Below are 113,029 nucleotides of genomic sequence, written 5' to 3'. Positions count from 1 at the left end.
CTGTGCTCCATGGCAACCGCTCCCCCCGCGCCGCGCCGGCCAGGCCGCCCCGGGCGCAGCGCGCCGCCCAGCGCGCACCTCTCCTCCCACAGGTGGCGGCGCGCGCGGGCCGGGCACGCTCGCGCGGGCACGCACAGGCGGGGCGCCTGGGGGCGCCCGGGGGCGAGCCATGGGCGCCAGGTGCGCGGGGCCGCCGGGTCCCCGCGCCCGCCGTCCGTGGGCGTGTCCCCAGGTGCTCCAGAGTGAGCCCGGGGTGGGGGGGTAGTGTACCTGAGGATGATCTGCTTGTGCCTGGGTGTGTCCCTCAGCGCGCCTGTTGTGCCTGTGTCTGGTTGTCCTTGAGGGTATTTGCCTGTCTGTGCTCATTTGCCTTCTTACTCCTGATTGTGGCTCTGAGTGTGACTGCCCCAGCGTAACTGTGTGCCTGTGCCTTTGTGTATCTGTGTTTCAGCGTGTGGTTGTGTCTGCCCTCTTTGTGCCTGTGCGCCTGTATGTTCCTTAAGGTGTGTGTGTGTGTGTGTGTGTGTCTGTGTGTATGCCCATGGCCCTGGGTTTTCCTGTGGAAGAATGCCATATGCCTGTGACTGTATATCCGGGTGTGCCTAGATGAGTATTTGTCATTGTGTACGTGTGATTTCTTCGCACGTGACCCTCGGTGTTTGGCATCCTTGTGTGTGGTGGGGCGCAGCTGTGTGTTGAATTGTGTACCTGTGTATATGTCCTCCAGAACCTACTTCTCCATGTATGTTGTCGTGTGTTCCCGTAAGCACCCTGAGTTTGTGTCCTGGAGCGTGGCTGTGTCCAGGAGCTCCTGGCTCTGTGCCCTCCTCAACTTCACTCCCTGTTGCCTGCTTGAGCCGACATCTGCTCCCTGAGCACTGGCCCCCCTCCTCCCACCTGGCAAGGACAAGGAAGGACACGGAGACAGAGGCAGACATAGAGGCAGAGACAGAGAGACTTGGAAGAGGACGCAGAGAGCCAAGCAGGCTGCAGAGGTGGTGACCCAGAGTCCTGTGATCAGCCTCAGAGCCCAAAACCCAGAAGAGAGAAACAGAGATCCAAGATTCAGACATTAGAGAGACCCAGAGTCACACAGAGACCCAGAGCACCAAGGCCGGAACTGCTGAAACAGACCAGAGATCAAGGATGTGGCTCCCCAGCCTCCCTCCCTCTCTCCCTCCCTTCCTCCCACTCTAGAGTTTCCAGCCCCAGCTGTGCCTCCTCCACACACCCAAAGCAGAATTCTCTTGGCCCTGGGAGTTTGTGCCCTAGGACTGGAACCCAGCCTCCTCCTCGCAGCAGCTGGCTGTGTGTGTGTGCGAACATGTGTGCGTGTGCACATGCACGCAAGTGCTCCAGTGTGCATGTGCTACCATCTGTGTGCTATTCTTGGCCAGTGCCTACAATGGCACTCAGCCCTCCCAGGGCCATGGGCATACAACTGACATAAACACACACACACACACACACACCTCTTAAGGAACATACAGGAGCACAGGCACAAAGAGGGCAGATACAACCACATGCTGAAACACAGATACACAAAGGCACAGGCACACACACACCTCCCCCCTCATACACACACACTGTTGTCCGCATTTTCACTGGCCCAGATCATGTACACCTTTATACACATGTCACACAGTCAGCCATACTCATTCACACCCGGAAACATGCCCTCAGTCTCCCTCTCTCTACACATCTATACACAGGGCCAGGTGATCCACCATGCATACATCAAGTGTCACCTTCTTAAGTTCCCCCAGGCTGCCATTCACCCTTCAGCAACCCCTGAGGGGTTCCCAACCCCTGTCACCCACAGGGAAAGACATAAGAACAAATCTGTCAATTCCATCAGACCATACACACACAGACAGGAACCCCATCTGTCTTGTTCACTGTTGTATCCCCGGGTGCCTGGGACAGTGCCTGGAATCTTGTAGATGCTTAAGAAATATTGGTTGAATGAATGTGTTCACATAGTGTCTCCAACAGTCACTGAGAGAACCCATGGTAATTTACAACCAGTCATTCAGTGAAAAACACTGACGGGTACCCTAGTGTACACACAAAGCATTTTATGCACACCTAGGACAACACATTAAATACAGGTGTGTGCACACAAGTGGCTGCTTGTGTGCAAACATTCAGCACAACAGCTAGATTCAAGGTTCTCAACTTTGGCTGCACATTAGAACCACCTGGGGAGCTTTTAAAAATCCCCATGCCCAGGCCCCACCCAGGCCAACAGATAAAATCTCTCTGGGGTGAGAACCACTGATCTAGATGAATGGACTCGAAAATGTTGACGTAAGGGTTATTACCAAGAATGGGGGTAGTGTGGGTTTTCACTTTGAACAGTATAGTGAAACAGACTCCTGAAGGAGATTGCTTGGGTTTCAACCCTGGTGTCCTCATTGAGATGTCTTTGTAAATGACCTCTCTGTACCTGAGTTTCCTGTCTGTAAAATGGGGATGATCTACAATAAAGCCTCATGGGATTGTCATGGGGACAAAATGAGTTTATAGATCTAGTTTAGAACAGTAACTAGTACATAATGTTATGTAATTATTTCTTGATCTTACTTCTATCATTTAAAATTTTAATCATAGAATGGATGAATTTGAGGATTAATTTTATAAGCAAGACTTTTTCCCCTTTGTTATGAAAAAGCAATGGTTCAGAGTCAGACTCTGGGTCAACCTACTTCTGCCACCTCCTGTGGGATCTTGGGACAGGTTACTTTGTTTCTCTGAACCTGTCTTCCCATCTGTAAATGAGCTGAGTATTTTTTTCTACCTCAAAGATTGTCCTGAGGAGTAAAAAACCTCAGGGAGGGGCTTAATAAACAGTGGCAAAATCCAAATACCTAGGAGCCAAGTTGCCTTAATGTATTGTGGGATCAGGTGTGGGACAGTGGCTGTGAAGGGCCAAACTTCTGAGCAGGGTCTCTGCTCCCCTTCCTTCAGAAGCCCGAGGGCCCAAGGGCCAAGAGAACCTTCCATCCCAAGGGCTGTGCCCTTGGCCCTGGCAGCTCCCCGAGTCTGCTCTCCAAATACACCTCCGGCCCCGCCCTCCTCAGCCCGGACTAAGCCACAGACCCTAGACTGAGACCCCTCCCCTTCCTGGGCTCCAGGAGCCTCCTTTTCACCTTTCAAGGAGCCCCTGTCCTCCTCACCCAGCCTCCCGCCCATCCCGGAAACCACAAGGCCTTCTCTGGGTTTCATCCCTCTCTGGGCGCCCCTCTCTTTTCAGTGAAACCTCACCCTTCCTACAGAGCCCTCTTCGAGTTACAGAGCCCCCTTGCTGGGCTATAATTACCTCCCTCAACTCCCATTTCCTTCCTGGGTCACCCCTCCCCACCCCCACCCCAATTCCTGGGCACACCACGGTTCTGTGTCCTTCTTCCTCTCTCCCTGAGCCCTAACAATGCCTTCCACAGAATAATTCTGTTACCCCCTTCCCCCATGGCACCCCCACCGACCCCCGGCCCTCAGCCCCTGTCACCGAGGCCCCACCCTCTACCCAGCCTGCCCCACCTGGACAGCCTCCCTAGGTCTCCTCTGCTTCCTCAGCAGCCGATGAACGTACTCATTTTCTCCCTGCAGGAGACTCTTGGGGCTGAAAACAAACATCTCAAGGCCTCCCCCACTGGTCGCTTTGAGGCCACCCACCCCTTCCAACCAGCCTGCCCCCGCCCCCCGGCCCCCAGCCCTGGGGTGACTTCATGAAAGCCTTCTTTCCTCCCCAAACAGACAAGTGTCTACTCCACCTGGATCTAGCCACACGTGGCTTCCATCCCCTGGCTCTCTCTCCTTTGGGAACTCCCTGGCTTCTTCTGCCTCGCACCTGGTCTCGGCCTCCAGGAAACCCTCGCCAGGTCTCACCACCCCTGCCAGTCCCACCCCACTGCAGCCTGATGCCACTGCAGGAGGAGGAGTCTTGGGACTACAAAGGAGGGAGGCTTCGTGGGAGAAATGAACCTTCACATCCACCACAGAGACTGAGGTTTTAGGGGCTGTTACTTGCCCCTGTCTGAACCCTCCAGCGTCTTCTTTCAGATAGGGATGCCCAGAAGTTGGGGGGTTTATCTTCTCTCAGATCGAGGGTTCCTCTGACTCTCCCAATGCCTGGGCCATGCTGCTTGGGTGAGGAGCGGGGGCAGGTAGTACGGAGCTGTCCCTTGGGGGGGTCACCTTGAGCCTCAGCAGGGAGGGCCACAGACATAAACTGGGGCTATGGGAAAAGTTGCCTGCTCAGGACCAGGCAGCCCAATGTGGGCATTATTTGGTCAAGGGCAGCCAAGAGCTCGTCAAGGTCAGGGAGTGGGACACAGCTCGCCCTGCCAGGTCCACCAGAAACAGGCTCAGGATTAGGAGTTTTCTTTTTCCAAAGTTTACAGAAGCTGGGAGGAAATTCAAACCTGGCATTTGGGGTTCAGGGTGGAAAGACAGGGGAAGGCAGAAATATTGGGGTCACTGGCCTAGTCAAACCCTGCAGTTTGCATAGGCAGGTGAAGGTGTGTTGGGGCAAAAAAGTGGGGAAGAGGGGTGCTGGAGACAAAGAAGACCCAGGCCCTGGGGTGAGCAGGAGACACATGAACAGATACTCCAGTCCTTGTGGGAAAAGCGGGTGAACCACAAGGGTGCTTGCCCTTAGGATGAACTGAGTATCTCAAAGACAAGTATCCTGAACCAGAATATAACTGGGGGGCCCAAAGGCTGGGGGGACACAGGACAAATGAAGGGGCTAGAGTCAGAGACCCAGGGCTGAGGATGGAGTGAGGGGGTCGAGAAGCACAGGGGGACCCAAGACCTGATTTATAATGGGGGTTCCTCAGGGAGAGGAAACGTAGGACTTGGGGGAGAAAAGGGGTCTCAAATCAGGGGAGACCCAGGACCTAAATCAAAATGAAGCTCTAAAAGGCAGACTCCCTGGCCCTGGGACAGAATGCATCAGGGCCTAGGAAACTTTGGGGCTAAGACTGAGGAGCCCAGAGGCAGGGGAGACCCAAGGCCTGGTGTGCAAAGAGAGGGGCCCAGAGGCAAGTGACACTCATCTCAGGCAGAAGGAAGAACTCTGAGGGAGGGAAAGTGGAGGAGATATTTCAAGTTCTCTGGGGACCCGGTGGATGGTGATGATCCCCAGCTGTCACCCCTTCCATTCTGTCCACCCTCATTCATCCCCTTTCACAAGACACGAGGTTGTTTTTTTGTTTTTTTTTTTTTTTTTTTTTTTTGCTTTTTTTCATTTCTTTTTAATACAAACTTGGATCTTTGGGTGTGTCCTGCCAACAGAAAACAACAACAACAACAGAAGAGAAAACCCAAAAGAGTGAAAAATAAGAAAGAAAGAAAAAAAAAAAAGCTCCCGCAAGAGGTTCTTCTCCCTCCCCCCCACCATGCGAATTTGCACACCACGGGACCACAGCAGGTTTACAGAATGCAATATACAATCCACGATTTATAATAAAACAGTATATACAATAAATAGGATATTGTTCATTTTTGTCAAACAACCTGTAGATAAATTTCTCAGTGCATACTTGCAGGGGCTCTGGACACCGTGAGGCCCCGCTCACAACCTCTTGCACACTCGCGCGCGCTCTCTCTCTCTCTTTTTTTTTGTCTTTTTCTAAAACTGTGTTTTGTTTTTTTAAGTTTTGTACATTTTTAAAAAGTATTTACAATTGCTGGTTTTGTGCAGAAAGGGCTCACCTTCGGCTTCTGCGTGGAGGAGATGGGCGGGGAGGGGCGGGAGCAGGGGGCAGGGCTGCAGGGGGTGTGGGGGGGCGGCGGGAGGCAGAGGGGCAGGCAGAGGAGGACGATGTGGACACTGGGAGGGGTCTTGGCGTTGGTTTTCTGAAAGCTGCAAAGAAACACAAGAGAAGAGGCAGAAGTCAGTGGCAGGGACAGACCCTGAGCTCTAGGAACAGGGAGTCTAAGAGCAGGACCCCCCCACCCAGTTCACCCAGAAGTGAACTGCCTTGTTCCTCCTCCCAGAAAATTCCAAACGGCTCCGCTCATGAAACTCTGGCCTGCTTCGAGCTCAATTTCCCCACTGGTAAAACAGGTGTGTCCCCAAGGCCCACGCCACTGAGGGATAAAGGATGGGCTGGATAAGAAGGTGGAGTTTCAGGCAGAGCAACCTGTTAAGAACTTGAGCTCCTGAGTCAGACACAGCTGAGCTCAAATGCTAGCACCTCCATTTCACAGCTCTATGACCTTGGGCAAGTCAGTGGATCTCTGCGGGCCTCAGTTTACTCATCTGTAAAAAGGGGATAACAGAACTCTCCTGTGTATTTGCTGGGAAGATTCAGTGGTTTGAGGCAGATTACAGCTGGTCCATAAATGCATGATAAGTGATACTAATTAGCACGAGTCATTATCCTCTTGGGGCTTGGGCCAGCTAGGCTCTCCACGTCTCAATTTCCTAATGTAACAGTAAGTTTAGTAATTCCTCCTACTGAAGCTGTTCTGAGGAATGACATAATGGGAAGACAAGGCCCTAGCACAGCACAGGTGTGAACTGCGGCTTTAATTTTTTCCAAATCCAACCTTCTCCCCATTCCCTACCATCGCCATTCTGTTCCTTACAGAGGTGAGGTGATGAGGAAGTCTGTCGGAATAAAGGAAAAAAGAAGACAACACAATAGCACCTGTGCTGTCTGCAGCCCCTGCCTTCCGGAAGCTCAGAAACTCCCCAGTCCCTACAATCATCAGACACTAGAGATATGAAGTCACCCACTCCCCTAGATGGTCCTAATTATGTTTGCAGGGCTCTGGGGACCTGATTTCCTATCCAGACCCCCAGCTTTGCTGGGGTGAGCAGGAAGATGTCCAGTGGGAAAGAGGTGATATTCTCAAGACCTCTAGTTACTATCCTGGCTCTTTTGGGGCTCCATCTTCTCAGAGCCCTAAAATTCACGTCTCCTATACTTGGTGAGTGACCATGCCACTGAAAATGGGCAGGCATGGGAGGTGCTAGAACCACCTTCTGAGACTCCTCAGGGAGCCATCCACCCTCCTCCCCCCAACCCCCCCGAAGAACCAGCGGCCACTGAAAGCCTTTCCTCTCTTGTCCTCTTTCTTGGCTTCCCTTTCCAATGGGCCCACATTTAAATTCTGCTCAGCCCCGACTGCTGTCTGCTGGGCAGTCAGCCCCAGGGAAGACTTTTGTCCTGAGGCTGGACTTGCCAGGACTCCCCTCAAGGGCCAGGGGAGCCAGGTGGACCCCTGAGAGGTGGAACAGAATCCCATCCTGGTGCAGCAGCCCAGGTGGCTTGCAGAGGCGTGAGTGGGAGGGCAGGAGCTGTATCTTTGTTAGGCTGTCAGGTCTCCTGCTGGTGGGAGGAGGATGGAAAATTAGCCGTAGGGGTAAGAGGTGTGCTTGTTAGGGTGACAGCTGTATCACAACTGGGGTGGTGGGGACCTGGGGTGCAGTTGGGGTGGGTGCCAGTTCTCCAGTTAGGGGAGTGATAAACGGGTGGGGGGGCACAGGTTCTGTTGGAGGGCTGGGGGCATCTATCTGTAAGACAGCTTTACTGCAGTTGAAGAACAGCTGCCAAGCTAAGGAATGGCCGTTGGGGTGATAGATATGGTGTATTGGGGTGACAAGTGAGGGGGAGATTCAGGACGAGCAGCTCCAAACCACTTAACAAGCAAATTGTACTGAACCCCAGCCTCCCCTGCTTCCCCTAAGGGCCCCAGGGCAGGCTGGGAGCCTCTGCACAAATCCCTGTCGCCCCCGCCCCCCTCCAGCCCTTAGCCACTGCCAGTGACCCTCTCCAAGCCAGGTCTCCATGGTGATCTCAGCCCAGCAGGCAGCTCCTGCCAGAACCATTCCCGTGGTGCCGGCGGCCAGGCAGCGGGGAGGCTTTCTCACCCTCTGCTAAGCCACCGCTGTCTCACCTTCCTCCTCCCGCCACCCTCCCCAGCTTTCATGACTTGGCCAGAATCTGGGGGATGGTGGGGGGTGGGGGATGGGGAGAGAATCAAAACCAGAGGCTCCTGAGCCAGGAAGACAGAGTGCTGTGGCCATGTAGAACCCTGACCTTACTAGGTGCAACTCGCCCCAGCCCAGAACCAATGCTGCTGGGCCAAGCGGCCCAGTGCTGGGCACTGGGGACAAAGCAGAGAGGAAGACGGATCTGGTTCCTGCTCAGGAGGGGCTCACAGAGCAGAGAAGGAAGCAAAGCAGACCCCCAAACCAGGGGATGACAAGGCAGGGAGATGGGGGTATGGCAAGAAAAGCCCTGGGGGGCTCAGGGAACACACTTTACCCAGCTTTGGTGGGAAAGACTGGCTCTTCCAACTCACTGCTGAGCAGGGCGCCCGGCACATGCTGGGCCAGTGGTACACAGGGACTGAATGACATAGCTGTGACCAGTCTACGTCCGATGGGGGACTCAGGGTCCAGCTCAGGTCTTGCATACCTCCAGACGCCTCCTCAGACCACCCTGTTACCATAGCTACTGGGGCACTTGTCATTCCCTTCCGAGCTCCTCCTGGGCATCCCGGATGCCAGCACGTGGCTAGCGCCCCAGGACACCGGCCATTGTTCACGAGACTTAACCTTTTAGTACCTCCATAATGAAGGGCTGCAGAGCTATATTCCACAGAGCCTAGTGCTCCAGCAGCTTTACCCGGTCTGTGGGGCCAGGTCTCTCAGTGGCCTCTGCCTGTCAGTGGGGGCTGGCACTGGGGACACCAAGGGAGAGCTGAGTTGAGCAGGAATTTAAAATGCTGAAGACCACGGATAAACCAGGTTGTCCAAAGAGAGCTGCTCTCCCCGGCAAAAGGAGCACGTTTGTGCATTCACTTAAGCAAACCAGCGGAGGGATAGTCTAAAGTATAGCCCCACTTTCAAGTCTCTACCCTCCAGAAAGGGGGGGTCTCAACATCCAATACGACAGTGGAACAGAAGGCAAAGAGTGCATGAGAATTTGAGAGACCGATTTGCTGTGTGACCTAGGTCAAGTCCTTGCCCTCTCTGGGCTTCAGTTTCTACGCAAAATAAGGGGGTTGAACAGGGAATGGGGGAAGATCTTTAGACACTGAGATAATGTGGCAAAGACAAGGGGTCAGAGACAAACCACAGCTGCCCAAAGGTGATCCATCCCTTGAGGTTTTTCAGGCAGTCAGGCCTGCGAGTCCCTTAAATGTGGAGAGTAGACTGCTAACCTGAGACCCAGAACATACCTGGCAGATGGGGATACTCTCAGGTAGGCGGGACCCAGACAGACATCTATGAGGGATAAAGCTTCCAACTGGGGGTGGGTAGGCTGTGGCGTGGGTGGGTGTGGCTCTCCCTGCCCCAGAGTTTTTCAAAATCCACCCACCAGTGACAAGAGGCATTCCTTAAACTCCAGTTCTGCCAGTCATTCCCTCTTTAGGGACCCTCCCTTGCTTACCCCACTACTGGGCACACGGAGGGATGCCAGTGAGACCAAGCGGGGTTTACACCCATGGCTGCCCACGTAACTTGTGGGACCTTGTGTGTATCTCTCACCTCTTGAAGCCTCACACTCCTTACCTCCTTACTTCTGGGAGGAGGCTATACATGTCCCCCTAACACCGATCTCTCTCTTCCCAACGGGAGATGCCTGTGTCAGGACAGGTGTCACCCACAGGTAATGTGTTGGGCATGCAATTGAATGGAAGCTGAGAAGTGGCAAGAACACGGACCTGGGTGATCCTGGCTCTTTGTTTCTGTGATTTCCTGCCTGGGTGGCTGGGTGAGTCCCTCTTCCTCTCTATAAACTTGGAAGGGGCTGCACTGGGAGAACTCCAGGAGCCATGAGAGTTGGAACTGGTTTCATTTACACACCCCACCCTTGCTCCATCCTTGGGAGCGCGATGCCTAACCCGTTCTCTCACAGTTCTCCCTGGTCTACATGCCCTTCTTTGACTCAAGGAGGGGGGGAACCCTGACCCCTGAAATGTCCCAGGCACGATGAGACACTGAGGGGACAGTGCACAGAAATGAGTAACCCGCCTAAAGGAGCTGATGGCGCAGTGAGGAAGTCATTCCCAGGAAGAGCTGTCACAGCTGCATAAAGGGCTGCAGATTAATTGCGCCTGGGAAGGATCCTGGAACGCTTCTTGGAGGCGGCAGTGTCTGAGTGAAAGATAGGACCTGACAGGTGGGAGATGGATGGTGGCTAGGAAAGGGCGGCCCAGGCCAGGGAACGGCCAACGCAAAGGCACAGGCACGCTGGGGAGGGGCCTGGAAAGCTCTCTCCAGACCCCACAGTCTAGGGCTGGGAAGGGAGGCTGTGTGAGCAGGAAGTCGGGGCTGAAGAAGCGGCCTCGAATGCCTAGAACACCAGGATAGGAGGCTGAAGGGCTGAGGATGCAATCAGAAGGTGTTACGCAATGAAGCCACAAGAGCAGATACGTGTGAATCAATTCATCCAGTAAATATTCGGGAGTGGGGAGCTATCCAGACACAGCATCCCACAAAGCTGAAGGATATTTGGCAGCCACAACAGGGGTATGGGCCCCGGGGGAGGGGAGTGGGAGGACAGATATTGGGGAAGAGACCTGCCAGGTGCTGGCTGGGCTGACCCAAGTGGCTGAGCCAAGGTTATAGCTTCCGAAGCCTTGAGTTTGTTCAAGACCCATTTTGCTGCCCCGCCCCCCACCGGAAGCTCTTCCTGCCAGTCCTGCCCCTGGTTCAAGAGGGTGGTCTCTGGTACATCTGGTGGGAGTGTCTCAGTCCCTTCCTTGGTGAGTGATGCCCACATGGATGCTTGTAATGAACACCCGCTTAAAGGCTGCAAACTCCATGAGGGCAGGACACTGCTCATCTTGTTCAGTGGCTCCTTTAGTACCACATGCAATGGCTGGCTCAGGCTAGGTGGTTCATTTGTGTGGGCTGAACCCAGAATTAACCTACTTTCTCCTGCCCTCCGGCACCAACGGAGGGCACATGGTAGCCAAAGTTAGATGACAAAGTGACAAAGAAATCTTTTTTTTCAGATGATCTGGACTGAGACAGAGAACTGGTGTGGGTAACTATGCGCAGAGTTTCCAGCCGACCTGGATCACGCAGCAGTCTGGGGCCTGTTGCCCATCAGGCTTTAGGTCCACTGGGGTGGTCCACTGGGGTGGGACCTGTGACTCACCTTGACTCTGGACACCCCCCAGGGAGGACTCAGCCCCACTGTTAAGGCATGTAACCAGGTGGCATTTCACAGTTTCCCAAACCCAAAGGCCCCAAACCTACACTAGAATACAAGCTCCTTCCAGGAGGGAAGCGGGGAAAGCAGGTGAAGGAGGGCTGGCTACAAGAGTCCTGAGCTTGGAGAAAAGGGTCAGAGGTGTGTGACTCATGCAGACTGCGAGGAGGTATGTTATTCACTCATCTACCAACCACTGATTACGTGCTTCCTGCGTGCCAGGGACTGGGCTAAGTGCTTCACGGGTAATCTCATTTAATTCTCACAAGAGAAGCAGTGAGGTGACATGATTCACCAGGTCACATGGCTGGGAAGGGATGGAATCGGGCTCTGCACAGAGGCCTGTCTGCACCCACAGGCCTGTTCCCAGCCACCACCCTCCAGCCTCCCTGGGTTCTTCCGGGTCCACAGAGATGCGGGGAGATGGGAAAGGAGGGGCCTGAGAGGGGATGCTCACGGAGAGATTACACTTCCAGGAAATAAGGGCTCAGAACAAGAAGGCCTGGCCTGAAAATGGCTGCAGGAGAGGCGAGAGACAGGCCGGGAGAGAGGACAGCACCAGACAGTGGGGAGAGGAGCCCGGGCAAGCCTGCCTGACCCCTGAGGTGTGGGCCTCTTGCTCAGGGCCAGAGGCAACATCAGGTGACCTCTTGAGGTTTCAAGACAGGGAGAGACAAAGCCCAGAGCGGCCAGGGCCTGGCCCAGGTCCGGGCATGCCTGCTGACCCTGGCTGGCTGGTGGCCTTGGAAGCTGCTTCCTGCCCCAGCTGGTATAACCTTGGAGGACCTGTGACATTTCTCTTGGCCTCAGGTCCAGACCCAAGAGGGAATGGGGAGGAGAGGGGGACTCGAGATCCCTGAACACCTTGGAGGGGCCCTTCCCACCCTTGCAGACTGTCCCGAGTCTAGAAGGGGGTGATCTTCAGCTGTGAGGGCCCAAGGCGGAGCCAGTCTGTCTGGCTCTGCGTTCCATCTAAGGGACTAGAGATGTTTGCCGGCCGGGGCGCCCCCCGCCCCCCTCCCTCTCTGTCAGCTCAGCTCCCAGACAGTCAGGGCCCACATTCCCTGCTCTGGTTCCTCCCAGCTTTCTTCTTCTAACTCACATCGGGATGTGACCTGCCCCTGCCCGCAGTTTCCTCTGCCTGGAACTGCCCTTCCCCCAGTCTCCTGCGTGTCCACATCTTGCCTATCCTTCAAGGTTGAGCTCAGATGCAGCTTCTTTCACAGAACCTCAAAATCCATTTAAAATGTCAGACCCAGACAGAGCTGTGGGGACCATCCAACCACTCCCGTCATCTTGCGGGTGGGGGAACAGAGGCGCAGGGGACCAGCAATGCACAGTATCCAGGATCCATGAGGGTGGGGTGCTGGGTTCAAATTCCGACTCTGATGTTTCCTACCCGTGGATTCCCTGGGCAACCTTCGGAGCTGCACCTGCATTCCAAGAGATTTGAATCGCTGATGGAAGAGGCAAGTACCCCGACCCCTCAGGCTGCTGTGAAGGGCCAGCGAGGCTGTGTTGTACAAACGGCCCAGCATGAATACATGTCCCTTTTCTTACCAAAGGGACAGAGAGGTGACTTCGGGGCCGTGGCCCACCTTCCTGGTGCACAAGGTTTGCTTTTCCCTACCATCTCATGCCCAGACGCTTGAGGCACTTTGTGGGCTTGGGTTAGCTTCCATGGGCCCTCGAGGACAGGGGCCGTGCCTGGCATCGGGACAGGCATCAGAGGGTAGGTGGGGGTGATGCTCAAGATGCGAGATTGAGCTCAGTGACTGCTCCCGCACCCGGCCCTGGGTCAAAAGGGCTCGCTGCCCTGCTGGTGAATGAGTGTGTCACTGTCCTTGTTTAAGCCCTCTGTTGACAATGACACTCCCTGTTAACGAGCGCCACTCCCTCTGTTAACTCTTCTTCCTCACCACTCTCCTTCCCTGCATCCCCAACACTTCCTTACTCCCCACAATGCTTTTAATCAGTCCTTGGCACTGGGAGCGGGGGCTGCCTGAGATGAGGGAGTATATGCCATCCTGGATGAAGAAGGGGGGACAGCCTTCCCGCCGTCACGGTCCAAGCCAGCACCACTGCTCGCCTGAGCTACTGCAGCTGGTCTCCCTCCTTGAACACCTGCCTGCTCCGCCACCGCCCGCGGTACCCCAGCTTAGAACCCTTCAATGGTTTCCCATTTGTCTTGGAACAAACTTCAAACTCCTTCCAATGGCTGCATGATCTGGCCCTGCCTCCTCACCCCGTCATTAGTGTTACTGTCTTCCCATCAGGTCGTCAAAGCTGAGCTGCTTTTGGCCTCCAGGCTTTACCCACTGCTGTTCCCTCTGCCCAGCTCCCTATCTAGCTGACGCCCCCTCATCTTTCAGACATCAGCCTCAGCACCTGGCCAGCAGGCTGCAGACCTTTACGGCCTCCTACCTTTTCTTCTCTTGCATGGTCCTTCCTATGGCCACAATTACCAAATGCTTTGTGTTCTTGTTTCCCGTCTTTCCCTCTAAACTGGAAGCCCCCTGAGGACCAGGGGCTCACTGTGGTGTTCACTGCTGTGTCCCCAATGCCTGGCAGGCAGTGGGTGTTGGATGGATGTCTCTGGAACGACTGAGTGCCTCGGTCTGAGGACTAGTGCTGTCAACTCCCAGCTCTGAGTGGGGAGCGGGCCAGAATGTGGGGCTGGATGGTGTCCCAGTTCCTCCTGCGTTCAGGCCTCGCTGGGTGGTTCCATTATGTATCTCACTGAGCCATGACCTGCCCAAACACCCAGCCCCCACATTGGTTTATTTTCCCACCCAGAGCCCGCGAGGAAAGGTTTTCAGATTATTTCACATTTTCTGGATTATCCACGAGACATCTTCCCTCCAGTGAGAAGGATCAAGAGTTTTGACATTTTAAACCCTAAGCAGCTTCTCCCTGGCCTGCTTCAGATCTGTGGCTCTGCTGCTTGCAATGAGGTGCATGGGGAATGGAAGGCCGTTTTAATCTTGGTTTGGCTTTATTACGAGGAAAAATATGCTGCCCCCAAGAAAGTCTGGTCCTTTCTCTATGCCATGCAGAGTTTCAAGAACCCAAGAGAACACCAAAGTCAATTTCCTGGAACAGATGGGGAAACAGAGGTTAGGGGGCATGGGGAGGAGGAGGGGCAAAAGCTTGGTCAAGGGCACATAGCAAGTCGGCCAATTGAGGAATGGTCTTTCCCCAGGCCTCCTGACTCCCACGTGCTGCCCTTTGCCATCTCCATGCACCAAGGGAGCTGAGGTCAGGCGGAGAGGGGGTAATAAGTTTCCACTGACATGACTTCAGGACCCTGAGTCACCTTGGCCTCGAATGGCCTTCCGCGAGCAGGGATGGGGCTTTCCAGAAGCCCTGTCATTCCTTCTCCAGGAAAAGACATTCCCAGGAGGCTGCAGCAGTCACAGAGGTGTGGGGTGGGGTGAGAGGCTCAGACAGACCCCCAGCCCACTCCATCACTATGCATACACCATGTCCAGGTCAATGAAGGGCCACTAATGGCTACATTTCTGGAGCAGGCTGTTCATCAAGAAAATGATTCCTTCAACTCTGTCCCCTTAGACCATCTTGGGGGCATTTTCCCCCCTCTTTTATTTTCCTTTTCTTGAACACAAAATCTTAAAGAATACTGAAGGAGGTGACAGTACCTGATAGAACAATATCAAAATACCTAATAATACTTAACTGAATTCTTAAGAAATGAATTTGGTTTCAGGAAAGGGCCTGGGATTTTTTAGGTAGGCGACATCCTACGTGGGGACAGACCCACTGGCTGGAGGTTCCCAGACAGTGAAATCCCAATACCCCTGTGGAATAATAGCCTTTGGGGTACCCTGTGAGACCAGAAAAGGACATCCTAGCCACACCCTCAGGCTGGCTTTTGTCAGACTGCATCTTGAATTAAATGAAGTTCCCAGGGAGACAAGGAAGCCGGCAGGATCAGTATCCTGGATGGGCCTTTGTGGGTAATTATCCAACCTGCTTCTTCCTTCATCTGTCTCATGCAGAGTGATGCAAACACCCTCCCTTACAAGAGGTCAAGTGATGAGTGTGTGCTGGGACTCAGGTGGTCCCTGCTCAGGACCGAGCATGGCTAAGGGGAACAGACACCTGATGAACCAAACCAGATGGCCCCACCCAGTCTACAGTCCTCCAGCCATTTAAAAAATGGGTCCCCGGAATGTGTAAGCCCCGTACTGGGTTCCCCACCCAAGCACTCACCTCCTCCCCAAGACTGTTGCCAACAGCTAACGCCAGACTCCCTGAATCCCAACTCCCTGTTCGGTTGTCGGGTCCCCAGTCTTGCCCTCAAGTCCTTCTGGCTCGCGGCCATCCTTCTGCCCCCTGCCCAAGCTCTAATGTCTTCACGCCTCCCCAGTCCCAGCCCCCAGGCTTCTTCTGCCCACTGCACCCACATCCTCAGACTCACCCAGGAACAAAACCTCGAGGTCCAGTCGGCACTTCAGTTGGCACTACAGGGAGGTGACGGTGAATGTGTCCTCAGGGTGAGGTTCCGCCATAGGCCCCAGGAAGCCGCTCTTGGGGCCCCCACCCAGGCCGGGATGCGCCTGCGGCATAAAGCCTGGATACCTGTAGGCAGTATCCTGCAGGGGCAGCAGCGAGTCCCTCGGCACAGGGGACAGGGTCAAGTCACTAAGAAGTGGGCAGCCATAGCCAGCAGCGGCTGCAGCGGGGCCACGGGGTGGGCCGGGCGGCCGGGCCATCTCCAGCGGCTCCTTGTCGGCCTTGGGTGTGGCCGGTGGGCTAGCCAGGTGTGGGGCACTGAGGCACGCGGCCTCCGTCCTGCCCAGGAAGTCAGCCAGCAGCCCCGAACCCACCTTGCCTTCGTAGGGTGGGCTGCGGGCAGCTGAGCCTGGTGGGTACCAATACGCAGTACCCTTGCAGCTGGGGGAGTCGTAGTGAGGCTGGCCCAGTGGCAGGTCCCGGCAGCTCAGGTGGGCCTGAGCTGCTGCCGCATGGCCCAGGCTGGCCCCCTGGAGCCCATGCTTGAGGGGCTCACAGGCAGCCAGCTTTGTGGGTGGCGGCCGCAGCTCTTCCTTGAAGCCCAGGGTGGGTGAGCAGGTAGGCGAGTATGCCTTCTGCAGGCCTGCGTCAAACACCGTGGGCGGGTGGGCCAGCGGTGGGAAATGCTTGCCATCCAGCTCAGGGGCCCCCAGGCTAGGCGAGTCGCAGTGGAAGCCTTGGCCGAAGGTGCCGTCGGATGGCGTGGATGGGTTCATGGAGTAGGGTCCCATGAAGTCACAGGGGTCTCGCTCACCCACGCTGAAGGCCCTCGATTGGGAGGGCAGCGGGGACATGCTGCTGTCCCCGCTGTAGTAGTCCAGGCCAAGGTCTGGGCTGTCCTGGAACAGGGGGTTGACGGGCTGCGGCTTGGGGATGAACTTGGCTTTGGCCGCCGCCCCGCCCCGCTCCTTCTTGGCCGAGCAGGCTCCACCGCCCCGGCCACCCCGAGGCTGCCGGGGCCCGGTGCTCCGTTTGGACGGGTAGCCCGAGGCAGCGCCCGAGGCGGACGACGGGAAGCCCAGATGCGAGGCCTCGAACAGGTCCACTTTCTTCCGCCGTCCACGGCCCGGCTTGGAGCTGCTCTGGAAGAGGACGCTCTGGTTCCAGTTGTAACCGGGGGCGGATGAGGCCTCGTTCCAGTCCATCATCAGTTTCTCCAGGCTGGACAGGCTCGACTGGCCCTCGCTGCTCGAGGCCTCGCTGTTGGCACGCCGGAAACCGCCGCCGACCGGCTGATTGAACTGGGTGCTGTCGGAGGAGGATTCAGAGAAGGTCTCGGACACGGCTGTCTGTTGCTTCACCTTCTGCGGGGTGTAGTTGGAGATGTCCAGGATCACGTTGGGCTCGCTGACGTGGCAGTCGAAGCCGGGATTGTAGAGCTGACTGAAGGCCTCCGAGGCCCAGTCCAGGCCTCCATAGCCCTGCCGGAAAGGCCACTGAGAAGCCCCCGCAAACTGCCGACAGTTCTCAGGCGAGGGCTGGAAGGACGAGGACGACGAGGAGGCGGCGGAAGTGGCAGAGGCCGTGGTGCCCTTGGGCACCATGTAGCCACCGGGCGAGACTGTGCTGGCCCGGCTGTCACAGCGCAGAGGTGTGGGGGCTGAACCAGAGAAGGGGGCCCCCTCGGAGCTGTTGAAGAAGGAGGCCTTGCTTGGTGGCAGGCAGGGGCCACCGGTGGGCGGTGGGGCGTAGCCGGCACTGTGGGCGCTGCTGGGTGAGGCAGGTAGGCTGTTGCCGCTGCCATAGGCAAAGCTGCAGTCCTTGCTGTTAGCGCAGTCCTGGCCCGTGAAGGGCTTAGCTGGGGCAAATACGCTTTGTCCGGCCCCATAGCCACCGTACTGTGGGGGGTAGGTGTTGGTGGGCGGGTGGGTGGTAGGTGAGCGGGCCACAGCGGAAGGTGGGGGCGCCAGCTTGGGGAAGGTCTCTGCAGCCCGGCATTCTGAAGTAGCCGGGGTGAGCCCATAGCTCGCTGCCCGGCTGGGTGGGAAAGTCTGGCGAGCGGGCAGCACCGGCTGGAAGGAGGGCTCAGCCCCAGCCCCACTGCTGCCCACGGCCACTGGGCTGGCCTTGGCTCCCCGGCTGGGGAAGGTGGCCAGGCCCCGCTGGGCAGGCAGGGCGCTGGTGGGGGGCCCTGCGTAGGTGCCTGATGCCTTCCGGGACTCGGGCCGAGAGGCCGAGAGGGCAAAGTCCAAGAGGTCGGAGGAGTCGTCGGAATCAAGCAGGGAGCGGAAATAGCCGGTGAAGAGGTTTTGGCGCTCCTGGCTGAGCTCGGCCTGGCCCGCGGGCGCGGCCGCGCTGTAGTAGCTGCCACGGCCTGAAGCCCCACTCTCTAGCCCAGTGGAGGCAAAGGCCCGGGCCTCGGTCCCCTGGAACCCACAGTTTCGGCCAGCCTGCCCGCCTGGGTGCCCGTGGTGAGGGGCCCAGCCGCCACCCTTGTCCCCGACCCACTCAGTGCCCGCCTCCCCAAAGCCAGGGCCGCTGGGCACCTGCTCCGGGAACAGAGTCCCATTCTTCCGGGACCGCCTCTTGCGTTTGGGCTTCCCAGTCACAGCGTCCACCTCCCCCCGGCCTCGCTTGCGCGGATGCCCCAGCTCAGTGAGGCCGGGGCCCCCGACCCCCGCAGCTGCCACAGCCACCACCTTCTTCTTCTTGCCGATGCCCTCAAAGAAGTCACTGAAGGAGCACCTAGCGGCCTTGGCTGCATGGCCCCCTCCCCGGCCACCGAAGCCGCCCGCTTTGCCACCTCGCCGGCGAAAGCCCTGCACGCGATGCAGGAAGTGGGAGATGCTCTGGGTGTCAGGCGCCTGGTGCACAGACTCGGGTTCACTGGGCGTCCAGCAGCGGGGTGGGGAGCATCGCCCAGCGCACTGGCTCTGGCGGTTCAGGAAGGCGAGCTTGGCGAGGACGTCTGAGTACTCGGCCTTGCTGTCGTTGGCGTCCGCCGCGTAGGACGGCTGGGGGGACGCCAGCTTCTGCTTCCGCCGCCGGCGCTTCTTCACCTCTGGCATGGCCATGCTGGCTGTTGCCACGGTGGCCGCCTCGGCCGCCACCACCACCGGCTCCTTGGGCTTGCCGGGGCCCAGCAGCAGGTTCTTGGGAGGGCGGCCGCGCTTCCGCTTGAGAATGATGGGCATCTCGCCCGGTGGGAAGACCACCACCACGTTGCGGCCGTTGTTCTTCATCTTCAGCAGCGGGGTGGGCTCCGCGGACACGCGCAGGCCCAGCTCCTTGCCCTCCACGCTCAGGCTGCTGCTCAGAGACGACACCTTGTATGTGGTCTTGTTCCGCCGTCCCAGGGACACGGGGATCTTGGCCATCTTCACCACCATGCGCCGGATACCCCGGCACTTGCCTTTGCGGGGAGGGACCACCGGGGTCTGGGAGGCTTCGGGCTCCAGCTCCGGGACGGGGACTGGCCCGGGCAGGGCAGGTGGTGGCGGCGGCGGCGGTGGGGGTGGCTCCACCAGGGCAGCAGCCAGCCCGGTGGGCATAGGCAGGGGCAGCAGGCGGCCCTCGGGGCCAGCGTCTGCCTTGCGTCCCCGTCCGGCTTTCCGTCGGCGACACAGGATCTTTGGCCTATCAGTGCGCCGCAAGGCGTATTTGGGGTGACCCTCAGGCCCCGGAGGGCCATGGGGTGAGCATAAGTCCAGGCGCAAGGGCTCAGCCAGTGGGCAGGGTCCCAGGGGCTGCTGGGGCTCCAGGCGGCGGCCGGGGACGTCAAGCAACTTGGGCAGGGGGTCAAGTGCCTGGGGGTCAAGCAGCTGCGACTCCAGGGAGTCGGGCAGGGTGTCCAGAGCCTGTAGCGCCAGGCTTGGCAACCCCAGAGGATCAGCCAGGGGCTGCAGGGGCGGCAGCTCCAAAGCTTCCCCGAGCGGCTCTAGAGCCTGCGGGTCCAAGAAGCGGGGTTGGGGGTCCAAGAGCTGAGGCTCGGGCTCAGGCGACGGTGGCTCGAGGGCCTGGGCCTCCAGCAGCTGGGCCTCAGGGCAAGTGAGGGAGGCCAGCTCACTAAGGATGTCGGCGTCAGCGAGTTCTGAGTAATCGGGCCCGTCGGGCTCAGGCTCCGGTGGCAGACCGGTGGCCGCGGCCGTGGCTCCAGGACTGTGGCCTTGGCCGGGCTGGGGGCTGTCCTGAGGCTCAGGCTCAGGCTCGTACAGAGGGTGGCTGGGCCTCTCGGACTTGGCGTGGGGGGTGGCCCGCTCCTCCGGGCTGCGGATGCTGTTGGCCAGGCTGGGCGAGGAGAAGAAGCTGTACTGCAGGTCCCCGGGGGGTGGGGCGGGGGGGCGGCTGAGCCGGAGACCACCACAGTCCAGGTGCACGCCGCTGTGCTGCAGGTCCTGGGAGAGCCGGGTCAGGTCCTTCATGATGTCGATCAGCTGGACCACTGGACGCAGGGTCGCCCGCCCGTTGTCCCAGTGCCTTCGGGAGCTGCTGCTGTTGTCTCCCGCGGGTGTGGGGCAGCGGGCCTGGGAGACAGGACGGGCCGCCCTCGGGGGCAGCGGGTCGTCCCCCTTGGCAAGGACTGGTGGGCGCCGGGTGCTGGGGTCCCGGCGTGGGGGTGGGCGCGGGTTCTCGGAGAAGGTGTGGGCGAAGGCCTTGTCGGGTGGGCTGGCAGGGGGCCGGGCGGGAAGCAAGGGCCGGGGGGTGGGGGGGCCGCCGGGGTAGTACTTGGGCTCCCGGAGGTAGTCAGGAGAGCTGCACACGGCACTGGAAGTCACCACCAGGCCCTGGGGCTTCACACGCATCCTGACCTTGTCCTCCGAGGGCCGCCGGGCGGGGCCGGGACTGACATGAGGGTGCGAGAAGCCGGGACCAGGACCTGCTGGGCGGAACAGGCAGCAGGTCCCTCCTTGAACACCCAAGCCCCCATCAGTTTCCCATATCCCCTGTGGCCCCCTGCACCCCTCTCCTGAGACCCCTCCCAAAGCCCAATACCTCTGGTGGCCCTCAGCATTTCCTAAGCCACCAGGAGCACCATGAACCCCCATGGGCCCCAGTTCCACTTCCTAATAGTGTACCCACTTTTGTCTAGACCCAGGCTAAGGACTGGGGGAGAATAATTCACCTGCTTTTGAGAGGGACGCTCATGAATGGGGTGGAGCAACCACTCCAGATCAATTTAAGGAGGGGGCCAGGCCCGTCTGAGGGCCTGGAGGTCCTGTCAAGGACACGGCCTCTTCCTTCTTGCCCCACCCCTGAGGCAAACCCTGGTCACTCACCCTCGGCTCTGCCGCCTGGGCTGTCACACTGGAGATGTCTGTGGGTAACAAGACAGACAAGAGGCCATCTCAGTGGTCTGGGAGCCATAGCCCAACCGCTGCCCACCTGCCCACAGGGCCCCGTCTCCACCCCCACCCCAAGCCCAGCTCCCCAGGAACTCTGGCTGACCTGGAAGAGAGAGGGCCCCCGTGCCTGGGGGCTCTGCCAGTCGCTGGCTGTCAGCTGGGGGTGTTGTGAAGCAACTTTGGCCCGAGCCCAGGCCTCGGGGCGTGGACAGCGCCTGGAAAGGACCATCGCAGCTCAGGTTTAGTGAGCACCTACTGGGCGCCAGGCACTGGGCTGGAAGCTGTCCAGGCATCGTTTCATTTAATTCTTCATATCAATCCTGTGAGGTAGGGGCTATTAATAACCCCATTTTGCAGATGAGGAAACGGAGGCTCAGAGACGAAGTAACATATTCATTCATTCATATACTCAGTATTTGTGAAGTGTCTACTGTGCACAAACACTAGGTAGACAAACACTGATGAGACAATCATAAGTGACGTAATTAGTGGAATAACAGCAGCAGAGAAAAACTGAAGAGCGCCTGAGGTCCGAGGTCCAACAATCATACCAAGAGTCAACAACAATAAAAGTTCATGCCCTGGGTGCATTACACGGATCATCTTATCTAACCCCCCCTGCAAAGCTGAAATCAATACGATCATCACCCCCACTTTTACAGTCGAGGAAGCCATCCATTGGAAGGTGGTAAGCACCATGAAGGCAAGGATTTCCGCCCTGCTGTCAAGTGTATCCCCCACCACGGCCCATAAATGTGCTTCAGAAAATATCTACTGAACAAATAAATGAATGAAACACACAAAACAATCAGCCTTTCTCCACGAGGCTCTCTCTCATTCTTCTCCAGACCCCAAAGTGGGACCCAGGTAGGATGTGGAAGGAGGGAGGGAGATTAAGAATGTGAAAAGGGACATTCTCTGCTCCCCTGCCACCTCTAGCCTCGGCTTGGCCCTGCCACGTACTTTCAGAGCCCCCCTTTATTTCACCTTCACAGTAGTTATCAGGACTGCAGTCAATTACTTGTGTGACTGGCTGTTCAGTGTGTCTTCTCCCGGAGTGTGGGCTCTCAGGGGCAAGGACCAAGTCTGTCTTGTCTACCGTTGTATCCCCTGGCCCCAGGGCCTGGGCTATGGATGCTACGTAAACATTTACTGAGCAACTCCCTAAGCTGGTCAGGCTGAATTGGGATTTAGATCCAGGCACGTCTGACTCCCAAAGGAGCCAGGGGACTCAGGGCCCTGGTTGATCCCCAGGAGCTGGTTTGGGGGAGCAGGAAGCTGAATGAGCCCTGATCACTGGGAGGATCACTTTGTACTCCACAGGAAGACAGCAGAGCTGACCTGGGGACAGGGAGGTATGGGCAGGGCCACTTGTCCACTCCCCTCTGGTGGGCAGCAACATGCCACCTACAAAGCACCTCCACCTATATGACCCACTGCATCTTCAGTGAACCGGGAGACGTGGATTATTACCTCCATGTTACAGAGGAAGCAGGTTCAGAGCAGTTGTATAACTTGCCTGAAGTCACATAGCTGCTAAGTGGCAAGATTTCTAATTCTGCCAAGTCCAAAGCCTCCTTCCACTCCTAGCTCTTGCAATGCTCCTCTGGACACTCCTGAAAGTGCTCCTTCTAGAGCTGCGGTCTAAATTAAGGCTGGGAGAAACCTTAAAATCACCTAACCCTTGGGCTTCTAAACCCTGGGCCTGGGGAGCTGTGCAACCTTCCAGATATGCAGACCCTAGTCCAGGGAGTCTGACTCATAAATCTGAAGGGACATCTGGGAATCTGGTGGTTTTTTTTTTTTTTTTTGGAGGCACTGTGCAGCCTGTGGGATCTTGGCTCCCCAACTAGGGATCGAACCTGTGCCCTGTGTGGTGGAAGCACGGAGTCTTAACCACTGGACCACCCTAGAGAAGGGGAAGGCTACCCACTCCAGTATTCTGGCCTGGAGAACTCCATGGACTACATCCATAGGGCTGCAAAGAGAGACACAACTGAGCAACTTTCACTTCACTTCACTTAACTAGGGAAGGCCCTGGGAATCTGCATTTTTAATCAGCTTCCCCCCAGTGGGTACACTGTTCCAGTGTCACCTTGTGCCCCTCCCATTTTTCAGACAAGGAAACTAAGACCGGAAGAGGGAAACAGACTGTGCCCAAGACCACAAGATAGCATGGGGAGGGGTGGCCCCCAGTGTGTTGTTCATCCAAGCAGAACACCCCCGTGTCTCTTCAGGTCCCAGGCCGCAGCTGCTCCTCACCGTCCCATTTACTAGATCGCTTCGGGTTCTGTTCTCTCTCATGCCCGCCTGCAGACTGTGGTCGGGCCCCTTCTAGGCCAGGCCCTCTCTGCTTGAAGAATCTCACAGCCGCTCTTGCGGGAAGAACTGTGAGTAAGACACTCACGAAGGAGGGAAGGGGCTCAGACTCTGGAATCTCCAGGTCCTATTTCCTGTTGCACGGCTGACCCGTGGATCCGCTGCCCTCTTCGAGATGCCTACCACAAGCCACCGCCCCTCTCTCGCTGAGGGTGGGGCTCACCAACCCTCCCTACTCTGGAGACCTCCCACTGGGGGCCTGAGGGTGTGACCTTGGCAGAAGAGACAAACCGCCTCTCCAGCGGCTGCTTCTGTTCCACCCACCCGTGAAGACCTCTGGGCGCGTCGTCCTGCCAGACCTCCTGACTGTCCGCGGCCTCCAGGATCTGAGGGAAGCAACTGGCTCCCCTCCCCACCACACCCAGGCAGACGTTTTCTTGGACCCCCTCCCAAGGGTACCACCTATCCCCACGTCTGTGAACAAAGTGGCAAAGGGTCCTCTGTCCGTCGTCTGTCTGCTTCTGGGTCAGTGTGTCTTGAGCCTGCCTGTGGGGACACCCGCCGGCTGGGAGGGGGGCTGGGGGCCCCAACCTGCTGCGCACAGTGCCGGGAAGGGCCAGCCCACATCCTTGAGTCCCCAGCCCCACCCTCCCCCGCTGCGGCTCTGACCACCCCACCCCTTCCCCAGCCAGCCTCCCCCTCCCCCACCCGCAGCCTCCCCAGGGGAGCCAGGCTGCCAGCCCCAGCTCTCACTTCCGGCCTCATGACCCTCTCTCCAGCCTCCTCCCCACCCCCACCCCCCACCCCACACACACCATTTCCCTCCCAGCCCAGACTGAAGGCCCAGAGATGTCCTCAAATGGAAAACTCGGCCTCAAAGGGGGCTATCACTGCTGCGCTGAAACCTTCCCTCAATCACCTCCCTTGGGAGGGACCTTTATTTCCCAGGATCTGCACCCCCTCAGGAACTATGCATCACCCTCCCCTCTCAATTTCCTTCTCTTCAGCCCCCTCCCACCCACCCCTGAAGATCTCCTTCCAACCTGACTCTGGACCAGAATTGTTACCAAAAAAATAACGATGATGAAAATAATAACGGGCAGCTGTCACTTATTTGGCATGTAAATGGAGGCTCAGAGAGGTTAAGAAAAGCCCTTAAGGACAAACAGCCATGACAGGGAAGAGTGTCTGCACTTGGGTTTGCTGAGCTCCTCTGAACCAAACTTCTCCACTGTCCACAGAGAGTCAGCCCCCTCCCCTGCGGCTTCCTTGAACTGTCCTGGTCCCAACAACCAGGTCTAATTTTTGACTTCTAAATCTACCCCCTCCTCTCAGTTTCTTCACCCCTCCCACCTAGGTCATTCAATGCACTACCCTCCCTCGCCACTAGGTGTCCCCTTAGAGCCACTGATGCCCCCAAGGGGAGCAAGCCCCGCCCCGCCCCCTGGAATCATCAGGGCCAACCCCCCCAATAGCACAGCACACCCCACCCCACCCTACCCCCAGCCACACAGAGCTCCTTTGTGCAGCCCTTGCCCACCCCCTTCCTGCCCGGAGCAGGGCACCTGGCAAGCAGGTCTACCCTAGACCCGCCCCCTGCCAGCCCCCTGCCCTGGGTGCCAGGTGTGTGGGCACCACCCCCAGCTCTGGCTGAACCCGAGGGTCACCCTGCCGGGCGGCCCTCCCTTCCTCTCTCCGAGGTCACCCAGGGACTGTGCTTCCCGCCTGCTCCGCCCCCATCCCCTCCTGCCCTTGGCCCTTCCAGACTCCTGTCCTTGTCTTTCCTTCTGTCTCCCGGAGGACACCCCTCCTCCAGCCCCACCAGGCCCTCCCCACAGCCTCACCACCGCCCACCTCCTTCCCCTGAGAGCTCCTTGTTCCGCCCCCCCACCCCTCCCCACCCAGGTCTGAAAAACTCCTCCTCCTGGAAAGTTGCTGCTGGAAAGGAAGTGACTTCAGCAGTTTGGCCACAAGACTGGGCACTGCTGAGCCCAGCTCAGCTGAAGCCTTGCCCAGCCCACCTCCAAAGCACAAATGGAGCCACGTGCACACACATCCCCCAGTGTGTGCAGCCACTGAACACACGCTTCCCTGGTGACACACAGAAGAACTTCTGTGTACATGATCCACCCCACCCAGTGTGTACTCGTGTATCACCCGGGTGTATTCAGAGTCTTGTCTGCACACCTCTCCAGTGTACACTAGCACCCTGCCCAGGAATGCCACCCAGCATGGCACACACAACACTCTAGCCTCCCCACACCTGCACAGGACACACCCTGAGTCCTACACACTCACTCCCATGTACCATGTATGCAGCCAGTGAATGTCTCCCAGGCCAGTCCACCTAGACTTTTATGTACAGCACCCTGCACACCTCAGGACAGAGTCCTACACACGCCTGCTTGCACACAAGCTGGAGTACTTGCACACTAGATGCCCTGTACATTTACAACTGGGTACACCCAGCTCTGACATCCCCACCCTGACAATCCCGGGAGACTCCACCCCCCCAGACCTCAGGCCCCAGGAATGCTCTTTTGGAAGCTGGGTGGGGTCCCCATGCAGGCTGGGCTCTAGGGAGCTTCCTGGAGCCTGAGGCTTCATGTGTCAGTTCGGGGAGTTGCCTCTGCAGGGCAGGGCCGCTCCACCTGGCCTCTGCTGCTCTCTAGCCTGCCTGGGTGGGCTCATCTGGGCCTAGGCTAGGGAGATGGTTCCTGCCCCCGCCCCTGCCCCATCTCATCCCAGGAGGGCAGCCCAGCGTACCTCAACTCCCCAGGTCCTCTCAGCTTCCACAGACTCTAGGAGACAGGGGTCCTGGGGGGTCAGCATCACACAGCAGGCATTCTGGTTTCTACCTCTGCCCTGGGTTCTGATCACTGGGACAACCCCTTTCACTGCCCAGTTCTCTCAGGTCATCCAGGTGCAGGTCCCCCGACTAGGAGGCAGGACTTGGGGGAACTGGCTGTATATCCATGGACCTTGCCTTTCTGGATAACGGGGAGTCTGAGTAAGTGTAGTTACAGTATTTTGATACTAAAGGGCCTCTTTTTGGCCTAAGCTGAGAGGGGAGGGATCCCTGATAGGATTGAGAAGTAGTACCCCTGATCCCCACTTCCTGGGGTGGCCGGCAGACCCAGCTTCTCTGTACACTGTTACCTGAGCAAGCTGTGCAGATAGGCCCAGCTCAGCAGCCAAGGCCTGTCTTCGCCAGTGATTCCAGGGTGGTCTCTTCGGCAGCCTGAGAATCGCCCCAAACCCGGGGCCCTCTGCACGCACTTAGCTGGGCAGGCTCTGGTGTCCAGGCCAATGGGTAGACAGGTAGGCAAGCTCCCATCTGTGAAAACAAAAACAGCACCCCAGACATAAGCATGGATACAGGATGAACCAGACAGAGGGACCAGGAGACCATCCTAGGTGAGTCTAGACGTACACAGAAAGTGGCTCCAACCTCATTTCACTGGGGACTACGAACTGTGTCTTGAATCCCCAGGCAGTATCTCTGCATGGGCAGATATGTATGCATGAACAAGAACACATACGCTATGGCGAAAAGAACCTGGTCTTGGGTGTCAGAATGGTCCTTGGCTCAACTTTCATCACCTGTGGGATCTCAGGCGAGTCAGTTAACCTCTCTGGCTCTCAGTTTCCTAATGTATAAAATAGGGAGAGTTTATGAACGGGGAGAAGTGCTCTAGGGAAACTATAAATGCTAAGAGCATTTACAATGCAGGTGTGAGAGTTACTGTTCAAAGTGATGGTGACTGCAGATCTTCACAAGGGGTGTATACGCAGCTAGCATTTACCCTTCTCCATCCAAGACTGGTTCTCTCTCTTATTTTCTTTAATAACTAGGGCCCTCCTCACCCCCTCTGCTTCCTGCCCATTTGTCTACCTCCCTGAGGTTTGTACTTGAGCCCCGAGGGGTCTGGGAACCAGGCCTCATGGACTGCTTATAGGTTTTGGTTGCCTGGGAATGTGTGTGTGTACATGCGTGTTAAAGAGATCCTGCACGTCTGTGAGCATTCAGCTGTCTGGGCAAACACACCTGTGTGTGGCTTCCTGGGTCTACTTAGCCTTCTGTATGTTTCTCTGTGTATTTTTGTATGTCTATGCAAGTATATGTGTGTTTAAGAGTGCCCATGTATAGGACTGTCTCTGTGTGTGTGTGAGAGCTGCTATTTACTAGAGTTGGTGTCTTCATGTGTGTATCTGGGTCTGTTCAGTTCTCTGTGTGTGTCCAGCTGAGCCTATGTTCGCACACCTATGGGGACACACAGGTATATGTGCCTAATGTGTGACCAGTGTACCCAGCTGTGATTGAGGCATGTGTGCCCGTGTGTACACACTCTGCATCTGGCCGTGTCAGGAGCCGAACTGACTTCTGCCCATCTCTGGATGTGTGTGCATTGGGGTGAGGAGGGGAGTGGACCCTCTACTGTCCTCACAGGTTTCCAGTCTCGAGGCCAGTGACTGGGGGCACTGGTGTCACTGGATCAGTGCCATCTCCCTCCTTCCCTCTGCCTTTCTCTGGGTTTTCAGGCTCGTGGTGCGACTGGTCACAGTGTCCCTGTGGGTCTGTTTCACCGCGGGTCAGTGTGTGCTTGACTGTGACCCTGCACGTGCGTCTTGTAAGACCTCATCACTGTGCACCTGTGTATGTCAGTGGGCCCTTGTGCCATGTCATCGTATGTCTGTGTCAGCGCAACATGTGAGTGTGTGCCATGGTGTGCCTGTCAGCACAGTGGTGCTTCAGTGCTCATGTGATACCTTTGTGTAACTTGTCGTGCGTGCACGCGTGTATGTGAGACTCTGTGATAGTGTGTGTCTGTGTCACTGTGTCTGTATGCCTGCTTCCCTCCTCCCTCCCTATCTCCTGCTCTCTCTCTCTCTCTCTCTGTAGGAGCCAGACAACTCCCCAAGCCTGGATTAGGGACAATTTATCCACAGGCAGAGAAGGAGAATTTCAACCTGCCAGAGCCTCCCTCCTCTGATCCATCCCCCCTCCCCCCATGGTTGGGTGGGCACAGAAATGCAGCCCGGCAGCTCCCAAGCCCTCGGGGAGCCCCCACCTCTGCGGTTCCCCAGAGGCCCAGAAGGGTGGAAAAGATGGAAATCTGGGTGGCCCCAGAGCCCTCCAGTGGGGGTGGCTTGGCGGCCCCCCATTCAGGCCCCTGGAGCTCAGCTCATCTTGGCCCTGTTCTCCTACATATGGTGCTGGTGGTTGGGGGGGAGTCTGCATGAGGTCTGCCTGGCCCTGGGGGCTGGGGCGACCTGAGGAGTGAAGCTGCTCCCAGCCCCTCCCCAACCTGATATTCCCCAACTGATAATGGCCAGCTCGCCCGCCCCTTTAGATGGTAATGACTGAGGAACTTGTGACTGTGCCCACACGGGCTGGAAGGCAGGGGACAGCGTGGTGGGGGGAATGCGGCAAGGAGGGGGGGTGGGAGCAGGGGCTGAGCTGGGACTAAGGCTCCCTTCACGGTGCTCCAGGCGCAAGGCAGCATCACATGTTTCCCATTAGCTGCTCTGGCCTCCTTGTTCAGGGGGTGTTGGCTGGGGGAGATTTGTTCTGGTTGCAGACACCAGCCGAGACCACACAAGAGAGAGAGAGGAAAAGACGGAGAGAGAGAGAGAGGGAGAGGAAAAGACACAGGGAGAGAAAGACTCAACAGAGTCGCACAGGGAGAGAGACAGGAGAAGCAGAGACAAGGACACACAAACCCCAAAGCAGAGACAGGACTGGGTGATGCTGGGCGAGGCTTAGAGTGGGGGACAGGGTCGGCAACTGCTAAGGAGACCAGGGTGGAGAGAGGCTGGTCAGGGGCTGAGGAGCGTGTCAGCGAGGAGGCACAGGGTGCTAGTCAGGCCTGGAAGGACCGAGAGGGAGAGGGCGGGGTGGGGGGCGCTGGGGCTGCAAGCCTGATGGAGGGGAGACTCAGGGGGAACCTGATGCAGGGTCAGGGAGGGCAGAGGCGATGGGTGGGCAGGGGGAGTGGCCGCCCTGGAGCAGCCAGGCGGGGGCGGCCAGCGAGCCCTGGAGCCTCCCGCCTCCTGACCCTGGAGCCTGGGAGAGATAACAGGCCCGAATAGTGCTGACTTGCGGTTCAGAAATCCAATATCCTCCGCGGCGCACTAATCGACTACCTGAGCTCCTGGCCCGCGCCGAGCTGCCCCGATTAATCCTGCGGCTCCACAGCCTTAATTAGTTTAACAGTTTCAGGGGCAGGAGAGGCGAGGCACAGGGCCCCCAGACTCGTGGGGACACAAGCCCCTCCATGCCACCCCTGCCTGGTGCCCTGCCTACCAGGTCGCACCTGCCCCAGCCCACATCATCTGAAAAACAGCAAATTCCTTCCTCCCAGGGAACAGTCCCAAGGGCTGGCACCTGGGTCACAAGTTAGGTCTTGGGGAGCCCAGACCCTCCTGCCCTGCACCCCTGCCCCGATCCCAGCTTGTCCCTGTGCCCATGGTCTGCGTCCTGGCTCTGGCCTGCTTTTTGAGGCCCTGCCAACTGACAGCCCCATGCCACTGGGCAACATGTCTTCTCCTTAGAGTCGAGAGACAAGCTCCCAAGTTCCTGAGAGCCCCCCACCAGCACGAGATAGTCACACGTCACTCCCTACACTGGCATGAGATGGGCACATGGTGACATCGCACACACACACCCAACAGTCAGAGAGATAGGCGGATGAGTGGGTGACTACCCTCCTAACAGGAGGGGCTAAGCACAGAACCTGTCACTTCCTCCAAAGCCTGAGATGGGCACACCTGATAACTCCAGACAGTCTGAGACAGAAACACAGTTGTCACCCTCCAGAGGGTGGGACCGACACACAAATAGGACCCCAACAGGGTGCAAAATGCAGAGAACCTCTCTCACACACACACACACCTCACTTTCCAGGTGTGATAAAGGTACAGCCCCCTCCCCACAACACATCGAGTATAAGCCAGGGACACAACCTTCCCCGTGAGTCCTCCCCCTCCAGGTTGCCGGGTGGGTAAAGGACATGTCACCCCGGGCTGCTCTGGACAGGTGACAGCCCACCGGCCCCTCCCCCATCACTGCCAGCCTGGTGGTGCCGTCCTCTGCCTGCAGAGGCGTCACAGCTCACAGGGCATGAATGTCACCCCAGCACTGCCAGCGCCGGGCACAGCCACACGTTGCCCCAGTGACAAACACCGCTGGCCCCAGGAGGTGGAGGCGCACAGGGCTCTGGGCGTGACCTTGGTCCCTGGACACCAGGAGGGGCGGCGCCATGGCCTCTCTCCTGGGTAGTCCGGGGCCAGGAGGATGAGTACCGGGAAGAAGGCAGGCCGCCTGGGCATGGACAACCTGAAAATGCCACCTTCCCAAGCAGCGCTCCCCCCCCCATTTCTAATAGAACGTAGTTGCTTTGGGGGGAATAGAATGCAGAGACCAACGAGGTTGTCCTGGCCCTAAGGCCTGAGGAGCAGGTCCTAACAGGACTTCTCGGAGGCTGTGGAGTCAGGTGGGGTAGGGGTGGCTGTCACCACACGCTCGGGGGCCCAGGATGGACAGGGTGGGATGATCGCTTCAGATACCCACTGCGGCCAGAGGAGCCCCTCTTTCTTACCAAGGCCCCCTCTCCAATTCAGGCCACAGAGCCTGACAAGGAGGCCAAAGTCCAGGGGCATGACTCACCCAGGGAACAGGCCCAGCCTGCTGGCCAGAAAGTGAGGAGGACAGGAGCCAAGAGGCCTGGGTTCAAGTCTGAGCTCCTCCCAGGGCAAGCGGAGTGACCTTGGAGCAGAGGCTCAGTCTCTTTGGCTCTGGGGAGGGGAAAGAGGCAGCAACCCGGGAGGTGCTGAGGAGGAAGGACATGGCGGCTCACACCCTGGCCCACTGCTTGCTTCCTCACCAGGAACCTCTGCTTTCTGGAGCTCAGTTGCCTCAACTGGAGAGCAGAGAGGTTTCCCTGACCAGGGGTCGAACGCACGCCCCCTGCGTTAGAAGTGCAGTCTTAGCCACTGGCTCTCCAGGGAAGTCCAGAAATGGGAGCTTCTTATTGAAGAGGGGAAGATAAGACTAGGAAAGGGCAGGAGGCTTGCCCAAACCACAGGGCAAGTTAGTATCAGCTGAATCCAGCCTCTGCCTCCAGGCTTCCCGCCTGAAGCTGTTTCTGTAGGACTGCTTGGAGGGAGAGAGAGAGAGTGAGTGAGTGAGTGAGTTAGTGTGTGTGTGTGTGTGTGTGTACTGTTGCTTACAGAGCTGCTCTCCTGTCCAATGAAGATCAAGAAAATGGACAGGAGTTTGTCATATAGCTTGACCTTTACCCACGTGGTCCACCTTCAGACTTCAGACCAGAAGGCTAGGGAGGCAGCCTGCACCCCAGCCCCCGTGAGTGGCGCCAGCACCTGGTGCTTGCAAGGACTGGGGGGGGTCTTGGGATGTCAGCATCCGGGGCCCTGTTGTTGTACAGGAGCCCAGAGAGGGACAGGCCTAGACTGAGGTCACACAGCACGACAGCAGCAGTGTCCAGCATCCTGGCCAGGGACAGCCTCAGAGCAGAGTTCTCTAGCCCCTGGGGTGGCTGGAGCTGGGGGGCCCTGAGGGACTGAGCAAAACGTGGCGACAGATGGCCTGCCGAGGCAGCGGCGATCTGGGCGGCTGGCAGGCATGCTCGCTCCCGCGCAGGGAAGCGGCTAATTTTAGCTGAGGCCTCGATGCCAGCTTTGTTCCCCCCACCCACCCGCCGAGGGGGCCCGGCATGCCTTGCGTGCAAACCCGCCTCCCCCAGGCACCCCTACTCCCCCGCCTGGCCCCTTGGTGAGTAGTGCCCAGACCCAGGAGTCCTAGAACTGTCTGCCCGCCCAGGTCTCATCACACCCAGAGGCAAGGGCTAGGCCCTGGAGGCCTGGCACCGCCATCCCAGGGTCTGTTTCCCATGACTCCAAGCTCATTCCAAAGAGGGGGTGTGAGGAGGAGGGCCTGACAGCAAGGGCTGCCAGTCGTGGGTCGGGGGGGAGAGGGGGCACTGTCCTCCACCAGACACTTAAGGAGACAGGACCCTTATTCCACCCCAGCCCTGAGCCAAACCAATTCTTCTGTGCTGAAGTCCCCCTCCAGCACAGAAGTATTGGTGAGCAAGGGCGGCGGAAGTCACTCCACCCTTTCCCTGTTCTTTATAACCCTGATTTTGCTCCAGGAACTCAAAGCACTCAAGAGGAGTCAGAGATAGAGCAAGGGGACTATACCCTCTGTACCAGAGGGGAAACTGAGGCACAGTCTGCGGCAGCCATCATTGTATGAGGGGGAGAAACAAATCCCAGGAATCAGGGAAGGAGGCCTAAACATGCTTTTCGTGGAGTTCCTAGAGCCAGGGGGCTTCTTGGGCCAGTTCAGCCCCTAACAACTACCGTCTGCCCTTACCTAGGCTGGGTGAAGGTAAACTAGATGATGGAGCCCGTCCTCTGAAGGGAAGAGAGGCCTGGTAATCTTGGTTCGTTGTGCCCCACGCCCTGCTGACTCTTTGCCCTTAGAACCTCCCCATCTCATCTCAGGTTCAACTACATGTGCCGAATGAACACCAGGATTATCTTGAAAGAGGACTCCTTTGGGGTGACTCCGGAGAGACCCCCACCATCCCAGGGGCCATGAGGGGAATGACCCCTCATGACTAGGAAACAGAGAAAGAAGACTGGAAAGAAATCTATGAATTTAGAAGGAGAGAGTCGGAAGAGAGACAAAGGAGAAACCAAGGCAGAGAATTGGATTCAGGGAGAGAGAGGCGGAAACAGGAAGCATGTCGGGGGGCAAGAGAAACAGGGCAGAATGAGGTTAAGAAGACAAAGATGGGGAGACAAAAAGACAGAGAAAAGCTCGAGGAAGGAAAAGAGCCAGAAAGAGACAGGAAGTCTTCCCTTCAGGGAGAGAAGGATAGAGGAGGAAGAAAAAGACAAAGAGACAGAGAGACAAGCAGAACGAGGCAGAGACAAAGACAGAGAGAGAGAGCAAGACACCTGCAGAGGGGAAGGAGATGGAGAAGGGGCTGCCACAGACGGGGCAAGGCACAGGGGACTGAAGACACCACAGGAAGCTGGAGACAGAGGGACTGACTGACACACCCAAAGACCACTGGAGACAGAGGGAGAGGGGGAGAGGCACTCAGAGACTGGGAAGGCAGGAAGGGGGAGACACTAAGTGATAAAGTGTGTGTGTGGGGTGGGATGGGGGCAGCAGGAGTAGACAGAGGCAAGGAGGGAGGGGGTGTGAAGAGGAGGAGGGGGAGATGTCGTCGCCAGAGCTGGGGGGGACAGCGGACAGAAATGGAATGTGAGTCTGGGCATGAGGCTCACAGATGCGTCGGCTCCGGTTTCAGCTGGGGCAGTTGGTTGCTGGGGTGGGGGGGATGGTGGGGGGGAGGAGGAGAGCTCACAAGGGGGGGGGCTGTTGCCATGGCTGCAGGCACTGCAGGGGCACAGTCTGCTGGCACTTGGAGGTCTGGGCATGGTAGGGGGCTGACTTGGGGGAAAAACAGGGGGAGGGTGATGAAGAAGGCTGGCCCCTGCCCTGGGGGCTCTACCAGGAAGAAAGTTTCCAGACAGAGGATGGGAGATGTTGGGAATGGAGAAAAGCTCTGGGCCCTGCTCCACTCCATGGGGGCACACCATGCTCTGGGTTGCCTGTGGGCATCCCTGGTTCCCCACCTGTGCCTCAGGCTGGCCCTTGGGGATCCTCTTTCTTGTCCCCTCCAGTCTAGCTGAAGATCCCACATGCTGCCGCTGCTGCTTCTGCTTGCAGGGGAGCAGCAAGATTGTGAATTCAGGATCTGTAATCCTAACGCAGAGCCCAGGCCTACCGGGCTCCAGTTGCCAAGGCGACGGAGGGTCAGAGGGCAGCGCGGGGCGCCCGCTCCTCCAAGTCAGAATCCCAATTGTTAAAGCCCAAGAATAAACAGCTGAAGCGGCCGTGGGGGGGCCGGGAGGGGGGCTGAGGTCTGCATCGGCTCAGTGTGGTGTTGTCAAGCGAGATGTCACTAATTGTCTGAAGGAACGGGCTGAGGCAGCTCTTAACTGCTTCTGTACCACCGGAGACACCTTGGCTGCCTGGCCCCATCCCCTGGGCCTCCCAGCATTCCACCAGGCCAGCCTGGTGGTGGTGGGGGGGTGGTGCTTGCCCAGCACAAACCCTGCCTCCCTTGCACTGAATCCCTACATACCTTGGCTCCCAACCCTCCTCGCGGCTCAACTTGGAACCTCCCACCTGCAAACTAAATGCCTTATGTCCCCAGAACCAGTACCCCCAATTACTGGAACCACACTACTCCTTACAGCCCAGAGGTAACCCTTTGGCCTACAAAAGCCCTCCCAGCTCCTCCATCACTGTTTCTTCCTCATCCTCTCAAGAGCCAGAGATTCTGGTTCAAGGTGTGTGAATTGCAGAGGAAAACAGATTTCGGGTTCCTCTGATCTTTGGTGGGGGGGTGGGGGGAGAAGCCCTCCTACGGGGAGAGAGGAGGATTATGCCATCCTTCTTTGCAATTCCCTACTCTTAGTCACACACCAGAACTAAAGGCCTGAATGGAGCCTGGATACCTCATTTCTAGCTTTGATTCTTCTACCTATTTGCTGTGGGACTTCTGCCAGGATATTTTCCCTCCATGAGCCTGTCTCTTCATTTATTATCCATCCTAAACATTCAGTAGTGCCTATTCTGAGCTATGCCATGTCTGGAACCACTTCCCAGAGGAACTTCTAATCCAGTGGGTGCGAAAGGCTCATAATACAAGGTGGAAAGCAATCAGAGATCTATCAGGTAAGATATTCCATGAAAGACCCGTAAAGGCCTGGTACACAGTAAATGGTTCAGTGGACAGCTGCTGGTGTTAGTAGCAGTCAGTACTGGTATGACTGAGGATCGCTAAAAGGGTGTAGGTAATAAGAAAAAAGACTGGTGGGGGGTGGGGGAGAGGTCGGTTCTGGAAGGCTTCCTGCAGAAAGTGGTACCTGGTAGGATTTGGACAGGTGGGCAAGAAGGTTGAGTGCTCCAGGAAGAAAGGAGGTCTTGTGAGGTTCTTCAAAGAGAGCAGCTCGGTTCGCTCTCAGGGTCGTGTGCTCAGCCCCGCCCAAGGCAGGAAGGGCGAAGCCTTTCAATGGTCTCCCCGCCCCGTGGGCCGGCCCTGCCGCCTCCTCCACCCACGGCGCCTCCAGATCTCAGAGCGCGGAGCCTGGAAGGGGCGGGCCGCCCGTGGGCACGGCTCCCAGAGATTGGTAGCACCTGGGTGACGTCACGTGGGCGGGGCCAGGACTCCAAGCACGCCCCCTGCCCCAGACCACTCCCCGCCCCCCGCCCCCCCAGCTCCAGGCCCGAAGCGTGGATCCCCCGGGAGGGGGCGCTCAGGCAGCCTCGCAGCCCCCTTAGGTGGCCGGCGCGGCTGGGGCGCTGTCCCGTGGGCTGAGAGCCGGGCGCAGAAACAGGGGATCCCCCAGAGAGGGCCCAACCCGCCCCGGGGTTGGGCTTGTACAAAAGGCAACTTGTTCTTTCTTGGGATGCCTGCGCCTTCTCAAACATACCTACAGCCACACTCCGGGGACAGGCTACACCCACACATGGCTGCACAAACCCGCCGGGGTAGGCAGCAGAGGGGGCTGTCGCCAGCCTCAGAGGTCGGCTGTTAAGAAGAACCTTGCCCCAACCACCCCTTGCTACAGACTAAACATCCTTTACCTCACCCCATCCAACCCCAAGTGACCTGGATACTCCCACAGCCTCACGCAGAGCCCTGGGGACACTGACCCCGTCACAGTCTCGTAACTCTCCTCTTCCTGAGACCAGCTGTAGCTCACCAACTCCTCTGGAGCCTTGGGACACAATGAGGCCCATTAAGGGTTACTTTTTACTGAGTACTTGCTCTCTCCCAACCCTCATGATTGCCCTTTATGATGAAGACGATCAGTCCCACTTTGTAGTTGGGGAAACTGAGGCTTAGGTTAAAAAGTTTGTCTGAGACAGAGACAAGGATTTGAACCCAGGTCAGGCTTGACTTCCGAGTCCATGTTCTTCTGTGTATTATCTCTGTAACGACCCCATCACACACAGCAAAGCCATTTCAGAGTCAGGGTAATTCACCACCCCAAACGCATCGTAATGTCACTGTCTAGTAGCTGGCAGTTTCTCTCACTAATCAGTGTGTGTGTTGAGGGCGGGTAGTCTCCTAACTTTAAGCTTCCTCAATCCTCAGTGTTGGCCATCAGAGTCATAAATGGAACACAGAATGGGAGCAGGGCCACAACACGCTACCTCTAACCTTTCCAGCAAGCTCACCTCCACCTCCCCTGACCTTAGGATGACAAAGCACTGCCATACTGGCTGGGGCTCCAGGCCTGGAGCTCTCCCTGACCCCTTGGGCCAGGACCCTCCCCTACCCCTCATTGCCTGCTGAGAACAAGTCGAAACAAACTCTTCCTGGGGATGTCAAAGTACCTTTCCTGGGGGAGGCAGCTCTGTGATCCCCTGAGCAGGGCTAGGGAGAAGGATCGGGTTACTCCTTCCCCAGCTGTGCCTGGACTCCTTGGGGCTGACCTTTCACCTCATCCAGGCCAGGACCCAAAGGGGACTGGAGTCCAGCCCTCACCTCCTGTTAACCCTCTGCATTCTTCATCTTAAAATTCCAGAGCCCCCATGGGGTGGGGGTGGGGGGTCCTCAGGAAGTCCAGCCGGGCATGCCAACCTTTCCCCACCATCCCATCCTGGGGTCTGGTTTCCCAGAGAGCTTTACAGAATGCTCCTCCCTGCCCCCTGCCCAAGCTGCCCTGCCCTGGCGGGATCAGATACCTCCGCCCAAGCAGCTGAAAATGACCTGGGCTATTTTCGCTCTGGGATCACATTGCAAACTCCCCCTGGAGCTGGCAGCTTCCCACAGTCCCTCCAGACCACTGCCCCTCACTTCCTCATCCCTCACCCAGAACCACTGACGAACAGGACAGGAGGGCTGTTAGAGACCACTGGCCTAAACCCCTCACATGGGGAGACTGAGCCCACGGGGAGTCAGGCACAAGGTTGGGCAGAGAACCAGGCTGTCTGTGTCCCCGCCCAGGTCTCTTTCTACTGTCAAGCACAGCCTGCTCTGTACCCTAGATCTTAGAGCCTCCGACCCAGCCAAAAATCCAGCCGACCTCCTCCAAGCACCAGAAAGTCACAGTGGAGACTACCCACAAATCTCTGCGCCATCCTGCATGTGGGAAACTGCTTCCGCAACACACTTTTCTTTGTTTAGAGTTGGGACTGCATCTGTACCTGTGTCACAGTGACAGGGACCACGGGAATGTTCTGGGGGTGCAAACTAGGAGGAAAGACAGGGAGACAGTTCCAGAGGGACAGGAGGCTGATACAGGCTTCCAGAGGTTTACATTGCACAATCCTTCGAAGTTCCCAGCAGCCCCGTGCCCCACCTTCTCGGTACCCCAACTCCCCAAATCCTACACACCCAGCCCCCTCCAGGTCCCTACCTCTCCACCTCAAGCCTCATCCTCCTGGGCAGGAATGTGACTGGTCAGGTCTGAGTTGACCACATGAGTGGCTATAAGGCGACAGACCCCCCCCTCTTCCTCCCATCTCCCCAGCCTGGAGGGGAGCTTACATACCAAGGTGGGGGGAAGAACTGCTTTAACCCTTTGCAGCCAGGCTTTCAGGGTGAAAAAGAAGGGTCCTCCTCTATTTCCAGCGGCCCCTCCCCTACAAGTGCTGCCAGCCTGGGCGGTGCAGGCAGAACCTACTTCACCCAGGAGGTAGAATGGGGGTATTTGCCCTGCTAGTCCCTGTTAAGGAAACTTATCCTTTGCTACCCCAAGTGTTTAGTCTCATCTCCCATGACATTTAGAAAAACAGTCATGAACTGGAGCTGAGGGAAGAGAAGGAAAGGAGGTATCATGAACCCCAACCTCAGGAGCTCCTAGTCTGATGGGAGAAATACAACCTCGCCCTGGGGAGTCTGAGGGGGGAGACCAGGCACAGAGGCTGGGACAAAGAGCTGAGAGCAGAGAAGAGCACGGAGCTGCGCAGAAGTGGGAGGAAGCCAGGGCAGGAGCAGAACAAGCCAGGTGGGGTCAGATCGGGCAGGCTTCCCGGAGGCCCCTCGGCCCACACCCCTCCCCCTAGGCTCTGGAATCTCGGGGGTCAGGGCTGAGGGACAACCCCGCCCCCTGCTCCCCTCGGGCTCAGGAATTCCACCAGCCAAGGGTGGGGGGGGGCCTGCTTCGGCCTGAGTCCAAGTTGGCTCTCACTGGACCGGGAACTACAGCTCCTCCTTGGCCCCCCACCCCCACCCAAGCCCCTGGGCTGGCCCCCGGCCCCCTCCCTCCCCCTCCCTGGCTGGCACGGTGTGTGCCAGGCACTGGCAGAAAACAAACCCGCCGGGGTGGGTTTGCAGGGAGCGGGGTAACCTTGACACAGTTGCGGCAGTCGCTAATGGCAGACACACACTCCGCCTGTTCTGGGGGGACTGTTGCCGTTGCTAGGAAACCAGCAGCCGCGTGAATGGAAATGGGTCAGTAAACCTGGGGAGAGATAGTGTGACACTCGAACCACTGCAGCTGCTCCAGCCCACACTGAAATCCCTCCTCTTCAATATTTATCACTCCCGCCTGGGCCCTCAGCTCCTGCCAGGCCCTGCACCAGCCTGGACCTCAGCATCCACCCCGTGCCCCCCCCACCCCTGCCAAGGCTCTACAGAGGAGGGCGAGAAAAGAGATGGTGGGGGCTCCTTATCCACTCCTTGGGGGTCCCCCCCAGGAGGGATGGAACTGGCTCTGGAGGAGATTGAACAGGAAACAGAGTCTAATCCCCTGGCGGGGAAGGGGTTAAAAGGTCAATTCACGCCTGGTCCTGATTTAGGCACCGTGGTAAAATTACTGCGAGTGTGAGCGGGTTGTGACTGCCTGCTAGCCTACCTGCGGAGGGACTGATGAAGACAGACCGCTCTCCCAGTGTGTAAGAGATGGAGGAGGAAGAGGCACCTAAAGCATGGCCAGGATGCTCCCACAGCCTAAGAACACCCTCCCTAGCAGCCTGGCAATGTCCCCAAGATGGCTCAAGGCTTCCTAGCAGCCAGAACCGACGCCCCTCGTACAATCTGATAGCACCCCAAATGGACAAAAGCTGCCTAACTGCCTTATAATGCCATCCTGTACAGATACTCTCCGAAAACAGCCAGACTCTTGCTGATGACTAAACCTTGACAACACCCTTACACAGATACCCTCACATGAGAATGTGACAACAGCAATTCCGAACAGTGCGGTTCAGCACAGCACCTATAAACAAGCTGACAATCCTGGGCACAGGCAAAACTGTGTCAGACTGTTGAATATTCCAACACTTCCCCGTGAGGCTGGTGCCTCCCCAACAGCCTGCCCTAACCTAAAGCCTGACTCTGTGGTTCATCTGGTTTTTTTTTTCCTCCCTCCCATTGTCAGCCTCCTTGTCTTGCATACACCAGTAAACTGGCCCTGTGACCACTCTTCTGGACCGTCCCACAAGCTAACTGCCTCATGCACCGCGCCCCCCATTCCCTGGAGGCTGACTGGTCACTGACACACACATTCCCTTCCCCTAGAAGCAAGGAGTCTCACAGCCCCGCCTGACACCAGCTCTTGTTCTTAGGCACAGGCCTCTCTATTGACAGGGAATCAGTAGCACCACTTGGGTGATATGCCCCCCTCCACCCACCACAATCTCAGCCAGTATCCTTGGAGGGTGTGTCTTAGGGAGGGAGGCACTCCAGCTTTCTGGGGTGGGGGGGCCGGGTGGAATATACCTCAACAAGAATCTCCCAGCTGACTCGGTTCTGTGTGCTCCTATCTCCTAGGATACATCAGTCAACACAGGCTCCGAGCCTGTCAGAGCTGGAAGGTGCCTTAGGGAGTCACTAATCCAGCCTCCTCCTCTATGCAGGAGGAAACCGAGGCCCAGAGAGGGGAAGCAGCCTGCCCAAAGCCACACAGCCCTTCTTTTCTAGTCTCTGAGAGTCCTCTGTGATAATGGGGGTTGGGGGTAGAGGACACTCAGCCCAGAGTGAGATGGAACTGGATTAGCTGGGAGAGGGAGGGTCTGTAGTCCTGGAGAGCTTATGAGAACTGCCCTGCGGTGTCTTCAGATACATGGGACCCCGGCAGCCTCAGAATCTGGGGTCCACATGGATTTGCTCAAATTTGTACTTTGCCAAAATGATCTGGTACACATTCACCTCCAACCCACTTTCTATTCCAGGGCTCCAGAGAGCTCCCTCCCCAAATCAAAGGTGAAAGGAGGCTGCTCTGTTCCCTATACCTCGCCTAGAACGTCTAGGGAATCCCTGCCTTTTTTATTATTATTACTACTTTTTGGCAGTGGCACATGAGAGCTTAGTTCCCAGACCAGGATCGAACTTTCGCCCCCTGCAGTGGAAGGGCACCGTCCAGAGCACTGGACCACCAGGGAAGTCCCTGCTTTTTGTTATTTAAATAGATCTCTGCCACGGAGCCTTTGGGATGCTGCGAAAGAGATTTTCTGCAAGGTAATTTTTATTTCAACTCCACTTTGCAGAAAAGCAAAACGAGGTTCACAGAGGTGGTGTAGTTTGCTCAAGTTCACACAGACAACAAATGGAGCCTTGAGTTCCTTCCAGTACACAGGGAAGGCCCATCCAACAGGAAACAGGGAGAACTGGGGGGAGGAGGGGTAGGAGGAGAGGGAAGGGTGGGAGTTGACACAGGCCCAGGCCCAACATCCTGGGCTGAGGGGGAGCCAACAAGCATTTGAATTTGAATCTGGGTATCTGGGTTCCACCCCCACCCACTCTAGCTGAGGTGGAGTGAAAGGTCAGCAAGAAGATGAGAGGGAGAGGAAAGCAGAATTCCATCAGCTTCCCAGCCAGCCTGGACCATACTCCAGGGAGCTGGGCCAGGGGCTGCCCCAACTTCTCAGGCCCAGAGCTCTCTGCCAGCCCCTGCCCCCACCCCCATCCCAACAGTAGAAGGAGTGAGAAGACCCCACCCCTTCCCTGGACCTCAGTTTCTCCATCTGTACTAAGAGCTAGCCTCTGGTGGTTTTGTCGCTAAGCTGTGTCTGATTCTTGCAATACCATGGACTATAGCCCACCAGACTCCTCTTTCCATGGGATTTTCCAGGCAAGAATCCTGGAGTGGGTTGCCATTTCCTTCTCCAGGGGATCTTCCCCACCCAGGGATTGAACCCAAGTCTCCTGCATTGCAGGCAGATTCTTTACCAATTGAGCTACCAGGGAATTCCCAGGTTAAAAAAAAAGAAAGCCTAGCAGGAAGGATTTCTAAGGGCCCTTCCAGCTTTAACAATGTGGTGACCATCCTGATTCTCAGTCTCCAGAGCAAATGTGTAAGTCTCTCCCCCAGACTGGAGCTGAGAATAACGGTAAGTGTGTGTTCAGTAAATAAATGAACACTCAATAGAACCAAGCTCCTTCCATCTTTCCCAGCCCAATTGAGAGGCACTACTTACCTTGCAAGGCCAAATTTCTCAGGGCTTTTGGAGAAGAGATTCAAACACTTTTGAAGGCTCTGAGTGGGGCTGGCTGTCTCATACACAGGTGCCCTTTATTTCCTGTCCTGACTGTATGCAGACACTATGGGAATTGCTTTAAATATTGTGCAACTTTAAGCCCCACCACAAGGCCGCGGACTACCTTCTAATTCGTTTTTGTTTTGTTTATCTTCGTTGTGGCCTACCTTCTACCATCCATTTCAAATGAGCAAAGGGACTAAGGAGTGAGGGGGCTTGCTCAAGGTCACTTCGCCAGGGAGCGACAGAGAAGATATCAGAACTGTACCTTCGATCCCCTCGGCTTCTTTCACGCAGTGAGGGTTTGCTGGGTTGGGGCAGGACATGAAGTGGAACAGGGACCACTGGCAAGTGCGGGGGGGCGGGGGTGGGGTCCAACCCAGGAGGGGGAGGTGCCTGCTGAGTTGCCAAACGGTTCCACGGTTTGCAGAGCACCAAACGGTACTGGAACTAGCGAAGTGGTGGGAAAGCATCCCTTCCCCTCCCCCACAAAGGGTAAGGTAGACCTCTTTCCCTCCCGCAAGCCAGCGTGCCAAGAGTGAACCCTAAGGGGTCACTTACCTACTCCCCTGGATCTCAGGGCTCCTTGTAAAAGGAAGCCCTCCCGGGAGCCCTTTTCTGGATTCCCAGACCTGCAAGGTGCAGAGCCGGCCCCCCAAAGAAAGCTGCCGCAGCCGTCGAGAAAACTATCCAGGATTTTTCTGGCCCATCCGACCCCCACCGGGTCCGCAATTGCGAGGAATGGGGGTGGGGGTTCTTGTGAGCTGGCTGCCTCACCTCCCTCCTAGAAGCCCTCGGGGGGCCATGAGCTTGAGCAGGAGGCTCTGGTCTGCAGCCCCAGCGGTTCTCGGGCCGAACGGTCCGCGGCTTTTCCCGCCACCGCCTCTCCGGCTACCTGGCAGGCCTGAGCGGCCCTCAAGCCTTGCCACCCCCCGCCCCCCCATCCCTCCCAGATGAGGCCTGAGCTACTGACTCCTGGAGGAGGTGACGGGCCGAGAGGGAAACCAGGCGGCTGGGGGAGGGGCGCCGCCTGCACCTGGTCCCTCTAGGCCGCCCCGGCCGGGAGGGGGCGGGACTGGACCCCAGCCAGACCCCCCGAAAAAGCACGGCGGGACACGGAGGCGGTGTGTGCAGCTCGTCTCGCCTGGTGCGCCGTGCGGAGGCGGGGCGGGAGATCTCTTACCCTCCCCACCCCACCCCCTATTACCCTCGCCGCGGGGGCGCCCCCTAGGGTCGAGCTGCAAGGCGCCCCTTCCCGAGCCGCGCGCTCAGCCCGCTCCCCCGGCCGGCCGCGCTCTCCAGCTGCAGGAAATTCCAGAAGCTCTCCATCATCCCGGCGCAGCGCGCAGCCCGGGCTGCCAAGGCTCCCCGAAGGAGAGCCACATGCCGGCCGGCCGCGCGGCCCGCCCTCGGCTCCCCCCGCCACCCCCGCCCCACGCCGCCTCCAACCCGGCCGGGCAGCCACGTCGGGCCGGGCGGGGGGCCCGGCCGGCCGCCCCTTCCCGCGCCCCGGGCCCAGCGGAATGCGTGGCAGCCCCGGCCGGGGGCTATTTTCAGCGGGAAGGGGAGCGGCCCGGCCTCGGTGTTTTTTGGCTTTTTCCTGGCCCCCGGCCCGCCAGCCCGGGCCCTCGGCTGCCCGCGCAGTGGAGAGGGGGTCACGTGGCGGGGGGAGGCTGGTGGAAAGGGAGGGCCGCCGCGATCCGGCTTGGGGCTCGGGCCCCGGCCCAGGCCCGGGAGGCGCCCGGCGGCGGTGCGGACCTGCGCTTCTCGGCCGAGGCAGAGCGGCGGGATTATTAATAGAGCGCCTGGCTCCGGCTGCGGCTCCACGGCGCCCGCTACCTGCACGCCCCTCCTCCGGTGAACACGGGCGGCCAGGGCACTCCCTCCCCAGCGACGGACTCAGGCCTTACTGGATGGCGCGGCTATGCACCAGTGGCCAATCACCGGCCTCGATTTCCTTACCTGTAACTCGGGGATGAGCCTTACCTGGCTTTACAAGAGGGGTTACGGAAATAAAGGTTTTGCTCGCCGTATGCCTCTCCTTGGCCAAAACGCCTTCTCTTTTGGGAGCCTCAGTTTTCTCGTTCATAAAATGAGGGAGTCCGAAAGAACTCTTAACAGAGGAAGAATCCCTTATATTTGAATAACGCATTTTCACTACAACCTACTTGAGCTCATGGACTACCCAGGGACAAGAACCAATACTGGGCACTTGCCCTGTATAATCTGCATGCAGTAAACTCATTTAATTAAAAAGTTCCCATAAAGGAGGTAATGTTCCTTTTTTGCTGATGAGGAAACTGAGGCTCTAAGTTAAGTGACTCTCCAAAAGTCACACAGTGGCAGGGGCCAGAATCAGATAAGCTCTGGCTCCAGAGTCTGAGTAACCACTGAACTAGAATGCCCTGAGACAAGCAAGGGTAAACTGAGGCTCAAAGCAATCTGTCCCAAGTTGCCTTTGCCCAGTTAGTGGCAGAGCTGAGCATCTAACACAGATTTCCAACTCCTAGTCTAATGCCCTGTGCAGCACTCTGAAGCTGTTCAACACTCTGAAGCTGTTCAGTTCCTGCCCTGGGGTAGCGAGTGGGGCCCTAAGATGGGATCTAGAAATGGGCACAGAACTGTGTCCAGGGCCCTGAGGGATCACACTCTGCTCCCAAGGGTCAGGCCCAGACTCCCAGGCCCCCAGGATTTACTAATCCACCAAATTCTAGACTTAGCCCAGCCTTCCCATGAGAATGAAGACACGTGAGGGTGAGGAGAGATGACATGCAGGGGTAACAGCCTGGGAGAGGGCCTGGAGTTGCTTCCTGTCCCCCTCCGCTACCCCTTAGCAAGGAAGCACAAAGGTTGGCAGGCCCCCTACTCCGCCCCGGAAACCTGGCAGTTTATTTCTGTCTCTGGGCCCCCTGTTTCCACAGAGTCAGTCCAGGAAGGCTGGCAGCAGCTGGCTTGGAGGGGTGGAGCTCCTGCTCCCTCAAGGGTCCAGCTGCTACCCTGCCCCACCCCCACCTGCCAGACCAGACGGGACTCAGAGGTGACGCTGGGAGGAAGGAGGGAGAGCTGGAGGCCAGTTGGTCAGGACTCCAAGGGAGGGACACCACCAGCACCACCACCTCCTCCTCCCAATCCAGAGCCTAGATGCTCTCCCAGGATAAGCCAGTCTATACCCAGTTCAGGTCTGCTAAGAATATAACTTCCGGTGTGACCAGCTCTATTTACTCCAGGTCATTCTGGCTCATCATTCCTCTGGACCCTGGTCCCAAAGAAAAGCCTGCTTCCAAACTGCCCGACGTTGGAAGAATATGCACCCAATGTGGTATAAACTAACTACTGGGCACTGGGAATGTGGCTAGTTGGAACTGGGATGTGCTGTAAGTATAAAATATACACTAGTTTTTGAAGTCTAAATATGAAAAAAAGAATATAAAATAGCACAATGATTTTTTACAATGGTTTTATGTTGAAATGATTACATTTTTGATATATTGGGTTATATAAGATACATGATTAACATTAATTCACTTCTTTCTTTTTACCTTATTTAATGTGGCTACTAGAAAATGCAGATTCATATGTGTCCCCTATTACATTTCTATTGGACAGGTCCTGTCCTAGATCATATGGTGTTCTGGCTTTGGACCAAGACTTTGCTTGCTGTAGATCAATATCTGTGTGGCTTTAGCTCATCCACTTCCCCATGTTCAGACCACAGCCTTATGTGTGGGTCTAAATCTTACCACCCCACACCAGCCCTTCCCAGCTTTCTGTGAATCTGGCTCAGCCAGAGATTATGCCTTAGCCTGTTTGAAAGCACGGTCTAGTACATTTCTTGATCACCAGTTCTCAATATCTAGATCCAGCAAGAGAGTGGCTCTAGATCACCCAGTCTTGTTGCTTAGATTACTGTCTAGTCATGTTTGAGATCTAGCCATCTACAGGAAGAATAAGGTTCTAGACCAGGGGTTGGCAACTATGGCCCAAGGGCCAAATCTAGCTTGCTGTTTGTTTTTAGGATTCAAATTTGATTGGTTCAGAGCCATGCTCATTCATTTTACGCACTATGAATGTTTTCAAGGTACAGTGGCAGAACTGAGTAGTCATGACAGAGACCCAGTGGTCTATAAAGCCCAAAACTTTTACTATCCAACTATTTACAGAAAGTTTCCAATCCCTATTCTAGATGACCAGCAAGTCCCACCCACCATAAATCTAGATTCCAGCCTGAGATGATGGCCTGGTCTAATCCAGAAAACCTCCCCCTAGATGGTACTGCTGATCCGGTTCTAAACCAGAACCTAACACGCACCCATGCTGATTGGGTTCCAGATTCCACTCTGATCTCAGGAGAGGGGCCTCAGTACTCTTTTCTGGGTTGGAAAGGGTGTTCCCTCTTCCGAACTTTCCTAGAGAGATCAAGGCTCATTGGCCCTTGTCAATGGCCTTGGGAAGGGGGAGGGAGGGTAGATTCCAGAGACAGCACTGGAGGCTGAGTCAAGAGTCAGGGGTAAGCTCTTCCTGCCAAGGGGGCAGGACATAATCAAGCCAAGAAAACAGAATAGCCCCTCCCCTTCCCAACAGGCTCCAGAGCAGGTCACTTAGCTGGGGGTTGTGTGGGACAGCTACCAACACCCTGGAAGCTAGACAAGGCACCTCCAAATGGAATCTTCCCCTACAGCCACCTGTGCCCATCATCTCAGGACTCCATGGTTTTACTCTTGCGCTGCTTCTCCACAGCTTTCTTTGAAAATCCCCCCGCATCTACTCTCCTCTTGCCATTTCTCCTTACTCCATCCAAAAATCCTAGCCCTTAACCTAAGGAGCTAAGATCTCAAGCTCTAGAGCTGACACAGCCAAGCTTCAATTCCAGCTCTGACTTTGGGCAAGTCACTGCACCTCTCTAGGCCTCCTCAGCTTCCTTATCGGTTAACAATAAAACAATGGTACCTGCCTCATTGGGTTGTTGAGCAGACTTAACAGGATTATGATGTATATAATAGCACTTTGCCCAGCATCTGGCCCATAATAAGCATGTAATGCTAGGGACTTCCCTGGCAGTCCAGTGGTTAGGATTTCATGCTTCCACTGCAGGGAGCCCGGGTTCAATTCCTGGTCAGGGAACTAAGATCTCCCATGCCGTGGCATGCCCCGCCCCCCCCCCGAAAAAAGCATGTAATGCTAGTTGCTATTTTTTCTATTATTGATGATCTAGCTTGTTTCCATGAATGGTCTTTGACAAGTTTGTAAACCTCAAGCAAATTTTAACCAAAATTTGCTTTAGTATTTTTTCTGAAGAGGTCCATCATCTTCTCAAAATGGATTCTTAGCCCACAGGGTTAAAAAAAAAGGAGGGGGGTGGTGGGCGGCTTTAGTTCAATCCAAATAAGGAAACAGGTACAGAGGGAAAAGGACTAGCCCTGGGTCCCTCAGAAAATGAGAGGCAAGGAGTACTCTGGTGGACTCGGTGTTTTTACTGCTGAGGGTCTGGGTTTGATCCCTGGTAGGGAAACTAAGATTCCTCAAGCAGCACACGGCAAGTCCAAGAAAAAAAAGTAAATGCGAGGCAGACCCAAGGCTAGCACCTAGAAGCAGGGTCTCCCAGGCCCCACTCTGTCCATTAGTCCAAGCGGTCTTTCTGGTCTGACTTCCTCATCACTTCTTGCCCAGTCAGCTATGGCAGTCCCCCAGAGGGGTCCTCACTTCCAAACACCTCCCCTGAATCGGCTCCACCTAGTGCTAGATTCTTCTTCCTCAAATCTCATTCTCATGACACCCGTGTCCCTGCTCCAGAAACTTTTAAGAGCTCCCCACCGCTGAGGACGACATCAAGGCCGAGGTCTCCATCCTGCTATTCAAGAGCTGGATGGCTAGCTCCGGCCCTGCAACCTCCTCACTGTTCTCTCTGGTCTGGTCAGCCCTCCCCCCTCCCCCATATTCTCCATACCACCCCCACACTCACTCAGTTCTGGACAGCTTCTGCCCCTCTGTTCAATCATGCAGTGTCTCAGGGCCAGCCTGCTGCTGCCCCCGCTCTGCCCTCAGGGTTGCCCCTGGGTCCGGCCACTTCGAACTCACTCTGATCAGGCCATGCCGAGGTATGCTGACCACAGCTCTGGCCCTGGAAGGAGGCCCCTGCTCCTCCTCCCCAGCTCCGCCCCACCCCGAGATGCTAACCCACCTTGGCCCCTGTCTATATCCACCCCCTGTCCCCCTGCCACCCCAATTAACCTCTCCTCTAGACTTTTAGGAACAACACTCTTCTTGTCACAGGGAGTCATTAGGAGTCAGGCGCTGCAGCCTGTCCTCAGAGTCATGATTCCAAGGTCAGATTCTTTTCTTTGAGCCTCAACGTTCTCATCTATAAAATGGGAACTGCAATACCTACACCTCGAGTGATTCTAATGAAGGATAAATGCTTCATAAACTGCAAGGCACTTTTTTCTGCTACAACCTGTTCTGCAAATAATGTTATAATATAGCCATACAGTAATTCTACACAATAGCCTCTATTTATAAGTTTACTTCAAACTACAACCACCCCATAACCCTGGCAGTCCCCAAGCCCTTTCCATGTTTTGTTTTTCTCCTTGACACATATCGCCATCCAGCAAGCCATGTATTTCACTGGTTTTCGCGTCGTTACCCTCTGAATATAAGCTCTTTGAGGCCAGCGATTTTTATCTACTTTGTTTTCTGCTGTGTGCCTAAGGGTGCACTTGGTAGCTGAGGAATAAATGAATGAATCAAGCACTTTCTACGTGCCCAGCACTGCACGAAGCCCCCCTCACAGATGGTCTTGTCTTAGGAGAGAGGTACCTCATTTTGAGAAGGAGATATCAAGCGACTTGCTCTGACCACACGGTAGGAAGTAGCCTGACTAGAATGTCCAGGACCTGCCCTCTTGATCACTGTGCTCTATTTCCTGTCCAGATGGGAGGTTATTTCTATTTCTACATTAGCTAGGCCTCTAGAATCTGTCACCCTCCCTATCTCCCTGGGGCTGTCACTCTCCCTGTGCCCCTGAGGCCTCCAGCCCTCCCAATCCTCTTTCTGACCTCCCTTAGCCATCTCCGGCAGCTTCTCAGCCCTATGCCATGCTGCGTGCTGACCTCAGGGCCTTTGCTGATGTTGTGCGCTCTGCCAGGAAGGCACTGGCTTGTTATCTCTATCAACTCGGCCTGTTTCTTAAGACCCACCTCTTCTGAGAAGCCTGGCAGCTAATCTTCCCTCACTGTCTTCCCTCAGTTGTTTACTGCTGGGAAAACCCACCAGAGAGGCAGATGCTGACTTGGTCCATTCCTCACTATCTGCCCAACCTGGAGGCTCTGCCCATGTCTGTCCCTTTCCTGGCCAGGTCTCTCCCTCCTTCCTCTCCTGGATCACGGCCCCCACCCCATGCCATCTCTCAATCAAGTTTAAAGCTTTGTAAATCAAGAGCCTGGCCTTTGAGTCTCTCAAACCCCAGCTCCACCTCCACTAGCTGTGTTTCTTTGAGCAGGTCACTGCACGTCTCTGGACCTGTTTGCTACCTGCAAAAGGGGGATGACATGATCCCCTGTCTCATGAGCTGACCTGCCCAGCACATAGTAAGCACTCATCACCTATCAGCTTGTGATCAGGATGTCGTGCCTCCCCATTTAGGCAAAGACCCTGAAAACCCTCAGCCTCCTTTTTCTCCTACCTGAACAGTCCCCTGCCTTCTGAAAATGACTGATGAAGATAATAAGATCACTAACGTGTATTGACTGTTTATTATTTGCGGTGAATAGAGATATGTCTGGCACCCAGCAGGTGCTCAATATTGCTTATTATTTGTTTATTTATTTATCTGGCCACGCCGGGTCTTAGTTGCAGCACACTGGATCTTCGATCTTTGTTGCGGCACGCGGGATCTCTAGCTGCAGCATGTGCGATCTAGTTCGCTGATAAGGTATCAAACCCAAGGCCCCCGCATTGGGAGTGAGGAGTCTTAGCCACTGGACCACCAGGGAAGTCCCCTCAATATTGCTTATTGAATAAATGAGTTAACTAGTTTAATCCTCAGAATACCCTTTGGGGGGGGGCACTATTATTATACCCATTTTACAGACAAGGAAATCGAGGCCCAGAGAGGGTAAGTGACTCGTCATGGTTGGGATTTACACCTCAGCAGTCTGACTCCAGAGCCAAGACCCTCACTGGCCTCCTCATCTTCACTATTCCCATCCTGATCTGCTCCAAAGCCAGCCCCAGGGGCAGGTCCCTTTCTTTCTCTGGGTGTTGAGCCTTTCTCGGGTGCTCACTGGGCTCCAGATTCAGAGCTCAAACCCTTCATATTTTGTCTCATTTGAGCCTCACAAAACGCTATGGAGTCAGTGCCATCATTATTTCCCCATGACAGGTGAGGAGACTGAGAGTGGAGGTCAAATAGCTAAGGCCACACAGGATTCCAAGCCCAAACTCTTTCAATTGCATCGGATTTTATGCTGTTTCTCTCCCACTTTCTTACACAACTGTTGCTAACTGGTCACACATGCCTGCCTTGTTTTTCTAGTCAGTCAGACGGCAAGCTCTCTGAGGGCTCAGTTTGAGGCCAACACTTTCGTCAATGTCTCCGTGTCCCCCACCCGCTACCGTGGCCAGCACTGTGGCTGCAGGCCCACGCTCTACAGAGGCTTCCTAACTACTGACCTGCGCCTCCCAGCCAGGCCCACTTGGATGCTCTGCCAGCTTCCCCCACAAAGCAGCTGTTGATTTGTGGGCTCTTTCTGCCCTATGAGATTTGGGCTTGGTGAGTAAGGGGCTAGATCTCCCTTCAACTGAGACTAGAGGCTCCCCGAAGATGCCACATCTCCTGGGAATTCAGGGCTCCCATGTAGAGCATCAAGGGGAGTGGGATGGTTAGGGTGGCTCAAAACAAGGACTAATGGATCCCACTGTTGCAAGTTCCAAGGCTGCTCCACCAGGTACTGGCTGTGTGACCTTGGACAAGTTACTTAACCTTTCTGAGCCTTACTTTTCTGATACGTGAAATAAAGATAATAATAATGCAGCTACCATGATGACTACATGAATATCTATTTATAAAGTTAGAAGAGTATCTGGGACACAGTAAGTGCTATGTGTTCGTTAAATAAGTAAAAGTAGACTTCCATCTAGCCACGGAAGGGTCACCCTGGTGAAGTACAGTGCAAGTGACAAAGCGAGCCCCAGCTCCAAACAGATAACCGAAGACACCGAGGGAAATGGAAACAGGTGGCAGAGACCTCACGCCTCGGGAAGCCTCTTGTGCCAGGGACCCACTCTCCTCCTCTCCCCACACCCTCAAGAGCCAGAGGACCCCATTTCCTGGCCTCTTCAGTCTTCGGGACCTAATCCCCCTACCCTAAGCCCCAAGCCACTTCCCCTCCCTTCCCTCTACCTATTAACTCTTTCTATATAGCCAGATTGATTATAGACAGAGTCCAGGCCCTGCTTTCCTTCGTTGCTGTGACCTTGGACAAGTCACCTAGCCTCTCTGAATCTCACTTCCTCCTCTCTATAGGGGATAATCCTCCCCTGGAAGTCTGTCCTAGAGATTAACTAATAACTGACATCACACCCGTGGATGTGTTCACAGGTATCTGAACATGTGAGTGTCTCAAAGGCCTGACCACACGGGATGGGCGAGCTGTTTGGCACCAAGGTGGTGAAGGGAGCTGCCATTTAAAACCGACCCACACTTTATACGAGTTTCCCCAACGGCCCGTAAGCACCACTTAGGTTGCAAGCCAAGTGCCCTGTCCTTTAGTCCACGACCTATGACATAAAAATACAGTTCTTGGGGGACAGGCAGGGGCTTCATGTTGGCCTCTCTTCATGAAGTTACGGCATCTGAGGTCCTGAGGCAGGCCTTAGGGGAGAGGAGGAAGAAGTAGGAGAGGCTACCAGTGAGGGGGAAGACGAGAGCCCCGCTTTGGAGAACTGGGGAGAACAGAGAAGACCCCTGGAGTGAGGGACAGAGGGGCAGGCCCCCAAGGCTGTCCAGGGCCCCCACTGCCAACTCGGCAGCTGCCTGGCCCGGCCTTCCACCCTTCCGAAAAGGAAGAGGAGCCAGCGGCAGGCAGCAAGTTACGATAGACCATTACCCGCCGTTAATTAATTAAAATAAACAGCAAATTAAATACAGCAAAATTAAAATAGCACAGGAAATTAATTCTCTGCCAGCCCCACCTCACAGGTGAGATGCTTAAAGAGCCCCTTGCAGCCAGGATTCCGGGCGGCTGGGGGGTCACCAGGACTCGCCTTAGATCACAATTCCAGGCAACACCAAGTAACCATGAACCCAGCCACCCGGGGGTGTTCACTGGCTCTGCCACCCTGAGATTGGCCTCCTGGCTCCTGAATCTCAGGGGACTCTAAGCCCTGGGCCACATTCCTGAACCCAAGCTCTGCTCCTCTGTCAGTGGGCAAGAAGGGTCCTGATGCCCTCTGGGCCAGGGACTGGGCACTGTGCCCTCCTGGGCACATGGCCCACATGTGCCGCCATACGGGTCAAGGCAGGAGGGAAGAGGGACCTTGGCCTTCTCTTCCGGGCTCCCTCTGGGGCTGGAGTTGGGTCCTGGTGCATACCTCTCCCTTCTGTGCGGGGCTCCTGGCCCCTCATTTGGAGTGCCCAGAACCTCCTCCGGGGAACCCCTCATTTTGCTCCTTTCTTTGGCAGAGAATGCTCAGGAAGGAAGCACTGCTGAGGCCCAGAATCCCATGTCTAGCAAAGCTGGCTGGACCAATCCCAGGACATGATACTGGAACTCCCTCCTAAACAAGACTAAACACTTCATCACACAGATGGGGAAACCGAGGTCAAAGAGGGCAAGGCATCTGTTCTCCGTCACCCATGGCTTCCTGGCAGAGCCTGGAGCTGAGTCTCTAATGGACATATTCCATGTCACCTCCAAAACATGGCATTTCTAGAGTGCAGCTCAGTCCTGTGCTGACCTCCCTCTTAGCCTGGCCACCACGGTCTTGCCTCCATAACCCCATCCCACGACCCCCCTTTCCTGGTCCCACACAACAGCCGGATTAGACTTCTTGCCCTTGGGCTGTTGTTCACATGGCTCCTCCTTGCTGAAGCTCCTTCTTACACTTCTGCCTGCTTAAGTTCAACCCCGCCTCTTTAGGGTCCGGGTCAGTGCCAGCTCTTCTGGGAGCCCCCAGAGCCCTCCTTCTCTTTTAACCTTCCAAGGTGCTCCACCCCCACCCCACTCCCCACTCTCTGCTGTCCACGTGAGCTGTGGCTGTGGCGTGTGAGCTTCTTGAAGCCGCAGACCACCTCGCCTCTGGGCCCCAGCACTTGGCACGGTACTCAGCACTCAGTAGGTGTGCAGTCTCCTCTTCATCTGATGCTCTGCCATGTCCTACTGCTAACTATCGTTTATTGAGCATCTACTACAAGTCCAGCCCCTGTCCTGTCCCATCCTCCCATGATGGACCCAGGGCACAGAGGTTGTGTGACTTCTCCGAGGTCACAGCTCTGAAGCTGGACCCCTACCACGGGCCTTGCTCCCAGATGAGTCTCCTTTCCTTCCCACTCACCTCTTCTAGGTCAGACCACCGTCATCTCCGCACCCTGTCCTGTCACTGAAGACTTCCCATGACTCCGGGGGGCCACTGGACAAAATCCAAACCCTTGAGCATGGCCTCTGAGCTCTGTGATATCTGGCTTCTGCCCTCTTGGCAGCGGTTCCTCCAGTCTCTGAACATCACCTTGGTTTCCAGCCTACCATACCCTGATTCACTGGTAGGTCTGGCATATGCTGTTCCCTCTGCCTAGAACACCTGCCGCCTGCTTCTCCTCCTGTGAATCCCTACTCATGTCTCAACATCGAAGATCAAGGGTTACCTTAACAATCGAGTCAGACGAGACAAGCAGCCAACAAACTGGCCACAAAACCGAGAGCTCAACGAGGGAAGGACCTCTGTCACCACAGTGTGTGCGTGTGTGTGCTCATGCTGCTAAGTCGTGTCTGACTCTTTGCGACCTTATGGACTGCAACCCGCCAGGCTCCTCAATCCATGGATTCTCCAGGCAAGAATACTGGAGTGGGTTGCCACGCCCTCCTCCAAGGGGATCTTCCCGACCCAGGGATCGAACCCGCATCTCCTGCACTGCCAGCAGATTCTTGATCGCTGAGCCACCAGGGAAGCCCGTCTCCACAGTAGTCCCAAAGCTTAACCCATGATCAGCGCTCCATCAACATATGCTGAATGAAGTAAATGGACCCTCCGTGTATTATTGTTGACTAAACAGAGAAATGACGGAAGAGCACAAGGCCCCAGGATGCGGGTCTGGAGGTGGAAGGGAAGAGCCTGAGGCCAGGGAGGACGTGATGGAGAACAGTGACAAACACTTCGGGGGCTGCTCTGCAGCAGAGCCACCCTCTTGGCAGAGGGAGTGTTTGTGAGAGACAGAGGAAGGCAAGTGATGGTGTGAGGGAGGCTCTGAAAGTGTGTGTGTGTGTGCACGCATGCATGTGAGAAAGTGGTGGGGATGTATGCGGGGGAGTGTGTGTGTGCGCGCGCTGCATTTGTGAATCAGCCTGTGAGCAGTGGCGAGGAAGGTTGTGCAGGGGCGCACGGACGTGGCTCGTGGGTCTGGGAAGGAGAGCCCGTGCGTTATCCTTGTGCACGGGGGTCTGTGTGAGGGGCGGGGGTGTGGGCCATGACGCCGTGGTGCTGGGGGTTGTGCATGCCTGTGGGGGCGGGGGCAGTGACTGGGGAAGACAACCAGGAGGGGGACACCTGAGGGGTGTGAGTGAAAAACTGTCAGCGTGTGGGCGTGGAGGGCGTCGTGAGCGTGTGCAGAGGAGACGGTGTGCCCGAGAGCGTGCACAATGAGGTAAGGGACGTCAGGCTCTGCTGAGGGTGTGGCTGCCACGGCCTCGGCCACGGGCCCAGCGCCAGAGGTGGGGGCTGGCCCTGGGCCCAGGGTGGGTGGGTGGGGGGGGCTTTGACTGAGCAGAAGATTCCTCAGAGTTCTCCCCCGAGCTGCAGGCGCCAGCTGACCACGTCCCCAGGCAGGCAGGTCGAGCAGGAGGCCCAGCTGTGTGTGTGTGCCTCACGTGTGTCCACAGCGAAACCTCTGGGCATGTATTTGTCTTTGTCTGTGTCCGGGTGTGCACGCCTGTGCTTGTGCGCGCGCTGCCGGCTGTGTGTCGCTGCCTGTCTTTGTCTCTGTCTGTATCTGGGCCTTTGTCTCGGTGTGTGTGGCTGTTGGTCTAGGCCTGCCCACAGGACTGTCTCTGGGGCGGTGTGTGCATCTAGGTGTATCTGTGTCCGTGGAGCGCTGTGTGTCCTTGAGCTGTGCATGTCTCAGGAGGGCTGCCAGCATGCCCTGGCCCGCCTGTTTGCGTCTCTGATGGGTGGCCTTGGTGTGAGTGAGAGAACTGTTGTGCTTTTGAGGCTGTGGGTCTAGACCGTGGGGTACCCCAGTTTGAGTGTGTGCTTGTGTTTCTGTTTGTGAGACTCTTGCCACGCGTGGTAGTGTGGAAATGCTCCTGTGTGCCTGTGGGATGTGTGTTTGTGAGACCAAGGATCTGTGTGTGTGCCTCTGTGTGTGGATGCGTGTGTTGGATGTGAGGGTGTGAGGGGTTTGTCACAGACTGGTGAGCAAGTTAATCTCAGACTCCGTGACACGTGGAATAAAATCACGCTCCCATAATGGGATCATTCGTCTTCCTGTCCAAGGAGAGAACCAACTCTTCACCCTCCGCCCTGGGGGAGCCCGTGGGGCCAGGGCCAGGCTTAGGCCTCCGTCCAGACCCCCTTGTGGCTTCAGCGCCCCACCCCCACCTCTCCTCTGCCACGCCAGGCCCATTCTGCCTCCAGAGTGCCCTGGTGCCCACTGCGGGCTGGGCTAGGCTCCAGGACATGTGATGGAGCCTTAGAGGCCTGTCCTGGGCCCCCCCAGCCCCACCCACTACTTAGGAGGGCCCTGCCCCAGATGGGAGGGGGGGTGCAGGAAGGAATCTCTGGGCCCCTCCTCCTCCCGGAGGGGAGGGATGAGCTGCAGGCCCGGCCGGGATTTTCCATCTCTCAGCAACAAGATTCCTGGTGAGCAGGCTGCGGGGCTTGGCAGGGCGCCTCCTGGAGACCCGCCCTCACCCGCCAGGACGCCTGGGTCCCTAGGGCCAGGCAGCAGCGGGTTCCCTGGGGAGCTTGGAGGGCCCCAGAACTCGAGGCTACAGCTGTCCAGACCTATGGGAAAGCCAGACCCTTCCGGGCTCCAACCCCAACCATCAACAACGGCTCCCCGGCCCCCCAGGCACAGCGCCACCCTTCTCCTGGCGTCTCCCCAGCTGCAGCCTTTGCTTCAGAGGGCCCTTGCGGACCAGCCACCCAGCACCATCCACTCCCTGCCTGAGCCTCTGCACACGCCCAGCCTCGGTTCAAGACCTCACCCCCGGGGTCTGAGGGCTCCAAAGGCCAGGGCTGTGCTGCTGACCTCATTGGGGCTCCTGAGGACAGGGCTATGTGTCCCGCAGCTGTGACGTCCCACTTAATCTTAGCATTCCTTCCTGACTGAGCAGTCAAGCACCAGGCAAGGATTTCAAACCCAAGGCTGGGGAAACTGAGGCAGTGGAGCCTTCTGCCCTGCCTGTCATCATGAAGAAGAGGCCACAGCCAGGAGTTTAAGACACACAAGTTCTTAATTCTGCCCAACAACAGTGGTGGCAACACATTCTTCCCCATAAGGAGTGCATTTGCATGATGGGGGAGGCATCTGTTGGAGGGAGAAGGGAATGAATGAGCCAGGTGGACTCCCTCAACCCCCAGCCTTGGAGGACGAGCAGCCGGAGAGCAGGTTTGGTAAGAGATTAAGGTCGAGGAGAAGAGAACCGAGAAGCTCCAAGATTTATGAGCCTAATTCTTCTCCCTTAAATTCCCCTCCAAGCCCCCCAGCCCTAGCCTGGTCCCTCCAGGGTCATGCTGTGGCCCCAGGCCAATGTCAAGGCCCTAACCCATCCATCAGCTATTGCCAGGGAGTTTCCACCCCAACGGGTCCCAAAAGGAGGGGGCTCAACTGACACGCAGGGCCCAGATTGATGGGGATGGGACAAGGCCCTAAAGAAGCAGCCGAGAGCCCCCTGCACCCTCCCAGGAGGTAAGGGCTCACAATTTCCAGGAAAGAAGCTAGACTAGAGGGTGGGGCCCAGGAGGAGGTGACCTCCCAGCCCTGGCACCACACCCAGCCCCGCCCTTCCAACAAGCCAAGAGACCTGGGATCCAGGGGGGGCCCTATAGTTCACAGGGTGTGTGGCCTTGGGCAGTTGCTGGTCCTCTCCAGACCTCAGCCTCCCCACCACATGACGCAGGAAGTGGTTCGGATCCCAGGTGTCTCCCCTTTAGCTCCGCTCCTCAGGGCTAAGACTTGACCTCTCTCCAGTCCAGGGCTGTCACCGACCATCTGGGCCAGATGGGGTGAGGCCTCGTGGTTACCTGGAGGAGTCCCTGAAGGCACCCAACTCAGAGCTGAAGAGCCTGGTGATTCCCCCCACTCAACGATGCATCTGTTTTCCAGAAGAGTGAAACTGAGGCCCTGAGAGAGGCTTGGGGTCTGTACCAAGACCTGAGCTTTACTGGTGGGATGGTTAAGAGCATGTGCTCCAGGGTCAGAAAGACCTAGATTAAAATGCCAGCTGCAACAGACACTTGCTGTGTGAAGTCCCTTGCCTTCTCAGCCTCAGATTCCTCATCTGTAAAATGGGCAATAGTGCCTCGCTCCTATGGGCTGTTGCGTTGAAATGAGAAAAAATGCACGTAATGGGCTCGGCCAGTGTAGCAAACGCTTCGACAGTGGTAGCTATCCTGACTGTGGGTAGTATTAACACAAAGCCAAGTGGCCGGGGGGAAGACAAGGAGGGGTCCTGACCTGGCTCATCCTCTGGCCCAGGAGGGCCAGCCAAATTCCTGGAAGCCCCCCAGCCGTCTCCCCTATTCGTTAAAGGCCTCTCATTAGTGAGCCTGGGCACCTGCCCCTCCACACGTAATAAGCCTCATTAGTATCTTAGCCCCAAGCTCTGAGCCCAGAGTCTGTGCATGTGCACACGCATGCGGGTGGGGGGCTGCAACAGGCCACCAGCCAGGAGGCAGCATCCCCGCCAACCACACCCCCTGCCTGTCATCAGCAGGGCCCGTCACCACCCAGCTTGTCACCTGCCTGCCTCGCACCAGCACCACCTGTCACCCACCCAGCTCGTCACCCACCCAGCCCATCACCTGCACCACCTGTCACCCACCCCGCCTGTCACCGGAGCTGCCTGACAGGCATCTGGGTTGGGGGACAGGAGCTGGGGAGGAGAAGACCACAGGGGTGTGGAGCTGGGGGCCCCAGAGACCCTGTAGGACCCCCACTTCAGCTCGGCATCCTGCAGCATTGCCATGGCAACCTCTCAGCCGCAACCACTTTCCCAAACATCCCCCACCCCACACACACCCCCCCCCCCCAGGCCCTGCTCTTAGCTGAGCTGAGGCTGAGAAGAGTCTTGAGTGACAGCAGAACGGGGCAGGAAGGAGGCGCTCATCAGCTGGCTGGCCTTGGCCATCCTGCCCTCCCTGGACTCGGTTACTCCATCTGCAAAATGGAGGGGCTGGGGACGGGGGAGGTTCCTGTATGGCCAGTCACTCCTTCCCAGCCTGGATGTGCTGAGCCAGTGGCCAGTTAACCTGTGAAGCCTCAGGGGGAGGTGGGCGGCGTACAAGAGGACAGGGGATTCTAGGTTCTTCCACACACCTTTGCCCCTGGTCCAGTCCAGAGAGGCTGGACCTCTGGCCCAAGCTCACACAGCCAAAGAAGAGGAGCAAGCTGCAAGGAGAGGACCGCCAGCTGGAGCCGATGCCCCCAGGGGGTGACTCAAGGTGACTGGGGGGTGCTGAGTTGGCCCCCACCTCCAAGCTGCTTTATTTATAAAACCCAGCACTCCAGGCCCAGCAACAGCTGCAGTGCTGCCCCTCCAGGGGGCACAGGCCGCAGCGGAAGGGAAGGGTGGTGCCTCCCCCAGGAGAGGGGCGCCCTGGGGTCCCAGGCTCCCTCCACCACTGGCCGGGGCAGGGGCTGAGGTGGGAAGGGGGCATCCGCCCGTTCTTTCCTTCCCTGCCCCCCTCCTCTCCTCCAGGCAGGCGGCGATAGGATTACTTCTGCATGACTGCCTGCTCCACAGGGTTCCTGAGACCCTCCTGCCTGCAGCAATCTTTAAAATTCCTCCAGCCCGGCCTCGCTCCCTTTCTCCCCAAGGTAAATGCTCCAGCTCCTACCACAGTGTGCCCGCGGCCGCCACCGCTGAGCCTGCTGGAGGCCCAGGTCCCTGGACCCATCCTCGGGGTGTAGCCTGGTGTCCCCTAGGAGCCTCTGAAACCCAGGCCCTGGCCCATCTCCTCTGGCCCCTGGTGCCCCTCCAGCCCCGTAGGGCGAGGCTCAAGCTGGGGTCAGGCCTGCCAGTGGCGCCAAGGCAGCTGGGGCACATATGCACAAACACACCTGGGGGGTTTTGACGTGCCTGCTCTCGTCCTCTGCTGCCAAAAACCCCGATGTCCCCACCTCTGTTCTAACTGCCCCCTCCCTACCTCACCAATTCCTTGCTACCCCTGGGGTGGGCAGACAGCTGGGCCAGGCCAGTGCCTGTGTCTCCCCAGGGCTTAAGAAGGCAGGCAGGAGATCGATCCACTGAATTTTTTAAGGCTCTAATGGAGCCTGCATCCCAAGACTTGGGGCCTGGGACGCGGGCGATGTCTCAGGGACCCCTCCCGCGGCACTGCAGCTGCTTCCTCTTTCAGGTCTACTGGGTCAGAGCACCTTGCTAGGAGCCTTCCCCCAGCAAGAGAAGAGGCACAAGGGGCCCCTGGGGAAGAGGTGGGGTTGGGGGGCTGTGAGCAATACCCAGAACCCCCCCCACCCCAATCTCCTCAGCCCTAATGCAGGCAGAAGCAGCTCAGCCTCTAAATCACTTCCCTCACGCTGCCCTCTGAGGCGGATTCTGTGCATCTGTAATTAGGGGGTGGAACAGATGGTGGAGATTCCGTTTAAAATCATGCATCTAGTAAAGTAACCTTCACTGTCGGAACTGACTCCCAGGGAGACCAAGCCCCAAGCCCGGACCTGGTTGGGGGGGGGGCGGTGTTTGGGGAGGGGGTATCAGGTCAAGCCAGCACTTCCCCATGTTTTTCCCTGAAGTCCCAGGCCTGATGTCCCCCTTCAGGTGAGCCAAGGAGGAGGGGGATTTGGCAAGCACCTGACAAAGTGCAGGCTGGGGGTAAATCCCCCTGCCCAGCAACATGCCCCCACCCCACCCCTACCACCATACTTGCCAGAGTCAGGGCAGGGCTGGGTACGAAGAGTTCTTGGCTGAGAAACCAGGATGACCAGGTGCCAAGAGCCCCCAAAGAGGCCTCAAACCCCCAAAGCCCAGGCCAGGGTGCCCAGAGCACAGGGTCTTGGGTGGGGCAGCTTTGAACCAGATGTACAGCCTCACTGTCCAGGAATGAAAGGCCTGGGGCAATGAGGCGGGGTGGAGATGCCTCCCCAGGCAGAGGAGGCACTGGGAAGTGGGGGAGGACTGGGCAGCAGAGTAGACAGCACAGAAGAGTGGGCCTGTGTGTGTGTGTGTGTGTGTGTGTGTGTGTGTGTGTGTGCGCGCGCGCGCGCATGCGTGAGCAAGGCTGAGGCTATCCAGAGGGGGTTTGGTGGGGGGGGCGCGGGTTGGGAAGAACAAGGAAAGCTGTGCTGGAATGTGCGCCAGTGGGAGTAAGGGCTGCAGGCTGAGGTGGGGGTGCAGGGGGTACAGGGCAGAGCTGCTCTGAGGGGTGAATGGGTGCAGGGTTGTGATGGAGCTGGGGCTATGCGTGTGTGTGTATGAGTGCGGGACTGGTCTTTGGAGAAGGCTGGAGGCTGTCCCTGGGCCCTTGGATGGCAGAGCAAGGTGCTGGAGCTGGAGCTTGTTGGGATGTACAGAGGACCGCTTGTTTGAGATGTTGTGGGATCTGGGGTGTGTGTATGTGTGTGTGTGTTGCACACGCATGCCTGGGAAGGTATGAGAAGCTGGGGGGACACTGCCTGTTTAAAGATACAGTAGAACTGAAGCCATATTTGTGTGTCTGGGGTGAATGGCGTGGCCACAGGAGGCGTTGCCATTTGAGTGGTTGTTGCGGCAGCCTGCGTGAGGCAGTGTGCATGTCTGTGTCTGTGTGAGGGGTGGGAGCTGTGAGTTTGGAAAGGTGTAGGGAGCCGTACTAGGGTGTCTACGGACATGCTGGGCTCCAGCTGGGGGAAACATCGGGGTTGTAGGGAGAGTCCATGGGTATCTTGTTAGGTGTTGGGGCTCTGAGAGTCTGGGTGTGTGGGAGGTATTAGAGCCTGGAGTAGGGTCCTGGGTGTATCTGGGGAGATGCTGGGGTTAGAGAAGGGAGTTGATACATTTGAGGATGTGGTAGAAGCCATGTGTGTGTGTTGGGGTGTTTGGGGATATACTGGGGGTCATAAAAATCTGGGTTTTCAGTACTAGAGCTGTGACTATGTGTGCGGGGGGGTAGGCATGTGGTGGTGGTGTGTTGCGGCTGAGTGCACGGAGCAGCAGATATGAGGAAGGTGTTGGAATGTGGAGAGGTTGTGTGTTTGTGGAGAAGCTGGGGCTGTGTGTTTTGGGGTGTTGCCACCGTGAGTGGGGAAGTAGCTGTATACTCAGGAGGCATGAGGGGGCTGCAGTTGGGTCCCCCAGGCTGTCCCGACAGGTGGGGGGCTGCAGGGTGAGGTGGGGTACCCCTCTGAGGAGGTGAAGGGCAGAGTCCTGGCCTTTGCTCAGGGACCCACCTGGGGGCTGCCTGCTGCTGGAACCCCTCTGCTGGGGCTGGGGGGGGTGCCTGCCCGCCCTCAGACCCCTGTGTGGTGGCGTCGAGACCGGCTGTCCATCTGTCTCAGCCTGTGCCCAGCCAGGCCGGAGAAGCAGAGTCGCCTCCTCGATCCCCAGGGTGGGGGGGGTGGCAGCAGATCCCAGCCCACCCATCTGCCTTCAGACGGTCGAGGCAGGAGCCTCCACAAAGCTGCCTGGAGGGCATCACTGTGTTTGAAGAGACAGGTTGGGGGCTGGGGGCTCTGCAGAGAAAACAGCTCTCACGGAGGCTCCTCTGAAAACCACCGACGCAGGGAGGGAGGGCAGGGGAGGGTCTGTCTGTCCTTTGGGCGCCTGTGTGGGTCAGCGCCCGACTGTGCGCCTTGGAGCCCCTTCTTCGCATGTGTTCATGGCGGCGGCCTTGCCTTGGAAAACAGCCCTCCCTCCAAGCCAGGCTCCACACTCACAGGCTCACACAGGCAGCTACCCCTCACACATGCACCCTGCCTACACTCCCGCACACACGGCCCCCACACCTCCACATCTGCAGAACAGTGCACCCTGGCACACGTGTACCTGCGCCCCAGGGTCCCAGTCCTTACACACGCATGCCCATCACACCCCACCCCACGCTGCAAAGCCAGGTACGACCACACACACCTGTCACATATACATGCCTACACACATATATACCTGACAAGTAGCGATCACACCCACACCCACACGCCACACACCTCGGATCTCCCTGTCACACCCATACCCCATCTCACATGCATTCAGTCTCTCACACACACCGTAACAGACACTCGCCATCCCTTACACCTGCATGTATGTGCCCTGGTTTATACATGTGCACACATGCATGCACACACACTCTCACCAACTCTCAGCTCTTTCACACCAGCCAGCTGATCAGTGTTCAGGACAGGCCTTGTCACTTCCCAGGAGGGCTCCCACCAGCTCAGAGGGCCTCCACTCCACCCAGCCAAGTCAGAGTGCAGGGTAAACCCCCTCCCCTGCCCCCACAACACCATGGCTCCCTGGGAACCCTGATCTTCCCCTCCAGAAAGGGTCCTCTCTCTGCTGTGGGGTGACTGCTGCTGTTGTTTGAGTGTGACTGTATATGGGGGTAGGAACAGGTCCTGAGAACCCATGATGAGTCCTGGTGTCACTGCCCACGTGGGTAAAAGGCCCAGGGACAAGTTCACTGGGTTCTGTCTGTGAGATTCAAGAGGAGTGCGAGAGCCACAAAACGTGTGTTTGTGAGTGTGTGTGATGCCAGGCCTGTGTGGACAGGTATGAGTATGGGGCGGGGGGTGCACTTGTATGAAAAGACACACACCCAGTGAGTGGGGAGGATTCTGGAATATTTCCTGAGACAAGAGGTATGTACATCTGTGAATAGGGGTCAGGGCCAGGAGAGGTGCCCTCTGAGACTCCCTGCCCCCACAAAGAGATCAACAGGGAGGGTCTCTGGGATCTGGCGAGTGTGTGTGTGTGTGTGTGCGTGCGCGTGTGTTTCTTTCTCTCTTCCTCTCTCTCCCTTCCTGACCTCTTTAGCAGCTGGAAACTGAGCTGGGGGTGGAAGGAATGGAGACTTGGCTGGCCTGGGGGTTTGGGGAGGGAAGCAGGAGAAAACACCTTCCAGATTCTCATCAAATCCTTGTTTGTGGTTTGCAGCCTCCAGCCTCTCTTTCTCTCCGTCTGGGTTTCCCCCTCTCTCTTTATCTCTTCCTGCCTCTCACTCTCTCCCCGTATCTCTCCTTCTCCCATCTCAGTCACCTTGTCTCCTTCCTTGGATCTCCCTGTCTCCAAGTCTCTTGTCTGTTTCTCTCTCCCCAGACCCTTCCATGTTTCTGACTCCTCTCTCTGCCAGCACCTCTGTCTGTCCGTCTCTCCCTGTCCTGGTCCATCTGTCCGTCTCTCTCCGCCTGCCTGTGCGTGGGTGTCTGTGTCCATCTGCTCCGCCACCCATCTGTCTGGTTGTCTGTGCGAGTCCTTCGGAGGGTACCCGCTCGCTCACCAAGCCACCCTCCCCCAGGTCAGCAAAGGCCTCTCCTGGCTCAGAAGGTGGGGAGGGGGGTGCAGAGCTGCAGCTTCTGGAAGCTTCAGTAGCAGCTGGGCTGAGCTGGGAGTTCGGGGCCAGCCAGCTGCAGAAGCGGTGCCTCCCCTGGGCTCCCAAGCCAAGGACCCCAGAGCAGAGAGGAGAGAAAGCAGGGCCTCTTGCAGCTGAGTCTGTGTGTGTGTGTGTGTGTGTAAAGAGGAGGCAGGGGGCCTCACTTTGCCCTCATTTCACCATTTCCCCCCCAAAGCCAGGCCCTGGAGGAGAGGAAGCTTCTATGTCCACCTTCCTCATCCCCTCACCCATGCAAGAGACACTGGGGGATCCAGGAGGGAAGGGTTGGAGGATGCCAGGCCTTGGGTAAAGGAGGGGCTGGAGCTGCAGCTTCCTGTCAGCTTGGTGGAAGGGGGGCTCCTCCCCCCCTCGCCTCCCTTCCAGGCAGTCCCTGGGGACCCCTCCAGTTCTGGTCCCAGCTCCAGACACGACACGAGGGGCTGCACATGCAGTTCTCATCAGCTCCACAGGGGCCATTCCCACCTCCCTGCTGCCCTACAGCCTCTGACCCACAGGGATATGGCAGGCAGAGTTGGGGATGGGTGGGTGGAAATCACTCGAATGTCTCCCCCCTTCCCCAAATGGAGGTTGGTTCTGGACATGTAGAGATCATTGCCCTGTCGAGGCACTGGCCATCCTGAGAGACCCCAGGCAGTCCACCTACCACAGCCAGCCCAGCACCTCACACCCACATATACACACACGGCCCCCCCACCAGCACTCACAGCCCAACGCCCCCACTCTGTGGCCCAGCGACTCAAGAGGGCTTAATAGGAACCCGGCCCCAGAGACCTGCCTCACCCTGACTGGCAGCGGCCTCCAACAGGGTCTCCCGGCAGGAAGCCAGCAGCTGCAGGAGGTAGCCCTCAGACCCCTCTCAGGAGGCTCTGTTCCCCCTACTCCTCTGAGAAGAGCTGCCATCCTGATCTCACGCTAGATGGGGAAACCGAGGAAGGGAAGGGGACGACACAGTCAGGAGCTTCTGAGACCCTGGGGTGGGGTCACAGATGACGAGAGGGACCTGCAGGGGCAGGACCTGGCTCCTTCCTGACCTGCCGTGGGCAGAGTCCATGTTGGCTGCACCCTCCGCAGGGCGCACAGCCCTGTGCAGCCCTGCTGCTGGGCTGGGGCCAGAGGCTGGCTCCCTCCCTCCAGAGCTCTCCTTGCCCCTGGCTGGGCCCCCTCCCTCTCCGCGCTTCGGAGCAGCCCTCCCTGCCCTCTCCCTCCCAGCTCTGGCTCTCTCATCCTCAGCTCTTGGAAGCCTGACTCACTGTTTCCCTCCTCTCTCCACTCCCTCTCTCTCTCTCTCTCTCTCTCCCCCCCCCGGCAGGCAGCGGCGCCTCCCCCTCCCCTGGGGGGGCTCTGGCCACAAGGGTGCCCGCCTGCTCCTCTCCCCAGGCTCTGGCCCCCACCCCCGCGCACCCAGGAGGCCCCCCTGCAGCTGTTCCAACTCTAACTACAGAGAGGTGGAGGGAAAGAGCCTAGGTCCTAGATCTGGCTCTGCTGCCTGTGACCCCTGGCAAGCAGCGGCTGGGGGGTGCTCTCTAGACTGGGTTTCCTCCCGTCAAACAAGGAAGGGGGGATGCAGTTGCATGGCACCCTGGTGCCTCTAATGCTCCTGATGTTCCCTGTTTTTAAAATCCCAATGCCTCCTGGTGCAGAGCGCCCACAATCTGTGGGGCACTGTACCTGCCTCCGGCCCCGCCCCCAGGTCCAAAGAAGAGCCAGGCTCCATCCACAGACATCTGGGCAAAGCAGTGGGGAGACCCTGCCCTGTGGGGCAGCAGCCTCAGTCTAGTGACCCTTGGAATCCCCCAGTCTCCGCGTTCTCCCTCCTCCTGTGGGAGTCCTCCCTTCTCCCCTCCCACCTGTCTGTCCTCCTCCCTCTTCCCTGAGACATTTGCTTGTCTCGCCTCCAAACACAATCCTAGCAGCATTTGATCTTGGGCGAGAGGCTCTCAAGTGCCCGCTCATTTCGGGCTTTGAGGTGGGGAGTGGCACACACCTAGGCCTTCTAGGTCCCCTGGACGCGTCTCCTGGGGTTTGATCCTGGCTCTTCCTGACTGTTTTCTCTGCTCCCCCTCTCCCTGCTCCCCCTGTCACCATCTTTCCCTCTCTCCACCTCGCGGGTGACTGTCTGGGTCTCTTTCCTCCCCACCCCCCCCTACCCCAGCTCTCTCCCTGGGGGGCCCATCTGCTGACATTAGCAACAATGTTGCCCTTGCTTCCCCCCCTCCTTCAGTTCCCAGCTCCACCCCCTCCGCGGCTCTGTCCCAAGAGACCCAGGGGACCCAGCGACTGAGCTGGGCTCCATCCCATAATAGTGAGTCGGCTTGACCTCACGAATCAGACCAGAAGCGCCTGGGCATCTGGTACGAAGGCGGCAGGGCACCCTGTGGTCTTGGGTGGCTGGCATGAGACACAGAGCTCTGTATTCCACAAACCAAAAAAAAAAAAAAAAGTTGACCTGGGGTGGGGCAGAGCGGAGAAGAGGGGAAGTGGAGGGGATCAGGTTTGCCTGGAGGAAGCCCCTGTCCAATGAGGAACAGAAGCGACAGGAGGCAGTGGCTCCAGCCAGTGCTCCAGGCTGACCTGAAAACCAGCAATGTCCCTTGGGGGCTCTGCCGGTCCACAGCAGCAACCCCCACCTTAAAAAAAGGGTCTTCTGCCAGAGACTGTCTGCCCCTCAAGTCTCCAGCACAGGCACACCAAGCAGGTAAAGATCCCATTTCTTAATCTCCTTTAGAGTTCAAATCCATCCTCGCTACAGCACACCTCCACTTAGCTCAGCAGGGGGTTCCAGAAGCCTCCCAGCCAAAGTCTAACCAGGTGGAATTATGTGTGTGGGGGGGTGGGGAACAACTCCCTCAGCTCCCAAGCCCCCTCACCAAAGGCCCCATCGAAGGCTGGGGAGCAAGGAAAAAGAGTCTTGGAAACCACACACCTCCAAACTGAGAAGCACTGCTGTCCATCACGGCACCTGGGGGTGCTGGGACTCCAGGCCCCCACGACCCTGTTTCAGACCCCCCAGCCCAGCAAACATAATAAACAGCAAGCTCTTTTTCTTTATGACACCAAATTCCTCCAAGCCCAACAGCTCCTTCCATCACTACCTCAGCCATAGATCACATTAAAAACTCACAGAGGGCAACTTAAACACATCACATTTGTTTCTCTCTATATTATTTCAAAAGTAACGGCATTAAAAATGGATTTTACTACAGAAAATAAATATCAGCACGTGGGCCAGGAGCCCAGAAAGGGGGAGAGCGCCCACCAGGAGAACGTCCCCTGAGGGCTTGGGCACAGCTTAGGTGCTGACCAAGGAGGTGGCTGAGAGGACAGACTAGGGGGAGTGGGGTGGGGGGGGATGCCTGGGGAGGGGGCAATGCCTCCCCACCTGGGTACCTGCCCCAATGCCAGACAGAGAGGGACAAGAATCACCAGTTTGAACTGGTGCCCACTGGCCCCCCAAAGCTCATGCCCTCACTGATCTCTGCAACCTCAGGAGGGTGGGAGCTTTGGGGCAAGAAGTTCACTCGTCTCTGGGGGTTATTCCAACTATTGACACAGCAGAAAAGAAAAAAAAAATGAATTCAACTTACTATCCAGTTTGATTTTCCATTACTATAAAAATAAATATACATCTGTTCAAAGGAGGGAGATGGCAAGCTGCAGGCACATGCCACCTGGGGGGGTCCCCCACAGCTCACCACCACAACCCAGCCTGCCCCCAACAGGCAGGGGGTGGGGTGGGGGTGGGGGTGTGGGTTGGGGGGGTGGACTGACTGGTAATCTTTCACTTACAGCCCCAGCTCACACAGCTACACACACCGGGCCACACGGAACAGGAACAAGCCAACAATAGAAACACCCCAAATGCTCCTGGCAGGACTCTGCCCAGGCCCGGGTACATGCCCCCGCCCCGCCGGCGGCGGCGGCGGCGGCGGCGGCAGCAGCAGCAGCGGACAAAATGTGGCCACCCTGACCCAGAGGCAAAGCTTGTCCTCACACCCTGAGCTCTGCCCAGGGAGCTGGGGCCAAGTCCCGCCTGACACCAACTGGTCCGGCGGGAAACGCCTGCCCAGCCAGACAGGCATAGGCCCCCCAAGGGTCCCTCCTTGTGCTCAGGGACCAGGCTGGTGCAGGCTGGCCCTGCCTCCCAGGGTGACGCCTGGGCCCAAATTCAGCTGGCCCTGCCAGTCAGGCACTTGGTGCAGAACCCAGGGCACTAGGCTCAGCCCCTCCCAGCCCAGCCCCCGGGGCCCCCAAGCTAGCAGGGAGGGGGACTCCCCGCCCCTCCACATCTGGCCCCGGCCCCCAGGGTCTGCGGTGGAGAATTCCCGCCCCCGCTGCTCTCCGTCTCCCTCCTCCTGCTCGGTGCCCGCTGCCCGCCTCGGGGACTGCCCCAGCGCCCGCCTCGGGCCAGCAAGGCCCACATCCTCCCTCCCTCGGCCGGCCCCTGCGCCTGGCAGGAGGCTGGGGGGTCAGGCTGCCGGGGAACCCCTCCGGCTCCCATCAGTCTTCATCCCCAGCCCCCAAACTCTCTGGGTTGCCGTCCCTTTTCCTGTAGAACAGGAAACAAGGTTATTTCCTAGACTCGGAGCCATCCCCCTGCCCCTCTGGCTCTGCCCGGGGACCAAGACCCAGCAGGGGAATGCGCCCGGAGCCAGAAAGCGGAGGGATTCAGCGATTCACCCCCCAGCGACAGGCCCAGGGGGCTGACAGCTGTCACTCAGCACCCCAACCCCTGGGGAAGAGGGGGCCCCCCGATTCAATCAGAGCCTCAGAGGAAACGCATTGATGGGCGATTATTTATTTATTTATGCAAAAGTGAGCCGACTTTGTTCGCCAGGTAACCGGGCACGCGGCCCAACCCCTCTGGCCCCGGCCGCCCCCAAATCCCTCCTCCGCCCCACACCCCCTCCGGGTCATTAGGTCCCCGCCCCTCAACTCCCAGAGCACAAGCGGAACCTTGGGATTTGGGGGTTGGAGAGGAGGGGCTCCTCCCCTCCGCAGTCTCCCCCTTTCCCAGCGCCGTTCCTAAAATCCAGCCTTGTTCTCCGCTCCCACGGTCCCCCCCCCTTCACCCACCCCCCCACATTCTCAGCAAGCTGGAGAGCAAATTGCAGTTTTAAATCCAAAGACGGAGGGAGGGGGAAGGAGGAGGGGGCGCGCGGCAGCGCTGGGCGCGCACCTCGCCCCCGAGCCGGGGGAGCCGCGGGGCGGCCAGGAAACCCGAGAACCCCCCCTCCCCGCCCCCCCTTCTCGTCCACCTCCCCCTCCCCCTTCCCGGCGCTGCCTGCCAGGCTTCGAGCCGAGCCCAGCCGAGCCGCGGGCCCCGGTGGAAACAAAGACCGATCGCACCGCGGGCACCGCAGCCACGGGGTCCGGCGGACCGGACCGGGGCGCGCGGAGGGGGCGCGGGGCCCCCCCGGTGCGCTGCACAAAAGAGCCCGGCCGGCCGGTCCCCAGCGGGGGTCTAGGGCTGGGGAGGAGGCGCCACTCACCGGAGTGCTGGGCTGCCGGCTCCGTGGGTCCGAGCCAGGCGAGGGGCTTCGGGGGGCGTCTGTCTTCCGGCGGCGGCAGCGACGCGGGCGCCCGGCAGCTGGGGAGAGGAGTCGTGGAGGAGCCCTGAGCCGCCCGCCGTTGCTGACAGCATGGCTCGCGCCTCGGCTCACATTCTCCGCCGCTAACTCCGCTGGACCCGGCCCCCCAGCTCCCGCGGCGCCCCCCACCTCGATCACTCCTTCGCTCTCTCTCTGCGCCCCCCTTTCTCCCCCCACCACCACCACCGCGCACACACTCTCACAGCCCTGGACACCCCCGCCCCCACCCCCCCAATTGCAAACCTGGGAGGGAACGCGCCCCGCGTAGTCCTCCTCCTGCTCCTCCTCCTCCGCCCTCCTCCCTCCCGCTCTCTTCTGGCTGTCTGTCTGTCCCTCTGACTGTCTCAATCTCTCGCTCCCTCTGCCTTTCTCTGCTCTCAGAGCTGGGTGGGAAAAGGAAATGAGGACAGAAAGCAGACGCTAGCTTTGGGTGGTGGTAGCTGGATTCCCTCTCTCCCTCCCTCCCCCTCCTCCCCTCCCTCCTCCTGCCTTCTGCTCTCTCCGCGGCGAGCGGGGCTGAGCGCAGCCTGGCGGGTGGCTCGCGTTGCCCGCCCGCCCGCCTGTCTGTCTGTCTGGTCTGCCTCGCTCGCTCCCTCCCCTCGCCGTCTCTCGCCCTCGCCCTGCCTGCCTGCCTGCCTGCCTCTCTCCGTCTCCGCCGCCGCCGCCGCTGCCTCTGCGAGCTCGCCTTACCTTCGCCGCTCACCATCCGGAACCCCAGGGGGGAGCGCGCGCGCGGCTCGCCGGGACTTGTAGTCCCCGCCTCGGCCGCTCCGCGCGCGGGGCGGGCGGGGCGGCGCCGGCAGCTCCGACGGCGCGGCCGGGAGCCCGCGGGAGGCACCCAGCGCCCGAGCCCCGAGGGCGAGCGTCCTCTTTTACAAAGGGGGATTGCATTCTTCCCTAAGGATCACCAACGTTCCCCACGTTCCTCGTCCTCCCTCGGGGGTCTCTGGCCGGAGCGGAGGTTGAGGGTGGGAGTGAAGGGGCGGGGTCTGAGAATGGAAAGAGTAGAATGGGGGAATCGAGGGACTAGCTAAAAGGGCCTGAGACTTTCTGGGGGCGTCCCAATTAAATGTGAGAGGAAGCGAGAAGAGGAGACGGCCGGCTCCCTGAATCTGGAGGCGTTCTCCCTTCATGAGGTTTCCTCTTGAGTAAAGCGCAAGGGTTGATGGAGAGAGGGCTGCTCCAGAAAACTCAAAGCCCGCCCGCACCTCCTCCTCCTCACTCAGGGACCCCAGTCTCAAATTCTGAGCTCTGGGTTTAGCCACCCCCACCAAAGACTAGTTTTTCTAGAAGTCCGAGGAAGACAAGAGCATGAAGTCCTGGATTCTCCACAGATCTCTCTCTGTCACACACACACACACACACACACACACACACACACACACACACACACAACCTTGCCTTCCTGAATTCGACTGAGCTTCCTGGTGTCAGGAAGCAGCATTCAGATTCAACAGTTCAGAGCTCCTGCTGGGCCCAGGGGGCTGGACTCAGCACTTTCACCTACCTCCTCTGCAGGTCACATCTGTTATCCAGCCCCTAGCTCTGGCCCCCTGCCTGGCCTATCCCCACAGATGGGAATGTGCACTGCCAGGGCCTGGTTACCAAGGAGAGGTCTCTGGACAGTGCAAGAAGGAGAACTGCTGCTGCTGCCACTTACTGAACACCGCAGGGCTCTTGAGTCCTGCGCTGGACCAGGGTCTGTTCGATTCCAAAGCTCACTGCTTAACCTCTGGATCAAGCAGGGAGCTGCGACTTCCCAGCTCTCCATCTGACCTTCTCTCCCGGCGTCTGTGTGTCCTCCCTTGGCACTTAAATTCGACAAATGTTAACTGAGGTGTGCAGGGCTCACAGGGGACACGGAGATGAATAATGCATGGTGGCTGTCCTGTCCCCGGCATCTCCCAGCACCGGCCCCACTGATCCTGTGCTAGTCCCACTTCATCTGTGTGTCTGGCATTCCTTTGTCCAGTGTCTGCTGGCTTTTTCTGTCCTGCCCTCCCTGTGTCTGAAGTCCCTTCAGCAGTGCCTTTGTCCTTGGCCCACCTGTTTCGGACTCTTCCTTTGGCCCTGCGGGGTGATACGAGGTGATGGCCAGCGTGTGACAAAAGGCAGGTGTTTTGCCAACGGCAGCTCCCTGTCACCACCTGCAAGCCCCTCCTCTAAGACAAAAAAAGGAGGGGCTCTGGGGGACACTGTTGGCCCTTTGCAGGGACTGGGGGCACCACGCCCATGGCAGAGGTCTAGGGCTCTAAATAGTTCCATTTATTGATCTGGCATCATGGGGCTGCTGACCAGCCGCAGAAGCCCCCATTTGGGAGCAGCTTCTCCTTATAGGCAAGCCCTGGGTTCAAAGATGTGTCAATTGAATGGAGACCATTGTAAGATCAGATATTAACGAAAGCAATGGTTAAAGTTGTTAGGGGCCCTTTGCAGCTCCCAAGCCTGACCTAAAGTTATCACAAATAGATGAGGCTTTGGCATCCTGCCCCAGCTGGTCCCCCACCGGTGAGACTTTAGCATTGGGGAGGCTAGGAGAGGCCCAGGTTCCCTTTTCTTTTACACCTTCACAACATCCTTACGTATTAGGCTCTGCCCCAGGGAATGAAGACCCCACCTAGGCTGAATCAAGTTTGAGGCAGGAACTGGGGGGCAATACAGGATGGCTTCTGGGAGATAGGGAGCCCCAGGTGGAGTGGGATGAAGAGGAGTTTGGGAAAGACACGGGAGGGGAGAGATTAGGTGATGAGGTACAGGGGCCAAGATTAGTAGGGCCCATGGCTCTGTAAGTGAGAGGGGAATAGAACTTAGGTAGGGTTGTCCATGCACACTCTCCCACCCCAGGCTGCTTGAGCAGCCTCCTTCCCAGGGAGGCTGGGTGCTCTTAGCCCCCAAGGTGTTGGGCATTGCTGGAAACCAAGCACTACAGGGTTTCCCAGTCATCTGGGAACTGGTCTTTCTCTTGGAGCCTCTTTAAATTGTATTGTGGAGAGGGTGGGCGGGGGTCCTCCCCAAACTCAAGCAAAGTCTTCCTGTGGGTGGCTGCTGCCACCTAGTGTCCAATTGCTATATCTGTTTACCAGCCTAGTCCGAAGGGGTCTCCGTTCAGCTCAGTGGTGTCCGACTCTATGCAACCCCAAGGACTGCAGCAGGCCAGGCTTCCCTGTCCATCACACCAGGCTTCCCTGTCCATCACCAACTCCTGGAGTTTACTCAAACTCATGTCTATTGAGTCGGTGACGCCATCCAACCATCTCATCCTCTGTCGTCCCCTTCTCCTGCCTTCAATCTTTCCCAACATCAGGGTCTTTTCAAATGAGTCAGTTCTTTGCATCAGGTGGCCAAAGTATTGGAGTTTCAGCTTCAGCATCAGTCCTTTCAATGAATATTCAGGACTATTTCCTTTAGGATGGACTGGGGGCTACCTGGTCTTTAAAAACAGCATCTGGAGTAGCCACAGGCTGGTCAGGGTACCTGTAAACTCCCAGAGAAAGCAGACTTGAAGGAGAGGAAGAACCTAAATCATCCCATTCTAGGTTCAGCTCACTGCAACCACTTTTGCCTCAATATAAGCAGAAGGTGTTATGTAGCTAGACCTAGGAAATAGAAGTGAGAGTCCAGAGGGGCTAAAAGTTGTGGGGCCTAAGAGTTTGGAGGGCATGTGGAATAGGAAGCAGGCAGACCTGGTTCTTTTTATTTTTCAGCTGTGCTGAACAGTTTGCAGGATCTTGGTTCCCTTCCCCCAAAATTGAACCTGGACCCCCTGCCGTGGAAACGTGGAGTCCTAACCACTGGACAGCCAGGGAATTCTCCAGACCTGGTTCTGATTCGGCTTTTGCTTGCGTGTCCTTAACTCTCCAAGTCTCCATTTCCACATGTGTAAAACTGAGAGTAACCCCTTCTCTGTATTACAGGCAAGGCTGTTGAGAAGATTTACTGAACACATGGATATGAAAGCAGTTTGAAAAACTGGCACAGGCGTGCTGAGGGATTATTGAGCCATATAATAATAACAGTAACTGAGGTCACAGCAGCCTGGAGCCACATCCCTGGAGCTCCTGGAAAGGGCAGAGTGAAGTGAGCCTTGGGTAGGAATGGGCACCGCCCTCCCTGACTACAGAAGTTCTGGGGCTGGCCTCATTCTTGGAGCTATCCCCAGGAAAGGTCTGGATTGTTTCAGAGGAATTCAACCTAGTCCCTAGAAGGAGAAACTGAGGCCCAAAGAGGTGGTGGGCCTGTCCTGAACCACTGAGCTACAGATCCAGGAACAAGAGGCCCGTTGGACTGCAGCCATTGAGGCCTTGGTTTTCCCCTCCTCTGGATGGGAACAGCTCAGAGCTGGGGCCCCAGAGACAGTGGAAGCAGGAAGCTGTCCTTCACTGTGGTACAGTGGGAACCAAGGCCCCCAGGTCTCCATTATCCCTCCTCCTGTGCTGGCCTCCCTACACTCACCCCTCCCTGAAAGTCCTCCCACATTCCTCCAGGCAACAGGAAACCCCAGCTGCAGCCCAGACTTCAAACAGCTCCTCCCTCTGGGCAGGGGGTGTGGGAGGAGAGGCCAGAGGCCAGGGGGCAAAGGTCAGCTTTGTTCCTGCCGGAGGTGGTGAGGGACCGGGTGTGGGGGTGGGGCGGGGCAGGGTAGAGCCCTTGACAGCCACACAGTACATGCGGGTGAATTCCTGCGTCCATCAGTGTGCTCGGTCACACTGTCAGCCTGTGACTGGGAGTGAATGCGTGTCCTCGGCTTCCTTCTGGTTCGAGGTCCTGAGTTCTGGGTTTGCGTGTATGTCAGTATGTGTGTGTTTGTCTGGGTGCTCAGCCTGGGGTCCCACTGACAAGTCTGTAGGTGTCGTCATCTGTGCTCTACGTCTAGTTCACAGGCTTGCCCAGAGCTCTGTGTCCTCCTATGAGTGTGACCTGGTGTGATTCTTTGTGTCCAAGAAGGGTGTTCCTCTCCCACCTCTTCCCACCTGGCCTTCCTCCGTGTGGGCCACCAGTGGGTTCCTTTTGGAAAGTGAATCTGACTCTCTTACTCCCCAGCTCAGAACTCTTCAGTGACTTCCTGTGACGCAAGGTTTGGAATCCTAGCTTGAGGACACAGCAGACAACCCCTGCCAACCTCGCCATCTTCATCTTTAGCCACAGATCCCCCTCAAAATTTTCACTCCAATCACAGCTACTTAATTTTAACTCTCTTCACAGTCCCATTTCCTGCCTCTGAGCTACTCAATTCTATCAAGTATGGATGCCCCTCTCTTGCTTTTATCAAGCAAACTTTTATTCCTTTTTCAAGTCTCCAGTAACACCTCCTGTGAGAAGATGTCCCCCTGCCCAACTGGGTTAGGACCCTCTCCTGATCTCCAACATCTGCTTTGCCTGTGCCCTTCACACTCACCACCAGTAAACTGTGAGCTTTCTGAGAGCATAAACTGTACCGAATGACTGTCTCTCCCATCCTGAGGATGGGAAGGTTCTGAAGGTTTCTTCTATCCCAGAAAGTTTCCTGCAGTGTTGGATGTAGTGCCCAGAATGGCCGCTAGAGAGAGTACAGACATCACTGCAAGACCATCCAGGGGTGGGTGGGTGGGTGGGTGTGTGTATCTCCCGGAGTGGGAGGGAGACTTTGATATGGTACCTGGGAGAGAACTCCTGGAGTGGATAGTGGGTCCACCCAGCTCAGTACCGGAGCAGTGGAATCCAGAATAGACTCATCCCAATATGTCCTAGGCCACCCAGACTTTTTCTCTCTGACTTTTCTCAACTCAGGGATCATAACCCTTGTTTTCCTGACCCCCCAGTATCTTTTGTCTCTGGCCTTCCAACCTCCTTCTTCCATGCCTCATCCTTTGCCTCAACCCTCCCATATATAATTATTTGTACTTGCCTGACTTGACCTTGCTCTACAATACCTCTGGACCTTTGCACAAGCTATTCCCTCAGTGGGAGATGATCTCACCCTCTGGCTGCTTCATCAGGCAGACTTTTCTTTCACTTCCTCCAAGAAGTCTCCCTTGGCCTCCAGACTGACCTTGCCCCTAAGTGTTGTAATTGTTTACTGTTCTGCCTCCTGGTCAGGACCAGCCTACAGGAGACATCAGTAGATGTGTGTAAAATTAATAAATGAGTCGGCTCTTTTATGAAAACAGTCCGGCACATGTGGGGCTACCCCCACCCCCAGTCTGCAGTATGTCCTCCCTGGGCTTGACTCTGGGTTAGTATCACACTTTCCCATGCTGTTCCATCAAATAAGGGAATGAGACACAGAGGGATGCCTGAGACTCTGAAGTCACACAAATCTGGGTTCAAATCCTGACTCTATCATCCGGCTGAGTGACCTTGAGCAAGCGTTGTGGCCTTTCAGAGTCTTTGTTTCCACTTTGGTAAAACGGGAATAATCCTACTTCTGCACTGCCTCGTGGTGAGGCTCGAATTAGATGATGCATGTGAAACACCCAGCATTAGTCAATTAGGTGTCCTCCTCCCCCACCATGAACTTGGAAATAAAATTGCCCTCTGAGTCTTAAGCCAGTAAAATCATGCATCGCAGAGGAGAAGAGCCAGGTGGGGGAGTGAATGAGGCGAGAGATGGTTTTGTAAATGACTGAAGAGTTTTGTGAACGGTGGAAACCGCAATCAAGGTGACCCGCCTGTAATCTCAGGGAGGCAGGGCAAGGATGTGATTGAAACTGAGAAAACAGAGGCCTAATCAATTGCATTGTGCTCTATCTGACGGGAACAGAAGAATGCACAGAAAAGGGGGTGCAAGGGAGAATTCATTCGGCTGCATCAGAGGGAGGGACGGGGAACCAGTAGACAGAGGGATTCCAGGCTCAGGCAGCTCTGGTCTCCGCTGTGGAGTCACAGGGACCTGGGGGACTCCAGGTGGCTCACTGCCCTGCTGGGCCATCATCTAAACTAAATGGATATCCAGGTACCAGGCAGAGCCCCTTGGGGGCAGACAGGAATAGTCTGGTCCCAAGAAAAGACTCTAGAGACTAAGAGCACTGATTTTGGAGTCAGAGGATTTGGTTCAAACCCCTGCTCTGCCATTTATGTCCTATAGTCTACTTCACTGTGCCTCGGTTTTCTTACTGGTAAAATCAAGATATAATAGCTATTTCCTCATAAGACTTTCCGAGGATTAAATGGCAACATGCATGTATAGGATGCCTTACATAGAGTGAATGATCTATAAACGGTAGTGACAAAGACAACTAACATGTATTGTGCATTTTATTGCCATTTCACAGAAGAAGAAACTGAAGCTTGGAGCGATTAATAGCTTGCACAACATGACACAATTAGCAAATGGTAGAGGCCAGATTCATAACATTACACGACAGTTTCAGAGCTGTGCTCTTATTATGTGCTTACTCCATGGCAAATGGAAACACTGGGCCTCTGATTTAAACATCAGGTTCTTGTGAATTTGGTTGGCCAGAAACCATGGCCTTCTGGAAGCCTTGGCCCCTGAGACTTGGAGTATGCAAAGCGAAGGCTCCCAGCGCTGTGACCACTTCTCTAAGCAGTCATTTGGCTTCTCTGCATCTTATTGCTCCGGTTCAGCCATCCCTAGCAGAGGGCTGAGCGCAGGGAAAGCTCCATCTGCACTGGCCACCTTATTCTGTTTCCTTTAGGTCACTCAACTTGGGGAGTTTCCAGAGAATCCTTCTACCAATATTTAGAGACAGAAGCATCCCCTAAACATCCACTGGGGCAGACAGGATCCTTTCCCAAAACCCAGAGGTAGCAAGGTCTGATAGACAGATCATGGGCCTTGGTTCAGATCCCAGCTCTGTCATATATATGTGTGACCTTGGTACATCAGGTAATCCCTGGGCCTTAGTTTCCTCGCCTGTAAATGGGGGTGCTAATCATGGAACCAGATTCAGGACTCGATTAAATGAAAAGATAACCGTGAACACATCTGGCATTCAGTTGATATTTAATAAATGAGTTATTATTATTACTACTGTTTCTCCCCAGCCTGACTGTGAACTCCTTCAGGACAGGGACAGATCTTGTTCAGGTCTGTGTTCCCAGGCTCCTGCCTAGCAAAGGGCCCTTCACAGAGCCAATACTTAGTCATTGTTTGCCAAGCATGGGCGTAATTCCCAGCTCCCAGACTCTTTCCCCTGGCTATTCTTTTTGTAAGTTAAGGGTCAACACTTGTTGATGGGAGAGGGGGGAATCCTTATTCCCTGTTCTTGTTTCTACCCAGAGTCACATCAGCTGCAGGAGTTTCTCAAAGGGGAACCCAGTGGGTAGGACAAGTCTTCACTGCACAGGTACATGTCAGGATGTTAAGTACCCCACTCCCTGTCCATTACATGCCAGCAGGACCCCCCCACCCCCCCATCACTGTGACTAACAGAACTGCCTCCAAACCTCTCCAAAAGCCCCTTGGGGGCAGAGTTGTCCCAAGTGAAATCCAAGGAGCTAGACTCTCAGGCCTCTGCCCACCCAGCCCTACCCCTGTCCCTTCTGGGGAGTTGCAGAGGATCCACTGTGGTCCTCCCCCTGACCTCAGTGGAGGAGGCCTGAGGTTCTGCTGAGGTGCCTGTGATGAACAGTAAATCTGCTGAAATCAAGTAAAGACTTAGTGAAACCACTGCATGCAGACTGAAAGCCACATCAGTAATGAAGGGGATATTTTGATTTCCAGTTACTTGATTCTATATCCATCACTCAGTTCATCCTGAGCTCATATGAGGATGAGATTCAGGACTTTGGAGTGTCCTAGAACACACCTTGGGTGCCCTGTGATTAGCAGGCATTACGGCTATCTCTAACCTCCTCCTCCTTCCAGCAGCCAAAGCAGGCCCACTCACCTCCCACTGACCACCATCCCTCCCACAGGAAAAGATTTTCATGGCTCAACGATTCATATGGTCACTCTTCTTATTTACAAAATCAGTAAACACACACATGATTCAGAGAGGTGATGAGCCCTCAGCAACCCTCTCCTTCACCCTGGGCTTGGACCCCAGTCGTGTATTACAGCATCCACCCAGTGGGAAAGGGATCCGACAGAGACTTTCCCTGTCTTTGTAAATTACAGATATGAGAGAACTGAGTAGGTGAATTCTGGGGGTCCGGACCAGGGTGGGTTGACAGGTAGGAAACCAGGGACAGGAGCTAAGTGAGGGAGAGGATATACAATTTTATAAATAACTAGAAAAAATCTCAGCATTTCCTTTTTGGGGGGAAGGGGCACAGGCAGGAAAGCTAGAGGCATGTAGGGGCTTAAGTGGGAAGAGGAGAGATAGAGCTTGGGGCCAGAGTGGGTGAGGGATGATCTCTGAGCCTCGATTTGCCCCATCTTTAAAATGAACAGGTTGCCCTAGATGAACCCAAAGCAACTTGCTTGCTCTGACATGCTAGGACTCTATAGGGTTCTAGGCCTGGGAACCTAGAAATAGGAACCTGGGAATAGGAAGGGCTTGGTGGGCACCCCCAGAGAGGTGGTTGATGCCCAATCAGGCTATGTGTCATCCCCAGGCTGGTACTGGGGTTCTGTGGAGGTGAAATAGTCCTCAAGGAAGGACTGCAGGTACTCGAAGGTGGGTCTCTCCTCTGGGTCCAGACGCCAGGTTTGTTCCATGACCTCGTACAGGGATGCTGGGCAGCCTGGGGGGCACGGCATGTGGTAGCCATGCTCCACTTGTTCCAACACTTCGCGGTTATTCATGCCTGGAAGGTAGGGCTCCGTCAGTCAGAGGGCCTAGCCCCTCCTGAAGAAGCAACTAGGAAGAAGCTCTTCCCATGCCCACCTTTCCACCTCCCCATCCCCCAGCAAACCTGGGTAGGGGACTCGGCCCTTGGTGATGAGTTCAGTGATCAGGATCCCAAAGGACCACACATCTGACTTGATAGTGAATCTGCAAAAGAGGGCAGCCTCAGGGGCTGTCCACTTGATGGGGAACTTGGTCCCTAGAGAGATTGAGGGAGAAGAGAAAGTTAATGAGGAAATCCCTGGGAATAGCTGGATTAAGAGAATGGCATCTTTGGGAACGGGAACCCTAAGCACAGAGGTCTCTGGGCATAACAGGAAAGACCTGGTATCTAGCCAGAACTTGCTAAGAGTCTAGTATAGTGCTGAGCACTTTGCAAACATTGTAATAATTCTTATCATGATTATAGCTCACACCTGTATTGCCTCTACCATGTGCCAGGCACTGTTTTAAGCAATTTACATGCATTAACTCATTTTAACCTTCAGGAAAACCCTGTGAGTTTTATTACTATTTTTTTTTTTTTTTACTATTATTATCCTTATTGTACAGAAGAAGAAAAGGTGGCACTAAGTAGTTAATAACTTGCCCAAATCATACAACTTCCAAGTGGCTAAGATTCAGACCCAGGCATTCTGGCTACAGCGTTTTTGCTATTACATTCTATGGTCTTTCACTTGAGATTTATAGAGGTGCCTGGCACATAGGAGGTGCTTGATAAATATCTATTGTCTGAGTATTTTCATTGGGATTGTTCACTGAGAATTCCATTATGAGAAAAGACAGCTCCCAGAGAGGTTAAGTGACTTGCCCAAGGCCACATGGCTGGTAAGTGGAGGAGCTGGGTTTGAACCCAGAGTTGCCTTTTATGTTATATCGGAGTAGGAGCTACCGTCTATGGGGTCACACAGAGTCGGACACGACTGAAGTGACTTAGCGTAGCGTAGCGCAGGAGTGTCCTGGATGGTCTGGGAGGAGGCGGGGCCCCATGGTAGCCCCTTGGTGCCCTGGGGAGCTCTCAGAAGGAGGGGTGAGGCAGGCACCTTGCTGGGGGTTGTACTCGTCATCTTCGATGAGTCGGGCCAGCCCAAAGTCAGCGATCTTGCACACCAGCCGCTCCCCGACGAGGATGTTGGCTGCCCGGAGGTCACGGTGAATATAGTTCATGCGCTCCATGTAGGCCATGCCCTCAGCAACCTGGGGGCGAAGGTACAGAGAGATGAGGACACTGTATTTGTGTAAGCGATTATTTGAAAAATCCTGTTTCAGACTGGGGCCCAAAGAGAGGGGCAGGGTCCTGCCTCAGGTCGCACAGATGGTCCAGGCGTTGGGGCTGCAACTCCCAGGAGCAGGCTAGGTGCTGGAGGGCCCAGGGGTTTGTGGAAGATAATAGGAGGGGCTCTGAGAGATAAAGGTGGCTGTCTCAGTTTACCTGTGCCGCCATGTCCACCAGATGGGGCAGCTTCAAAACATGACCCTCCGGGCCCTTGAGGAACTCCAGCAGGCTACCTGGGGAGAAGAACTCGGAAAATCAGCAGCAAGAAGGAGAGGGTGGGATGATTGGAGAGAATAGTATCCAAATATATGTATTACCATATATGCAAAAGAGATAACCAGTGCCAGTTTGATGTGGGAAGCAGGGCACCCAAAGCTGGTGCTCTGTGACGACCTGAAGGGATACAGGTGGGGAGGGAGGTGGGAAGGACCTTCAGGGTGGAGGGGACACATGTATCCCTATGGTCGATTCATACTGATGCATGGCAAAAACCATCACAGTATTGTAAAGTAATTATCCTCCAATTAAAATAAGTTAATTAAAAACAAAAAAAGAAGAAAAGCAGCCGTTAAGACCCTACTCCCAGCCTTGGGCCTGCCTTCTCTCGCTTGGCCCCGCCCCCTGCTCCCAGTCCTTCTCACCCTAGATCCGTGTCCCCCCAACCCCACACACACACCCACTCGGGATCCCGCCAAGTGCCTCAACTCCTCACGGATTTCGCCCAGACCCTATTCCCACCGACAACCCTACTCTGCCCACATGTCTTGGACCGCCCCACGAGGCTCCGCCCCCAAGCACAGACCCCGCCCCATCTAACTTGGCCCCACCCAAAGTTCCAGTGTTTTTTTTCTCATTCCGGGGCCCCTCACTCGAACTCTGCCCATCGTTCCTCGTCCCTTCACAAATCGCCACCCCGGTTCCTCCCCGAGATACACCCACCTAAAACTGGGACTCCCCCTGAAAACCCCGCCTTCCCAGACCCCGCCTCCTGACCCCGCCCCTCACCGTGGCACATGAACTCGGTCACTATGTAGATGGGCTCCTCTGACACCACCGCGTACAGCTGCACCAGCTTGTCGTGGCGCAGCAGCTTCATGATCTGCGCCTCTGCCAGGAAGGCCTTCGGGGACATGGTGCCCGGCTTTAGCGTCTTCACCGCCACCTTGGTGCTGCCGTTCCACGTGCCTGTCGCGTGGAAAGGCTTGTCTGGACCAGCTTCCTGCCGCCCCCAGCCCTCGCCCTGGTCTCCACACACCCACCCCCACCCACACCCCTTCCTCCGCTCTCGGGACCTCCGTACCCAGCCACACATCCCCGAAGCAGCCGGTGCCCAGTCGGTGCTCCAGCGTGATGGAGCTGCGGCTGATTTCCCAGGCGTCCTTGGCCAGGCCCAGCGTCTGCGGCTTCATGGTGGTGCAGGCCGCCGTGAGCAGATGGCACAGCCCATCGTTCACCTCTGGGCAGTGGGGCATTGGGAAGTTGAAGGTCAAAGGCTGGCCAGGATGGTCCACATATTCCTCATCCCCACCCCAGCCTCCAAGACCAGTTATAAGGCACTAGGGCAGCTGGGGGTCACAGGCCAGGGCAGAAGGCACCCCAGCCCACTGAGTAGGTGAACACGTTGGTGGCCAGGGAAGGAGGTGGCACTGGAGGGAGAGATGATTCCTGTAAGGATTGGCAGCCTTCCCATAAGAGGTGGCCTCCAGCTGGGCCTCCAAGGATAAGATGGGATTCTGACAGGTGGAAATGGACTTGGGAATTTCAGACAAAGGTGTGGACATGAAGCCTTCGCCCTTCCACACAGCTATGCTTGGCCTAACCAACCAAAGCAAAAACCAGGGTTGGATGCTAACCTGCTCCTCCACCCTAGAGCCCATCCTCCAAGTCAGGTCCATTCAGTCTCTTACTCAGCTCAGACATTAGGGGGGGCGCTCTCCAGCCATGCAGAGCTTCACGCCTCAGTTTCTGGAAACTTACAGAGCAGGATCCTGGGCCAGGCGTCCAGACACCTGGGTTCTAGTTCCGGTCCAGGCACAATTGCTTTGGGAGCCCCTTCCCTTCCCTGGGCACCTCAGTCTCAGCCAATTGGTTCAGGAATCTCAAACGCACGCCAGCCTGAAGGGCTGCCCTCACCAAGGTAGTGCTGCACCAGCTCCTGCACAGTGTCAAACTGGGCCCTCGTGGTGATGTAGTAGCCACCGGTGTCCAGTTTGCGGATCTTGTAATGCTTCACATGATCGCCTCTGGTCTGGTCCCAATCCCGGATGGACAGGGAGTAGGCGCCTGTGGGCAAGGGTCACCTTTGGGTCTGCTTTCCTCCTCACCAGCCCCAGTCTGGGAGCCTGGGGAAGCCCAAAAGGCTGGGGACTCTGAAGTTGGATGGCCACACCTCTTGAACCCAATCCCTGTCTTAGCTCAGTCCCTCCAACCTTGTCCCAGTCTTGGCCCTGACCCAAGCCCCACCCCACTGCTCCTGAAAGTGAAGTGAAAGTGAAAGTTGCTCAGTCGTGTCCGACTCTTTGCAACCCCATGGACTATACAGGAATTCTCCAGGCCAGAATATAGGAGTGGGTAGCCTTTCCCTTCTCCAGGGGATCTTCCCAACCCAGGGATCGAACCCAGGTCTCCCGCATTGCGGGCAGATTCTTTACGAGTTGAGCCACAAGGGAAGCCCACTGCTCTTAGCCCCACCCAAATGGCTAGGCCACCCCCATTGGGTGGGCGGTGGCAGAGCCCTCACCTTTAGTGGTCTCGCTCTCTCTAATGAGAAAGGCCCCGCGAGAGTTCCCTGGGGAGAGCAGCTGCCTCTCAGCGTCCTTCCTCCCGATCTTTCCGAAGTACCACCTGTTGGGAAAGGCCAGCAAGAGTCAGATACACCTGACTCAACCCCCAACTCAGCCTCCCTGGAAAAGTCACCTCACTAGCCAAGATTCGCTTTCCTCACCCATGAAAAGGGGATCACACACCCGATTTGCAGCCTGACAAGGAGGATCACAGAGCAGGGACATACAGCATGCCTGGCACACAGGAGGTGCCCAGTGAAGCTTAGGCTTCTCTTCACTCTCCGGGTTTCTCTCTTATTTATTTATTTGGCTGCAAGGGATCTTCCTTTCGCTGTGAGGGCTTCTCCCTAGTTGGGGCTCACAGAATCTAGAGGGCAGGCTCAGGAGTTGTGTGCATGGGCTTAGTTGCCCCCGTGGCACGTGGGATCTCAGCTCCAGGACCAGGGGTCGAATCCCTGTCCCCTGCATTGGAAGGTGGATTCTTAATCACTGGGCCACTAGGGAAATCACCTCTCTGAGTTTCTTTTGAATTAAAATTGCTAGACTTCATCAGGGGGTCACTACAGCTCCTTCCATAGGCTCATTTACAGATGAGGAACTTGAGGTTCAGAGAGGGGAACTGACCTTCCCACAAGGCTAGCTGATGAGCTCTATCTAAAACCTTTGCCTCCCACCCTACTTCTTTACCCACCAACCCACACAGTCACTCAGATTCCTCTCTCCACATACTCCTCAAACACTTTCCTCATTTGGCATCTAGAACAACACTCTTTTCTGCTACTCTTCTTTTTTTTTTTACCCCCTTGGCCATAGAGCATGACTTGCAGGATCTTAGTTCCCTGCCCCAGGGATTGAACCCAGGCCAAGGCAGTGAAAGCGCCGAGTCCTAAGTACTGGACCACCAGGGAAGTCCCCTTTTCCCTCTTTTGGACTGCTCCTGCCTAGTTCTGACTGCTGCTTTCCCTCCACTCTCTAAAGCCTGGATGTTGTTCTAAGTCTCAACTTCAACTCAGATCTCAAGCATTCCTGCTGTCTCTTGGATATACTTCCTGGGACTGAGCTGTAGCCTTGAACCAATGGTGAGACTACAATGGGAGGAGAGCCAAAGTGACTACAGGTGCCACAGAAGACTCAGGTGTCATTTGATCACTAAATTGGCTTGTGATCACCTTGGGCTGAATTAAAAGGAGCACAGTTTTCAAATTAAAGGAGGTGGCAGTCTCAGTGAACTCTGGGACTGTCAAGCCACACCTGGTTACTAGGCACAGTCTGGGGAACAAGGAAAGGCATTGGCAAGTAGTGTCCAGAAGGGCAGGCAGGGTGGGGAAAGGAGAAGCTGTGTAGACAGATCACATTCTCAAGTGTTTCCAATGCTCTGCCCCTCCTCACACCTTGACATTAGCTACTTCTTTAATCATTGACATAACAAGAACAGCACCTGTTCTGTGTCAGGCTCTGCTGTCTTACATGTGTGTATTTATTTCATTCTTATAACAATATTGTGAAATAAGTACTGTTATTAACCCCCACTAAACAGATGAGGAAATTGAAATGCCTAGTGGTTAAGCAACTTACCCAGCTACGCGGCTCTTAAGCTGTGCTGCCAGAATAGGAACCCAAGCTGTCTGCTCTCGGGCCTGCACTCTTAACCACGACAGCGCTCTTAACCACGATGCTGCCCGGAGCTCCTCTCAGAGCTGCACGACACTGCCTCTAAGATGTGGACCCCCAGACCTCTCACCTGCCTCATCACCTCCTCTCCTCCAAGAAGCCTCCTATCACCCTCTCCAGATGAAGGCCTCCTGCCATTTGAGCTCTGGAGCCCGTCCACTGGCCTCTGCTCAGGGACACCTCTCCCCCACCGACCAGCCCCATCTGCCTCCTCTCCATCCCACCAGCCCCTACATGTGGCCACACTTCTTCTTTCCCCAAAGGAAACCATTCTAAGTTCTATCTTATCACCAACGTTATGCTGTATCTCTCACCTTCCTTCACTTGAAAAAGCCCTTCACACTTGGGTCTCTGCTTCCTCACCTCCCACTCCCTCCCAGGCTCTGCTGTCTGGCCTCCACCCTCACTTCATGCGGAGGGATGTCTCACCAAGGTCAACCCTGTTGCCAAATCCAGTGGCAGCTTCTGACATTCCCTCTCTTGTTTCCTGAAACCTCCCCGCTGCCTTCTTGGTTGTTCTGACTCGGCCTGGCCTGGTCTGCCAACAGCTCCTTCTCCCTCACGCCCGGCTTTTTCCAGAGTTGGGTCCTAGGACCAGTCTCTTTCATTTTCTTCCTTCACACCTCTGTGCAGCTCTGATGATTCTTTCTCGTCTGAAGAGTCCTGAATTTCCACCCCAGCCCAGGTATGACCTCTGCAAAAGCCACAGCCAACAAACTAAGGAATCTCAGTGCTAGTTAGAAAAGGATGCCCCTTTTCTGGGCTAATGCAGGCACATGCCTTAGCATGGGCTGGGCAGCTCTCATGCAAAGCACACCCAATCTAACTGCTGACCTAATTGTGGGTGTTCCTCTCCATGAATTCAACCTCACAAGCCCCTTCTCATGTATTTGTACCTGTTCCTGGGTTCCCCCACTTTAGCAAACAGCACCTACTTGGCTCCATAAGAAGCCTGTGGGTCACTTTGGATCCTTCTCACTTCCCACAGCCCAGCAGCAAATCAGTCACCAAGTCCTGGCGACTCCCACTCTGAGGTCTCTCCAATCTCTACTTTTCCTATATATGGATGTATATGTGAAGCTAGATTAAAAAGTGTTTGTGAACCTCAGTTTCCTCATCCTTCAAATGGGATAATAATAGTGTCCACAGAGAATTAAATGAATCAAGGTATGTAAAGTACCCATCACAGTATCTCAATTTCATCAGGGTATTAAAAAATGATATTTCTCTGATTGCTTAACAGAATTAATTCTAAGTAATGTCTCCTTCTATGTGTTTAGCACTTCCCAGTGTTTTAAAAAGCTCATACACAGTTGTTATCGCTGAGAGAATATATATCTATATATAGCTTCCCTAGTGGTTCAGTTGGGAAAGAATCTGCCTGCAATGCAGGAGACCTGAGTTCAGTCCCTGGGTTGAAGGAAATGGCAACCCACTCCAGTACTCTTGCCTGGAGAATTCCATGGACAGAGGAGCCGGGCAGGCTACAGTCCAAGGGATCGCCAACAGCTGGACACGACTATGCGACTATGCGACTTTCACTTTCATAAATAAATAACGTTTAGCAAATGTAGCCAGACTAACTGGGTTCAAATACCAGCTCCACGTACTTACTAGCCATGTGAACTTGGGCAAGATATTTAATTTCTCTCTGCCTCAGTTTCCTCATTTGTAAACCAGTATAGTATTAGTTTCTGACTTTGTTAATACACAGAAAGCACTCTGAATAATGCTCAGAACATGGTACGTGCTGGATAATATTACCTACTATTAGTATCATCTCTCTTATCTTCTCGTATCCTCACAATGACCTTACTGGATTATAGATAAGGAGACAGGCTCAGAGTGTAGCTGCGACTTGCTCAAGAGTGGCCTTGAATCTGGACTCCAGAGCCCTGCCCTTAAGGCTGGCGTCCCCCCACCTTACTCACTCTTCAGCCTGGATGGAGTCCACGGGGGCCACGTAGTTGCTGGGAATGTAGCCAGTGTGTCCGGAGCTGAGGGACCGAGCCTCCCACCAGTCACCCTCGCTGGAGACACAGAACAGAGGGTTTCCTTGGCAACCTAGCCCCTGGGGCACCATGGGGCCAGGCAGGGTCACGTCAAAGATCAGGCGAACACTGGCCCTGCCAACCCCTCACCCGGAACACACCACCCCCAGGGCTTTTGCCTGTTTTGCCCCCAGCCACTGCAGCTGCCCTGGGAGCTTTTCCCCGCAGAAGGAGTATGTGTGGGGACATCTGGGCCTCCTGGCATTCTTTTCTGGCACCTCAGCTGGGCTGGGGTTTGGGCAGGCAGTGAACAGCTAACTAGGTCACTTCCCCATTAAAAACCCCTCCAATGGCTACATTTCCTTCTTGATAAAATCCAGACTCCTCAAGATGGCTTAAAAAGCCCTGCGGACTCTGTTCCCACCCAGTCCTCCAGGATCTGTTCCGCACTTCAGACTTTATGACCCTCCTAATCTGAACCACTTGGTGGTTTCCAGAAGTCATCATTTAGTTTCATTCTAACTCTCTTCCTTTTTTGTCACCTCTTCTTTCAATGTCTCTTTGTTTTTCTAGTCTCAGCTTAGAAATCTTCTCCAGAAAGGCTGCCCTGATCACTGCTACCCTAGAGGCCGTGGTTGGTGTTCTTTCCGTGCCCATAGTTCCTCAGGCTTCCCCTACATAGTAGCAGTTACCCAGACATTGTTATTGTCATGTCTCCTTCTCCAGTTAGACTGGCGTTTCCTGAGGACAAGGACCAGTAAGATTCCTCTCTGGGTCCTGAGCTGGGGAGGCCCGATCACTTACGTGTTGTTCAGGATGTGGAACTTCTCGCCCTTGGTGAAGGTGAGATCGTCCTCCGTTCGGGCCTCATAGTCATAAAGGGCGATGAACATGGTCACCCCAATCCCTGCAGAGTCAGGGTTACTCATCAGGGGGCCCCCGGAAGCTGCGCCCCCAGAGTCCTGTTCCTCAGACAGGCACTCTGCCTCCCCATTGCGGCAGTGCCCTGGAGATCAAAGGTCTTTGGAATCCAGTGGATTTCTGATTTGGACCCCATGGATTCAGGACACACACCATCGAGCTCATCCCTCCTCCCTTGGGGGCTCCCTGCGAGTCCCTTCTGCTCTTCCCGACCAAGCAGACATCCCACTGGTAACTGTCTTCGGAGTCCTTTTGTCAGACGGGGAACAGAGCTCTGTCTGCCCCTCAGATGGGAGTTTCTGAGGGTAGGGCTGGACGGGCTCCCTCAGACTGTGCGCTAAAAGCAGGGCTGTGTCTCCCAAGTCATCCTGGAGGCTCCGAAGGACAAGGCCAAGCCTCTTCTCCCCTGAGGTCCTGTGAGGGTCCAGTCAGGGCTTGCCTCCAGCCCTCTGGACTCACCTGAGATGCCCCGGATGGTGCCCGCATCGAGGAAGGCGGGGCTGGCGGGCTGAGGGGAGAAGCTGTTGTAGTTGGGGATGTGGGAAAAGGAAGATGCAGGCCGGCTCTGAGTAGGGTCGGGGCCATAGCGGTCTGCAGCCCCATAGTTCCTGAAGTCCCCTTCTAGGCCACCATCCTCCTTGGCCCCCGGCTCCAACTTCTTGCAGAACACACAGCCCATGCCAGGTGCCCTGCTATAGAAGGGGTGCATGCTTCACTCAGGGGTCCATGTGAGACATGCCACCCTAGGCACACCTGCACGCCACTGACATACAGCATGCAGAGGCATGCAGCTGCCTCACTCAGGCTTGGGGGGAGGAAGTCCTCCCTAAGTGAGGGACAAAGCGGGGCAGGGTCACCATTCTGTCCACCCCCGCAGCTGCTTTAGTGTTTCTGGAGAGTATATATCTCCTCCACAGGACTGGTTTTCTGTTTCGAGATGTTTCTGTGTTTATTTATATGTTTTTGCCTCCTATTGCTTCAGTGTGTTGGGTTTCTATGACCCCCCTCAGAGTGCTTGCATGTGTGTGTGTGTGTGTCTTTCATGTGTCTCTTAGTATTGGTGAGTTTGCTTGTGGGTGCATGTCTTTGTGTGTGTCTAGGCAGCTCTTTGTGAATGTCTGTGTCTGTGTGTGTGTGAGTGTGTGGACGTTCTTGTATGAAACGACTCTGTGTGCTCATGTCTGTTGGAATGTGTCCATATGCATGCGTTTCTGTATCAGCATGTATGTGTGTGTCTCTGTGTTTGCAGGTGTGTGTGAGTGAGTGCATCTGTGTGTCATGACCATGCATGTAGCCCTGTGTGGGAGTATTTGTGCCTGCCTGCGTGTGTGTATCTGTGTGTGCAGGTCTGCGTCAGTCCGTGTGGGTATGTGCATGTCTGTGCAAGTGCGCATGTCTGTGTGTTGATGCATGTTTATGTGTGAGTGTGTGTGAGGGCTGTGTGCCTGCACCTGGAGAGTCCCTGCAGAGGGGGATCAAGGCCATTTCCTGTCGTGGGTCCAGCCTCTGGCCTTTCAAGCTGCCTCACTCTCGCTCCCCCATCTGTTACCTAGCAACAGGGCCCTTGTAGGAAGAAGGGGCTGTGAGGAATTGTGGGGCCCAGAAAGGCCACCGCCACCCCATTTCCTGACCCGGGGAGCCCTCAGCCCCCACTCACCCCTCAGGCCTCTACTCCTGCGTCAGTGGGGCTGCAGCATGGTCCTTGGGAGGGGCCGGAGACCTGAGGGCAGGACAGAGGACACGGAAGATGAAGTCCCTGCCAGGCTTCTGGCGGCCAGATGCCCACACCCGTCTTCTCCAGGGAAGCCAGGGGCCTGGGCTCTGCCCCGACAGGACTCCTCCTTCCTTTTCCTCCTGGCCTCCATGGCTCACTTAAAGACCTCACACAAGACCCACCACCCACACCAGCCCTCTCACACTCATCTCCATCTGACACATCAACACATGAGCAGCACACACGGCAGCACAGTCACCCGCGACACTCACAGCGCACCCCTGCGTGAGTGGGCTCAGCAGCACCAGCACACAGCAACACAACTAACGCACACCAGCCCAAGCTCTGGTGCACGGCAGCGCGCACACGCGCATGTGCACACAGGTTGCCTGCTCAGGCTAACAGACTCGTACACTCACGTATGCACATCTCTGGGTTAGACCCAGGTCTCTAACAGGACTTCTGTCAGCCCTGTTCAGTTCCCCCTAGGCCTCTGGTCACTGTCTCCTAAAACCAAGCCCTCCCTCTGAGCTCTGCCTTGGCACCCCTCCTGGTCTGGGTAAACCCCAGCAACCCCAGGACTACACTGAATAGCCGGGGAAGGTGGACACATACCTCCAGAGCTTGTTCCACACCATGGAAAGGCCCAGGTCAGAAGTCAGGACCACCAGGTCCCTTGGGAAGCCCCCAAGGGAGCCAAGGCTTTCCCGGTAGCTGTGTCTTCTGAGTGACAGGGCAGGCAGGTCATTGAGCAAGGGCTCTCCACGCCCTGCCAGAAACTGCCATTGCAACACTCAGAGAGGAACTGCCGGGGAAAGGGCTCGACTTCCTCAGATGTGAGCTCTGCTGCTGCTGCTGCTAAGTCACTTCAGTCGTGTCTGACTCTGTGCGACCCCATAGACGGCAGCCCAGCAGGTTCCCCCGTCCCTGGGATTTTCCAGGCAGGAACACTGGAGTGGATTGCCATTTCCTTCTCCAATGCATGAAAGTGAAAAGTGAAAGTGAAGTCGCTCAGTCGTGTCCGAATCTTAGTGACCCCATGGACTGCAGCCTACCAGGCTCCTCCGTCCATGGGATTTTCCAGGCAAGAGTACTGGAGTGGGATGCCATTGCCTTCTCCGGATGTGAGCGATAGGGTGGGGCTAACCCGGTGTGCCTTCATTTCTCCCAGAGGACCCTCAGGACAGGTGTCCCGCCTTGCCTTTCTCGACTCCCGAGTTCCGTTCCCTTTATAGATATCCTCCGTCTTCTCTCTGTGGGTCCTGCCCCACCTGTCCAGCCAGCACCACTCACCTCTTCCAGGAAGCCTTCCTGGATCCACTGGATCTAGCTGCTTGGCTGATGGCTCTGTCACATCAGTGCCTTGTGATCCCCACTTTAGACCCACCAGCCTGTCTCATGCTCCGCTGCAACCATTCTCCCGTGTATGTGTAGGGGGTGACACCCATGTGGTGAACTATGAGGCGGGCTGTGGTTTGAGCTCCAAAATAGCCCCTGTTCACCAAGCCATTGAGGAGGTCTTCACCTCAGGACCTCAGGACCCCTCCCCTGGGGTGAAGCCACTGTCTGAAGGGCTCCAAGGTGCTACGGGGCTGGTTAGGCTCAGGGAGAGAATAGACGCAGAGGTGGAGGAGGGGCATCTCGAGCCAAGGGAGGGGATTTCAGGCACTCAGGGGACAGATGGGGGTAAGAGGAAAACACAACCTACAGGGTGAGAATGGAGGTCTTCTCACAGGAAGACACACGCACATCTCAGATGGCACAGAGCCCTCCCAACACATTCTCAGACACCCCCGCCACCTCAGCTACACAACAGTGCCTCACATGGACTCTCTGAGCTCCTCTGTACAGATTCACAGACACAGACATCTATGAACAGACACACACCTTCAGCCTTCACCCATCTACACACACACACACACACACACACACACAGAGCCTCTCCCATTATATCCTTCCTCTGTGTCAGCCACTGCATTAAACACCTTATTCATATTACCTCATTTTATCCTCACGACAACTCTACGATGTTAAGAATTATTATTAATGCAAAGGCATCCGAGGCACAGAGTGGTTTAGAAACTTGCCCAAGGCCGCACAGATGAGGTATCCTGGCCCTTGGTTCCAGGATCTGAACCACTTCTCTCCACTGCCTGGTCACAGACACAGAGGATTCCAGCCATTCCTTCAAGCACACACAGGTGTACTGAGCCTCCACCGGGAAACCCAGAGATATATGTAGTCCTCCCCTCCCCCAGTCACAGACCCACACAGAGCTCCTCTCGATAAGAGTTTCAAACTTATACAATCTCTTGAGTTCCCATTAGACATGATGCCGCCACTTCCAACAATACACAGGTACATGTTACCCCCATCTTTAAAAGTCAGCCTAAGGGGATCCCGGAATTCTGCAAGCCTGGAATGGGGAGGGGGTCCAGAGACCCTCCAAGAAAGAGGCAGAGGGAGAGCTCTGGCAAGGCTGACCGTGTGGGCAGAGGGGGCAGGGGTGATGCTGTGCTGGTATACTGACTCTTAAAAGAAACAGGGGAATAAAAAGGCCCAGATTTGTAGCATTTGCTGATTTCCATGGTGTAAATATTCCCACCATGGCCGATTTCAAGTTACTGAAGTGACTTGCTGAACGCTGGGCTGGAAAGAGATTTGCAGAATCAGCTCCCCAGGGCCGGTACTAGGTAGCTGGCTCCAGCACAGCACTGCCGGAAAGAAACAAAGAGACAAATAGAGACTGAAATGAGAGACAGAGAGACGGACGGACAGAGACTGAGAAAGAGAGGGTGGAGATAGAGAGAACTAAAGAGACAAAGACAGAAAAAAGAGAAAGGGAACGCAGAGGGTCTTCTCTGCTCAGCATCTGCATGAAAACAGCCCCCAGGAATCTTTGTCCTCGGCTAGCTGTCATCTCAGCTACAAGCCACCAATGCCTAGGAGCATAATTTGACTTCCTAGAAGTCTGGGGAAGCGGGTGGGAAGGCAAATAGCTATTAGTTTTAAAACGTTAAAGTATTAAATACCTACTCTGTGCCTGGGGCTTCCCTGGTGGCTCAGACAGTAAAGAATCCACCTGCAATTCGGGAGACCTGGGTTCCATCCCAGGGTTGGGAAGATTCCCCTGGAGAAGGGAATGGCCACCCACTACAGTATTCTGGCCTGGACAATTCCATGGACAGAGGAGCCTGGCAGGCTACAGTCCATGGGACTGTAAAGAGTTGGACATGACTGAGTGACTTTCACTTCTCTTCACTTCACTCTGTGCCTGGCACAGTGCCAAACAAGTCCCATGACTGATTTCATTTAGTGACCCTGTGAGGTAGGTTTTATTATTACCCCTATTTTACAGATAATGAAACCGAGTCACAAAAGTGTTAAATAACTTCCCAAAGACTACCTACACAGCGAATAAGGGGAAGCTAAAACACAACCCCAATCAATTTGGCTCCAAAGTCCATCATAAGCACTGCTGTATTTTGAAGTCCCCGTGAAAGCAATACAGTTATGTACCCTCACAAGCCCCCACAGAGTGCCAAGCCCTGTGCTACACACCCTGAATCCTCATTATAGCCCAGTGAAGGGGAAGTGACCTGCCCAGGGTCTCTCAGCAACCACTGATTTTCAATAGCCCTTAGAATCTGAATCCAAGTCTCTTTTCTCCCTTTGCCTGCTTACAAAGGGAGTGGCTCAGAGACCCGCCACAAGCATTCTGGTCACTGCAGGGACTTGAATCTGTTAATAAACAGGCCTCTTGAACATCTGGTTGACAGGAGTTGGCTTCTAAAGTCTGATCTGGGTCAAGATCAGGTTGTAGATGTCAGAACTGAGGTCCAATCCTGGACCATGGTGTTCCCACCTTCAGCATCTCTCCCTCTGTGTGGCCCTCCCAAGTTTTGAGGCCTTGATTGGATGACATCAGCCTTCTGAGCATCTGTTTTTGCATCTGTATCTTCTGTGCAGTTATTGGGAAGGCTCTTGGCCAGTGTGGTTAAGGGAGGCTGAGAACCACAAACAGCAAAGCTAGAAGGGCCCTCAGGGAAGATTTATCAGTCTACCTCTCTCGTGTGGAGAGGGGAAGTGAGTTGCTGGAGGTCAAACAGCCAGACCTGGGATTCAAAGCCAGGACTATTAATTCAAGTACAGAGTTCTGTTCCCAGCTGTGCTCTCCAAAGCCTGAGCAGGGGGGTCACGCTCTCCTTGATTGGTGAATGTCATATTTCCTACCCAGTCCCCAGACAACTGATCATACCACCCCTGCCATATATATGGCAGCTGGCCATAAAGCGGAGAACCTGCCCCCCTCCCACCCCTCCTCCTGGACATAGGAGCCCCAGATGCACCCATCCTTTCTTTGGTCTATACTTGCCAACACTACATCAGGGCTTTGATGTAGACACAGGATGTCCTGTTCCCCCCTGACTTCTGCCAAGTATCTGTAGGATCTGGAGACTGGTTTGAGCTCAAATTCTACCCGACTTGAGACATTGGGCAGGTTGCTTCACTTCTTGCTGAGCTGCAGTTTCTTCGCCTAGAAAATAGGAATCAGATCTCTGCCTCCTGGGGTTGCTCCTGAGCCTCAATTGCAGTCAAGCCCCTGAAAGCACCGGGAGCACTGTAGTTGCTCGGCGAACTTTCACTTCTGGTCCCTCCCCTTGAGGAAGCCCCCTCCAGGGCCAAGGGAGGAGAAGTGACAAGGCAGAGAAGAAAGAGAAGTGCTCAGGGTGAGGTGGGAGGGCTGAGCCGGCCCAGCCGCCTGGGGGATTTCACCAAAAGGGAACTGGGACTGAACAGGGGCAGGAAACCACCATCCAGCAAGAGTTCCGGCTTCTCCTCAGGGCTTCAGGCTGGCCCAGTGGGCAGGCCCAAGTCTCAGGCTCACCGCACCCCATCCTCACCAAGGCCTGGCCCTCTGATGAAGGCTTCCATTCCTCACTGAGACCTTCCACCCCTCCCTGGCTCCAGTGCCCTTCCTGAGCCTCCATCTCCCTCACTGAGGCCTTCATCTCTCATAGAACCTCCAACCACCTCACATCACTCAGGCCTTATCACCCCCACCCCTAACACCCAGGGGCTAAGAAGACACAGCCGGCTCTGATTCTATCACTTTGGTAAGGCCAGTGTGTGGGGGTGAGGGAAGGGCCACACTGGCTTTCCCCTCCACAGGGTCCTCACCGTGTCAGCTGAATTTTCTCCACTTCTTGTGGGTAAAAGTGTTTTCTCATCGGTTGCTGAAAACCTACCCACTAGCCTCTAAAATAGAGATCTTGAGGGACTTGAGATTCTCGGGGGATGGAAAGCCATGAGTTGGTCCAGGGGGAACTGAGGGAGTAGGAGTCTGAATTTCATAGCACGCTCAGACAGGCAGTCCCCTTCCCCAGGTCTGGTCAGAGGCCAGCCTGGTTGACTCTGTGCAGGAAGGGCTCTGGGTCCTCTTTCCCCAGCCCTGAGGTCCCCCTACCCATCCTGCCAAGGTCTGGCCACTTCCTTTGCCACAGCCCCAGGTGGCTGCAGAGAACACCCAAACACCCACACACATGCTCACACGCTCAAGCTCATTCACTCAAAGCCCAAACCATACTCAAAAACACTCTCCACCCTCACTCACAGCTTCACACCCACTGGAAAGCAAGAACCAGCCACACAGCCCAGGAAACCCATATGTTCTTTCACCACTGCCCCCCTGGCTCCCCTCTCCTCTCCAGAGGGCAACGGAATTTGATAGGGATAAGGAGGGAATGTAGGCTTCAGTTCTGTCTACATCCTTCACCACATCAGGGACAGGATGCCCAGCTTCTGGGTCCCTACTGCTGACCTGTCAGTTATTCACTCCCGAACCTCCATCTTCCCATCTGAGAAGTGGGAACAGAGCCTCACTCTCCCACCACCACACTCACAAACGGAAGGATATTAAAAGACTCAGGGATCACTGGTTTCAATAAAATGAAGTTTCAGGACTTCCCTGGCAGTCCAGAGGTTTAGACTCCACGCTTCCAATGCAGGAGGCATGGGTTCGATCCTTGGTTGGGGAACTAAGATCCCACGTGCCGCGCAGCATGACCAAACATTTTTTTTTTTAATAAAACAATTTAAAAAAAGAAAATGAAGTTTCAATAAAATGCATATTCTTGAACTTCGCATTATTTGGAATTGAGAAGAGCAAAACTTGCTGACAAACCAGTGTTTATACCATAAACACACACAAAATCACCAAAAAAATAAAAATAAATAAGGGGGAGGGTCAAGGACAGTCTCAAATCGGCTGACTTTCCCAGTATGGGGCCTCAACAGACCCACAAATATTTATTTTATAAGAAGTCACCTGTGTTTTGGTCCCTGGAGGCCCTGTCAGGCTTTGTGATCCAACTCTATACTTATGAGAAACTGAAGAGGCTAGCCCCCAGGACACCGGGTCGGGTGGGGAGTGGGGGTGGGGGAAACTGCTTAGTGCACCCGAGTCCCACGACTGGGGATAAGCTGGGGGATGGAAGCTGGGTAGGGGCAGGGATAATTTCCTACATAATGCAAATGAGGAAGTTAAAGCCCAGAGAGGCCCCATAATTTGCCTAAAGTCACACAGCAATCAAGGTTCCAGTCTGGCTAAGACCTGGAGATTGCAGATCCCCCACCTTCCCAATCCCTGAACACTTGCACATCCTCGCCTTACTCCTCGGCCCCGCAGCTCGCCCCGAACTAAGGACTCAAAATGGGGGCGGGGGAGGAGACCACAGAGGGTAGCGCGGGCGTTGAGCCCCGAGGCAGCCCAGCGCTGGGCTCGGTCCCTCCGCCCTCTCGTTACCATGGAGACAGCCCCTCCCGGCAATCGCGGTCAAAGGCAGGATTTCCGTCGGGGCGGCCAGCAATTCCCGGATCCCGAGGAACGTGGACCGAGATCGCCGCTGCGGGCGGGGAGGGGGCACCCAGAGAGGCCCATCCCTGCCGAGGGCGGGGACTTCCCCAGGAAACCAGGACCCACGCCTCCTGAGCGTTGCAGGACTCCCCTCGCCAGCCGGAACCCGCCCACCTGTGCGAGGCTGGAGCGTCTAGGGGGGCGCTTGTGACAGCCTCCCCTCCCCTCCCGGTCGCTGGCCTCACCCCACCTCCGACTTCTGCCGATTCCGGATAGAGGGACTTCCTGGACCCTCGGGATTGCGACCCACATTCCGCGTCCTCCAGAAACGGTTTTCCTTGACTCCTTTCTGGCAGACCCCCTCCCCACCCACCTAAAAGTCGTTCCTCTCTTCCAGAGCCTTCAGCTTCTCCCCAGATTCTCACTTTCAAGGTCCCTTTTAGTTTCTCAACCCAGACCCTTTTGGGGATCCCCTCAGTTTCCCTCTTCCGACTCAGCCCCTTCCCAGCTTCGTCTCTGCAGGTTCCCACCAGATCCTTTTAGTCTACTTTCCCCGCCTTCCCTCAGCCCTCTCCCCAAATTGTATCAGTTTTTCACTTTCCAGGGTTCCTCCGTTTTCCTTCTTATGTCCTTTTCGGGATGAGGACCCTTTGGCCTTCAACTCCCTCAGCTCTCCTCCCCAAGTTTAGGGGTTCCTCTCCGCACCCCACGTCCCCCTTTCTTCCCAGCCACGAAGGGACTGGGGGCGGGGCACCGCCGGCCCTTCCAGCTCCCCCGACGGCTCCTACCTGGTCCCAGGCGAGACCGCTTCTGACTGACCCCGGGGCTAGCCGGCCGGGGCTCCCAGCAGCCACGAGTGCCGACAGGGGTGGGGGCGAGCAAACGGGGGTGCTGCCCGCCTCTGACCGCGGCCCCCTCTGGTTAGGGAGGAGGAAGCCGCCTCGGACTTCTCGGACTTCTCTTATTGCAGCCGCGGCAGCGCGCGCGGTGGCGGTGGCGACGGGGAGAATTTGCAGTCACGCCCCAGCCCCAAGCCAGCTGCCCGGCGGCAGCGGGGAGGGGCCCTCACATCCCAGGCCCTCCCGCCCCCGCTTCCCACCTCCCCTGAGTTACCGCTGCTCAGCTTTCCCAGGCCTCCCCCGGACCCCCGACCCCACCCCGGCTCCTCTCCCCAGACCTGAACCCTTAGCACAGACTTCCCAGAGACCCCCTTCAAAGGGGCAGGTTCCTCACACCCAGAAGCACCTGCTCATTTAGAATTATTGCATTTGAGGTTAGGAGGGGGCATTTCTCCACCACTGCTCTGCTCTCTGGCCTTTGCAACTGAGAAAACTCGAGGACCACACCAGGACAGGCCTTAACCCAAGTTCTCACAGCCAGTTGACCCAAGGCTGCTGTTATTAGAGCCACTTGGTCTTCAGTCAGCATGCTCTGCCATCCTTGGAGACTGGGCACTGGAGAGGTTCTAGGACAGCAAGGAGCAGCAGAAGACCCTTCTTTGCTTTTCAAAGGAATCAGTCATCCCGCTACACTGAGCAAACAAGAAGGTGTCAGCCTCCCTCGACCCCCCAACTTTTAGAAAAACTAAGTATAGCAATTTCTATCACAATAGTTCTAGCCTTTCCAACTAGTAGGGTTCGATGCCCCTCCCCTCAACCTGGGGTTCAGCCTTCAACCAGGACCACAACAATCTCTCTTGTCAGAAGAGGATGAGATGTGTGTGGGAGGGCTGTTTGGTGCAGGATGTGTGTTGGGATATGGTGGGGAGGCCGGGAGGGGGCGTAAGCACAGATGTGTGAGTGTGTGGTTGTAGGCAACGAACACGATGACTGCAATTTTGGAATCAACAACAGGGACGCATTATGTAGGCATGTGTGTTTCTGTGTGTGAGCAGGGATGGCTGTGAATGCCTGTGCACATGCCTGTGTTCAGGTGTGTCTCAATATGATTGCGGGGCAGCAGAGAACAGAAGGGTACAGGTAAGAATGCCTTTCTTATTGGAGGAAGAGTGGGGAAGAAGGCACAGGGGAGGAGCTAGAGTTGCAGGGACTTGTGGAGGGTGGCTTCACCTTGGCTGGACACTATCACCTCCTGGACACCATCAAGTACTTCCTGCCTGACCATTGTCCCACCTGTTCAGTTAACAAACAGATATTTATCATTGCTGGTCAGGTGTCAGGCTTAGGGACCATAGACATGAAGGCACTGGTCCCTTCCCCTGGGGACCGTCCCCCCCGCCCCTGCCTGGCCAATCTATCAGGCTCTGTCATCCTTCAAGGTCTGGCTTCTCATCTCCAGCAGAACATTCAGCATCATTTGCTTGGTGACCACTGGTTCCTGGGGTGTGGGGTGTGGGATATGTTTTTCTCAAGGGCAAGGACTGTGTCTGGCTCTTGGCAAGGCCCCTGGAGTCCGGGCAAGGTTTGGCACAGAGAGGCAGGTTCTCTGAGTACAGGAGTGCATGAGTCAATCAAGAAGCAAAGGAACTAGCAGGCAAACAAATGAAAGTCCAGTGAAAAAATAAATGAATGTAAGAATTAAAGAACAAATGAAAATATCGAAGAATCAATGACTGACTATCCAAATGAATGGAAGAACAGAACTGTTGCTTTTAAAATACAGATCAGACCACATAAGTTCCTTGCTTAAAACACTAATGGCAAAAAATCAAACAAACTAAAAAACCCAACTCAAATGGCTTACTTCCCATTCTGCTTAGAATAAAAAAAATACAATTCAATAATAGCGAAAAATAACTAAATCCAAACCCTTTTCGTGGCTTCGGAAGAGTCGTGGCCCCTACCCACCTCTTAAGTTCCTTTTGGGCCCTCTTCCTCTTCAGTCACACTGCAATCTTTTTCAGTTCCTAGAATACATTGACTTTTTGCCTCAAGATCTTCTTATATGCAGTTTCCTCTTCCTAGAACACTCTTTCCCTTGTTTTCACAGCACTGGCTCCTTTCTATCCTTTACCTGAAGTGCTGCCTCTTCAGAGAAGCCTTCCCTGACCACGTCATCTAAGGAGGTCCCTTTATTCTTGCCCTTAGCACCGAGTTTGTCTCCTTCATGGCAGTTGTCAGAATCTAGAACAGAGTAGTTCTCAGTTCATTGTTGGTTGACTTGACTCTCTCTTGACCAGATCTGGGCTCTGGCCTCAAGAGATACCTGGCTTCACCCAGGACAGAGATAAGCCGATTCTATGACTCTCATTCATCCATTCAGAATATCCTGGTCATGAGGAATACGGACTCTCTGGGCCCAGACTGCCTGGTCTGTAGATCAGCTCTGCCTCTTTCTAGCTCCATGACTTTGGACAGATTATTTTAGCTTTCTGTGCTTCTGTTTCTTCATCTGTAAAATGGGGGGGTCTACCTTCTAGGAGTCTTGGGAGAAATCAGCGTGCTCGTACCTAGCAAGTGACTTGTGCATATGTACTAGTGACCTGTACATAGTAAGCGCTGTATAAAGTGTTTGCTATCCTTCTTTCATTCAGCCAATCAAACTCAACTTTCCCTGTCACTAGCCCGTGCCAGGCTGGGTGGTAGAGGCTCGAACAGGAGGCAGGTCCAGTCCTTGCCCTCCGTGTGGCACTTGCTCCCCACGATGGGCGCAGGACACAGAGGCCATAGGAGGGGCCTGTTGAACACCCTCTCTCACTGTCATTAGTGGTTGTAGTTCCCATGCTTGCATGTTCCTTTAAATAAATTCTGAAAACTGATATCAAAACTAAAAACCAAGGGCCAGCAAGTAGCTGAGCACTCCTATCCATTTCCCATCCAGCCATCACTCTTGCTCTCGCTTCTGTTTTCAACCATATTGGATTCTGTGGTCAGTTGTGGTGGTGCCCCTTTGCCACGCCCCTCACCCCCCAGGGTGCTTGCCTGGAAAGCCCCAGACCTGCAGCAATCAAACTATCTACCTTTTCTGGGTGTGGAGGAGAAAAACACCTGCCAGACAGACAGGGTGACAGCTCCCAGATTCCAAGAACACTAACGAGGCCCAGCGGGCTTCCCGGGTGGTGCTCATGGTAAAGAACCTGCGGGCCCATGCCAGTGACATAAGAGATGTGGGTTCAGTCCTTGAGTCAGGAAGATCTCCTGGAGGAGGGCATAGCAACCCACTCCAGTATTCTTGCCTGGAGAATTCAGAGGAATTCTGAATTCTGGACAGAAGAGCCTGGCGGGCTACAGTCCGCAGGGTTGCATAGAGTCAGACATGACTGAAGTGACTTAGCATGCAACCAAGCCCAGCAATCCTCCGGCACATTTCTTAGTAAGCTGGCCTTGTACATCCACCCAGAGGGCCAGTTCACACCGTTTCTTCTGTCCTCCCCTTCCTTCCTCCACTTGTACTCCACATCCTCACACCTTTTTAGGACTTCACACCTTCTGTGACCTCCTCTCTTGCACCCTGTCTCTCCCTCTCCAAAGAATTAACCTCTCAGCATACAAACAGAAGTTCCCACCCAAAAAAACACACAAAAACCTCCAAACTTTCCCTTGGAAAATGTAGCATTTATCCTGCCTTTCTTTGGAGAGGCTGCTGTTCATTGCTACTTGAAGGAAAGCTTTTCTTTGTAGAAAAATGTCACCTAATATACTGTGAAGAAAGCTGAGCACCGAAGAATTGATGCTTTTGAACTGTGGTGTTGGAGAAGACTCTTGAGAGTCCCTTGGACTGCAAGGAGATCCAACCAGTCCATTCTAAAGGAGATCAGCCCTGGGTGTTCTTTGGAAGGAATGATGCTAAAGCTGAAACTCCAGTAGTACTTTGGCCACCTCATGCGAAGAGTTGCCTCATTGGAAAAGACTCTGATGCTGGGAGGGATTGGGGACAGGAGGAAAAGGGGACGACAGAGGATGAGATGGCTGGATGGCATCACCGACTCGATGGACGTGAGTCTGAGTGAACTCCAGGAGTTGGTGATGGACAGCGAGGCCTGGCGTGCTGCGATTCATGGGGTCTCAAAGAGTCGGACACGACTGAGCGACTGAACTGAACTGAAGTGAATATACTAGAAGGAATGTGAGAACTAGAAAAACTCCATCTTGTAGCCTCAACTGATAATCGATTTAGGCAAAAACTCTCAGTGATGTTGCATTAGTCACCTCGGTCTGCCATACCAAAGCCATAGATTGTGTGGCTCCAACAACAAGCATTTATTTATCACAGTTCTGGAAGCTAGCAGTTCCAGATCAACGTGGGTTTCTGGTAAGAACTCTCTTCCTGGCTTGCAGATGGCCAGCGTCTCTACGTGTCCTCACCTGGCAGAGAGAGAAGGCACTCTCCACTGTCTCTTCTTATAAGGATACGCTTTGGATTAGAGCCCCACCCTTATGGCTTTGGTTATATGAATGCATGCTCAGTGTCTGACTCTTTTCGACCCACCAGGCTCCTCTGTCCATGGGATTCTCCAGGTAAGAATACTAGAGTGGGTTGCCATTTCCTCCTCCAAGGGATCTTCCCAACCCAGGGGTCGAACCCAGGTCTCCTGTGTCTCTTACATTGGCAAGTGGATTCTTTACCACTGTGCCACCTGGGAAGCCCCTTATGGCTTATTTAAGCTTAATTATTTCCATAAGGGCCCTGTCTTCAAAGATAGTTACATTGGGGTTCTGGCTTTGACTTATGAATTTAAACGGAGGCCATAGTTCAGTGCATCGAAGGTACCAAAAACACCAGGTAAAGGGATTTCTTTTGAATTTTTACAAAATTATTATTTTTTTTGGCTGTGCTGGGTCTTCATAGCTGCATGTGGGCTTTCTCCAGTTGGAGAGAGTAAGGTCTACTCTGGTTGGAGGTGTTCGGCCATCTGGTTGTGGTGGCTTCTCTTGTCTTGGAGCATGGGCTCTAAGGTATGTGGGCTTCAGTAGTTGTGGTACACGGGGCTTAGTTGCTCTGCAGCGTGTGGGACAGGGATTGAACCCATGTCCCCTGCATTACCAGGCAGATTCCTAACCACTTGACCACCGTGGAAGTCCCTAAGTGAAAGGTTGTAAAGAACGCAGTGTTCACATGGTGCAGAAGGAGTCCTGCACAGCTGACCGGGCTTTTGCAAAGAGGCTCTCTCTTTTCAATGGAGAGATTTAGTGGACATCCCGTAACTCACCCATAACTCGTGTAAGTTGGCCCTTGTGCCTCCTCCTTCAATAACTGTTAGACAATCACCATCATTATGAAGAATTCTTGTTACAGATGCTTAACCTAAATCCAATCAGGGCTTAGCAAACCATGGGTCAAAGATGGTCTCTGCCTGTTTTTGTGCAGCCCATGAACTGTGAATGGTTTTTACATTAAAAATATTTATTTTTTTGGTTGTGCTGGGTCTTCATTGCTACATCCAGCTTTTTTCTAGTTGCAGCGAGCAGGGGCTCCTCTTTGTTGCTGTGCTCTGGCTTCTCACTGCAGCGATGTCCCTTGTTGAGGAGCACAGGCTCTTAGGCATGGGGGCTTCAGTAGTTGTGGTACGTGGGCTTAGTTGCCCTGCAGCTTGTGGGATCTTCCCAGACCAGGGATCGAACCGGTGTCCCCTGCATTGCAAGCAGATTCTTAACCACTGGACTACCAGGGAAGTCCCAATTTTTACATTTTTAAATGGTTCCCCCCAAATCAAAGAATAATATTGCGTGATATACGAAAACTACATTAAATCTCAGTTTCAACATCCTTAAATAAAGTTGCACTGAAACGTAGCCATGCTCCATTTGTGTGCTGTGTACATGCTACAATGGCGGTGCTGAATGCTTGCAACAGAGACTGTATGCGCTGCTACTGCTGCTGCTGCTAAGTCGCTTCAGTCGTGTCCGACTTTGTGCGACCCCAGAGACAGCAGCCCACCAGGCTCCGCCATCCCTGGGATTCTCCAGGCAAGAACACTGGAGTGGGTTGCCATTTCCTTTTCCAATGCATGAAAGTGAAAAGTGAAAGTGAAGTCGCTCAGTCGTGTCTGACTCTTAGTGACCCCATGGACTGCAGCCTACCAGGCTCCTCCGTCCATGGGATTTTCCAAGCAAGAGTACTGGAGTGGGGTGCCATTGCCTTCTCTGGTATGTGCTGCAAAGCCCCAAATATTTACTTTCTGCTCCTTTCCAGAAAATGTTTGCCAATCTGTGCTCTCCACCTAACTTCCACTTACAAGTGATACCGGATTTAGAGGAAGAGGATAAACAACACTAGAGGGAACCTTCACACTCAGCTATAATGTGGAATATTCTGGAAGACCACTGACCTGGTCATTTTAAAAACTTGTCTTTTTTTTTTTTTTAAAGGCAAGATGGGGGTCACTGTGTTATATGAAAAGAGACCAAAGAGAAAACATCATTGCCAAATGTAGCATATAAAACTTGGCTAGAGAGTTCTTGGGAAAAACACAGCTATCATGGTGTGTATTGGTCAACGTGTTTTCCTCTCTCCTTCCTAGGCTTTTGGCTCCACTAGGGCAGGGGTTTTGTCCCTAGATCTTCGCAGCATATCAATAGTTCCCAGCACATCAATAGATAGACACTGGTTGAAAATAAGAATGAAAGGAATGTCCCTGGTGGTGCGATGGATAGGAATCTGCCTGCTAATGCAGGAGACACAGCTTTGATCCCTGGTCTGGGAAGATCCCACATGCCTCGGAGTACTACGCCCCTGTGCCATAACTATTGAACTCAAGGTCTAGAGCCCATGGACCATAACTACTGCTGAGCTAGTGGCTGCAACTGTTGAAGCCCACGTGCCCTAAAGCCCATACTCTGCAACAAGAGAAGCCACTGCAGTGGGAAAGCCTGCACACTGCGACGAAGAGTAGACCCCACTTACTGCGTCTAGGCAAAGCAACAAAGACCCAGCGCAGCCACAAATAAAAATAAGTTGAATAAAGGAAGGAATGAACCTTGCTTGAGGGAGAAAGATGACTCCTTAGAGGAGGGAGTGTCTGGTGGGTCCTCAAGCAGAAGTAGGAGATGGCTCACTGCCGAGAACTTTGATAGAGCCGCTCCCTTACCCCAGTGGCTCTGGGCCGATGCTCCTGGAGACCCGGACAACAGAATTCTGACCAGCAGTGCAGCCTCGGGCGGCCAAGTTTCAGTTCAGGAGCAGGAAGAACCACGTTCTCAGAATAGCTCAGCAGCAGAATGGTTGGTCTCAGGAGGCACCTGGGTGAGCCACAGAGGGCGTCCTCGTGGACTGTCCTCATGTATGGGTAGGGGATGGACCCCCTGGTGATGCACACGAGACCGATTGCCAACCGTTGGCCCAGAGGTCCCCCTGACCGGCAGCCTGTCTCTCCTCTTTTCTTGCCCAGGCTCAGTCTTATACGCAGGCAGTATTTTTTTCCCCTTCTCTGGCCATTGAGCACTTCTGGTCTGTACTGTGCTAAGTCGCTTCAGTCCTATCCAACTCTTTGCAACCCTATGGACTGTAGCCAGGTTCCTCTGTCCATGGGATTTCCCAGGCAAGAATCCTCGAGTGGGTTGCCAAGCCTGCCAGGCTCTTCTCTTCATGGGATTCTCCAGGCAAGAATACTGGAGTGGGTTGCCATCCCTCCTCCAGGGGATCTTCCCGACCCAGGGATCGAACCCATATCTCTTATGTCTCCTGCATTGGCAGGCAGCTTCTTTACCACTAGCACCACCTGGGAAGGAGGGCTATTGGCATGCTCTGTCTTTTACAGTGGAGAAGGAAATGGCAACCCACTCCAGTACACAGCAAGTTTTCACCTGGGTAAGAGGCAGGGCCCCTCATGGGCTGTGTGACCTTGAACAAGTGTCTACCCACCTCTGGGCCTCTGTTTCCTGATCTGTACAAGGACAGGGTGGGACAAGATGCCCTATGAGGGCTATTCAACCTCCAGATGTCTGGCTTGGAGTCTAGTCTTCTTGTCTTGTATGGACCAGGGACTCTCAGAGGACAGAAGTGGTCCTGGCTCCAGGAATAGACCTGGTTCGTGGAGGGCAGCGGGGTGTGGTGCTGCTCTGACCTCTTCTTTGTCAAAGGCAGGATGGACCAAAGTTTAGGCCCCATAAATTACTATATTATCTTAGACCATGACTTAACAACTCTAAGCTTTAGTTCTACATCAGTAAAACCAGAACTCCTCATCTTCCAGGATGAGGAGTAAAGGATATGATGCCTTTGAAAGTACCTTGTACATAGCAGGTGTACAACAGGCTGTTAGGAGCCGGAGAGGGATGTCTGAATTGGAGTTTTGGAATCTCTCCTCTATCACTCTATACTTTACCTTCTTCATGCTCATAGACTGGTTGGTGCAGGGAGAAATAATAAATATATTATGTCTATGTCTGATGCAGATCTGGTACATAGTAGGCACTCAATAAATATTTATTAAATGAAAGATTCATTCTCTAACTACTAGTTCACTTGAGCCTTGAAGCAAACTGGTACAGGGCAAGATAAGGGTTATTATCTGGAGACTCTCCTGGTGGTCCAGTGGTTAAGACTGTGCTTGCAATGCAGGGGGCCCGAGTTCGATCCCTGGCCATGGGACTAGATCCCACATGCTCTAAGACCCATCACAACCAAATAAATAAATAAATATTAAAAAAAATAAAAAAGAATCTACCTTTCAGTGCAGAGGACGCGGTTTAATTCCTGGCCAGGGAACTAGGATTCCATATGCCATGGAGCTACTGAGCCCTAGTGCCACAAGTAAGACCCAATGCAGCCAAATAACTAAATATTTTTTTTAAAAGGGATTATTACCTGTTCCAAAGGCTAAGCCACTGAAGCTCAAAGAAGGTAAGTGATTTACCTAAAGTAACACAACAGAGCTGGGCTTGGAACCTAGTTCCTTCCATTTGCTAACCCATAATTAATAGCGCCTTCCATGGGGCCACCTTGTGGTCAGGGACTTGCTAGATTCTGGCTACATTCACATAAGGGTGACCCAGTGGGTGACACTTACATAAGCACAGAAAAGGGCCAGTGGCCCCCCAAACCTTCCTCATGGGCCCCGTTCTGCTCCCTGGTGGGGGGCCACAGTGGGTCACTGTGTTTTTTGAACAGAGGCAACTTGGTCTTGGCCTATCTGCCTTATTATCTTAGACCTATGGAGCCACAGGACAGGTGTCTCAGAGCAGCACGAGGGGGAAACCGGCCAGGTGCTAGGGCTGAACCTGTAGGATTACCCTGGGTGGCTGACCCAGGCAGGGAGCTCCTGACCAGTCAACCAGGCAGGTCAGCAGTGTGCTGTCCCCCAGACCCTGGGTGCCCCTAACCCTTGGGGACTACAATCATGTTTGGTCAGTGGGGCTCTTAACTTGGGCAGAGCCGGGGGAAGATTTCTAGAAGGAGAGTCTGTTTGGCTGGAGGACTGTGAGGAAGCTGGTGGGAGCCTCCTCCCAGAAGGGATACTGACACTGTGCACTACGCGGACGTCCAGGAGCCATATGAGGCCCAGGAGGGCATCGGAACCAGCAGACTGAGTGCCAGAGCAAGAACTACCTTGCAGTGTGTCCTAGGCAGGCCTGGGAGTCCATCTCTGGGGCCAGGCAGAACATTCCAGAGGTTTTGGGCTATAGAGTGGGCTTGGAGTGTTACTGAAGGGGCTGGAAGATCTTCACGGGGGATGGAGATTATAATGAGAGTTAGGACTAAAGTACTCTAGTGGGGTGAGGAGTATTAAGGACATTGGCATATTGCAGATAGAAAACAAGAGTGCTGAACTTGGAGCACACATTTAAAGTTGAGCTGCAGTTTAAAAGTGGAGTGCAGTTTCAAAGCAAGGGCCGGAGTACTCCAGAGACGACTGGAATATTGTCTGATGCGGAGCGGGTGAGCTACAGGACTTCACCAAGGGCTGGGTTATTTCAGAAGATGCTAGATCAGGGGTCCCCAACCTCTAGGATCTAATGCCTGATGATCTGAGGGTCGAGCTGATGTCATAGAGATAATATGAAATAATTACAGAAATAATCATAGAAATAAAGTGCATAGTAAGTGTAATGTGCTTGAATCACTCTGAAACCATCCTCCCACCCCTGGTCTGTGGAAAAATCGTCTTCCGTGAAACCAGTTCCTGGTGCCAAAAAGGTCGGGGACCTCTGTGCTAGAGTATTATGGGGAGTGAGGAGGATCTACAGTATTTCAGAGAGAAGCTGGAATGTTAGAGAGTCTTCTGGGGGAGGCTGGATTATTTCAGAGGGATCAGGAGTTCTTCAGAGGCAGCTGAAGTCTTTTCATGGGGTGGACTGGGATATTTCAGAGGTGAGTGAGAATAGTGGTGGAGATGGTGTATGGCCTTGAAGGTTGCCAGAGAACTCCTTCAGCCCTGAGTCTGCAGTCCAACGATTCTGGAGTCCCTGGAAGTCCAGTCTCATGCTCTCTCCTGCCCCTCAGGGCTGGTTATCGAACTCCAGTTCAGCCACACGCAGTCCCTCAGTATGGCCTCCAAGGTGATGCTGGTGACCAGGGCCTTGGGGTCCAATATCCAATTTGCCTCCATGTCGGTGGCACCAAGAAGAAGCCCGTCCTTATGTAGCATCCCACTGGCACCCTGGAGCTTCCAGATAAGGGTCAGGTTAACTTGGCCATCCCTCTGCCTCTGGGCAGGACTCCTTTCCTTTCCTCAGCAACCCTTTCTCAAGTATGGGACTCCTGGTTGAAGTGGGGAGCGTTGCTGAGTACAGACTCTTGCTTCCAAGGGTGTGTCTGCAGTCTACCTGCAGCCCCTCCTGTTTTATGGGGGGCTTGTTTATTTCCTGAGTATAGGAGCCCTCCTGGGGTGGGGGAGGTTACTCTGCCCCAGTGCTCCCTGGTATTTCCTGCAGCCTGTGAGACCCGAGGCCCTTGGGGGCCAGGGTGCTAAGTGAGGCGGTGACAATGGGCGGTGGGCGGAAGAGAGTGGGCCAGTACGGGTGGCTCAGGCCCTCGGGGTACAATTCCTGTTTGCTCCACCATGCGTAGCTTTAGCAACCTACTGGGCTGTCACTTGACAAGTACCAGCTGGACCGTGCCAACAGACGTCCACACAACACACTCACCTCCCAACAGGTTGTGGCCCCAGCAGGTCACTCAACATAGAGCAGAGGGTCAGACACTTCCCCCGCACCCACCCCCTGCTAGAGTGCCAATGCTTCTATCTCCTGTGTGCACACCGCAGCCACACACACGCTGTGCAACAAGGTGGCACAATGCTCTGGTTTCCGTGTCAGGCCTGGAGCTGGGCTCTCCCCTTTTGGTTTGGGCTGTGTGTACATCAGACTGGAGACCATCCCCAGATGGCCGCAGGCTGAGGCTCCCTGGGAATGGAGAGACCCTTGGAGTGGGTATGCCCCCAGAAGTCCTCCGATCTTCATCAGTATGGGAGGAGGGAACACCAACAATGTCTCAATTCAGCCAGGTTAGCCCACAGGCCTGAAATCCCTACCAGACAAGGGGAAGAAGGGAGGGAGAGGGCAAAGAAGGAAGGGGGCGGGGATCCTCTTTTATTGAGCACCTACTGTGTGCCAGGCCCTGTTCTAAACATTCTACCTGCATTATCTCCCTACAAAGTAGAGTCATTCTTCCAGTTAATAAGGTTAGAGGCCAGAGAGCTCCAGAGACTTATCCACGGTCATACAACTAGTGAATGAATGGACAAGCTGGAGTCTGACCCAGGGTCTGCTTGAACTGATTCACACTGCCTTCTCTCCATAACCCTGACACTGGCCTCTAGACAAATCCTGACTTCTCGATTTACTGACCAAGTGACCTTGAACAAGCTGCTTAAACTCCTTAAACCTCCTCATCTGTAAAATGGGTATATTAATAAAATCTGCTTTGTGATGAAGTGAAACGATGCATGTGAGGTGCCTGTTGGGTTACTGTGCACAGTAAATGTACAGAAAGGTCAATCTCATTGTCCCTATTTTACAGATGGGGAAACTGAGGCCCAGGGAGGCTGAATTATTTGTCCAAGAATATAGAGACTTGGTGACTATTGTCCCTCGGTATCTGCTGGGGATTGGTTCCAGAACCAATGAGAAAACTGGAGCACAGAGAGGCTGGCTAAATAACTTGCCCAAGATGACACAGCTTCTAAGTAGCTATATTACCACTACAGCTTCAAGGGTTGCTAGAAGAAATTATCAAAAACGGGGTAGCTTAAAACAATAGAAATCTATTCTCTCACAATTCTGGAGGCTAAAAGTCTAAAACTGAGGGGTCAGCAAGGTTCAGTCCTTCTTGGAGGCTCTGGGGAGAATTTGTTCCAAGCCTCTCATCTCCTTGTTTCAGGTGGTTGCCAGCAATTCTCGGAATTCTTTGGCTTGTAGATGCATCACTCCAGTCTCTGCCTCTGTCTTCATATGTGTGTTGCCTGTCTCTGTGTCCAAATTTTCTTCTTCTTATAAGAATACCATTCATACTGAATGTAGGAATGACCTTGTTTTACCTTGATTACATCTGCAAACAAGACCTTATTTCCAAATAAGGTCACATTCATTTCCAGGTTCCAGACGGACATCAATTTTGGTGGGACACTACTGAACCCAGCCTGGCACCCAAAAGTACATTTGCACTCAGGCAGTCTGGCTTCTGAGCCTGTGCTGTTAATCACTGGTTATACTGCCTCTCAGTAAGATTATGACTACACAGTCGGCATTTGAACAACATGGGTTTGAGATGTGTAAGTCCACTTATTCATAGATTTTTTTCCCCAATAAATATGGTACCTGGACAAACTCCAGCTGTAGAATGGGTATATTAAGATCTGTAGGAGACTTCAAGGGATTTCATTTTATAGATCTTTAAATTAATTGTGTGGGGGAAAGTTTGTGTTTGATTAGAGATCCCAGTATCTGGAATCAAAAGAACTGAAGTTTGAATCCTGATTCTATCTGAACTGTTCCCACTTCCTGCTTTTTTTTTTTTCTTTCAAATATTTATTTTTTATTTATTTGGCAGTATAGAGTCTTAGTTGTGGCACGTGGGATCTAGTTCCCTGACCAGGGATCGAACCTAGCACCCCTGTATTGGGAGCACAGAGTCTTCGCCACTGGACCACTAGGGAGTTCCCCACTTCCTGCTTTTGTGTGAGTCATTATCAATTCCTTCGTTTTTGAGGCAGACATAGCAGTACACAGATTTTTGACCGTGCAGGGCTTCAGAGCTCGTAACCCTGAATTGTTAGAGGGTCAGCTGTATATATAATTCTCCCTCTTTTTCCTACAAAAGGTGGAATATCATATATGCTGCTCTGCACCTTGCTTTTTTAAATTAACATATACTTTAAAAAATTTATTTGTTTATTTTTAAAATTTATTTGTTATTTGACTATGTTGGGTCTTAGTTGTGACATGCAGGATCTAGTTCCCTGACCAGCCTTGGGAGCATGGAGTCTTAGCCATTGACCACCAGGGAAGTATCTGTACCTTGCTTTTAAAACTTACTATCCCTTACAGATATCCTTTCCCTGTCAGGATGCATGGATCTCCCTTATTCTCTTTCATAGTTAAAGAGTATCTCATTTTATGAATGGATTGTACTCTGCCTAACCCAGCACTTACTAACAGACAGTTGAGTTGTTTCCAGTCTATTGCTATTGCAAACAGCGCTGCCGAGAATAATCGTGTCCATACATCATTTCTCACTTCTGCAAGTATATCCGAAGGATAAATTCCCAGAAGTAGAATATCTGGATGCATTTGTAATTTTGATAGATTTTGCCAAAATGCCCTTTTGGGGACTTGTACCAATTTATATTTGCAGGTGTGAGAGTATGGTTTCCTTACAGAAAGGCCCACAGAGTATATTATTAAACTTTTGGATTTTTCACCAGACGGATAAGACATGGTATCCCACCATGTTTTTCCTGATTTTCGTTATTTTCAACTGTGTTTGATCTTCTTTCCATATGTTTAAAAGCCATTTGTATTTACTTTTCTGCAAACTGTCAATTCATATCTTTGCCTATTTCTACTAGATTGTTGATCCTTTTAGTGGCCTTCCAGGAATTCTTTATAAATTAGAGAGATGATCCTTTGTCTGTGATCTGAGATGTGAATCTTTTCCTCTATTTTGTCATTCATCTTATGACTTGATTTATGCAATTTTTTTATTTATATGATTTTTTTTCCATGCAAAAGTTTTTTATTTTTATATAGTTGACTTTGTCAATCTTTTCTAATGACATTTTGGTTTTTGAGTCGTCAGTTAGACTTTTCCCACTATGAGATTACAGATTCTCTCCTGTTTTCCTTTAGTGCTTTTATTTTAATTTTTTAACATTTCAAACTTTGACCCCTTTGGAGCTTATCCTAATGCTGTAATGTGAGGTAGAGATCTCATTTTCCCTCCATTGGTTACCTAGCTGTCCCAACGCTATTTATTAGAGAGTCCATTCTTCACTTTGAGATGCCGCTTTCATCAAGTACTAAATTCTTCTCTACAGTTGGGTCTACTTCTGGACATTCTAGTCCAGCCCATTCCTTTGTCTCTTCCTGCACCAAAAGCAAGTTCTTTTAATGACTGAGGATTTAAACATTATTATCTATAGTAGTATAGTGAGTGTTGCCTTTCTTTTTTTATAGTTTCCTGATACTCTTTCCTCTCCCTCCCCCATTTTTTTTTTTTCCTGAGGGGTGAGAAACTGTAGGAGATTTCATGGGACTTACACTCTTGTAAGTAGGGGAACACACAATAAGCAAATAATTATCTGTCGCTTGATAATGCCAAGAAAACATCAATAAAGCAGATAAAAGGACAGAAGGCAAGTAGGAAGTAGTATTCAGTATTTCAAGGAAGCCCTTGAATGAGTTGGAGACACCTGAGTGAAGGGAGGAGGTCACCTGGATGTCTGGGGAAGACATTCCAGCGGCACCAAGGGCGAATGCAAAGGCTTGAGGCAGGAGCATGCCTGGCATGTTGAAAAACAGCAAGGCAGCCCGTGCAGCTGGAATGGAGCTCTCAGAGGGGAGAGTGGGAGGCGATGAGGTAGCTCAGGCAGGCCGTCCAGGTCACAGCAAGGACGCTGGCTTTTCTTCTGGGCTGGGGAGCCTTGGGAGGGGGTTGAGCGGAAGAGTGACATGTTCTGACCTCCCTTTTATCAGGATGGCTCAAGCTGCCGAGTAGAGAGCAGACTGCACCGCTGAGGGCAGAACCGGGGAGGGCAATAGCGCTGGGGATGGGTGATGAATTATAACTCGGTTTCCTTGTCAGTCTCCTCCTTTGCAAGCATTGGCAATGAGCTTCTTCAGTGACGGATGCACAGAGTAGGCACGGATAAACAATTGGGGGGGTGGGGAGAAGGGAGAGAGGATAACAGGAGGCGGCAGGAGAGGCAGGGTTCCCCTGGGGAACGGCTCTGCAAAGGCCACAGAACCGAGAGTGAGTCGAAGTTATGAGAGAGCCGGTTCCTCAGCAGAGATGGAGGCCAAGAGGGGCTGAAGCTGGGGAAGCTATGCACCCCCCCCCTCACCTGCTGCCTGCCCCACCCAGGGTCTGTGACTTCCATCAAGGACCAGGTTATATGCAGTTTATGCTGGCGTTTTGCCATCACAGGGACCCTGAAGAGGAGGCCATGCTCTCTGAGAGGGTACAAGGGTGTTTTAATTATTGAGGATTTAAACATTATTATCTATAGTAGTAGGAGACCTGGGAGAGAGAAGAGCAGTTTTCCTGAAGACCGGCACACAGAGACCCCGGGGAGGGATAATATTCCCCCTTTACAAATGATAAACA

The 113,029-nt window shown here is 55.1% G+C and overlaps 2 protein-coding genes across 15 annotated transcripts; both read right to left on the bottom strand.

Annotated features, from left to right (window-relative positions):
* Window positions 1-5,205: 5,205 nt before the first annotated feature.
* Window positions 5,206-70,137, bottom strand: AHDC1 (AT-hook DNA binding motif containing 1). Of its 5 annotated transcripts, none has more exons than XM_061391516.1 (7): window positions 70,112-70,137; window positions 69,323-69,420; window positions 26,480-26,657; window positions 21,105-21,216; window positions 20,936-20,973; window positions 15,625-20,535; window positions 5,206-5,869 (listed from the first exon to the last, which is right to left on the bottom strand). In XM_061391516.1, the coding sequence occupies exon 6, from the start codon at window positions 20,459-20,461 to the stop codon at window positions 15,668-15,670; it is 4,794 nt and encodes a 1,597-aa protein (XP_061247500.1). In that variant the 5' UTR covers window positions 20,462-20,535; window positions 20,936-20,973; window positions 21,105-21,216; window positions 26,480-26,657; window positions 69,323-69,420; window positions 70,112-70,137; the 3' UTR covers window positions 5,206-5,869; window positions 15,625-15,667. The 5 variants fall into 5 exon arrangements, with proteins under 5 accessions (XP_061247500.1, XP_061247519.1, XP_061247509.1 ...); XM_061391535.1 differs by lacking the exon at window positions 70,112-70,137 and adding an exon at window positions 69,665-70,092 and having other exon boundaries at window positions 21,105-21,335; XM_061391525.1 differs by lacking the exon at window positions 70,112-70,137 and adding an exon at window positions 69,665-70,092 and having other exon boundaries at window positions 21,105-21,321.
* Window positions 70,138-77,349: 7,212 nt separating this feature from the next.
* Window positions 77,350-97,374, bottom strand: FGR (FGR proto-oncogene, Src family tyrosine kinase). Of its 10 annotated transcripts, XM_061391576.1 has the most exons (14): window positions 97,156-97,367; window positions 93,887-94,048; window positions 89,455-89,517; window positions 88,257-88,489; window positions 87,681-87,783; window positions 86,817-86,915; window positions 83,172-83,275; window positions 82,565-82,714; window positions 81,732-81,887; window positions 81,437-81,616; window positions 80,588-80,664; window positions 80,199-80,352; window positions 79,223-79,354; window positions 77,350-79,114 (listed from the first exon to the last, which is right to left on the bottom strand). In XM_061391576.1, exons 4-14 carry the CDS (start codon window positions 88,474-88,476, stop codon window positions 78,906-78,908), a joined length of 1,584 nt encoding a protein of 527 aa, XP_061247560.1. In that variant the 5' UTR covers window positions 88,477-88,489; window positions 89,455-89,517; window positions 93,887-94,048; window positions 97,156-97,367; the 3' UTR covers window positions 77,350-78,905. The 10 variants fall into 10 exon arrangements, with proteins under 10 accessions (XP_061247560.1, XP_061247535.1, XP_061247586.1 ...); XM_061391551.1 differs by lacking the exon at window positions 93,887-94,048 and having other exon boundaries at window positions 97,156-97,374; XM_061391602.1 differs by lacking the exon at window positions 93,887-94,048 and having other exon boundaries at window positions 88,257-88,486; window positions 97,156-97,368.
* Between the last annotated feature and the right edge of the window lie 15,655 nt (window positions 97,375-113,029).

Source organism: Bos javanicus, chromosome 2, assembly GCF_032452875.1.
Source record: "Bos javanicus breed banteng chromosome 2, ARS-OSU_banteng_1.0, whole genome shotgun sequence".
NCBI classification, from domain to species: Eukaryota; Metazoa; Chordata; class Mammalia; order Artiodactyla; family Bovidae; genus Bos; species Bos javanicus.
The sequence above is the reverse complement of the archived record's forward strand: the minus strand, read 5'-3'. Positions and strand labels throughout refer to the sequence as shown.

Excerpts from the sequence above, each read along its gene's own strand:
- AHDC1 (XM_061391516.1), bottom strand. The coding sequence starts at position 20,461 with ATGCGTGTGAAGCCCCAGGGCCTGGTGGTGACTTCCAGTGCCGTGTGC.
- FGR (XM_061391551.1), bottom strand. The coding sequence starts at position 88,476 with ATGGGCTGTGTGTTCTGCAAGAAGTTGGAGCCGGGGGCCAAGGAGGAT. Across the intron at positions 86,916-87,680 it reads TTCCACATCCTGAACAACAC|CGAGGGTGACTGGTGGGAGG; the intron begins GTAAGTGATCGG and ends CTGTGTCTCCAG. Across the intron at positions 82,715-83,171 it reads AGAGAGCGAGACCACTAAAG|GCGCCTACTCCCTGTCCATC; the intron begins GTGAGGGCTCTG and ends CCTTGCCCACAG.